A 144,179-nucleotide genomic window follows, 5' to 3' on the forward strand; every position below is an offset into this window, starting at 1 on the left:
TGAATTTTTTCCAACACATGTCTTGGCTCCAACATTAAAATTTCTGGTGTTCTTCTGATCCTCAAACTGTATATTTTGTATCTTTTGTGGCATGGCTTGTTAATTTTTTTATAATAGATCTGCATTAAAATTATTACTAATTACTAAACAATACTGGGTGTCTTAAAGCCCCACAAATTAGTTCAAAAGTTTTCATTGTAGCCCCAGGCAAATTCTACGGATAAAGGCAAGTTGAACTCTTTCTTTGTCAAAATATCACAAGAATAGTCTCTAGCCCAGTTGGGAATGTTCCCCTCTGAGACCCCTTGAGCTGGGGTTCCATATTCCACATTGCTTAGTACTATTGTCTTCTAAGCTCTTGCTAGGATGGCCCAATATGTCCCACTTACAGCTTTCAACTGCTTTCTTAGTTCAGAGTTCCAAAGCCTTTCATCCCTCTCCATCAAAACAGAACAAAAGAAAACAAAACAAAACATTGTGGTCAAGGCTGGCATGACAGTAAATCACTTCCAAACTCTGTCTTATTTATTTTTCTATTTTCCTGGCAAAACACCACTACCAAAACAACTTATAAAACAAAGCATTTAATTGGGGGCTTTCAATTCCATAGTATATGATATTGAAACATGGGTTGATAACATCTGATCATGAGGTGAGCATGAGCTGAGTCAGCAACCTGAAAGCCAAAGGTACAAAAAGTGTACTTGACTAAAATGGCTGGATTATATAAGGAAGAGCATTTGGGGTAAGAGCAGCCCAGCCCCTAGGCTGGAGAAGATTAGGGTAAGGGGTGGGGTATGCCTGTCATAACCTAGAACAGTTAAGAGACTAAGGAATTCTGGAAGAACCTAGAGGCCAGGTCCACTTTGCTGTGTTAGTAGACACTGAAGCCATTTGTCCTGGCTTTGAAACAACATCCTCTACCCCTATGCCCTGACCATTTGGTTGATAATAAATGATAGAGGGTAATGCATCTGTAACTACTTCCTGTTGACATTGAAGCATCATTGTTGGGGACCGAACAGGCTGGAATGAATGTTGGCCAAGTCTGAGAAGAACAGGCTGTTTCACTAGCCACCCAGGCTCTGCATGACCATCTGGGGCAAGGAATATACAGGCAGTAGTTGGAGCAGTTTGCAGTCTTTAATTAATTGAAAATCTGCTGAAACAGATATTCATTAGGGACAGAAGACCAAGCAGCTTATGAATCTAATAAAAATGGCAGTGACTTATTGGCTACCTGGGGAGTTACCCTAGGTTCCTCCATTCTTGCTTGTAGGCAGAGGTCCAAGGGCAGCATTAGCCTTCAACCACCAAGACCAGAAGAACAGACTTTCCCGTGGAGTAGTAACTTGGGGTGATTGATCTATGTTTTCTAGGCAAAAAGGGGCAATCAATTCCCCAGGGCCCTGCTTTTCCATTTTGGGGAGGGTCCTGGTGGTAGGCAAAGTGAAGAGCAGATTTTCCCCCAGCAGTCTACTTTGCCACATTTGAGGAGTTCTTCTGTACCCCATCATCTTCTTTGGAGAAAGAAGGTGCTCTTGCTGGAGCTGACACTTTTTCCCACCATGGAAGTTTTTTATTATTATTATTAATTTTCATTAAACATTTTAAAGGCCATATTCATCAGATCTCTGAACAGTTTGAAATCCATCCATCTATTAACTATACCTGATTTAGTTACATGGTTTAGGCTAACTCTGAAAACATATACAGGAGGTAAAATACAGCTTATTCCTGATATTAATTATTTTACTACTTAGCATGATGTGGTGTCTTGAATAAGGATGGCCTCTATCCACTGATATGTGTGAATGCTTGGTCTATAGGGATTGGCCCAATTAGGAGATGTGGCCTTGTTTGTAGGATGTATGTCACCATGGAGGCAGACTTTGGGTTCTTATGTCAAGTCTGGCCAGTAGGTCACAGTCTCCTGTTGCTGCCTATGGATCACAATGTAGGATTCTCAGCTCCTTCTCTAGCATCATGTTTCCATGTTTGCAACATGGACTAAACCTTTGAACTGTAATCCAGTACTGTCTTAGTCAGGGTTTCCATTCCTGGACAAACATCATGACCAAGAAGCAAGTTGGGAAGGAAAGGGTTTATTCAGCTTACACTTCCATACTGCTGTTCATCACCATAGGAAGTCAGGACTGGAGCTCAAACAGGTCTGAAAGTAGGAGCTGATGCAGAAGCCATGGAGGGATGTTCTTTACTGGCTTGCTTCTCCTGTCTTGCTCAGCCTGCTCTCTTATAGAACCAAGACTACCAGCACAGAGATGGCACCACCCAAAAGGGGACCCCCCCCCCTTGATCACTAAGAAAATGCATTACCGCTGGATCTCATGGAGGCATTTCCCCAACTGAAACTCCTTTCTCTGTGATAACTCCAGCCTGTGTCAAGTTGACACAAAACTAGCCAGTACAAGTACCAATTAATTATTTTTCTGTATAGGATTTGCCATGATCATGGTGTCTCTTCAAAGCAACAGATATACTCAGACATGAATACAACTATAGTTCTGAACACATTAAAGGAGTTGATCATCTATTTATAAGGTGACTATAAACTTGCATGTCTTAATCATCTCTAACAGTAATTTAGTAGTTTATAGTAAAATAGTGGCTTTTATAAGACTAAGAATTTGCAGCTTTATCTCTGTTAGGTTTACCTTAACAAAATCAAACACAATTTATTTATCAAATATACCTCATTTATCAAACAAACATTGTTCCTAGAAGCTTGGAATTGAAAAATTAGAAAAGTCTTTATTTAGGTTTAAAACTGTAAGTCAGGTGTTGTTACTCTTAAGGGCCTTTACATTCCTAAAATTTTACCACCATATAAACCAGAATTACTTCATATATATATATATTACTTCATATATATATATATATATATATATATATATATATATATATATATATATCACAGGCCAGACTATGTTATAGCAATTATAACCTTACGTTTTCTATTATAATAAAAATGTTCATACTGATCTAAATATTTTGGATATTTGTTGCTTCTTTCTTAATCTAAACAGAGATGCAATGATAAAATAAGGGCTCAGTCAGACAAAGACACTTTATAACTGTGGCTTAGTGCCACATAGCTGTCTACAGATGGGGAAGTCACCTCACACATACTTTTTTTAAATAATTTTTTATTAGGTATGTTCCTCATTTACATTTCCAATGATATCCCAAAAGTCACCCATACCCTTCCCCCAACTCCCCTACCCATCCAATCCCAGTTTTTGGCCCTGGCATTCCCCTGTACTGGGGCATATAAAGTTTCAAATTCCAATGGGCCTCACTTTCCAGTGATGGACAACTAGGCCATCTTTTGATACACATGCAACTAGAGTCAAGATCTCTGGGGTACTGTTTAGTTCATAATGTTGTTCCACCTATAGGGTTGCAGATCCCTTTAGCTCCTTGGGTATTTTCTCTACCTCCTCCATTGGGGGCCCTGTGATCCACCCAATACCTGACTATGAGCATCAACTTATGTGTTTGCTAGGCCCCGAAAAGACAGCTATATCAGGGTCCTTTCACAAAATCTTGCTAGTGTATGCAACAGTGTCAGCATTTGGAGGCTGATTATGGGATGGAACCCTGGATATGGCAATCTCTAGATGGTACATCCTTTTGTCTCAGCTCCAAACTTTGTCTCTATAACTCCTTCCATGGGTGTTTTGTTCCCAATTCTAAGAAGGGGCAAAGTGTTCACACTTTGGTCTTCATTCTTTTTGAGTTTCATGTGTTTTGCAAATTGTAACTTATATTTTGGTTATTCTAAGTTTCTGGGCTAATATCCACTTATCAGTGAGTACATCATTTGAGTTCTTTTGTGATTGGGTTACCTCATTCAGGATAATGCTCTCCAGGTCCAACCATTTGCCTAGGAATTTCATTAAGTCATCCTTTTTAATAGCTGAGTAATACTTCATTGTGTAAATGTACCACATTTTCTGTATCCATTCCTCTGTTGAGGGGCATGTGGGTTCTTTCCGCCTTCTGTCTATTATAAATAAGGCTGCTATGAACATAGTGGAGCATGTTTCTTACTAGTTGGAACATCGTCTGGATATATTCCCAGGAGAGGTATTGAGGTATCCTCCAGTAGTACCATGTCCGATTTTCTGAGGACATGCCAGACTGATTTCTAGAATGTTTGTACAAGCTTAAAATCCCACCAATAATGGAGGAGTGTTCCTCTTTCTCCACATCCTCGCCAGCATCTGCTGTCACATGAAATTTTTATCTTAGCCATTCTGACTGGTGTGAGATGGAATCTCAGGGTTGTTTTGATTTGCATTTCCCTGATGATTAAGGATGCTGAACATTTTTTCAGGTGTTTCTTAGCCATTCGGTATTCCACAGGTGAGAATTCTTTGTTTAGCCCTGAGCCCCATTTTTTAATGGGGGTTATATGATTTTCTGGAGTCTACCTTCTTGAGTTCTTTATATATATTGGATATTAGTCCCCTATCTGATTTAAGATAGGTAAAGATACTTTCCCAATCTGTTGGTGGCCTTTTGTCTTATTGACAGTGTCTTTTGCTTGCAGAAGCTTTGCAGTTTCATGAGGTCCCATTTGTCAATTCTCAATCTTACAGCACAAGCCATTGCTGTTCTATTCAGGAACTTTCCCCCTGTGCCAATATCTTCGAGGCTTTTCCCCACTCTCTCCTCTATAAGTTTCAGTGTCTCTGGTTTTATGTGGAGCTCCTTGATCCACTTAGATTTAAACTTAGTACAAGGGGATAGGAATGGATCAATTTGCATTCTTCTACATGATAAGAACCAGTTGTGCCAGCACCATTTGTTGAAAATGCTGTCTTTTTTCCACTGGATGGTTTTAGCTCCCTGTCAAAGATCAAGTGACTATAGGTGTGTAGGTTCATTTCTGGGTCTTCAATTCTATTCCATTGGTCTACTTTTCAATTGCTATACCAGTACCATGCCGTTTTTATCACAATTGATCTATAGTACAGCTTTAGGTCAGGCATGGTGTTTCCCCCAGAGGTTCTTTTATCATTGAGAAGAGTTTTTGCTATTCTAGGTTTTTTGTTATTCCAGATGAATTTGCAGATTGCTCATTCTAATTCATTGAATAATTGAGTTGGAATTTTGATGGGGATTGCATTGAATCTGTAGATTGCTTTTGGCAAGATAGCCATTTTTACAATGTTAATGCTGCCAATCCATGAGCATGGGAGATCTTTCCATCTTCTGAGATCTTCTTTAATTTCTTTCTTCAGAGACTTGAAGTTCTTATCATACAGATCTTTCACTTCCTTAGTTAGAGTTATGCCAAGGTATTTTATATTATTTGTGACTATTGAGAAGGGTGTTGTTTCCCTAATTTCTTTCTCAGCCTGTTTCTTCTTTGTGTACAGAAAGGCCATTGACTTGTTTGAGTTAATTTTGTATCCAGCTACTTCACAGAAGCTGTTTATCAGGTTTAAGAGTTCTCTGGTGGAATTTTTAGGGTCACTTATATATACTATCATATCATCTGCAAAAAGTGATATTTTGACTTCTTCCTTTCCAATTTGTATCCACTTGATCTCCTTTTGTTGTCGAATTGCCCTGGCTAGAACTTCAAGTACAATGTTGAATAGGTAGGGAGAGCATGGACAGCGTGGTCTAGTCCCTGATTTTGTGGGATTGCTTCCAGCTTCTCACCATTTACTTTGATGTTGGCTACTGGTTTGCTGTAGATTGCTTTTATCATGTTTAGGTATGGGCCTTGAATTCCTGATCTTTCCAAGACTTTTATCATGAATGGGTGTTGGATTTTGGCAATGTTTTCTCTGCATCTAACAAGAAGATCCTGTGGATTTGTATTTGAGTTTGTTTAAATAATGAATTATGTTGATGGATTTCTGTATATTAAACCATCCCTGCATCCCTGGAATAAAACCTACTTGGTCAGGATGGATGATTGTTTTAATGTGTTCTTGGATTCGGATAGCCAGAATTTTATTGAGTGTTTTTGCATCGATATTCATAAGGGAAATTGGTGTGAAGTTCCTTACCTTTCTTATATCTTTCTGTGGTTTAGGTATCAGAGTAATTGTGGTTTCATAGAATGAGTTGGGTAGAGTACCTTCTACTTCTATTTTGTGGAATAGTTTATACAGAACTGTAATTAGATCTTCTTTGAAGGTCTGATAGAAATCTGCACTAAACCCATGTGGTCGTGGGCTTTTTTTGTTTGGGAGACTATTAATGACTGCTTCTATTTCTTTAGAGGATATGGGACTGTTTAGATCATTAACTTGATCCTTGTTCAACTTTGGTACCTGGTATCTGTCTAGAAATTTGTCCATTTCTTCCAGGTTTTCCAGTTTTGTTGAGTATAGCCTTTTGTAGAAGGATCTGATGGTGTTTTAGATTTCTTCAGGATCTGTTGTTAGGTCTCCCTTTTCATTTCTGATTTTGTTAATTAGGATGCTGTCCCTGTGCCCTCTAGTGAGTCTGGCTAAGGGTTTTTCTATCTTGTTGATTTTCTCAATGAATCAGCTCCTTATTTGGTTGATTCTTAGACTAGTTCTTCTTGTTTCCACTTGGTTGATTTCACCCCTGAGTTTGATTATTTCCTGATGTCTACTCCTCTTGGGTGAATTTGCTTCCCATTTTCCTGGAGCTTTTAGGTGTGTTGTCAAGCTGCTAGTGTGTGCTTTCTTTAGTTTCTTTTTGGAGGCACTCAGAGCTGGGAGTTTTTCTCTTAGAAATGCTTTCATAGTGTCCCATAAGTTTGGGTATGTTGTAGCTTCATTTTCATTAAATTCTAAAAAGTCTTTAATTTCTTTCTTTATTCCTTCCTTGACCAAGATATCATTGAGAAGAGTGTTGTTCATTTTCCAAGTGAATGTTGGCTTTCCATTATTTATGTTGTTATTGAAGATCAGCCTTAGTCCATTCTGGTCTGATAGGATGCATGGGATGATTTCAATATTTTTCTATCTGTGGAGGCCTGTTTTGTGACCAATTATATGGTCAATTTTGGAAAAGGTATCATGAGGTGCTGAGAAGAAGGAATATCCTTTTGTTTTAGGATAAAATGTTCTGTAGATATCTGTTAAGTCCATTTGTTTCATCACTTCTGTTAGTTTCACAGTGTCCCTGTTTAGTTTCTGTTTCCATGATCTGTCTATTGATGAAAGTGGTGTGTTGAAGTCTCCCAATATTATTGTGTGAGGTGCAATGTGTGCTTTGAGCTTTACTAAAGTGTCTTTAATGAATGTGGCTGCCCTTGCTTTTGGAGCATAGATATTCAGAATTGAGAGTTCCTCTTGTTTGTGGAGCTAGTCTGTTAGTCTATGTCTTTTTATTGGTGAATCGAGTCCATTGATATTAAGAGATATAAAGGAAAAGTAATGGTTGCTTCCTATTATTTTTATTTGAGTTGGCATTCTGTTCTTGTGGCTGTCTTCTTTTTGGTTTGTTGAGGAATTACTTTCTTGCTTTTTCTAGGGTGTGGTTTCTGTCCTTGTATTGTTTTTTATTTTTGTTTTGTTTTGTTTTGTTTTGTTTTGTTTTGTTTTCTGTTATTATGTTTTGAATGGCTGGATTCGTGGAAAGAAAATGTGTGAATTTGGTTTTGTCATGGAATACTTTGGTTTCTCCATCTATGGTAATTGAGAGTTTTGCTGGGTATAGTAGCCTGGCTGGCATTTGTGTTCTCTTAGGGTCTGTATAACATCTGTCCAGGATCTTCTGGCTTTCATAGTCTCTGGTGAAAAGTCTGGTGCAATTCTGATAGGCCTGCCTTTATATGTTACTTGACCTTATTCCCTTACTGCTTTTAATATTCTATCTGTATTTAGTGCATTTGTTGTTCTGATTATTATGTGTTGGGAGGAATTTCTTTTCTGGTCCAGTCTATTTGGAGTTCGGTAGGCTTCTTGTATGTTCATGGGCATCTCTTTCTTTAGGTTTGGGAAGTTTTCTTCTATAATTTTGTTGAATATATTGCTGACACTTTAAGTTGAAAATCTTCATTCTCATCTACTCCTATTATCAGTAGGTTTGGTCTTCTCATTGTGTCCTGGATTTCCTGGATGTTTTGAGTTAGGACTTTTTGCATTTTGTATTTTCTTTGATTGTTGTACAGACGTTCTCTATGTACTCTTCTGCACCTGAGATTCTCTGTTCCATCTCTTGTATTCTGTAGCTATGCTTGCATCTATGGTTCCAGATTTCTTCCCTAGGTTTTTTATCTCCAGCATTGCCTCACTTTGGGTTTTCTTTATTGTGTCTACTTCCTTTTTTAGGTCTTGGATGGTTTTATTCAATTCCACCACCTTTTTGGTTGTGTTTTCCTGCAATTCTTTAAGGGATTTTTGTGCTTCCTCTTTAAGGTCTTCTACCTGTTTAACAGTGTTCTCCTGTATTTCTTTAAGTGAGTTATTAAACTCCTTCTTGATTTCCTCTACCATCATCATGAGATATGCTTTTAAATCAGGGACTATCTTTTCGGGTGTGTTGGGGTGTCCAGGACTGGTTGGGGTGGGAGTGCTGCGTTCTGATTATGGTGAGTGGTCTTGGTTTCTGTTAGTAAGATTCTTACGTTTGCCTTTCGCCACCTGGTAATCTCTGGAGTTAGTTGTTCTAGTTGTCTCTGGTTAGATATTGTTACTCAGATGTTTATATTAACCTCTATCAGCAGACCTGGGAGACTAGCTCTCTCCTGAGTTTCAGTGTTCAGAATACTCTCTGCAGGCAAGCTCTCCTCTTGCAGGGAAGGTGCCCAGATATCTGGTGTTAGAACCTGCCTCCTGGCAGAAGTTGTGGTCCACTCACAGAGGTCTTAAGATCCTGTGGAGGGTCCTGTGTATAACTTGTGGGTGTCTGCAGACTCCACAGGCAAGGTTCCCCGGTGATGGTGTGGACTGGAAGAGACTTGTGCCCCTGATCAGGCCGGGTTTTCTGCTTCCCTAATTAATGCAGTGTCAGGTCATGCAGGATTGGATTGGAACAGCAGCTGTGTTCCACTCACCAGAGGTCTTGAGATCCCATTGTGGGTCTTGTGGGTAGCTTGTGGGTGTCAGTCACATATACTTTTTAACTTTAGCAAATATCACTGTTAGTCATTTACTCATGATGTGCTCATTAACCAAGATGGAGGCAAGGCACATCATCACTGTTTCAACCATGATTTCCTAGTAGATCTGTTTTCAAACAAGTTTAATCCAAGATAAAGTGTACTCTAAAGCAGAGTTAAAACACATATATAGGATACTGTAGCAAACTAAAATTTCTATGTATGGATTTTAACTATATGCCTTTTGCTATAACTTTTAAGCCAATTTTTTTATAGATTCTTTAACCACACCTAATGAACTTATATACAAATCAATTCTATGAAAAAAGACTGTTTATACAATAGTATTTAAGGACTTCTTGAGAGAAGAGGACAGATAAATCATAGAGACAAAAAGTGTAAGAGTGGAACATTGTAAAACCTTAGAGATTTAAAAAATGGGATCATTTGCTTCTGTAGTGGCAGAAGTTGTTAAAACCTGCAAGAATTTGGAACTGAGTGTGCTTTCTTTGGCCAGCATTTGGATCTGTACTGAGGTCAAGCCATTTTCCGTAAGACTGAGAAAAAGCTCTCAGTCTGAGAAAGAAAATGAGTCTAAGGAGAAAAGGAAGAAGGGTCACAAAAGATCTTTGGCATAGGGATTAGACAGCTTAGAGACAGAATACTGTAGTTTTAAGGGACAAGAAGGAACAAAGAGGAACCCTAGCTCAGCTAGGGTTCCAATATCACAGAAGGCATGAGACATGAAGAAGCTGTAAGATTTAGCATGAGTTCCTAGGGGGAGGCAAGGAAACTTGAATGCATGGACTCAGGAGGGCACTAAGAAAGACAGAGCAGATAGTTCCTATGAGGAGGGAGCAAGAAAAGGGTCAAAGAGCATAGAGATCTTAAGGAGGGATGAGAAATTCAGGAATGAGCTGAAAGGACCCATGAGGAGGCAGAGACAAAATGTGAAGCAGAAACAGAAGGACAGGCCATCCACCTGGGGACCCATCTCATATACAGTTACCAAACCCAGACACTACTGTGGAAATCAACAAGTACTTGCTGACAGGAGCCTGATATAGCTGTCTCCTGAGAGGTCCTTCCAGTGCCTGACAAATACAGAAGTGGAGGCTCACAGCCATCCATTGGACAGAGCACAGGGTCCCCAATGGAGGACCTAGAGAAAAGACCCAGGGAGCTGAAGGGATCTATAGTCCCATAGGAGGAACAACAATATGAACCAACCAGTTCCCCCATAGTTCCCAAGGACTAAATGAACAACCAAAGAGTACACATGGATAGACCCACGGCAATAGTCACATATGTAGCAGAGGATGGCCTTGTGGAACATCAATGAGATAAGAGGCCCTTGGTCTTGCAAAGGCTGGATGCCCCAATGTAGGGGAATACCAGGACAGGGAAGCAGGAGTGGGTGGGTTAGTGAGAAGGGAGAGGGGGATGGGATGGGGGTGGGTGGGAGGGGGAAACAAGGAAAGGCGATATTTGAAGTGTAAATAAAGAAAATATCTAATTTTTAAAAAATAATTTTAATCTGCAGTTACCCCAAGCAGACTAACATTTGTCAGAGAATATTCTCTGAAATAACAGAGGAGAGGCCTCCCTTTCCATGTGATGGGGTCTTGTAGGGCAATAAGAAGCTTCCTGAGATACTAGCTTGACTTTCATAGTAATCGTAGACAAAGTAGGGAATTTCACAGTGACACCCGGTAGAAGGGGAGAGATAAGTGTTTAGTGCAGGTAGAGGACAGAAGAGCTGAAGAGGTACAAGTGTCTTAGTAAATTGAATTATTGATGTTGTGGGTGGCCCAAAAGAGCAAAGGAGGGAGAAGCCCTTAGGTAAGTGTCCCAAAAGGGCATAGAAGAGAGATACCCACATGATAGGTATTCCCAAAAGTGTACTTTAGTAGGGAAAGAGAACTCTTACTAAGTACAAGAGGAGGGATGGATGGTTAGTTAAAGTGCATGGAAGAAGCAGCTGAAGATGCAGACTCTAGAATCAAAGTTGGTGGGTAGCAAAGATGAGCAGAAACAAATGATACATACCTTAGGAGAATCAGATCAGCAGCTTGGTTTGAAGAAGCCTAGTTCCTTGGAAAGGAACTCAGTTAATTCCTTCCTGATTTTCCAGCACCAGAAGAATAAAAAAGGAAATTAAAATGGCAAGGAAGGAACATGAGTGCTCTTATGTGTGGTAGAGAAGAAAGTTGTATATAGATATGTGCAATGGCATAGCCAGAGTCAGAGACTGAGGTAGGAGAGCAATACGGAAGAGTTAGAGGAAGGGCTGAAGTAGCTGAAGGGGACTGCAAACTCATAAGAAAAACAACAGTGTCAACTAAACTGGACACCTCTGTGCTCCCAAAGACTAAGCCAAAAACCAAGGAACACATATGGGCTGGTTTGTGACCCCGGGGCACATGTGTAACAGAGGACTGCCTTGTATGGCCTCAGTGGGAGAGGATGTGCTTAATCCTGTGGAAACTTGATGCCCGAGGGAAGAGAGATGCTGGTGGCAGTGAGGTGGGGGTGAATAACCAGGAGCCTCTCAGAGGTGGTGGGTTTGTGAAGAACTTGGGGATGGGGGGCCTTCAAGGGGACCAACTTTTGGAATGTAAATAAATAAATGTCTTTTTAAAAAAGAAACTTAATATATAGCAAATATCCATGAGAATTCTTATTGGCTCAAATCCTGAATTATGGGTAACTATTTGTTGAAGGAAAGTTTCTAAATTTAGACTAAATATCTATAAAAAAAACTCTTATAAAAAATTTCCATTCATGCAAATATAAAACGAAAGTATGCATGTGAGGCTTATAGCATATAAAAATGTAAAAGTGACTTTTATTGACCTCATGTAATTGTCTCAGAAGCTTATTGCTGATGAATAAGCTCACCCTGTCTAGTTCTTTCTGAACTCTGGTTGGCTGTTTTAACTCAGCTGTCTGGCTCAAACTCCTATCAAAGCTTACCTTTTTTTCTGTTCTTTTTCTCTCAGCTTCTCACTGAATTGCTATGATAGCCTCAGACATAGGCTCTTAATCCCTTTGGGTGGAATACCATGTAGAACACATCTTTAAGGTAAAATTAGTTTGTAGAAGGAATCAGCCATGTTTGAAAATGATATTAAATTGAGAGACAGAAAAAGTGACAAATCAGAAAAAGATTTGACAGAAAGAATCAAAGATCAGAAGAACACTGTAGGAAGGAGAAGCTATATAAGAGCAGAGCACAGAATTTAGTTCAGTCAATTGGGAGTCAGCGCAGTGAGTGCCATGCAGTGTTGAGTTGAAGTTGAGTTCATCTGTCAGTTATTGCAGTTGAAGCCAGAGAATAAGGACCCAGAAAATTAGAATAGCTTGAGACCAAGCAAATCAACTCAGTGAGAAATTGCAAGAAGGTAGATTGAGTCAGTCAGCTTGGAGAAGAGTTTGAGCCAGCACAGTTGAGTTGAACCAGCCAGCCAGAGTTCAGAAAGAACTGGAAAAATGGGCTTATTCAGCATTAAGCCTCTAAGACAAAATTACACAATGCAGATAAAACTTTTTCAGACTTTTTGATACCTTTCTCATTTCACCATTAGCAGACTGGCTACTTTAGAAGCAATAGCTTCCTACACATATCTAGATTCATCCTTGAAAGAACAATTTTTTTCAAGACTTCTATTGTAATTTCCTAAATGACTCTTTGCGTCTAACTTATTCATAACAGCTATTTTTCCCCACAGTCACTAATTTCTGATCCTCTTAGATCTACTTTAGTGATCTTAATAGCTAAGCACTTCAAAAGAAATAATGGAGTAGTTTTTCAAAAACACCTTTTTGAAAACACTGGATAACTCTTTGTATTTTTCTTGGCAAATTGTCAAACTTTGTTTATTTGTTTGCTTTCTGGACCAAGAATAACATATTCATGTATTTTTAAATGTCCTAATTATGTCACTGGGGAAATAAAATGCTCTTTATTTTACATTAAATAAATTATAAGATCAATATATCAGAATACATTGTATGAAAAATTATATTCAATACACACATATAAACACACAGTCACACAGACAGACAGACAGATAAACACACACACACACACACACACACACACACAAAGAAATGTGAGTATCAATGCAGGAAACTCAGGAGAATCTTTGTGAGTCAAAAATAAGTAGTATTAATTGTTAATATAAAGTTTGATTGGATTTGTAAGATAAAATTTGTTTGTTCTTAAATAGCCTACTTAAAAATTAGAAAACATATAACATTTGGAATTTTGCATTGATGAGTGAGGACCTTATGAATTCATAACCTTAACCGTGTAGTTATTGGGAGTTGATAAAAATTAAGAGAGCACAGTAATTTTTCTTTAAGGTTGTGACCACTGCAAGATTTGGTTTCCCATGTTCTGGTGGATGTCACCCCATATTCATGCATATATAGACAGCACTAATTGGACACATATTATATAAAGCTGTTGGAGGATAAACTAGAAGGCATTGCAATTTTATCACAGTGCATGGCATACATATATAAAATTCTTAAATAATAAATTTAAAAACAAAGAAAAAAATCAACAATCCATAAAATGTAAGTGGGATAAAAACCTGCTTTTATTCAGGACAAAAATTAAAAAATATTAATATCTATTATGATGAAGAAAAAAAGAAAATGTTCATAGGTTTTTTGCACATTCCACGAAAATCGATGTTACCTCAACATTTTCTGAATGCCCAGTGCATTTCTCATAGAATTATCAGTAATGATTTTCTCAGTTTAACAGATTATTACATGAAGGAAAAAAAGAAGACTTTGAACTGTGTTGCGAATATTGAATACACTGCTGATGAGAAATGATATAGCTACAAAACATCATCCCACAAATATTCGTCTGAAGATATATTTTATTCCAGGTGGCAATGTGTCAAGTACTTAGATAAATCAATGAACAACGTTAATGAAGACTCCTAATACTAGTGAAACTGTATTTCGCCTGGGAAATTGTAAGCTACTAACGAAGGTAATTAGTGCTTTCAGAAGTGTGCATTTTACCAAGCAGTATGAAAATTTAGCAACAAAATAATATATGTGTGAAGTATAGGTAAGTGCTAGTGGAACAGTGTCATTTAGTAATTAAAAAGTTAATGAATAATGTAAAGACAGCTATTTTCTTAAATAATAAGTAAATTCACATTATAAGTTAATTTTTGGTAAATTTCACTTTAAATGAGAAAGTCACATTTTGTTTACATTGTCCAAAAAATGATCCTATACAGAATTTGTATACATAAGATTATATTTTTTAGCTCATTTAAGTGTTTACAAGCCAAAAATGAAAAAAAAAATTGATCCATCTTGTATGCAAAATACAAACAACTTGCCTATGATGCCAAGATATGTACAGAATGAACAACAGGAGAATGTTAACTATTGACTTTGAGCAGATATTGGCTATGACAAACACACAGTAGGTGCCCCAAATATAGACAGAACTTCAAAGCTCAATAAGCAGAAGTGCAGCTTTCCAGTAGAAAAATGACAGAGGGTATTATCAACATTTCACAATCGTGAACATCCAAATGGCTAATAAACAGTTGAACAGATGTTTCTTTTAATAGCAGCCCATAAAATGCAAATTAGAACAATAAGGCATTAGTTTATAACCATCAGATTGACAAAAAATTAAAAAGCTGACAATAACAAATGCTACTAAGAGTGCCTGGCAGAAAGAGTCCTCGTCATAAGATGGAAATTTTGTGGATTCCTGTGCTCATTTCATGAGCAATCAGGCAGATGGGAAAAGGGAGAAGAAAAAAATTTACTGTATGTTCTCACCCCAACATAAGGTTCACTCTCTGGATTTGTATCTTTGAGAAACTTGTGTGGAAATATACAATATGACATGGATTCAAATGCTGAAGTATTCTAAATTGGAATGAATAAATGATAAGTGCTTAAATATCAAAAGGTAGAAGGAAAAACAAACCACCGTATGTACAAGACAATAATGACCGTTAGATAGTGAATTAAAGTTTCGTTTTAGTAACATTGATAAGGTGGCAGTAAAAAGCACTTAACTAGTGCAGAACAATATTCTGCATAAAATGTTGGAATTAGTCATAATTTGAACATGAAAATGGTATGTATTTTTATGTATTCATATATTCACATTAAAAATACAGACGCATAAACATAAACATTGTGTTTCTATATATGCATAGTGCAAAGAAGAGAGATGATGGAACCCACCTAATGTATATAGCCTGTATGTGGTTATTTTTTAAATTTCTTTAAAACTTATAAAGTGAAAAATATTAAAACTTGGCAATTATAAATGAATATACAGATACTTCTCATTGTTTTGCCTGGAATACATTAAAATCTTGACTAATTTTTTTTTTAGATATTTTCTTTATTTACATTTCAAATGCTATCCAGAAAGTTCCCTATACCCTCCCCCGGCCCTGCTCCCCTACCCACCCACTCCCATTTCTTGGCCCTGGCATTCCCCTGTACTGGGGCATATAAAGTTTGCAAGACCAAGGGGCCTCTCTTCCCAATGATGGCCAACTAGGCCATCTTCTGATACATATGCAGCTAGAGACATGAACTCTGGGGGGTACTGGTTAGTTCATATTGTTGCTCCACCTATAGGGTTGCAGATCCCTTCAGCTCCTTGGGTTCTTTCTCTAGCTCCTCCGTTGGGGGCCCTGTGTTCCATCCTATAGATGACTGTGAGCGTCCACTTCTGTATTTGCCAGGCTCTGGCATAGCCTCACAAGAGACAGCTATATCAGGGTCCTTTCAGCAAAATCTTGCTGACTATATTCTTGTAGAATAAAATACACAGAGGTTGTAGTGGATTTTCATTCATAAGAGACTCTGGGCCAGATTCACGGATTAGGCCATGACCCTCCACCAAGTATTATTTAAGAGGGTATACAAATCCTGAAAATCCTTCAATTTCATCATGAATTCTTTCACTGGATGTTGAATACAAATGTTTGATATATAGATGATTTGTAACATTATCTATGATTCTAATGGAAAGCTTCAATTAAAAGAGCAAGTAAACTATTTTTTTTTTTTACTAATGTAAGAAAGGTACAACAATTATGATGTTGGCCATATAGATACATTTTTTTTTCTATCTGGCTGATCCAGGGAATGTTCTTTTCCTTGTTTAATGTCAAGAACAAGAACAGACATACATTCTCGGATCCAGGTTGAAGAGGAGTAGACATTGTACGTCTGATACTCAGCAATGTCAGCCCATTTTATTTATATATTATGAAAGAGAAAGATAAGTGTGGAAACAGAAGCAGTCGATAGATGGGGAAGCATTGAGGTTTCTATTTATGTTGAAAGAAGCAAAATATTTGACCAGCCTATTCCATTTTTTAAAGTATTCAGCCCCTCCTCAAAGCCCTGTGAATTACCTTCTCTTTCTGGGTTTCAGCATCTTCTACTGTGACATCAGGTCATTTAATTAATGTTAAGTACCTTACTTTTAAGGTGAATTTACTTGAAAGTTCAGGATAAGAATGAACTACTTTCATTCCTAAATGTCATCCTAAAGATGGTTCGGCACTAAGAATTTCTTAGTACAACGGCACCACACTGTCCTTGACATTGGCCAAGGTGTAAGCATCCCACAGACACTGATTAATTTTTGGACAATCCTAATAAAGTAGAATTTTCATGGGCACTACTGTTTCCCTGCACTGACAGGAAACCAAAAACAGATAAGCATTTTTTCCTAATGTTTACTTCCTAAGTGGGTAAGACTTGGGTTCAACTAGAACACACTCTTTGGCATTTATGTCAACTAAGACATTTCCTCTAAACTGAGGCTCTTGTATCAACTGTGGGAGTGTGATGCACTTAGGAAGAGTCTGCATGATTCATCTTCCTAAGTTGGGCTTTTTCTGTTACTTACTGCTTTGTTCTGAGTCCTCAGAAAGTGGGAAACTCATTTTCTAATATATTTAATTAAATTTTTCATGTTAAAACATTTACTAATAAAGCAATATTTTTATTTGATACTTTTGTGGTCAGATGTGTAAAATAAGCCATGCCAGGATGCAGTCTGAGTTGAAATTGATCTAACAGGTGCTTCTTACATGCAGAGCATGTGAGGAGTCTGTCACATAAATGTGCAAAGATGCCCACAAATAAAATTAGCATCTTGTTACAGAAGATGATCACAGTTCCACATTAAGCTGTACAATAATGATTCAGTAGAAGAGCAACAGTATATGATACATGAAATCTCTACTAATGGAGAACAAATACAATTTGTTAACAGTTCACTGAGTGCTTAAAACACAACCATTAAATATCTTTAGATTTTTGCAAGAAAATTTCTTTGTTGCTAAATAAAGTTAGTTCATTGATGAGGGGAAAGATGCAATTACAAATATGAAATGTAGACAGCGGTATAGAGTCACAATCAGCTATTCTTTGGAGTGTAGTTTGGTTTGCATTACAAGTGTTAGTCTCTTCTCCATTTTTGTCCTTGCAGTTATTTTAGACAGGAACAATTCTGAGACAATAATATTGACTCTGGGTTGACAACCTTATCCCTCAACTTGAGGCCCTCTTATCTACTGGAGGTGCACTCTGAGTTCCCTCTCCCCACTGTTAGGCATTTCATTTATGGTCACTTCCATTAAGTTCTAAGAGTCTCTCACCTCCCAGATTTCTGGTACTTTCTAGAGGGTCTCCCCACCTCCCATCCCTCCTTGGGCTATGGTGAGGCATCTTTTCTGTATATGCCTGAGAGTGGTTATAGCTCAGTCTTCAGGCAGATCTATTTCCAGTTTTCTGAGGAACATCCAGATTTATTTCCAGAGTGTTTTTACCTGTGAGTGGTGAGATTTTGCAATCTCACCAGCAATGGCGTAGTGTTCCTTTTTCTCCACATCCTTGTCATCATATGTTGTCACCTGAATTTTTTGTCTTGTTCATTCTCAGTGGTGTAAGGTGGAATCCCAGGGTCATTTTGATTTATATTTCCCTGATGACTAAGGACTTTGAACATGTAAGTGTTTCTCAGCCATTTGGTATTCCTCTGTTTTAAATTCTCTCTTTAGCTCTGTACCCCAGTTTTAAACTGGTTGTTTGGTTTTTGTGGAGCTTAGCTTACTGAGTTTAATATATATATACATATATTAATATATATTGGATATGAGAACCTTATCTGATGTGGGGTTTGTGAAGATATTTTCCCAATATGTAGGTTGCTGATTTGTCCTAGTGATTGTGTCTTTTGCCTTACAGAAGTTTCCAGTTTCAAGAGGACCTATTTATCAATTCTTGATCTCATAGCCTGAGCCATTAGAGTTCTGTTTAGGAAATTTCCGCTTGTGCCAATGAGTTTGAGGCCCTTTCTCACTTTCTCTTCTATTAGATTCAATGTATCTGGTTTTATGTTGAGGTCACAAATATCCTGGGGTAACTTTAATCAAACAAGTGAAAGCTCTGTATGACAAGATCTTCAAGTCTCTCAAGAAAGAAATCGAAGAAGACTTCAGAAGATAGAAAGATCTCCCATGCTCATGGATTGGTAGGATTAACACAGTAAAAATATCCATCCTACCAAAAAAAGTATTCTCACTTATTAAAAAATTTAAGATAAACTATCTCAAAATATTAGCTTACATAATCCTTTATATGGAAAGCAAACAGCTTTAAAAATATGCCTTAATTTGTCTGTGACTTTAGTTTTGACATATCTTTCACAGTTATATACTATTACTTCATTTTTTTCTTTACATTCAGTGCAAGGATTCAAACCTAGGGCTACATATGTACTCTAATGTTTGCCTACATTCCCTGCATCCTCTAGTTGCATCAAATTTCACAAGACACACGTTTTTTTTTTTCTTCCTAATATACTTGCATGCTATCTGCAAGGTTAAAATGCAGTGAAATGAGAAACAAACAATTGTTTACAATAGTATCGGGGCAAAGTGTTTTAAAGTATAATGTCTCACCTCTTCTTCCTGCATAGTCCTAAAATCAAAGCCTCCCCTATTGAAGCCTGTTCTATTTTATCTTTCCTGTTATTTTTATATATAACACACATTCATATGTACAGACCCTCTATTTTACTGTGGATTGAAGAACCTAGGGATTGCAAGATTTTCTCATGTTATACAAAAATGGTGGCATAAAAGTTATAAAAAAGTTTTTAATAGGAATAACATCCTTACAGAAAGAAAGATTTTTTAAAATATTATAATGTTTCTTAGTTAAACTGGGTAAGGTTCTTTAACCTTTTTTAAAGCTTAGGTTAAGTGCAATCCCTTCTTTTACAAATCCAATGGAAGACGCATTCTTTACATTCTGAGAGCCAATCTACCCTCACAGTTTAAGCAGAAGGAGAATTCTAAGACAAGGGTTCAAACATCTTCCATCCACAGAGAAAAAGTCCCTAAATTAAAACTATGTTATCTGATATTTGAATGATTCTCAGTGTGACCTGGATTGTCATTTTCTAAATCATGGCACTTTTCTCCTATTTAAAACATCTCCTGTGGATGCAATCCTCTTAATTGCTTATTGATGACAAATATCAAGGGGGCCTGAATGTTAACCCTATGCACACATGTGTGTCTTGGGTAGTAGTCAATGGTTTTAAATTAACAATTTCTTACCAGTGTACATTTCTTTGCATATTATATGAAGAGTTCATGGATAGTATGATTCAATAAATTATTCTCAAATGCATAATCACCATAGTTGAGAAAAACAGGTATCCCGTCCGGGGACGGCAAACCTGGAAGGAGATGGGAGGAAGAAAAAGAGGAATAGGAGACCAAGAAGGGTACCTATCGAGGTCTCATTTATTATGCTGAGGTGCCTTCTTTTTAAAGCATACATTGCAGGGAATAGGGGAGGGGTTGAGGGAGAATTATACAAAGAAAAAAGAAGTGGGCATCTGCTGACATGGGGGCCGAAGTCAGGCGCCAGGCAGCAGGCACTTTGCATCTTATCTCTGGAACATTGATCCTCCTTGACAGCCTTGGGTGTCAGGCTGGGCTCAGGCGTAACTCATGTCCTTGGATGTCATGGGAACTCTGGAAGAGATAGGGAAGAGGGGACTGTAATTCAAATTTTACAGCCTTAGGTGACAGGAAGGGAATAAGGAGGAAGTGGGTGATAACCAGCTCTTAGCACGAGGCCATTTGGCCTGTTAGGGAGATTGTGAAGGCTCACTTTCTCACAGGATGGTCTCTGACAAACAGGTACTTAGATTGTGCGATTTTTAAACAATTCTTATAGTGTCTTTACAGATAGTGTTGTGGTATATCAAAATACTCTATAAAATTTACATCGCATTTCAAATCTACTATATTTATTAAGGTGTTCTTTTTTTTTTTAACATCTCCCTCCAACATATGAAGAGACTTAAGCATAAAAATCTACAGGAGGAATTCCATTTTTTTTTTATCTTCTCAGAGATTCAAACTTAAGGCTCTGATAAATCACCTTCAGGGTAAACAAGCTGAATTATCAGCTTTAGCATTTCTCAGAAGGATCTTACCCAATACTTTTATCTGAGGTAATATATATATATATATATATATATATATTATATGTATAACAATTTATATATTATATATACACACATACATATGTGGTAACATTCAGAAAGAATATATATGTATAAATCATAGCAGTAAGACAAGCACAATTTTATTTTAAACATTCTAGTTATGTTCAGAAAGTATGTATATATATGTAAATGCATATTTATGTGTATATGTATATATATATGTATATATATATCATAGCAATAAGAAAAAAACAACTTTTATGTTAAATATTCTAGCTATGCTCAAATATATTGCAGTCTTTCTGAGGATTACATTTTATTGCTATAAATTTAGTAATTGTAATGAAGCAACAGGAACATTATCTTCATAGTGACTGAAGTTGAAAGATCCCTGTTAATTATCTCAGCTGGAAAAAGTAAGTGGCATTTCTCTTTACCTGCATTTAATTGCTGATCAGGCAAAAGTGTGAACTTCACAAAATGCTGCTCTATGCAACATCTGTGCAATCTTTCACTTTAATTAAATTATGTCTAAAAAGGGTCCATAGGAAAAAAAAATCACATAAAGCCCACTTGAGTATTTTCTATAGATCAGTCCATGGTGACGAATGGTGTGTTCATGTATTCATTTGCTTCTTATCTAGTTATATGATATAAGAAAATTTATCTGTCAGCACAAAAGTTACATAAAATGATCAGTGTGGGCTGAAGAATGAAACTTTTATTATCTTACATTCTTTCTGGATGTAGGAGGCTGGTGGCTGTTGATTTCCCCACCACCTTTTGACAGTCCCATTTATACATTTCTCCACTCAGAGATTTTATAAAGGATAAGGAACAGCAGGAATCTTGGTTGCCCTGCCTCCTTCCCTCTCTTCACAGGACAGTACAGAGTCACAAATTAGAAAAGTCTCTCTTCATGTCCTCCCCAGAATTTGTTACCTTAGGATAGATGATCATTCAGTTACAAAAAAAAAGCTATTGTATAATGATGTGCCTAAGCCTACCAAATTTTTTTTTGGAGATAGATAGAGTTACTTAAATATCTATCTTGGTACAACATGTGAGAGTTGAGCATAAGATCACAATATGCACTGAAGATGCAAAATGTCCAGGTCTTGCTTATGGCATACTCTGGTAGTATTATGTGTATTTCCATACTCACATTAATCTTAGTTAAACTTTGATGGAACTATTAGCACCTCAAAGGTAGACATTGAAGCCCACCATTATTCACCATTACTTCTGTTTCTATTTTATAGTTTAGAATACTTAGCACAGAAATAATCAGTTGAGACCTCATTTAGAATATTCATTATTTCACCCATATAAAGTTTCTTTTATAATATGGATTTATGAACAGAACTGTGCTGATTGATGGAAAACTTGGTCATTGAAATAACCTCCTCATCTTTCCATGTGTGCTTAACACCTCCATGGAATACCTTTCCAAATATGCTCAATAATTTCAATGGAGTGTCCTTTTATATGTGCTCTACATATTTCTTGCTGGGTCTGGCATGGCCACAGAAGAGACAGTATGACGTTGTTTCCCGCCCCTGGAATAGAGCCAGCAGGAGATGAGCCTCCATGAGAGTTGATGGTTGGTATGAGTATAAGGCTTGTTTGTGTAAAAATGTATATACGTTCACTCTCCTCCTAAGATTGCCCTATCTGTCAATATCAATGACTCCATGATAATCAGAGACAATATGTTTCAGGAGGCAAAGGTGTGGCTAATATCTTAGCAAAATGGTAAACACTAGTACCATTAGGAGAGCCTTTAAGGGTGTGGGAAAGAACTATGGAAATATGAATTAAAAAATATATAATTTCTCAAATACTCAAAATATAAAGATGCAGTATGAATTATGTGAAGATTTCATGAATCTAAAAGAACAAAAGCAGGTTCACTGTGAGCCAGCTTGTCAGAAAGATAAGAAAGGAGATAAAGAGATTTAGGGAGTGGTGATCACAGGAGATCCCACCAAGCTAAGCCTTTTGATTATGATTACAAAGGTAGACAGATTCCAAAGTTCAAGGTCAGCCTGGAACAGAGGGAATTTAGGTCCCGGTCCATGTCCATGCATGGTAGAAATGACAATTTCAGAGCATGGTCCCAACCAGCTAGTTCATCTTCTGTACTAAATAAAGGTAGACAGATCTCTGAATTCTTTTGCAATGTTGCCAAAAAAAGAAACAGAAAGAAGGAAAGAAGGAAAGAAGGAAAGAAGGAAAGAAGGAAAGAAAGAAAGAAAGAAAGGAAGGAAGGAAGGAAGGAAGGAAGGAAAAGAGAAGAGAAAAGAAAAGAAAAGAAAAGAAAAGAAAAGAAAAGAAAAGAAAAGAAAAGAAAAGAAAAGAAAAGGAAAGAAAAGAAAAAAGACAAATTTGTACTGGGTGTCTTCTCAGAATCAAAAGCTGGTGTCACAGGATGCCGATTTATGGGATAATCAAAAAGGAACCTGGGGTAAAGACTGAATTGGTAAGTAAAATAAAAGACTGGGCTTTTGATCTGCAAGAGATGAGCTATCTAGAGATTTTTTTAAATTTATTTTTTTATAATAGCAAGATAGAACTGCTTGGATTACTGTTTTGAACAGAACACACACACACCAGAGAGAGGGGGTGGGTCTGGTGAGCTCCAGGAAAAAAAAAGTAGAAAAGAGAGAAATCATTCTGGACAGCTTGGCTTGGACTCTGACAAAATTTGACATAAAGTCATTTGTTTCACAACTCTCAACTTCTCTCAGAACCTCTCACTGAGCTGAGGCTGGTCCTTAGTTATCTCCATAGAATACCTTTCTATATATGCTTAGTGAATGTCTGTGGAATGCAACAACTCTGGGAAGAAAGATATTTCGTGAATAAAATTCATATCTAATACCTTATTTTGAGCAGAAATAAAATTCTGTTATATTTAAAAACATTTACATTCTTAGATAATATGACAGGATATATATATATATATATATATATGTGTGTGTGTGTGTGTGTGTGTGTGTGTGTGTGTGTGCATGTATGCATGTGTATATATATGTATATATGTATGCATATATATATTCATATATACATATTTGATTTAATCCAATTGTGGCACTTCCATTATGAGATAAGGTTCACTTTATAAAGGAACTAGAAAAGAGAACCTGTCTAAGTATGGCATAAGCAACTCAATTACAGGTGACATAATTTTGACTCAGTTTGTCCTGATAGTCACAGAAATTAGGAACAATAAAGGGGACAGCCTGCAGGTTTTCAGGAAGTTTTCACTTTTTGGTACATTGTCTTTTTGGTTGGGTTGCCATCAACCACTTGAGTTGAAAATAGTGGAATTAATACTTAAATTAACTTTCATTACATTAAGGGAGATTCCTTAAAACACCAGGTAGACTGATGCTCAGAAACTGTGCTAATGATTGTAGTTATCATGAGTTTCCAGGATAAGAAGATGAAGTTATTAGAAATAATTGCCATCATAACAAATCCTAGTTGACTATCATATGCCTAGTGTTTTTTCTGAACCTAAGTGAAAAGTCATTAATCTTGTTAGAAAACAGTGTTTATAACACCAAGTTGTAGAAAAGAAGATAAAGGCATAGGCAAGAAACACCTAGAAACACCTGATAAGCACAAATACAGCAGTTGACTCATAATTCTAACCATCATTACTGACTGCTACTTTCCTTAATAATATTGAGTATGCTCGATGGAAGTCATCTAAGTCCTGAGTACTAGTTGAGTTTCACAAAAGTCTCACATAATTCTTAACACAGAATTAACATTCAGTAGAAATATTCAAGACACGAATATTTAATCCAGAATCATAAATTTTCAAAATAATTAGATCACTTCTTCTGGTTAATCACACATTTATTTATCTTCAGAAGTATAATGAGGCTAATGTTTGCTGAAATATAGCTTTTTGAATTCTAAGAGATATCTTGGCCATTGTCTATGACACTTGCAAACTCTTGATACCCTCAATTATTTTAGCTCTTTGAGGAGATTTCATTAAAAAAAAAGTGAAAAAAAAAAAAAACCATACTGCTCCCTCCACAAGCATCTGGAATCTGAAGAGCTCGTGGACCTTAGGCCCTTCCTTGACATTTATACTGTAGTATAAATTTATAAGTTTCAAAAAATCAAGACAATATTTTCCTGGACTTCATTGCTGAATTTGTTATTAAAGTGAAGAGAATGTTTGATATCATCACAAAGCAAAGCAAACATATGCCAAAGGTGAAAGGCATTTTGTTTTGAGACCATGAAAACCGACACACACACACACACACACACACACACACACACACGGGGGGGGGGCAGTCTACTCTTTGCCAAACACACAGATCTACAGTACTAGAGCAGGTTTGAAAGCTATGGGTGTATTTTCATGTCTTCAAGAAAGTGATCCTAGCTATTAGTATCTGTCAACATTATACAAGGTATAATCATTTTCACATATGACAAGATTATAAGAGACTAATTAGTTCTATCAGGTGAATCTATGAAAAATTTTATTTCTTGGTATAGGCCACAGTAGATTGCAGTATTTGCTGGGCAGCTGATTCTGGCCTATACCAGAAATCATCTGACTGAGCACGAAACAGAGATTAAGCCAGAAAGCATTGCTACTCTATGGTTTCTGCTTCATGTTCCCACTTTGACTTTATGTACTAACTTTTCTCAATCATTGCTGATCCCTGGAAAATTATAAGCTAAAGAAATACTTTCCTACCATAAAGTGCTTTTGTTATGGTGTTTGTCACAGCAATAGAGAAGAAATTAAAATACATTGGTGCTGGGCTTAGACACAGACTTAGCATTGGAAAGAGGTACCTATATAAACTGATAACTTTGACTCCAATAAAGGACCTAGGAAAGTCTTAGTTTACTTTTCCAATTTTCAACCACATTATCAAGCTATGTCAAGTCTCCCTGACAAAAATGTATTCTAAATCCATCCTCAGCTTCCAGGAAGACATAACATTTGAAGATAACTGAGAACTAACATCCTTAGCTCATAACCACGAGCATAAGAAGTCCCCAAAGCAACCACAGATGTTTGTTAATGTAACTGAAAAATTTGAGGATATCTGTCATTATTACAATGCATTTCACAATAATAGCTGAATTGTTATAGTAAGTAGGAATAAGTAAAAACAAAAGTGAGAAATAGGGGTGCAGACCTACAATAAAATGCTAGAATTGATAGATAATTATGTTTTATATTTCAGTGAAATATAAAAATAATGGTAACACTGTAGCCAAGATCTGGGTTGATTTCTGTGGTTCAAGTTACCAATGAAGGCTGTGGTGCTGTCCATGGTCGGTGCTGTCCATGGTCGGTGCTGTCCATGGTCGGTGCTGTCCATGGTCTGGGCTGCCTTCCAAATCCATTTGATGTCTACTACCCATGCAGCCATTGGAGTTCGTATTCATGAGACTGGCCTGTACTGCCACCTGAGGAGGCCATGGTGATACCCATGTCTGTCCTGCCACAGAGGGCCATATCTAGGTCAGAGTTCCTACTGAAACTGGGTTCAGTGTTGAGATTCATAACTCGTTTTGCCATCAAAGGCCACACAGATATCCATGGTTTGTGCTATTGTCTGAATCCATGTTAATGTACATGATCCAGGCTGATTCCAAGGGCCATCTGTTGGTCTTTGGTCCTACTGAATCTGGGGGCCATGTTTGTGGTCTGTACTGCCACCAGAAACCATAGAGAAGCCCACGATCTGTTTTCTCACCACCTATAAAAAGCAAGGAAGCTACTTTTGCAGTGATATAGATGAATGTAGATGCACAGTTGAGAAACCAGTTTTTAATGACAATCTAAACAAGAAGCCGTCTAAGAGAAGTCTTAAAAGGTGTGATATAAATGCTGAAGTTAGCTCTTCATAGATGATGCCTTCTAGTAAGGTTACTGGAGGGGAAGGACTCAGCTCTACTTAAGGGGCTGGCCACTGAGAGTTTGACAGTGCTCCAGTGAGTATAAAGATAAGATAAATTGGACTGTTTTTTTATTTTAATTTTACGTTTTGAGAAAAGGTCCCCATGGTGTGTGGTGGACATGGAAAGACTGGACTGAGTTTGATTGGGGTGCATGAGGTGAAATTTCAGAATCAATAAAACTATTGTGTGGAAAAATGGACAACTGTGTAAACTTCTGATTTTGCTAAAATGTAAGCTTTGAAGTTTACATGTATTATAACCAGTTTCATATAATTCCAACTATTCCATTATTGAAACCAGAGACTTCCTATTTGTAACTGTAAACAAAACCTACAATTGTCTCCATTGTTTTAAACACTACCATTTTTAAGAAATATTGTACCAAGGCAGTTTAAACATTAAATAGGGAGAAAAATGAAAATACAATATGTTAAGGTATAAATGTAAAAGAAAACTGGAAAAGAAGTATAAATCAAGTATATTTAATTTTGAAACAAGTTGTGGAAATATCTGGGCTATATGTAACTGGGTAGAATTGTCTTGGTAAGAAAGCTTTATTTGATAGAAGTAGAGAAAAATAGAAAGAAATTTTTATTAATAGTAGTTTAGGAGATAAACAGAATTGAATTCAAACTTGATAGACTACTAAAAGAGTTTGTGTAAAAAGCTAATGCCTGCAAATAACCTTTCCTAAATGATTGCATGTGCTCGCGAGCTTGTCTTTGTGTGTGTGTGTGTGTGTGTGTGTGTGTGTTGGAATACAGCCAGAACACACAAGTGGATGTCAGAGGAAAGTTTGTAGGATTAACTTTTCTCTTCAAGAGGGTTGGCAGTAAGTGCCCTTATTAGCTGGCACATTACACTTATCCCAAGTTTTAAACCAGTAAAAGAGACAAATCCAGAAATTAATAAGTTTGCCGCCCTTTAAGTATCAAAAGTAGATTATATTTGTAACATTTCTGTAGACATAGGAAGACACAATAGCACTAAATCAGGCAAGCTTCATCAAATAGTGAGCAGGGACAAGAACTCTGATAAGAAAGAAAGGAAAACAGAGAAACATGGGGTATTATATATAGAAATTTAATATAAACTTACTCTCAATTGAAAATTGAGATGGCAATTTTACAGTATGTGAACAAAGACATCAATAGAAGCATATTAATAAACACTACACAAAAGGAAATATATTTAATACCTAGTATCCTAGGAAGAATAGTCTACAAGTGGAAAATTATCCAAGGACAATTTAAGGTGTGTGAGTGAGATCATGAAATAAAACACTAGGTGGACAAACAACTATGACAAAACTCATGTGGTTCCCAAAGAACATAAAGGAGAAGCTCAGTGTGACCTTGATCTAGGTAGAGAGTTTTAAGATGTGACACTCAAACTAAAATTTGCCAGTCAAAGGAATTCAAACAAATAGCAGCTATATCAATGTGAACCTGTAGAGGTGATTTGTGCTTTGAAAGAGTTAAAGCACAGCATATTATATTTGAATACCTATTCTACAGTAAGGAAAGGATCAAAGATACTATTAGAATTTTATATGTATTCTTAATCAAGTCTGCAGTGCACAAAGGTAAGAAAACTATGTAACTGCAAAGGAAGTCTTAAAGATGAAACAGACATGTTGGATCAAGCATAATGTTTCTATGATTATGAGTAGCATTAATGCAGATTAATTAATATAAGAGGGGTATCAGACTGTTTTAAAATTTGTTTTGCATTGACTCCAAAGCCCACTAATGAAGCAAATGAGCAAGAAAATGTTCAGATTAAATTTGAAAATAGTAAAATGGAAAGTATATATTAGCTAAAAATTGTACTCAGATAATTTTGTCAACATAATTATTTGTGATTTAAGATGTTCGCCAATACTAAGAAGAGTAGTTTTTACATAATAAAAAGAAGCATTGCTATTAGAAAATAGAATGAAAAGCTAATAAATTTAGAAGTTTGTACCTAGTAAATGCTGTTTAATATATACTAAGGAGACGAATATCATTAGCTCTTATCATTTTTTATGTAAACAATGCACTCCCAGCAAAAGTATAAAATTCATAATATAAATGATTGTGGTAGAATATAAATGAATGAACAATAATCCTTCCAAAAGCAGATTCATTACACAGAACATGTGGTATTTGATGAATACAGAATAATTATTGGAAAAAATATATTGAAATAATAAAAGATAATTTTCTTATTTGAAAGATAATAACATGTAAAAGTGATAGTAAATATAGTAGGCTTTAAAACTACACATGTGTATTTAAGATAGGTATTAAATTGGTACAAATGTCCAGGGAGCATTTTACAAGTATGCATCAGCATGCTACTCATTCACTAAAATGCACTGTAGGTAACCTTCCTGCAATACTAAATGAGGTTGTTTCTTTAAATAACTCTTAAACCAAAACAAAAAAAGTATGAAAGATGCAAAAATTCAGTAAACTTATTATCATCAATTACTATGAGATGATTAGAATGCTTCATATAGGAATATATATGATGTAAAATTTTATAAAGTCAGAAGAAAATCAAGATGTGAAGTTGACTACAATTTACAACCCTAGGCGGTTATTATTACATACAGACAGCCTAAGAATATCAGTTCAAATGTTGAGGAAGATCAAATGCTTGAAAGTGAGCATGTTCAGATACTGTTTTCTTTTCTCTTTTTATTTTAAATTTCTTCCACATATCATTTACATAATAAGAAAAAGATTACCTTTGAAAATATAGGGCTATGTTTTAAGGTATTTGAATCTCATCTTTTGCTCAGTAATTGCTGTTTCAATATAGGTACTTGCATGCTGAGAAAAAAGAAAAATCAAGTTGAAATCAGAGCATTTGTATTTCTCTGTCTTATTTAATAATCCTAATCATGGCTACTATCTAAGATAAATCTTGTCTGAAGAAAAAAATGTTTCCACTCATTTTTTTTAATAAATATAAAATTATTTTAAGAATCCGCATATGATTGAAGTTTTTACAGTTTTTCTCAGATCATCAGAACATCATCTGAATATCAATGAAGCCAAGTGTTCTGTCACAGGAGACATATGACAATAGTCATTGAACCAGGCTGCTAAAGAAAGTAAAAGATTTCCTTCTTTTGGGTGGAAACCATTCTATTTTTAGCAATACTATAACCTACACACTCTTCATATGAGCCAGTTTTGGCTACTTTCGGATGTGGTTAGATACATCTCCACATTTTGCACTTAGAGTAAAACAGGTTATTTTTCCCAATAAAAATGCTGAATCTTAACAAATATTTGCACTATGATACAAGATGTTGAGGTAGTGTCTCTCCTGGGTCTTAAAGAACAGGAAAAGGAAGAAACAAGTGAGTCAAAAATTAAATTGTATAGTTTAGTTCTGACCACAAATTAACATTTAATATTTCTTCTCAGATTTTATTCATTACATCAGTATATTGGTCTTTTTGTGTTTGACAATAGAGCAGTGAAAAAGAAGGTACCTCTTTCTTCTCGGTCAGTTCATATGAGTCACATGCCTAGCCTCAGTTTTGAAGACATAGAAAATTATACTCCCTGAGAAAAGGTACTTATTTAGATCATATTCAATGGATGTACTCTACATCTAAAAATCAAAATCTTTCAAGTATTATTCATTTAGGATTGAAAGTAGATACTTAAAGCTTGCTACGTTTCTGAAAGTGGGCACATTGTTGGGAAAGACTGTAGATAGAAAACCCTGAGTATTGATAGGGCAGATAGTCAACAAACAAAATAAGCTCAGATTATGTTCCCAAATCATTAATGAGATAAAGAACAGCTTGGCATTTTTTTAAGATCCAATAGTAATTAGTTCAGGTAATGTAGTCATATGATATACTTTGAAATTATTCCAAGCAATGTAAAAAAAAAATCCACTTAACCTTAACAGTGCAATTGATTGTTTTGATACTTTTATTTCTTGATAGAAGACATATAGGTCAATAGAAAGATTAGAAAGGTGAATAGATAGGTAGATACATGAAAGGTAGATGGTAGGCATTAGATGATGATGATGAAGAGTAGAGAGAAAGAGAGAGAGAGAGAGAGAGAGAGAGAGAGAGAGAGAGAGAGAGAGTGAAAAAAGTGGTGTGAGCATGAACTTGAGTGTGTACGGAGATGGAAAGGATCAGGGAGGTATTGGTGGAGGATAGAGGAGATCAAATATAATTAAAGCATATTGTATGAAAAGTATTAATTATAAATAGCATAATTGTGTTCTACTGAATCTATACTTCTAAGACAGACAGTTAATCTTTGGATCATAGCTGGCTATTCCTTGCAATAGCAGGTCAGTGAAGGTCTTCAGATTTACTGAAGAGACCTCTGATAAGAGGGAGAATGTAATGTTATCTGAATGTAAAGTGGTCAGGCATATGAACATGTAAGGAAAAATATAAGCAAAAGTTCTGTTCAGTGAAGACAACTTGAAGTAATACAGGAACAGAAAAGACTAATCTTGTAAGAGAGCAGTATTTTGTAGTTTTTATATGCCCCAGTACAGGGGAACACCAGGGCCAAAAAGGGGGAGTGGGTGGGTAGGGGAGTGGGGGTGGGTGGGTATGGGGGACTTTTGGTATAGCATTGGAAATGTAAATGAGCTAAATACCTAATAAAAAATTTAAAAAAAAAGATAATAAATTATATGCAATCTTAGACACTATATAAAATATTTGGATTTTTATGTGACATGGCTTTGAAATCTCAGTAAACAAGGCTAGTATTAGTCTGTTTTTTTGGAAGCGATTATGGTAAGGCATATTTAGAAACTGGAATACCTTTAGTTACTCATAAAAGCAGTGCTAGTTTAAGATAGCCTTGGTTCTGATGAACTCATGCATAGTCAATAGGCTTTGAAGGTGGAGTTGGTTTCATAGTGATTGTTTGAGGATGTGAATAAAAGGGTAGTTATTAGGAACCTACAAAGTTGTGTAGAACCACAGGGAGGAATGTTGTTTTGAACTCCATCTATTTACACACTAAATTTGAAAGCATCTGTTATTAACTTGAAAAATTTAAAAAATAACAATGTAACAAAAATATAGAAAGAACATATCCTACAATTGTTTCCATCATCTACTTGTTTTCAAAATATTTTTATTTGAACAATTCAGATAGAATATTTGATTATATTTTCTTCTTTAAGCACTGATAATAATTTTTCATTTCTGAATTGGATTCTTTTATATAGGCTACATATTTTAAATTCATATCTACATAATTGATTATGCTAAATGTGATAAAGTTCAAATAAATTAAGCATTTTAACATTACTACACTTCCTCGAGTGGAGAAAATGCTTGGCTCTTGTTGACAGACCTTTGTAGTCACTGAAAAACCTCAAACAGCAGAGCAAATGATGGAAGAGTATGAGGCACCCTGGTGGTACCTGCTCAAGGCCAGCCAGTTTCATTGTACCAGCATACTTAGCGAATCCACTTCCTCTTTCATGAATGGCATTTGCATGTGGACAAGAAATAATAGAACAATTTTCCACTTAAGTGACCACCATATCTGTTTAGTAATTTCTCTTTCCAAACCAATTTCATGTTTAGTTACTAAAAACTTGTATAGCTAGACAAGAGATATTTTGATAATTTATTTAAAATTATCAAATGATACTAGAAAAACGAAAGCAATCATGAGCATTGGGAGTGCCAGGAATCAGTTCATGGTTGTGAGTAGACTGTCTTTTAAGTACAATTACATTTTTCTACTCTAGTTAAAGGAAGTCAAATGGAAAATGTTCTGCCAGAAACTTGAACTGGCAGAAATGAAGTTAAACAAATTAAGAGAAAAAACTTCAGGTGATCTTTTGCACTGACATGAAATCTATCACTGTGAAAACTATGAAGTCATAACTGAAAAGTTTATACATATCACTTAATGTCTCTTTCTCAGAGAACCTTTCTATATCAATGCACATTTTGTTGTTCTGCCTCATGCTCCATCTTAAAATAATTATTGTCTCCCCTTTAATTATAACGAAAGTTATATTTTTTGAGTATGCATATCACAGACCATAATATTCTATTAGCTTAAGGCAATACCTTTCCTGGGCATATATCCAGAAGAGGTCCCAACTGGTAAGAAGGACACATGCTCCACTATGCCCATAGCAACCTTATTTTTAATAGCCAGAAGCCGGAAAGAACCCAGATGCCCGCAACAGAGGAATGGATACAGAAAATGTGGTACATTTACACAATGGAGTACTACTCAGCTATTAAAAAGAATGAACTTATGAAGTTCCTAGGCAAATGGATGGACCTGGAGGGCATCATCCTGAGTGAGGTAACCCAATCACAAAGGAACTCACACAATATATACTCACTGATAAGTGGATATTAGCCCAGAAACTTAGGATACCCAAGAGATAAGATACAATTTGCTAAACGCATGAAACTCAACAAGAACGAAGACCAAAGTGTGGACACTTTGCCCCTTCTTAGAATTGGGAACAAAACACTCCTGGAAGGAGTTACAGAGACAAAGTTTGGAGCTGAGATGAAAGGATGGACCATCTAGAGACTGCCATATCTGGGGATCCATCCCATAATCAGCTTCCAAACGCTGACCCCCTGCATACACTAGCAAGATTTTGCTGAAAGGATCCTGATATATCTGTCTCTTGTGAGACTATGCCAGGGCCTAGCAAACACAGAAGTGGATGCTCACAGTCAGCTATTGAATGGATCACAGGGCCTCCAATGGAGGAGCTAGAAAAAGTACCCAAGGAGCTGTGGGGATCTACAACCTTATAGGTGGAACAACAATATGAACTAACCAGTACCCCCTGGAGCTTGTGTCTCTAGCTACATATGAATCAGAAGATAGCCTAGTTGGCCATCAGTGGAAAGAGAGGCCCATTGGTCTTGCAAACTTTATATGCTTCAGTACAGAGGAACGCCAGGGACAAGAAGTGGGAGTGGGTTGTGGGAGAGTGAGTGGGGGAGCGTGTGGGGGACTTTTGGGATAGCATTGGAAATGTAAATGAAATCAATACCTAATAAAAAAATTAGAATACAAAAAAAAAGAAAGAAAAGGAAAGAAAACATGTCTGACAGTTCAATTAGAGACAGAATAGTAATTAGGACAATAGAAGAAATTTGACCTAATTTAAGTTAGTAATTTTATATGCTCAAGCATTTATTGCCATGCCAAACAATCAATAGAAGACAGAGTGGAAGAGAAGTACTCAGTATTTAATTTAAACATTTCAAAAACAGAATCATGGAAGTTACTGCAGTTACACTATATTAAGGTTTCTTAGTTCAATTGGACATTGTTAAAAAAAAATTTGCCCTTGCATCATGGATGTAATATTTTTCTGCTTAGAAATTTCATTTCATTTCTAAGGGACCCATTTGACCAGAACTATCTTTAGGAAGTTTTTTTCCCTCCAATACTACTGCTAGTTGTTATTATAGAAAAGTATATTATTTCATGATCTCATTAGGAATGGCTTTATGAGGACAGTTTATTACTCTAATTTCTAAAAGGCATTAGTACTTTCTCCTTTCCTTAATTCTCTTTATGCTTTAATGGATTTTCTATGTCATAATCAGGTTCTCATCATTTTTCATCATCCCAAAATTTAATAGTTTATATATTTATTCTCTTTAATTACTTTCCTCAATGTAAGATTGAAGAATACAATGAACTTTTCCCTCTATACAAGGAATCACTTGAATAGGGGTAAAAACACAGACAGATAATATTCATGAAAACTCAATGTTTTTAATAACCTATATGTTACAGATATTGCCCTACTGTACTGTATGCAGTTCTGAGTAATATATAAAAGCACTTTGAGATAGAAAGTGCAGTTTTTTCTCTTCCCCGGATGGTAAAATTTTATATTATTTTTTTCTTGTTAGGGTCTATTACATATACCAGTACTTTTTTTTTCCTTAAATAGGAATCAAGTGTTTACCTGATTTCTTGTTATGTTTTTACTATTTTCTTTATTTTACCATGGGATAAAATATCATGACTAGAATGTTAATATATCAACATTATTTCAATAACTTTGAAATAGATACAAAGTTGTGAACATCTATCACCACCTAGATTATGTGCATGTATAACTTAATTGAAACTCCAGGAAAAAATTCCTAGGCAGTTTTCTCTGCATTTTAATGAAGAATCTCATAAGTAATTCAGAAAAGGAAATCAAAACCCTGGAGATAACATTAACCTTCCCTAAGCTATTAAGCCTTGTAATCATGTATACTGAACATCAGTGTCAATAAAGATAATATCCTCTTCACCTTGAACCTCTTGTCTTGTTCTATAAATAACATGAGTTTGTAAGATGAATTCACCAAGTGAGAAATTTATTTCTAACATCTCTTTTCTTGGTTGTAGCTCTTTAGTATACTTTTATATAACTGTTCCTTCATTAAGATGATCTCCAATCCTTCAACTAAGAATGATCTCTAGCATATCTATCTAATATATAGACCCAATTAAAGATCATAGTGTTATCGATACAGACATTGTCACTATATCTAGGAATTTTCAAGTCTATTGGAATCATTATTGTTACACTGTATTCAAAGATATTTTCAATTCAAGTTTGAATGATATATGTATATGTATATATGACTTATTGGCATACAATTGTGAATAAAGTAATATAAAATGCTATTTGAACATAACTATTAAATATAACTAACTGGGTTATGCTAGGAAAGTCAAGGAGGCAGAGAAAGTGAGGAAGTTGGCAGAAGTCAAGTCCCACAAGACTGTCCACAGTTATAAAATGTAATGCCTTGGTCTGTGGCATTATTATTAGAAAGGGGCACAGATTGATAAATTTGCCAGATATTTAGATAGAAAATTAGGTCAGCATGTAACTGATGAAAAATTAAATTAGAACAAGAGTGTTAGATTTTAAGGACACTATGTATACACAATAATTGCCTTTCCCACATATTAATAGCTATATGTTAATGGTAAGACATAGGAGCCTGTATTGGCATCACTTCTTTGGGTTGTGTTCATTGCAATAAGAGAATCTAAAGGCCAAAAAAATTCCCAATTCATAAATGTCATTTGTTGCTGTAGATAAAAACAGCATCACTGAATTGTTTTCATGATCTAGCAATGTTTTGTTCTTCCACTAGTCTCCTTTTATATATTCATGCTGTGTGTTTGGAGTATCTGCCATTTGCTATCTACCTGTTTCAGCAAAATTCCTGAGCTCTCTTTGCTGCAGCCCAAGTGACTATAGCATTATCTCATGTGTGATTTTCAGACACCTAATGTTCATGAGGCCTCCCTACCATTGCTAGTTTCCAAACAATTTTGAGATAATTAGGTAATAAAAAACCTTTAAATCTTCACATTATAACACAAAAAGATAAATATATTTTAAAGTGGTACCAACAGGCTCATTTAAAATATTGAAAACAATGCCTTTCCTTGATTTAATTTGACAAAAGAACAAAATTGGCTGAACTTTCTTTCACAGAATTTAGTTTCTTGAATGTCTTTTAATGTGAAATCAAGAGGAGGGGGCAGAAGAGAATGGAGGGCAGAGAGTGAGAGAGAGAGAGAGAGAGAGAGAGAGAAATGAGAAGTTGGACCAAGAGAAGAAAGAGGGGAATAAAGGGGTGAAAAACATCAGTAAATGTATTATTAGATTTTCTTGATCAAATAAAATTATTTTCAAACAGTGGCCTAAATCAAATATGAAAAATGACAAAAACCAGAAGCACATATTTACAAAGATAAAGATTACTTTTCTGACATGTTCTCTATCCCTCTCTGATACTTTCTCTAGGACAACAAATTTGTTCAGATTAGAAAGTAATTGAGGTTATAGTAAGAAATTTGGATGTTCTTGAAAGATTGTGTACTTTTTGAAAGTGATACAAGTCAATTATAATTGGATACACATGCACACACACAAACACACATACACAGTAATTCATGTTTTCTAGTGCTTTTATTTGATAGAAAAAACTACTGATAGTGGAGTTGAAAAAAAAGTAATGTAAAGCTTTTTCTTCTCATGAAATTTCACATATTCATTACAAAAATTGCTATATAATAAAACAGCTTCCTAAGGACTGGAATTTTTAATAAAATTATAAAATTGTCCTTTATCAAATAATGACAAATGTAATATGTAAAATTATTCAATATGTTGAATAATTGTTCCATTTGTGTTTGAAAATATCCAAAGTTAGTATATTTATGTTTTAAAAGGAAAATAACAAAATAACTTACATTTCTTCCCCCTTAAGAAAAATTCTATAATATATTAATATTCATTACATGTTTTACAGACACATTATCAATTGATAATTTTTACATATCACTAGATTTCAGTGTTTATTTTATTTTTAAATATTTTATATAATATATTTTGATTATATACTTTTCCCTCCCCTATCTTCTTCCAAATATTCCCCCATCTGTCCACTAAATGTCATTTTCTTTCTCCCTCAAAACTGAATAATAATTGAAAAATGCACATGAAAAATGGATTTCATTCTATGTTGGTCAGCTACTATGCTTCTCAAGTGTAGTTGGAGAGAAGCAGGCACAAAGTCCAAATGTATTTGCAAGTGTTCTCTGCTAAGAAATGGACAGTACTTTTTCTCTAATGATATTATATTGGGTATATTAAATTCCCATTTATCTTGAATATTTTATTATTATTTTCTGTGTATAGACAATTTGCCTCCGTTTGTGGTTTTGATTCCCTTGGATGTGAATTTTCATACAAGGTGGAAGATAAAAGTCTAATATTTTTCTTTTGAGTATGTATATTTCATCTTACAGCACTATTTGTTTAAAAATATTCTTTTCTTCAAGTTTTTGACATATTTGTTAAAAATCAAATGATTATCACTTTGTAGGTTCTACTTGAATCTACTGTTCCACTGATCTGTGTCTGTTTTTGCCTAAGTACTAGGCTGTTTTTCATTTTTGTTTTTACTATGGCTTTATAATACAACTTTTATAATACAACAAGTATGGCAATACCTTATCCTCGTTTTCTATACTCAACCTGTTTATGACACAAAAATAGAACACTAACTGCAAATAAGAGCAAGCATAGCTTTTGTATGTGCCAGGTTTGTAGTCCAATTTAACCGATAAATAAATGGTATCCATTGACTTCACTAAGTTCTGGGATGAAATTCTGGCAAACCTATGCTGAGCTGAGTAAACTTTTACCTCCTTTGTATACTCGTAATTTGGCTTGTCCCAGTCCTCTGTGGAGTAGTGGTAAGTTGGAGTCCATGACTTAAACAGAAAATTTGCATTTCTTCTTACAGTTTATGGGGAGGAGAGACGTTTATGCTGTTTCCTCTTAGTTTCCATGGACCTCAACATGTCTTTTATATGCTTGCTTTGGCTTCTTCCCTAAAAGGGAAGTAAGTGTTTTAGGCAATTTACACGCAAGCAATCTGAACTACATTTGCCAGCGCATCATATTTTGGTTGGGCACTGTTTTTTACATTAACCCACAAGAGGTTCTACTGTGTACTTTCCTGAGGAGAAAACTGTTTATTATGTTTAGAATGTATGACTTTTTAACCCATTGTGTAAAAAGATACTTAAAATTGAATATATGAAAATGTTACTAATTATAAAAATATGTGAATCATCCATAATTGGTAAATCATTATTGTTTACAAAGTTATAGCTGTTGACAAATAATTTTATATATTTCTGTGTGCTACAATTTTGTATCTTCATGTGTTAGTGTTTATTTGTTCAGAGTGGTGTTAGGAGGAAGCACTGCAACTTTAAAATTGAAGTACCAGGTAGAAAGCCTAAGATTGATAGAAAAAGACCTATCAAGGTGGTTGGGATACGCAAGGTTCTTTTGTTCTGAGGCTGTGACCTGAACAGACTGTTCCACTGCATACTCCTGGATAAATAATCTTGTGAACTGCACGGAGCAATTTGTCTTAAACTGAAACTTCCAAAGCCACAAGCTAAAATAAGTCTTTTCTTTTTATAAATTTATTACCCCACACATTTCACGACAATGACCAAAAGCTGATCAACATAATTTATAAAATTATTTCTGTATTATTCAATAGACTTTTACTTGAATAATTACCAGAGAACTTTTTTAATGGAGAAATTAAGATGTCTTCCTATTCATTATATATCTGTTGAACATTTGGATACATCTATTTTTTTATCCTAAATATGGCCAAAGAGAATTTTTAATATAATATATAAAGCCTTGTTCATCACAGATTTGGAATCTTAGTACAATTGAATATCGTAGAACAGGACAAAGTAAATTCTCTCTGTGGAGAATGAGTTGAAATTTAAAATCTTGCTTTCCCAATTTTGAGCCATATTAACTTTAACATGCTCTACAGAATGTTCTAATGTAAACATAAAAGAATTATAGATAAGTGGAATTATTGATAATGGAAACAAATGGCTGTGAAATATCTGCCTTGGATTGTGAATATACCACTTTCAAGTCAGCCAGTTGAGTTTACTCTTATCTGAGATAAAATAAACAGTAATTGTATAATGTCCACAGAAGTGGTTTGCATGTGAAAATGAGCAAGCTAACAAAGAAAGTTTTGAAGTTGAATTCCAACTATTTTAACATTCAGCCTACAGGAACCCTGGCTGTTGTTTGTCCATGAGCACTATCTTTGTTAATTACCCAATTGTGTGTAGTCAACCATTCACAACAGCTTAACCCCTATTCCTGCATGAAAAAAACTTTTGCCTCAGCTCCTCTACTGTTATTTTCTGCACTGTAGCTCCAGATAAAGAAAATCCCTCCAACACTGACCCTAAGCATAAGAGAAATCTACGGAAAGAGAATTTAGGACATGTTCTTAAATACCTACTTCCAACTTCAGCAAGAAACATTTTAGATTAATATGACATTAAACTCAGAGACAAAATCATGCCCATTACAATATTTAGGTGTTGCTGTGTTCTCAAGATTTTGGATTGGATCAGATGACAGGATCTGTGTCTCTTCTATGAATTTCTGACTTCAAAAGAGAAGAATCCAGTCATACTTTAGCACATAACAAAGCCTGCCTATTGGAAAGCAAAGGTTGAAATTGGTTCTTTTGTCCCAGTTAAAGTGCTGAATGAACATTGTATAAACACAAAGGGCCTGATAGCTCTGTAAACTGAAAACCAGTCTCAGATGGCATAATGACAGCTGCAGAAGTTTAGATAAAGAAAAATGAAATGTCAGAATTCTTGTTTTAGGGGCCTGGAGTCGGCTGGCATATGCTTCTCTTGAAATTGTGGGAAACCCTGCCTAATCCAATTATTGAGAAGAGTTGGTTTATTAAAAAAAAAAAAGCTACATTTTTTTTTTAACCAGGATAGAAAAGGTTCTTATTTCGCCCTGTGAGACAACAAAGACCCACTAGATTATATATATATTCCATTTTTCTTGTTTAGAAAATTAGAGAAGGGAACTATCTGAATAGCATTCAAAGCAAAAGGCAGTTGTGGAAATTGGTATGCAAGGCTATTTTAATGCTGTGAAAGTAACACTTAAAAATTTAAAAACCCAAACAGCATTACCTAGGTTATATGCAAATCTCTTTTCAATGCTGCTTTCTTTCAAACAGCTCAAGGAAGAGTGCTGCTGCACTGCCATCTGGTGAGCAGGCAAGTAGGACAGACAGTGGAAAGGGATACGTGAAAGGCAACATGTCAGGGTGTGGTAAGAGCATTTACTATGCTGAATTATTATATCTGTTATATCTGTGTTTGCTGGCAACATGAAATATAGCTCTGTATCATTTTTTGCACTGTCATGCAGCACGTTTTTACTTGCCATTGTTGCTTTTAGGAAGTTTCCAACCATCTGGACTAAGTTCAAGTTCATGATCCACCCTCTGCTCTATGAGTATGAGACTTACAAGGCATGATGCATTAAAGTGGTTTTTATCAAAATATGGATATTCCTCATTTTATATTGATTTGCAGCTAAAACTTTCATTTGAGTGGGTATGAAGTAAATGAGCAGATTCTTTGCAAAGTGCCTGAGTTAGTGACCTATCCTTGGAAATGAAGGGGGAAAAAGAGCGACATGTCCTAAATTTCTCCTCTTTCAAATGGTGCATTTTATGTTCTTATCTTGACTGTCAAACTATTCATTCAATTTAGTTGCTCATTGATTTTGTACTATCGCCCTTTCCTTTTAAAAAAGTGGTTTGGCCCAGAAAATAATAGCTTCATCATTTTAAAGTTGGCTATCAAAGGCAATGAATGTAAAGGGAAGAAAGAAGCTACACGTGAGACTATTCTGTGAAGTGGTATATTCTGAGATATACTTTTATACTGGTAATAATTATGGACTGTTTGACAAATAATGGTAGGCATTGAGAACACAACATTTTAAAGCATTTTTGGGAGCAGATTTTTTTACTAGTAGATATGAAAATTTAATATTTACATGGATTTAACTATTTGTTTCTATGTTTGTTCCAAACTGAGTAACAGATCCAAGGGTAAATAAGTGATAGAAGAGGGCCAAACAGAGTTTATATGGCATAACCATGCTACAGGGACTCAGTTATCAGCAGAACAAATGTAACTTCCCGAAATAGAAGAACTGTAAAATGAAGAGATTCTTGTCAGTGTTGTATGAACTGGGCATATTCTTAGTGAATGTAATAAATAGAGAGAATGTGGTTAGCAACAGCTGTGGGATTCTAACTGATTTACATCACTGGCACATCAGACAATTTAAATGTGATATTATCTGAACTTATGTTGGGAAGCTTATAAATTAATAATCACTTACAGTAAACTATGAGGATACATGATCCTAAACTCTACAATGCTGGTTTGTATCCAAAAGATATAAAATTCATCACCAATGCATGTTTTTTATAAACATTTATCACACAGTTATATCAATATGCTGTTGGCTACTAGAGAGGGTTTAGGTTCTCGTATCATCTCTACATATCAAGAAAGCTATAATATATAGGAGAAGAAATATTAAGTATATAACTTTTGGAGGAATCAAGTGGCAGAAGGGAAATTAAAATATTAAGAGTATGTACACATACCCAGGAATGCAATTCTGTTCAATCAGTTTCATGCATTGGTTCTTATCTCTAAGCAATAATAAGTCATCAAATAGACTTGGTTAGCAGTTACATTTGAAACAAATTTAAGTTGAAATTTCTTCATTGAATTATAAGAAGAAAACACAGTATTATCAAAAAATAGTAAAAAAGACCAGGAGAGACTATTTCAAAACAGAATCATGCTTACAGTACTATTGGCAGTTTTGATCATTGCTTACTTTTGAAGAACATGAGATATGGGGTACTTTTGTTTTTAAATTAAGGCATGCCTTGTTTATGTTTCTCCTTTAGTCCCATAATTCACAAATCTTAATCAAAAGTAGAATTTTGGTTGTGCAAATTTAGAATCATTGACTGATGAAGTCTGAAAGTGACAGAAGAGAGCTGTGTTTTCTGTCTCTCTTCATTATGAACCGATAATCCTTGTTTGACAGAAAATTTTAAGAAAATAAAAAAAAAGCTCAGAATGTTTTAGTTTGTAAACGTGAAGGCTAAAAGAACATGATCCCTTTTTATAAATTCACAAAGTGTGACATGATCACCAATATCCAGACTCTCCTGTAACCATGATCCTCATAGACAGAGAAAGTAACACCACACAAGACTCTCTCTCTCTCTCTCTCTCTCTCTCTCTCTCTCTCTCTCTCTCTCTCTCTCTCTCTCTCTCTCTGATAGAATTATGTAATCAAAGAGGATCCTGAGAGAGCTCTTGCTTCAAATTCAAATCAAGGTTTTTCAGATTGTATCTGCCAAAATGTAGATTTTAATCACACAAGTCCCATATGAGTCGAACATACTATCTAAGAAGGCATCTCAATGCACTCTTTCAACATAACACCTTTGATAACTCTCAATTTCTAGGGACTTAGCTCTCTTTGTAATGAGCAGACTGCATTTACCATAATATTCACTTCTATGTTTTTATTAGAAACATGGAGTCTGTCTAAAATTGTCATCATTATTTACATATAAAACACATATTAGGTACACATGGCAGTGGATGGTTGAATTAGGGAAAAGCTGGGAGAAGCTGAGGAGGAAGGCAAGCCCATAGGAAGACCAGCTGTCTCAACTAACCTGAACCCCTGAGATCTCTGACATTGAGCCACCAACCAGGCAATATGCTCCAGTTGAGGCTGCCAATACATACACAGTAGAGAACTTCCTGTTCTGGCCTCAGTGAGAGAACTCTCAAGAGGGGAATGGGGAAATCTGTTGGGGTGGGAGTCTGGGGGTAGAGACATTATCTTGGAGACAGGTAAGGAGGTATGGGGTGAGAAACAGTCAGAGGGCAGACCGGGACAGGGATAAAGACTGGAGTTTTAAAAAAGTTTAATGAATAATAATAATAAGAATAAGAATAATTCTTAAATAAATGTAGATAGAATTGAAGAAATTTAGAAGAGAATATAATGCAGCTCCATTTCTTTTCAACAAGCCTTCAGTTTGCCATTCTAATCTCTATCTTTCAGTGATATCTCATGTTTTACCTCAGTGAGCAGTATATAGCACTTCAGAGGGTTATTAGAAACTTCCATGAAACCCCAGGTGTCCTATGCTTCCGTTCTACCAAATGGCAATCATGTTGTAGATAGATGAATGAAAATCATAGTAATATATTTTATAGAGTAAATTGTCATATTCTAAAGATCATTACAATAATAAGGATGCCTGCAAAGTTATATTAATAAGGAAAAGCTACACCTCTGCTATGAGAAATCCAAATAAGCATTTTATGGAAATATTCAACATATTACCTTTGTCATGTACTCATACTTAGGAACCAAAGGATTCATATAAAATCCTAGATTTATCCAGATTTTCATTAGCACCAGAGTATTGTCCATGTGAAGCATAGGGTACTACTTCCATTATTAGGTCAATACATACTATTTTTTAACAGTTAATATTGGTTAGAACTTAGAAAGGATCACAACTTTCAGAAAAATGTAACCATTTTCCAAAAATCTATCCTCTTGAGTGTAACAATTTTATCAATACTTAGAAGCTACAGAGTATACATACTATAGGCATTTGTATTTAAATTGTTCACTTTACATTTTTAAAAATGAATATAATGAAAGCTCCAAGGAGGTACCTCAAAAAACTAGATGTATTTTTTGCAATTAAAATCCAACATTGTTCTATGGATCATGGTTTGGTAGAAAGACATTTTAATTCTCCTGTTTCATAATATGTGAATAAGAGCCACTGGAGAAGTATATGACCTACAGCAGAAGATGGGGAATATATTCAGTGTGTCTGAAATGAAGAATGTTCGTCACCCCAGAAATATATTGACATACTCATTTTTCAAACACTTTGTTTCAAAGAATAAAGTTAAAAGAAAACAAATCATGAGTAATGATATGTTCCTTAAAGAAAAGTTACACACTAAGTTGTCACATTTGTCATGAATAAGACTCATGGTTAAGAGTTCTGGAAAATCTTACTTTAGTAAAAGCTAAAATACCAATGAGGTCACTGGTACAAGAATAGCCCTTCCAGACATAGAGATTTTACTACCGACAAATATTTGGCTTCTTAAAAAAAGTTGATTTTAAGTTAAGATCTGAAAAATACATTGGAAAAAATAAGTGTTCCATTTAAAGGAAGTCAAAATTCAAAATCATAGTAAGGGAGTTTGCTTTGAGATTGTGTCCTGGTAGTGTCAGAAGCTATATCTCTATGTAAAGTCTCATCCACATGAGTCCCCAAGCATGAGGTGAATAAGAACAAGAACAAGAACCATAACAACAACAACAACAACAACAACAACAACAACAAGAACCATGCTGAATCAGATGAAGAAAAGCTCAAAAGGCCTCAACAGAGAACCACAATATAAGGAATTCTGAAAGAGGGAGAAATAGTCTTCATCAGGGAAGAACACAACAATTGATTATTCAGCATCAAATTGTGAACCTCAAAAAAACATGCATACAAGTAGCATTATACAGACTAAACAGGTTGAGTTTAGGGATATACATGTATATACATATCCTTATATGCATGTAACAAAACAATTAATGGAAAAGAGGTCATGAACTTGGAAGAGAAGAAATATATAATCATAAAATTCCAAAATATAAAGAAAACAGGGATCTTAGATTAAGAAGTCAGAGCTGTAGTAACGGCAGCTAGAATCCTCATAAAGTCAAGGAGTACATTTAATCATGAGCAAGAAGCAAAACTAGAGTTCTGAAAACCTTCAAAAATACTCTTTTCCAGGTCTATAGTTGACCACAGAATGACATCTGCATTAAGTGTGTGTAGGTATACATTCATATGCAGAATTTCCAGCATTTAACCTGGCATCTAACATATCCAAAACACAGAGAAAACCTATTGGCAATAGCAATAGAGTTGGGCACAATTGTCCTATAAAACAAAAAAAATAACTGATCTTTATGGGAAGGCATTTTGAAGCAGAATCCACATCCTCTGCTTTTTTTAAGCATGATTTTAATTAGAAGAGAGGAATTACTAAATGTGTGAAGGAACATGAACAGGACTTCCAACCCCACACTACCACTCACACTATCCAAGAGAGCCTGGTGGGCTCACCATTTGGTACATAGTTGTGCACAATAGTTGCCATCCCCCAAGAACTCATCAGTTACCAAGAGTTCAGCAGGGTGGGATAGGGCCCATGAGCTCCTCCATTATTGATGACTGACCGTTGAAGGAGCTGTTTTAGTGAAGGCCGAGTGAGGGCAACCATAGATGCTTGTGAGATCAGAATTTCTTAGCTTCCATCATGTATATTCTTTCTATTCTGTCTTGCACAATGTGCCTTTATGATTAAAACGACTGGCATAAATATTCTACTTAGGACAGCAGAGCCAATCATCATTTATTCTAAGCATCTTGAGCATCCATTATCAGGAGAGAGAGAGAGTGAGAGAGAGATAAAGAGAGAGAAAGAGAGAGAGAGACAGACAGAGACAGAGACAGAGACAGAGAGAGACAGAGAGAGAGAGAATTTTCTCTGCTAAGAACTAAATAGTATTTGTTAATTGATATAAGAATAAATATCTGGGTTATCATTCTGTCCTATGTCAATTTAGCTAGACCACAGTAGCACATTTCCCTTTGGGCATATGATATACAAAGCCACGAGCTTTTCAGGGAGCTTACAGTAGCTTGCATGGATTCCCTTCTGTATTGCAAGCTTCAATTTCAATTCAACAGTGGTTAGTTAACCCCATAGAAATTACACAGATTTCTTTTTCCTAGTAGGCACATCTTCTCTAGCAGGTGAGCATCGTAGTTCCTAAGGTTAGAAAGCAGTATTTATTTATTTATTTATTTATTTATTTATTTATTTATTTATTCATTCTTTATCACCCACAGAACTCTGCGAGCACCTTCCTTCTAGCATTTTGTAAACTTTCCAGCAGCGAGGATACTTTCAGCTCAGTTCCAACTTGGAACCAAAGTAGTATGTTGTCTTCAACATTAGTATCTTATCATCTGGTTATAGTAGATAACCAAAGGAATGGCAAGGGCCCCCATTACTTAGGAGACATTTCTGACTAATAAGTAATAAAAGAAATCTCTCATATCTGGCACTGTTGTTTGATAAACATGATTTTTTATTGAGACAAAATATTTAGACATCTTTATTGGCTACATTACAGTAATTGAGTACATGTATACAATGTACAATAATTGGATCCAAATAATAAAAATTTCCATCTCTTAAAAAATTAATCACTTTTATGTGTTAGAACTTTTATGTCTTTCTGGTCGTGGGGAAATATATCATATATTGATTTAACCAACAGTCACCTTTTTGTGCATTAGAAAAGCCAAAACTAATTCTAGGGTTCTTATGATCTGGTGTCTTTCATTCTCTCTAGCACTTCTTAAATTTCTTGCCCCATACTCATTTTTGTCTTCTGTTATCACTCTCTCGTCTTCTTTGACTGTCAAACTAACTCATTAGGTTCCCAAAATGAATGAGACCATATGGTGGATTTTCTGTGTCTGGCTTCTTGTGCTAAGTATAATTGAATTCTACCTATGTATCCAAAAATGACAGAATTGCAAGGAATTTTATAACAAGCAACATTTCATTTACAGTTTTCTTTACAGATGTGGATGGAAATCTAGTCTGAATGAATATTTTGCTTATTATGAAGAGTGATCCAATTTTCTCCTCTAGTCCCTAACCTCTGTGGTTACATGGGTTATAGCCTATTTATCAAAGACGTACTAGCCAAAATAAACATATATACTAATGCAAACCATATTTGTCTTTTGGGTATTGGTTACCTCAGTTAAGATGACTGTTTCTAACTCCATCCATTTAACTTCAAATTTCATTTTTAAAAAATAATTGAGGAATATTACTGTGTATAAATGCACCACTTTCTTTATTCATTTATCTATGGAGAGACATCTACTCTGTTAACAGTTTCTTGCTTTTATAAATAGAACAGCAATGAATATAGTTAAGCAAATCTTTGTGGTAGGATGAAGTATTTTTTTTTTTTTTTTGTATATGCTCAGGTGTGTTAGAGTTAGATTCAGAGGTAAATTGATTCTTATCTTCCTGAAGAATTGATATCTCTGAAAAAAAAGGATGTTCAACATTTCTTTTAGTGCTTCTCAGTCACTTGTGTTTCCTGTTTTGGTAATACTCTGTTTAGATCTGTACCCCATTAAAAAATAGAATCATATATAAATATATAATGTTGGCATTATTTATATATTTTAAATATCAGCCTTTAATCAGATGTGTAGTTGAGTAAAACATTTCCTTATTCCGTGCCCTGCTTCTTTGTTTGAATGATTGTATAATTTGTCATATAGAAGCTTTTCAGTTCAAAAAGGTCCAATTTATCTATTGTTGGTTTTAGTGCTAATCCTATGTCATTCTGTTCAGAAAGTCATTTCCTGTGCCAGAGAGTTCAAATCCCCCATTTTCCTTTCTAACAGATTTAGTGTATCTAGTTTTAAATTGAGTAATTTGATCCATTTTTGACCTTGGTTTTGTGCAGGGTGTTACGTATGTATCTATTCGGATTTTCTTTACAGGAAAATATGCATTTTGACCAGCACCGTTTTGAAGATGCTGCCTTTTTCCAGTATGTATTTATGTTTTCTTTATAAAATATGTTTTCTATAGGTATGTGAATATGTCTTCAGTCTGATTCCATTGATCAATGTGTTTATTTTTATACCAATACCATACTGTTTTTGTTACTATAGCTTTTTAGTTCATTTTAAGGTTGGGGGTGGTAATACCTCCAGACGTTCCTTATTATTCAGTATTATTTTATTTTATTTTATTTTATTTGGTATTTATTCCATGTACATTTCCAATGTTATCCCAAAAGTCCACCACACGCTCCCCCACCCACTCCCCCACCCACCCACTCCCAATTCTTGGCCCTGGCGTTCCCCTGTACTAAGGCAGATAAAGTTTGCATGACCAATGGGCCTCTCTTTCCACTGATGGCCGACTAGGCCATCTTCTGATACATATGCAGATAGAGACACAAGCTCTGGGGAGTACTGGGTAGTTCATATGGTTGTTCCACCTATAGGGTTGTAGATCCCTTTATTTTAGCTACATTAGGATTTGTTGTGTTTCCATGGTGAAGCTGAAAATTATCCTTTCAAGCTCTATGAAAAATATTTACACATTGCTCCATGAACATGGCAGATTTTTCCATTTTCTGATGTCTTTTTAATTTCTTTCTTCAATATCTTAATATTTTTATTATACAAGTCTTTCACTTGCTTGATTAGAGATAACCCCAAGATATATCATGGAGACTACTGTTTTCTTGACTTCATTCCTAGTCCATTAGCATCTTGAAAATATGAGAGTTGCTGATTTTTTTGTGTGTGTGTATTAATTTTGAATCTAGCTCTCTTGGTGAAAGTGATTATCATCTCTAGGAGCTTCTGAATGAAAATTTTAGCATTACATATGTATAAAATCATATCATCTATAAATAACACTTTGACCTTTTTATGTTCTATTTCTCTTCCCTTGGTCTTCAGTTGCTTTGTTGTTAGCTAAGACATACAGAACTGTATTGAATAGATATGGAGAGAGGAACAACCTTGTCTGGTTCCGAATTTTAATGGAATTGTTTTGAGTTTCTCTCCATTCAGCTCAATATATTCTGTAAGTTTGTTCCAGGTCACTTTTATTATGTTGCTGAATGTACGTATTCTCCCTAGTCTCTTCAGCACTTTTATCACCAAAGTGTGTTGTATTTTTATCAAAGGTCTTTTCTTCAGGTAAACTAATTTAATTTTTTGATTGTATGCTAAACTAAAATTTTTATTTAAAATTATATAAATCTTATAAATTTATAATTTTATAAAATTTATAAATATTTGTAAATATAAATCATAACTAGAAAAATATGTAAAATGAATTATTCACATTTCAAATGCTATTGTAAAAGTCCCCGATACTCCCCACCCCACTCCCCTACCCATCCACTTCTGTGTTTGCACAAGCACTGGCATAGCCTCATAAGAGACAGCTAAATCAGGGTCCTTTCAGTCTTGCTGGCGTATGCAATGGTGTCTGAGTTTGGTCACTTTCTTAATGTCTTTGCTTCAGCGGAGTCTTGTATTTATGCTATTTGCCAAGCTGTCTGGGAGAAAAAGGAAACATTGCCAGCTCCTAAACAAACCCATGCTAGAATGACCAGAGAACATGGTTTAATCCAACATTACTATGACATTGACATGTCAGGCAAGAAGGGCCCATTGGTACAATAGTGATAAGTCTATTTATAAGAGTAACCAATAATCTCTTCATTAGACTAAAGGCCTGCTCCACAGGAAAAGATTCATCCCTGGTATTAAAACACATTCAACACACATGGGTAGGAAAGTGATTGGGCCCAAAAAGAGAACCAAAACCTCTGTATCACTATTAGTTTGGAACTAGTCTTTGGAATATGGTAGGCTCTTTAGTACATTCATAAATGAAGGTAACGGGTGCCCATCAAGGAAGGTCAATCAATAGATAGTAGTCCAGCAGAGAGCAATAGAATTCAGAAAGCTCCTCCTGATTTGCTTAATTGTTGATAGACCAAGTCCCGTGGCAGCTCATTGCAGTAGTTACTACACAGTGAGACCATTATTGCTTTGACTATGCCATACCCAGGGGGAGCATCTCAGAGTCTTTCTTCCTATTACTGACCGCTGCTTTTCGCTGATTCCTGAATCCGAGAGGAAATGGTACACATGTCTTTTTTAGGTCTGAGCACATCACCACGAAGTGTTCTTATCATCTCCCTGCAGCAGCTATGTCTTTGCATTCACACATTTCATTGAAGAAAAAAAAAAGCTTCTCTGTGCATCTCCAAACCTTTTATTAAATTTAATGAGAGCTAGCAAGATTTAACATTCTCTTCTAATATCTTCAATTCAATTTCCTCTAGAGTATAATGCATCATTTTAGTCCTGAAAAATTCTTCCAAAATCTACTTGTATTACAACTTGTGAAACTGATAGTTTATGAATCCACATGTCTACATTTCATACTCTGACAAGTTGAATAAAAATGTATTTCAACAAATGTATACTGTGTATGTATAGATAATTCATTTTAGATATTTTAAATAATTTTCATACTTAAATTTTTCTTAACACATGGTAAATATTAGCTTAATAAACTAATGTATATTGATGAAAGTATTAAATACATAAATGATATTTAATTTTTGATATATTTGACCTGCTACTATATATTTTCTTTTATAGTTACTCATTCTAATTTAATGAGTTACAATTGAGTTATCTGGTTGTTTAATTGTTTGTTTAGTTTTATTTATGAGTACACTGTGGCTGTCTTCAGACACACCAGAAGAGGGCATTGGATACCATTACAGATGGTTGTGAGCAACCATGTGGTTTCTGGGAATTGAACTTAGAACCTCTGGAAGAGCAGGCAGCTCTCATAACCACTGCGTCATCTCTCCAGGCAATATTTAATTATTTATTTTCAATTGAGTTTTACAGTTCACTTTCTTAAAGCATTTCATCTTTAAAATTTTAAGTAGTCATTATAGTTTGAGTGTGTGTTGTTTTTAATAGGCTTACTTGTCTGAACACTCAGTCACGTGGTGATACTATATATTTAGGTTGTGGATTCTTTAAAGACGTTGAGGCTTGCTAAAGGAAATTGATTGCTGAAGGTTTTCTTAGAGAGTTAGGACCAGTCCTACTTTTATCCAGTCACTCCTCTAGTTTCTGGAACTGCAGAGATGATAGCAAGCAACCTTGTGACCCTGCTACTTTAACATGAGCCATTCCACTCTTGTGCCTTCCCTGCTAGACTGGTTTGAATGCTCAAAACGTGGAGCAGACTATTCCTTTCACCCTTAAGTTGCTAATTGTTGGGTTAAGTTACAATTAGGAAAGAAAAGAATGCAGAAGTATTTGATCTATTGAATTAATATCTTTTAGAAGAGTCCCAAATACCTAGTTAGTTATTCTTTGCACATTTTTTGTTTGTTTGTTTGTTTTTGTTTTTTGAGACAGTTTCTCTGTATAGCTCTGGCTGTCCTGGAACTCACTTTGTAGACCAGGCTGGTCTCCAACTCAGAAATCTGCCTGCCTCTGCCACCCAAGTGCTGGAATTAAAGGCGTGCGCCGCCACTCCCTGCTTGTACATTTCTTAATACATGTGACTGGAAACAATATAGATTCTAAGATGAAATATTCAGAAGTTATTTTTATAGCCTAGGTTTTATTGATCTTCTCTAGTATGTTCCTTGTTGATTAAAAATCATTGTTTAATTAATCTTGACAAATAGACAGATAAGGACAAATAACCTTTGTTTTGTTTTTCACTGACAGAGTTATCATCTGGTAATTCTTAGTTAGTCTTTGTTAGATGGAGAAATGATGCTTGCTATTCCTTCACTTTCAATACCCTGCTGCCTCCTCCTAGTTTTCTGTACTGATAAGAAAAGCATTGATTCTCTGAGATAATTTTTCTTTGTTTTTACATATTTTAAAGTATATTTAAAAATAACTTTACATTTATGGGGAAGTTATGAAAAAATCGCCATATATGCCATAGTAGTTTCCCTCTTTAGTATGTCACACTACTACAATGTATTCATTGTACTTAATAAGACCCAATTGCCAAACAATTATTGATTTAAGTCCACATTTTATTCATGATTAATTCATTTTGTATAACATATCAGTTCTCTTCCAGGATCTCATATTAGTTCTGAAATTGCATCTGGGTTCTGTTCCTGATTAGGGTTCTCCTGGAATGAAAATTTTTATTCTTCCTTTTGTTTTACATTTTTCTATAAATTTTATTTGTATGGTGTTTTGCCTGCATGAAGGTCTGTGCACCATATGAATGCATGTCCACATATACAGAGGAGTTTATTGAATCCCCTTGATCTAGAATTACAGACAGTTGCTAACTACCACGTGTATGCTGGGAATCAAAACTTGGTCGTCTGCAGCAGCCATGGGGAGTGCTATTAGCACTCAATACTCTACTTTTGTTTTCGTTAATGTATTGGCAAGAAGTTTATATATTTTATAGTACAGACTCAAGTTGAGACATATAGCCCTCTCAAGAAATAAAACAAATGAACTGATTTAGTATTCTTTCTATAATAAATTTTAATTTTAATAGTCTCTCCTTTATAAATTTATTCTTTTCCTTTTTTATATTCAATTCACTGCAACAAAATCATTGTTAAACTCACATTGAATGAATGAAAATTCTCCCTTCTAAGAAAATATATGTACTGAAATAGTCTTCAAATTCTTCATTAGAGGCTATCTCATTTATTCTGTTATTTCTATCAGTGTGGATTATATTATTTTGCATTGTAACACATAACTGTTTTAGCTGTTATACTTGAATTGTTCCAGTTTTGGCAAGTTGGAGATCTTATACTTGGTTCTTGAATACCAATACCCATGTGCCTGTATATGTGTGTTTCTTTAATTTTTGATTTGACAGGTAAGGCAATATTATAAGATCCTATTTATTTACAAGATCAACCATTTATTTAAAGAACCCTGTTTGGTTTGCTGTTGTTGCTGCTGCCTTGGTGCAAGTAGCTTGACAGCTAAAACCCAGAACATAGTCTTAACTATTGTTAGTGAATGTAACTCTAATAAATTCTAATAAAGGAAATTTGTTAGTAAATACAAATCTGAATATGTATATGTAGCCACAAAGATTTTAAATGAAATTCTGCCTAATTAACATGAATTCTCAATATTGCATCCAATTTTAATCTATACTAGATGGGTAGTTCTATCTTCCTTTTGTATATTTGTAAGCTTCTCCACATGGGAACTTAACTACTAATTCTGTATTGTTTATTGTGAATATAATGATTAGAAGCTGTATTAGTTTGATAAAGGTTTCATAATAAACTTTCACTGACTGGGTGACTTATACAACAGAGTTTTATTATCTCACACTTTTGAAATATTTAAGTCCAAATGGACTTCTTGACAAGATTTATTTCTTCTGAATTGGCTGTCATAAATGAGCTACATTCTTCATGTTCATACATTCTCTATGGACATTGGACATGGAACCCTGTTATCTTTTTATGTACCTAAGTTTTCTTGTTCTTCAAGGTTATGTGTCAGATTATACTAGCATCTATCTATCATAACAACCTATTTTAATATAACCAACTTTTTATCTAATGAGGATTCAAGCTTGGGGATTCAATCTGGACTTGGGGACACAGTTACATCATAGTATAGTATAGATTTAAACCAGCTAAAAGCAACTTCATTAAATCGAATATATATTTGTGTAAAATTGCTTGTTTGTAACTTCCATAAAATTTTGTTTATGTGCATTCAACTCTTTCTTTCTTTATTTTTATTACTGTTATTATTATTATTATTAGGTATTTTCTTCATTTACATTTCCAATGCTATCCCAAAAGTCCCACACACTCCCCACCCCACTCCCCTACCCATCCACTCCCACTTCTTGGCCCTGGCATTCCCCCATACTGACGCATATAAAGTTTGCAAGAACAATGGGCCTCTCTTTCCACTGATGGCCGACTAGGCCATCTTCTGATACATATGCAGCTAGAGACATGAATTCCAGGGGGTACTGGTTAGTTCATACTGTTGTTCCACCTGTAGGGTTGCAGATCCCTTTAGCTCCTTGGGTACTTACTCTAGCTCCTCCATTGGGGCCCCTGTGATCCATCCAATAGCTGACTGTGAGCCTCCACTTCTGTGTTTGCTAGGCCACCGCATAGCCTGATGAAAGACAGCTATATCAGGGTCCTTTCAGCAAAATCTTGCTAGTGTATGCAATGGTGTCAGCGTTTGGAGGCTGATTATGGGATGGATCCCTGGGTATGGCAGTCTTTAGATGGTCCATCCTTTTGTCTCAGCTCCAAACTTTGTCTCTGTAACTCCTTCCATGGATGTTTTGTTCCCAATTTTAAGAAGGGGCAAAGTGTCCACACTTTGGTCTTTGTTCTTCTTGAGTTTCGTGTGTTTACAAATTGTATCTTATATCTCTCAAAGAACCAGTTCTCCTTTGGTTGATTCTTTGAATAGTTCTTCTTGTTTCCACTTGGTTGATTTCGCCCCTGAGTTTGATTATTTCCTGGTGTCTACTCCTCTTGGGTGAATTTGCTTCCTTTTGTTCTAGAGCTTTTAGGTGTGTTGTCAAGCTGCTAGTGTGTGCTCTCTCTAGTTTCTTTTTGGAGGCACTCAGAGTTATGAGTTTTCCTCTTAGAAATGCTTTCATTGTGTCCTATGAGTTTGGTTATGTTGCGGCTTCATTTTCCTTAAACTCTAAAAAGTCTTTAATTTCTTTCTTTATTCCTTCCTTGAGCAGGGTATCATTGAGTAGAGTGTTGTTCAGTTTCCACATAAATGTTGGCCTTCTATTATTTATGTTGTTATTGAAGATCAGCCTTAGTCTATGTTGATCTGATATGATACATGGGACAATTTCAATATTTTTGTATCTGTTGAGGCCTGTTTTGTGACCAATTATATGGTCAATTTTGGAGAAGGTACCACGAGGTGCTGAGAAGAAGGTATATCCTTTTGTTTTAGGGTAAAATGTTCGGTAGATATCTGTTAAGTCCATTTGTTTCATAACTCCTGTTAGTTTCACTGTGTCCCTGTTTAGTTTCTGTTTCCATGATCTGTCCATTGATGAAAGTGTTGTCTTGAAGTCTCCCACTATTATTGTGTGAGGTGTAATGTGTGCTTTGAGCTTTACTAAAGTTTCATTAATGAATGTGGCTGACCTTGCGTTTGGAGCTTGGTTATTCAGAATTGAGAATTCCTCTTGGAAGACTTTACCTTTAATGAGTATGATGTTCCCCACCTTATCTTTTTTAATAACTTTGGGTTGGAAGTTGATTTTATTCGATATTAGAATGGCTACTCCTGCTTGTTTCTTCAGACCATTTGCTTGGAAAATTGTTTTTCAGCCTTTCACTCTGAGGTAGTATCTGTCTTTTTCCCTGAGTTGAGTTTCTTGTAAGCAGCAAAATGTTGGGTCCTGTTTATGTAGCCAGTCTGTTAGTCAATGTCTTTTTATTGGGGAATTCAGTTCATTGGTATTAAGAGATATTAAGGAAAAGAAATTGTTGCTCCCTATTATTTTTGTTGTTAGAGTTCACATTCTTTTCTTGTGGCTGTCTTCTTTTAGGTTAGTTGAAGTATTACTTTCTTGCTTTTACTAGAGCATAGTTTCGCTCTTTCTATTGTTTTTTTTTTCTATTATTAATCTTTGAAGGGCTGGATTTGTGGAAAGATATTATGTGAATTTGGTTTTGTCATGGAATACTTTGGTTTTTCCTCTATGGTAATTTAAAGTTTGGCTGAGTATAGTAGCTTGAGCTGTCATTTGTGTTCTCTTAGTGTCTGTATAACATCTGTCCAGGAACTTCTGGCTTTCATAGTCTCTGGTGAAAAGTCTGGCGTAATTCTAATAGGCCTGCTTTATATGTTACTTGACCTTTTTCCCTTACTGCTTTTTAATATTCTATCTTTATTTGGTGCATTTGTTGTTCTGATTATTATGTGTCGAGGGGAATTTCTTTTCGGGTCCAGTCTATTTGGAGTTCTTTAGGTTTCCTGTATGTTCATGGGCATCACTTTCTTTAGGTATGTGAAGTTTTCTTCTATAATTTTTTTGAAGATATTTGCTGGTCCTTTGAGTTGAAATTCTTCATTCTCATCTACTCCTATTATCCGTAGGTTTGGTCTTCTCATTGTGTCCTGGATTTCCTGGATGTTTTGTGTTAGGATCTTTTTGCATTTTCCATTTTCTTTGATTGCTGTGCCAATGTTCTCTATGGAATCTTCTGCACCTGAGATTCTCTCTTCCATCTCTTGTATTCTGTTGCTGATGTTCGCATCTATGGTTCCAGATTTCTTTCCTAGGATTTCTATCTCCAGCGTTGCCTCACTTTGCGTTTTCTTTATTGTGTCTACCTCCCTTTTTAGGTCTTGTATAGTTTTGTTCAATTTTATCACCTGTTTGGTTATGTTTTCCTGTTTTTCTATAAGGACTTCTACCTATTTGGTTGTGATTCCTGTTTTTCTTTAAGGACTTGTATCTCTTTAGCACTGTTCTCCTGTATTTCTTTAAGTGAGTTATTAAAGTCCTTCTTGATGTCCTCTACCATCATCATGAGATATGCTTTTAACCCCGGGTCTAGCTTTTGGGTGTGTTGGGATATCCAGGACTGGCTGAGGTGGGAGTGCTGGGTTCTAATGATGGTGAGTGGTCTTGGTTTCTGTTAGTAAGATTCTTACATTTGCCTTTAAGCCATCTGGTAAATCTCTGGAGTTAATTGTTATAGTTGTCTCTGGTTAGAGCTTGTTCCTCCCATGATTCTGTTAGCCTCTATTAGCAGAGATGGGAGACTAGCTCTCTCCTGAGTTTCAGTTGTCAGAGTACTCTCTGCCATCAAGCTCTCCTCTTTCAGGGAAGGTGCACAGATATCCGGTATTCAGACCTGCCTCCTGGCAGAAGATGACAGCCTGAAACAGGGCCTGTCCCAGAAGCTGTGTAGCTTCTGCCTGTCCCAGAAGCTGTTAGCTTCTGTAGTTGGCACTCTCACCTACACAGTCTAGTCTCTGAGGGATCTGGTAACCAAGATGGCTCCCCCAGGTGCTCCAGAAAAGCCCTCCCTGGTGGGACAGACACCTGTACTCTGGCAGGGAATGTGCCAGGATGTCTGGAGCCTGAAATGGGGTCTTCCACAGAGGCTGTGTGGCTTCTGCCTGTCCCAGAAGCTGTTAGCTTCTGTAGTCCACACTCTAACCTGTGCAAACTAGTCTCTGAGGGGTCCGAGAACCAAAATTGTGTATTCAAATCTTGTCTTTTTTTTTTTTTTTTTTTTGGCTCCATTCTCTTCCAAATATGTCCTAGATAAGGATCTCTTACAACATCATTGCCATTGACATTGTTTTATTGAAAACACAGTCATATCATTGTCACATTCTTCTTTCCCTCATAATATTGCTCCATACCAATATATGTTTAAAAATCTTCAGTTTTAGTCTTAGGGTTCTGACATTCTGCATGTTCTCATAAATTGTATCAATTAAGAATAGTCAGGAAGTTGTGGAGAACTAACCTCTGTCCTAAACTCATGGATATTCTCATTTACTACATTTGTTTTACAATTCCTAAGATGTCACATAATCAAAAATGTATGTTAGCTATCTTTTTCAATGTTACTGCTTCCACTTACAAATCTACTATTGAGTCATCTCTGTCTGTTCTTAAATTTCATAGCATGTTTATTTTTATCATTCAATAATATTTCATTAATGTGGTTTCAGCAGATGGGTTGGAACCCTAGGTGAGGCAGTCTTCAGGCAAGAGTGGTTATGCAGGTGGGGGAGCATCCTCAGAGAGGTAATGGGAGGGAGGAGTGGGTAGGGGGCTTGAGGAGGGGAAACTGAGAAGGGGATAACATTTGAAATGTAAATAAATAAAATAACCAATAAAATGAAAAATAATATTTCATTGAGTAGAAAATTATAATTCACTAATGTGTTTTGAAGGATAATTTCATTACTTCTGGTTTATTGTTGCCTATAAACTAATCTTCTATAAATATTTGTGAGAAGTGTTTAGTATAAGCAAGAGTTTCAGCATATTTTAAACAAATACCTAAAAGCATAATTTTATTATTATATGGCAAGACAATATTCATCTTTGTTAAAAACTTCCATCCATCTCTGAAAGTGTCTGTACCATTTTCTTTCCCATTATGGAGTACAGAAAACTGCTATTACTCTGTACACATAGAGCATTCTGGCTTTCTATAGGACAGCATGGATCAGGAATCTATATGTTATTTAAGATGGGTCTTATAATTTGTTTGTAAAAATTCTTAGTTTGTACACTTTGGTTAACTGTTTTCTTTTTGCCATAATCTATGAGCTTTATAGGTATCATTTCTGCAAATATTCCCTTAGGGAATATTTTAACCTTTAGCCTCATTCTCTTTGCCCTGCCCTTCCAAATTCCTTATACTATTTCCTTGTAACAGTCAAATGTTCTGTTATTTATTTTTGTTCCATTTCTTGGTATTGAGGCAGAAATTTTCTTTTCTGTGTCTACTGTACTAGTGAATACAACCACAACTGTTTGAAAAGATTGCTTTTTTTTTTCATTCCTAAAACTTCAATTTGGTACTTTCTTAATTTATTTTATTAAATAATTGTTTTATTTACTTACATCCCAAATGTTGCCCTCCCTCTAGATCCCCCTCCCAAAATTCCCCTGCCCCTCAGCTTTGATAGTGTATCCCCTCTTCCTCATTCTACTCCCTGGGGCATCAAGTATTTACAGGAGAGGCAAAATTTTCATGTTTTGGATGGGGTTTTCTGATTGTCTTCACTTGTTTTAAGAGAGAGTTTAGTTTTCTAATTAAGTATCTATATAATGAACACATTATACTAGTTATTAAATAATTCCAATATATGATTTTATATATTGTTACCATTTTTTCATTGAAGTCATCACCATCTTGAATTTGTTAAAAATAAATCACCAAAATGTCACTTACATATAAAATATAAACTGTGCTTTTAGAGTAGTGTCTGATTTTAATATGTTGTAGACATTTGTTTTTTGTGTTAGAAGATTCTATGTCCTGTTTGAGTTTTTACTTACTTTGATTTTGTACATCATGCATACTCTTCTTCCCATGTGGACTGTGATTTCAACAGCACCCAGAAGAACAACTTGATTCTTGTATTAAGTTACTACACACAGCTATTTTTCAACCCTTCCAATTGTATGCCTTTGAAAGGAGAGTCTTTAGTTCACAAACACAGTGAGGCTTCCTGTATCATAGCTCTTACTGCAAATATGCTATTTTTTTACCAGTGTCATCCTTATACTCTCAACCACTCTCTGGTTTCTGTGTGAGGTTGTAAGGGACAAAGGATATGCAGCCTAAGCCACTTGGTATAAGTAACTTCCCTGTGGAGAAACTGAGTGTTAAACCTGGTAGGATAGAAATACTTTCCTGTCTGGCTTATGTTTGGGCTGATTTTTATTAAGTTCCTTAGACATTAATTTTAGGGTTTTCTTGATGTCACAGAGATTGCCCTTTGGTCTATAGGAAGAATAAGACTATCTAGGTTGTCATGTTTTAATTGGCAAGGTGTCAGAAAATGGTAGGTATTGGGTGGCTGTCGCTTGTTGATATGTGGTGTTTACTGTTATATGATACTTACGACCAGGAGTACCAAAGCAGCTCGGATTTCTTTTATTGCATTTCAGAATTCTTTTTCTTTTCTTTTCTTTCTCTTTTTAATTTTATTGTCACAATTTCCAATGCTTACAGTTATGCTTAGCAGACTGAAAAAGAGATGAAAAGATCTATGTTATCTTTCCCGGAAAAGAATTCAAACAAAATTTTAAAAGATCAATTTACGTAAATAAACAATAATTTTGTATCTGGAAGTATGAGTTTAAACATCAGAGTCTTCTTAGTTAATTTTCAAAACCTACAGACTGTAAATAAAATTTATCATCAAAATTTCCAATCATTATCTATATAGAAACATTTGTAATTTTTAAATTTCTCTTAACAAAATTAAACTAAGATTTAAAACTGTTCCATTTAATTAAAAGTTCCATTTAGTTTATTTATAATTAATAAATATTTTATCAGAAATGGTTTACATTAATCAACATTACAGCCATAACCAATATATTACCCTGTTAACCCAGAGTGACTCATAATTTACTATTCTGTTCTTCATGTAAAAGTTATGACTATCTATTTGCTTCTAACTTTTATGTTCCATTGGTATATTTTATATTGACATTTCATTTTTTATTGAGTGAGAAAATAAGTCATGCACATACAAGTTGAATACTAAGTATGCTTTTCAATAAGCTATTGACTTTATTATTTTTCCTTTTGATCATCATTATGATGCTCTATGTATATACTATCAGTTAAACAAATGCACATTTACTAACCCAAATGATGATCATTTTTAAGCACTTTTGGAGGTCCAGTGGTATTATGTCTGTAGTTCCTGCCTCAAGTTATCTAGTTGTTAATAAAAATGCTGACATTAGACAATATAAGATTAGAATTCTCAAAAATTTTCCCTTTCTGTAATTTGTTCCTACGAATCATAGTAACTGGAAAAGGAGAAATTATATTTGTAGATATGTTAATAAGTGGAGACCAGTATAACTATTAATTTTTAAATTATATTTTTATGGTATAATGTATTATTAATTCTTTGAAATTTTTACCAATGTTCTGATTATATTAACCAACTCCTCCTCTTAATTCCTCTAATATCTATCTTTTGCTTTTCCTACCAATTCTTAGCTTTTTGTATTCCTTAAAACAAGCCCAGCATGTTCAATTAGTTTTGTACAAGTGCTCATAAATAAAGATCCGTCAAAGAATGTGGAAGAACAAACAAGGACTGACTCTACTTCCCCTATAAGCCATCAATTATCCAGAGCACCTCAGTCAGAAGTGGGTTCTCATGAGCCCATTTACTCTAAATTATGGAATATTTACTGGTTTAAATTCATTCAAGGCGTGTTAGAGCAACCACAGTTGCCATGAGTTCTTGAGTCCACTAGACCTGTCATGTCCAAACCACACATTTTAACCTGTTTGTTTTTTGTTGTTGTTGTTTGTTTGTTTGTTTTTTACATGCCTCTACTTCATACAATTTTCCAGCCATCTTGTGAGACAACCTCAGAGTCCTGTGTGTGAAAGTATGATATAAGTGTTTCATTTTTGACTGTTTATTCCACAAACACTTATTCTTAGCATTTTGGCCAGTTATTTTCTGTTACAACCATCATCTCCTGTACAAAGAAATTTATTTTGATGATTTCTGAGAGCAACAGTAATCAATATATATAAAGATAAAAATTTTGGGGAAGTATGATGGTATATCTATTCAGAAAAAAATCAAACACTACAGATTATGATAGATAATAATGATCAGGAAACAAAGTAATGAAATAGAAATAAATAAAAAAAATTGTTTGAAAAGATAAAATTGACAAATCCTTAGCAAAATTAATATAGAGAAGACCCAAAATTAAAATCATGGATGAAAGGAAAATATTTTAGTATACAAGACACTGACTAAACTCAGATTATCATGAATCTATACTTTAATAATTACTTTAATAATTTATATTCTAATAAATTGCATGAAAGAGATTAATCTCTAGATGCATATGATTTACCAAAGTCAACCACTTAAGAAAAAGTTGCAACCAACAGTGTCCTACAGAATTTGTGAAACTCAGATTACTTGGATATGACTTGGACAAAACCAAAAGTGTTTCAAAAAATTGAAAATGATTATAAAGGAAAATAGCATATAGTTTCTCCTTAATCATATTTTACTTTTATTGATGACTTATCGGGCTATTTAGTAATTAAAGAGTAACAAAATTAATTAACAAGTTCTAAATGAATAGTATGGGCATATGTGTAGTTTTGATATATTGCAAATGATTTGTGAACATTTCCAACATGTGTTAACTGTTTCATAGCAGCTTATCCAGGGTTTAATTTTCTATGTTTAAAAGTTTTCTCCTCTATCAGATTAAATTATATAACTATGAGTGTACAAGTAAAACATTTTCTCTATCTGTTCTCTTTATTTACAAAATGACTTATTTCTAATAGCCAGAAGCTGGAAAGAACCCAGATGTTCTTCAGCATTGGAACTGATACAGAAAATATAGTCATTTTCACAATGGAATACTACACAGCTATTAAAAATAATGACTTCATGAAATTCTTAGGTAAATGGATGAAACTAGAAAATACCATCCTGAGTAAGGTAACCCAATCACAAAAGAACACAGATGGTATACATTCACTGATAAGTGAATATTAACCCAGAAGCTTGAAATATCCAAGATACAATTCACAGACCACATGAAGCTCAAGAAGAAGGAAGAACAAAGTATGGATACTTCAATCCTTCTTAGAAGTGGGAACTAAGGAGGAGATACAGAGACAAGGTGTGGAGCAGAGACGAAATGAAAGACTATCCAAAGATAGACACACCTCGGGACCCATCTCATATATGGTCACCAAACCCAGACACTGTTGTGGTGCCAACAAGTGCTTGCTGACAGGAGCCTGATATAACTGTCTCTTGAGAGACTCTGACACTGTCTGACAAATACAGAGGTGAATTCTCTCAGCCAACCATTGGACTGAGCACAAGGTCCCCAGTGGAGGAACTAGAAAGAACTCCAGGAGCTAAAGGAGTTTTCAGACCCATAGGAGGAACAATATGAATGACCCAGTTTTCTCAGAGCTCCTAGGGAATAAACCACCAACCAAAGAGTACACATGGAGGGACCCATGGTTCCAGCTGCATACATAGCAAAGGTTGTCCTTGTTGGACATCAGTGGGAGGAGAGGCCATTGGTCCTGAGAAGGTTCGATGTCCCAGTGTAGGGATATGGCAGGACAGGGAAGCAGGAGTGGGTGGGTTGGTGAGCAGAGGGAGGAGGAATGGGATGGGGGTTTTCTGAGGGGAAACCAGGAAAAGGGATTACATTTGAAATGTAAATAAAGAAAATAATAAAAAAGGAGTAAAAAGAAAAAATAAAAGGAATGTTACCTCTAAATCTACTCTGACTTTTAACAAACTGATTCCCAATTTTTAAAATTTAAATAACAACTTTGGGCAGAAGCTTTTTGTTTGAGTCCATCTTTATCAATTATAAAATTATCACTCCACTTTCAGGTGAAAAACTGCATTCTCTTTCATTCAGGAAATATTGTACATAATCAGTTCAATTTAACGTGTGCTATCTATGTGTCTAAGATATGCCGATAATATGTAAGCAAAGTCAAAATTGGTGCAGAAGTTGACACTTCAGGTGTTGTTTTATGTGACAGGGTATAATAATGTTCACATTCTAAAATTCTTTTTTGGAATCTTACTGTATTGTTGCCATAAATAAATAGTTATCCAATTATCTGTCCATATCTTATACTCTTTTGGGGAGCTGCTAGTTTTATAAACAGCCACAGTAATTGGTTTTATAATTGTACAAAGTTTAGCATTAGAAAATTTCAAATTTTCTATATTAATACTTTAGAGAGTCAAATTCTATATATATGATTTGTAGTAAATATTAAGTATCATTTTAAACTATAGTGATTAAAGGATCATGTTAAAAATATAATAGTTATTTTTGAGATATAACACATTCATTTTAAAGACAAGAACATAGTGTGGTTATCATTATTTCTAGGTAAATTCTCTTTTACTTTGCTAAATGGGACTAATTATTTACTAGGGAGCCTAACATGTTAATATTAAGACACTCATTCATTATGTCTGTAATGTCATGGTATTGTATTTATTTTGTTAATTTGAATATTTTACCTTAGAATATTTAGATATTTTAATACTATATTATTTAAGGTATATATTAATCTACAAAGTTAGAGCATTTTGACAAGGTGACTATCTTTACTTAATCTTCCATTATTTCAGCTCTGGTATATAAATACTGTAGTTATTATGATAATATATGAATCATTCAAAGGTTGTATTTACTGTGCTAGTTAGACCTTCCTTTGTGACAAACTACCTCACTAAAACAGCTTTATGGAGAAAGTATGTAGTTTGATTCATGGTTTTAAAGGCTTAGGTCTGATTGGTCAGCTCCATTTGTTCTGTCTCATAGTGAGGCAAAGTACCATTGCAGAAAAGCATTGAGACTAAACTTGGTCACCTTGTGGTATACAAGACACACAAAAGAGGAAAGGAATGAGTGTAAACTTATCAGGGCATGGCTGCAACATCTAAATCCTCCTCTGAGGATCCTCCTCTCAATGGTGATAATTTTGTATCCATCAAGATACTCACAATCATCTATTGGCTGGAACCCCCAATGGAGAAGCTAGAGAAAGTACCCAAGGAGCTAAAGGGGTCTGTAGCCCTATAGGAGGAACAACAATATGAACTAATCAGTACCCCTCTTCCCCCAGAGCTGTGCCTCTAGTTTCATATGTAGCAGAGGATGGCCTCGTCGGCCATCGATGGGAGGAGAGGCCCTTGGTATTGCGAAGATCATATGCCCCAGTATAGGAGAAAGCCAGGGCCAGGAAGCAGGAGTGGGTGGGTTGGGGATCAAGGCTGGGGTGGGTATAGAGGGCTTAGGGGATAGCCTTTGAAATGTAAATGAAGAAAATATCTAATAAAATGCCTTATAAAAAGATATAAATCTATTTGTTAGTTCAGAGTGCTCTGGACATAGTCAACTTTCAATTAGCACTCACAGAAACCAAGCTTCTACACAGGATCTTTTATTGAGGACAGTTCTTATCCAAACCACCACACTTATCATAAATAACTGGCTGATTTTAATTTATTTTACTTGCTATAACAATGATTAAATACTTTATTTTATCAGTCATCACTTATATCCAAAATTACAACTTTATTTGTAGCATAGAAATACCACATTACTAGAAAGGTTAGTTTAAAAATTACCATTTCAGAGTAAACTAGTTTTATTTATACAGAAATTATTTATGTATTTATTTATATTGTAAAGGGGTAAATTATCAAAAAGTGTAAATATTTCAACATTTTTTTGTATAAAATTACAATCTCCTTCCCACCATACAGGGATTGACTTAAGGAATCATGGGTAAAAATCATAAGCCCCAGTCACAAACTTGTTGGCAGATGGAAGCTTAATCATAATACTCTAGGATATTTCCCCAACATCACTCCAGGTATATTTAGTACAGTTCCTTTTACCTGATACAGTAGATCCAGCGATCAAGAATGAAAAATAGGGTATAAATGGCAAACAAAAAACAAACAAGCAAAAGAAACCCCAATCTTTGTGACTAGAAAAAAGGCATTATAGCTGTATGTAAACATAACAAGGATGCTGGACTTATCAACTAAGTATTTCAAGGAACAATTAATAGGCTAAAACTCTAATGGGAAAATCAACAACATACTAGAACAGAGAAACAACACAATTAATAATGTGTGGTAAATGAAAGATGAAAGACACAGTAAGAACTATTAGAGATCAGCAACACTATCATAAACAGAAAGAATGTGTCAGATGGGGTTTTTTAGCAAACTGCACATAGCTGAAGAACAATCTGATGAAATTGGCATATGACAATAGAACTTCCTAAACAGCAAGAAGTAGGAAACACACACACACACACACACACACACACACACACACACACACACACAATGGTGCCTAATGACTGTGGGAAAACTCCAATGCCTAATGAGTGTGGGACAACTCCAATGGAGCTGTGCTCAACAGAAATATGAGAATATGAGAAACACAGACAGTTGTTCAAGTGATGACTGAATAATTCTGCTAAGATCAGATCGCAGACTACATACTCAGGTTCTTAAAACAAGCAGGCTTCAGGTTTAAAAGAGGAACAATTGAAGTATAATATTCACAAACACAGAAAGAAAAATAACAAAACAAGCTACAAGAAACAACTCCCTTTGCCTAGGAGAGGACCAGGTACAGCTTACACCTGGCAAACAAGTAAAGAACAAGTGAGAAAGTTGAAGTATTGAGAAAGAATCAAGAAGAAGGCTTCAAGCTAGAACTTTGCACCTCTCAGACAGTTGAGAAATTCGAAGACATTTTAGAAAAATATGTTGCTATTGGACTTTACTTCTGTTAAACATTAAAATATTTTTTTAAAAAAAGAAAAATAGCTCAGGTGAGCAATTTGGATCAGCATAAAGTGAACAAGTCCAATAGAGCCAGACAATCCAGAGAAAATTCTTCAGATTACACAGGTTAATTTTAATTGAGATGACAAATAACAGCATATTTAAAGGAGTGACAATGATACCCAATTATTATATTTTCCCACATATTATGCACATATATTTATGCATGTTTTGTGTAAGTAAAAAATAATATCAATGATACAAGAGAAGGGTGGCACTAAACTTTCCTTATTTTTCTGGTTTTCTTCCTCTATTTTTTGGTCTTCCTTTACTTTCATAAGGTATGCTACCTCTACTGTGAACCATATATTGTGATATGAATGCTTAGTTAGATTAGCTGTAATATATATGTATTATAAACCTAAGGGCAAGCACTAAATATTTTAAACAGAAGCACAACTAATGTGAAAAGCAGAGGAAAATAGAATCATAAAATACTTAAAACCCAGAAAAGGAGTGAAAGAGTTAAACTCTAACAAAGAGCCAGGGCATCAATAAAATGGACTCAAGGATGAAGATAGATTGACTGATATACATGAACTTGTAAAACATGGTAGAATAGCATTATAGCTAGTGGGAGAATATACATTTGTAAAGTAGGTCACTTGTTTATATGTGTTAAAAACATAAGCAAAAAATAATCTCAGCAATATTCAGTTGGAAATTAAAACTTGATCAAAATCAACAGGGCAGATAAATGTATATTAACTCCTGCTGCAATAACAACATACTAGGAGTAGCAGAGTAAGCAGCAAGTGTTAATTTTCTACAGTTTGGGATGAGTTGCAGTCTATTATGAATGTATGAGCTGAGGTAATTTTTTCGGATAAATCCTTCTGTAAGATGGCAAGGGAAGGAGAAGGAAGATGAAGCTCTCTAGTCTGTATGTGTCTATCTACAGGAAATTAACCTTGCTAATAAGGTCCTTGTGTTCATAATCAATAGTGTGAATCTTGACTATCTTCCACAGACTGATACTTAAATACTTAATTCCAGATTGTTCAGTGTCCTTTTCAAAAAAGTGTCCCAATTAGGGACCCATACAACAACAGCGGTGCTATTTGCAGTTATAAAGACAAGAGAGCTTCCAATATATTGTGAGGTGAAGTCAATGTAGAGAGTTAAATTTTGAAAATTAGACTCTTTTGAGCCATCTGACTGGTCTATTTTACAAGATAATTAAGAATTTCAGAATACATATACATTGAAACACTTCTCAGAAAATACAAATATATATATATATATATATATATAGTGTCCAACAGGGAGAATGGCAACTTTGGTTTCACATGAAGGAAATCACCAAGTACTCTAGAAGAGACTTACTCTTTCAAAGACGCCCATAGGTAATTAGTTTACATGCTGGAAAAGATAGATCGATAGCTACTATATTCTTTAGGTAGAAAAATTTGGCCACCCAATGCTCGACCTCCTAAAGGCCCCATCTGAGTGTCTTTTGCAGATAGTAATGCAGATAGATCTATTTCTAAGAATAATGCAAAATAGTGATTTCAGTTTAATCAAGTGGTCTCCAACACATTCATGGAAATTTAAATCTTTATCCATGTATGTTTGCATATTAAAGAATGTTATAGCTCCTGAAACTTCATGCTTTAACATTTGCCCACATGCGAGAGCACTCTGGGTTAGAGTCATTAGAGTTTATTAACTAGATGGAACCAAGAGTGGAAAGTATTCTTGAATTCAATTACTGCTCTCACAAGTATCTTTGGGAAAGTTTACATCTCCTTTAACTTGCTACGTGACAACGGTAAGAAGCATACAGTCTATGAAAGGAAGGTTTGACTGGGCTGGCCTCTGTTGACACCCTTACCTCCATATCCTAACCTTCAGAGCTGCTATAATTAAATATTGGCTTCATAAGCCTTAAAGTATAGGGCAACATTGTCACAGACTGTGAACTGAGTAAGCTGTGATCTGCAAAGAAAAAAAGGCTATGGCCCACTATATGCACATCTTAGCCAAACACTGCTTCTCTTCCCTCTTCTAAAAGATTAATACTTTAAACTCAATTAGAACTTCAAAATACTATTTTTAATAAATGTGTCCACATGAACATTGTATAAAAGGATTATTATTAAAATGGAGATGAGAAAGGGCCCAAGGAGCTGAAGGTGTTTGCAGCCCCATAGGAAGAACAAAAATATAAAATAACAAGTACCCCCAGAGCACCCAGGGGTTAAACCAAAAACCAAAGACTACACATGGTAGGAATCATGGCTCCAGCTGCATATGTAGCAGAGGATGGTCTCATTGGTCATCAATAAGAGGAGAGGCCCTTGGTCCTGTGAAAGCTCTATGCCCCAGTGTAGGGGAATGCCAGAACCGGGAAACAAGAATGGGTGGGTTGGTGAGCAGGGATAGGGGATAGAGTGTAGGGGATAGGAGATTTTCAGAGGGGAAATGAGGAAAGGGGATAACATGTAAAATGTAAAGAAAAAAAATATCTAATAAAAATAGTAATTTACAATACCTGAAAGCATAGTTCAGTGATGAAACATCTGGATTTGGTACACAGTCCCCACGAACTCCCTTTGAAAGAGTAAAGAAGAAATACAGTTTATAAAATATGATTCTGATTTTTAAATATTTAGTGTGTAAAGTACACATACATTTAGTCATGAGCATGTTTTGCTTTGTATTAAAGAAATAATAGCTATCAATTTTGTAAAAAAGAAAGCTTTAAATTGAGTTTTAAGACTGCCATATCCAGGGATCCACCCCATAATCAGCATCCAAACGCTGACACCATTGCATACACTAGCAAGATTTTATCTAAAGGACCCAGATGTAGCTGTCTCTTGTGAGACTATGCCGGGGCCTAGCAAACACAGAAGTAGATGCTCACAGTCAGCTATTGGATGGATCACAGGGCTCCCAATGAAGGAGCTAGAGAAAGTACCCAAGGAGCTAAAGGGATCTGCAACCCTATAGGTGGAACAACATTATGAACTAACCAGTACCCCGGAGCTCCTGACTCCAGCTGCATATGTATCAAAAGATGGCCTAGTCGGCCATCACTGGAAAGAGAGGCCCATTGGACTTGCAAACTTTATATGCCCCAGTACAGGGGAACACCAGGGCCAAAAAGGGGGAGTGGGTGGGTAGGAGAGTGGGGGTGGGTGGGTATGGGGGACGTTTGGTATAGTATTGGAAATGTAAATGAGCTAAATACCTAATAAAAAATGGAAAAAAAAGAATATATACAAAATGTACTGTATGGAAAATAGAAGAAAATAAGTTTTATAAGATGAAATATAAACTATTGAAAGAAGTTTGGCTACACGTGCAGAAAGCGTTCAAATGTACATACCTCCATTCTCAGCTCATCAGTAATCTTAGTGTCTCAACCACCCAAGTATCTTTCTGTTCACCATAGAGTCACAGAACTGTGTAAGTGAAGTAGGTGACATATGTAACCCTTGCTCAGCAAATATGTTGCTTCGCTTGGAAACGTCTGAACCATAGCTAGAGATTAACCTTTTTCCTGTTCTTGTCTCTACAGTACCACCGGTGCTCTGGAGATAATGCAGGATGCAGTACAGTGCAAATGCTCTTCCTATCTATGTCTTTCAGTTGTCAGAGTTGGTGGCCTTTAGAAAAAAATGAATACTATACAAACTAAAGAGTTGGATAAAATATATTGTAGTTGATACAGACTGTATCTCACTTATAAAGTAATGCTTTTCTACCGCTGCACTTGTGTGTGTTTACATGAATTATTTAGCTTTGATATGGTGGTCTGCTAAGTGCCTAGTCAGCTCACAGTGCCTTAGGTTTCAAGTATTTTTTAAAATTATAGACAGCATGAATATTGCATTTTACTACTATTATTTTTAAGACATGTACACATATATATGCAAAAACTAAAGTTTAACTATAGCCATATTTCAATTTAAAATCAATTTTAAATTATTCAAAAATTACAGTGATAGCCTTCATGCATACTTAAAAAAAAAAAAACCAAACAAAACAAAACAAAACAAAAAAACAAAAAAACAAAAAAACAAAACAAAAAAACAAAACCAAGTCACAGTCCTGGGCAGTGTTTACAGCTATTCTGAATCAGTAAGCATAAATGGATAGGGTAACTACTTTTTACTGAATGCCATTTGGTTTTCTTATTAACTTCTTGGGGCAGGGACTTTTCAATTTGTTGTGAAACTTAAGATAGGTTGAAGGTTGAACTCTAATGATGCCAAACTTGGCAAGATTGCTGACTGGCTTATTTATTATCTACATAATGCAGAGGTAGAAAGGAGTGTGCAGAAATCTACACACTGGTGCTGGTGGAGAGAATAGGGCTGTGTGTACTACTGATTCCCAGAGATTTTAGCAGAGTCTGACTATACTCGAAAGGTATTTTTTAAATTTAAATTTCAATACAAGTAAAACTTCATCCTTAAATACACCTGGGTTCTGCCTTTCTGGCTTATCCCAGGGGAACAGCTGGAGTGAGTATTTGAAATCCTTGTATTAGTGACTTGAGAGCCAACATGTTAGCATATGCATGATCAGATTCAATGAATCATTCATATCCGAAGGTCAAGTTCATTCATTTTGGAGCTATTGAAGTGGACCAGGGTCTTTTCATAGAAGACTACCATGAAATATCTTCCAGTTCTCAAGCCAGATTGAGCTAAAAAGCAAATTATCTCAAAATCATTTTGGAAAGTGTGAAAAGGAATGCCAGGCAAGAGCAGCAGCGGGGATCCTGAGCTTTCTAAATTGTGATTTGTCTTGACAGAATTTCAGCCATGTTACCTTTACAAGATATTCGAAGGATGACATTATTACTTGGATTTCTTCCCCATACTGATATTTAGTTGGTATTTATGAGCAAATAAAAGTTTCTGTTCCTCAAATACAATGATCAACTTCATTGCATTTGCTATAAAAACAAAAGTTAAGGTATAAAATAAAATGCTTAATGAAAACAAAACAAAAAGACAATTTTTTCCCCAAATAGTACAAATAAATTTACTTCCCAGCTATAAAGCAGGTTTAGGTTTGAGAAAATTGTGCTTCCATGAGTATTCTTGCCCCAAAGAGACTCCTTTGAGTGTGAATTGTACTTAGCCTTATTGTACAAAATAATATAGGTACAATGTAGAAGCATAACCACTATGGTTAGGTTTCCAAAGACTATTAGGTTTCAAAACTCATATTAATTTCACAGTTCTCCCCACTCCTCTCTCTCCCTCCCTCCCTCTCTCCTCTCTCTCTCTCTCTCTCTCTCTTTCTCTGTCTCTCTCTCTCTCTCTCTCTCTCTCTCTCGATTGCGCATGCACACACGCATGCACACACAGGCACATGCATACACGAACATAGTCTTTTCCACTCTGATAAAGCATGTTAGAGAAGTTCCCATGATCCTATGGTAAAGAGTTGAGGGACTTCTGCCTAATAGAGAAGTAAGAAAAACCATCATCCAGAGGACTGAATCCTGTCAGCAACCACTAAGTGAGCCTGAACATGAATCCTTCCTGTGCAATGCCTAAACATGGAAGCAAATCTTCTTAATCTCTTTAAGCATAGTATTATAAATGCTATGAAAAGTAAAAATTGGCAAAACATTGTAGCATTTCCAACACATAGCAGAAGTGAAATTATTAATGTGTATTATTTAAGCAGATAAGATTATGGAAAATCTATGGTAGACGTATGTACTTGATAAAACTCCCATGTTCTTATGTCTTCACCATTCACTGTTTCATAGCTATGAAACGCTGACAAAGAATTATTGCTGCATGGCACCTTCACACTAGCTCTATTTCAGGTAAAGTTTTGCAAACTACATCATCAAGAGAATTAAAGGTTGCAAGTGACTTACTGAAAAAGTTTACCTAGAGAGATGTGTTAAAAACAAAGTGGCAAGGGAATGCATGGGAGCAGAATCAATAGCTTAGCAATTGGGAGGTCTTTGGCTTGGTACACAGAATCACAAAAAATACTCCAAAAACTGATAGAACTATCTTTCATGAGGTGATAGAAAGGTGGCAGGGCCCTGGTAACATGGAACTTCATTCCTTCACCTCTTTATCCCCAACATTTCTGGAGAAACACTAGGCTCTTCTCATCCCATGCCATGATATGTCTCTCCTTTTGTGGAACTGGTTGTCTTGCATAGAAGACAGACTTGTTAAACAAGCTACTTACCACATATACAAACTAAATATATCCATCAATGTGAGCTGATAACAGCGACTTAGATAGGAGATGTGACTTAGATAGGTGATGTGATAGAGTTGGTCTGAGAAGCTTTCTTCTGGTAACAGCTATATCTGAGCAGACTAGCTGGTATGTGTGTATGGGTGGGTCTTATCAAAGTAGATGCTGAAGATGGTGCAAAGATATAGAGCTTTGCTAGGCCAGCAAGTAGGTCTACTATGGGAATCACATCTACAACTTGCCTGTATAATACACTGAGAGAGGGATATGCTTGCATAAGCACAGAGCTATTAGTAATTGGCTGCATGGTAGACAATTGAGTGGGAAGTAACATTCCAAGAACTTTTTGCTGTTTGTTCTTCTGGGGAAAGATGCCAGTTGTCTAAGAATATTTTATGAGGAGAGTCACAGGGATGAACTAAAAGAAGGTCATACACACAAACACAGCAAAACACATATGAGGTACTTTGAATAGTATAGCTAGAGTGTGCATGACAACACCCATGAAAAAATTTACACTGAAGTACAGCTGAGCCATCTCTGCCCCAGTCTATGTACCTGTCCTATAAAATCTGCAGTCTTATACCCAAGCACTGAGTGATCTCTTCCTTGTACTGATATTTGCCAAGATAACAGTATGTTCATCAAGTCTTAAAAAAAGATTGTAATAAAGTTCTTTAATTGAAAAATATATTTTTAGTTTATAACTCAAATCATTGTTTAGTAGGACTATAGATGGAAACATCAACATGTTCTAGTCATGAACATGAACACTTAAGACAGTTTTATGGTAATATTGAAAGTAACAAAGGTCTCAGTAGTATGCAAAGACAAATTCAGGACTGGACTTACTTTGTGAGCTGAATCTGTTCCCCTTATACCTCTTGTAACTTTAACAATTCATATTTTAAAAATTAGTTCTAACAGATTTTATTTCATGTTTCTTTTTTTCATTTTTAAAAATTAGATGTTTTCTTCATTTACATTTCAAATACTATCCCCTTTCCTAGTTTCCTCTCTGAAAATCCCCTATCCTCTCCCCCATCCCCCTGCTCCCGAACCCACCAACTCCTGCTTCCTTTGCCATGGCATTCCTCCATACTGGGGCATAGAATCTTTGCAACACCAAGGGCCTCTCCTCCCATTGATGGTCAACTAGGCTATCCTCTGCTACATATGCAGCTAGAGACAGGAGCTCTGAGGGGTACTGGTTAGTTCATATTGTTGTTCCTCCTATAGGGCTGCAGACCACTTCAGCTCCTTTGATACTTTTTCTAGCTCCTTCATTGGGGACCCTGTATTCTATCCAAATGATGACTGAGAGCATCTACTTCTGTATTTGCCAGGCACTGGCATAGCCTCACAGGAGACAGCTATACTTGTTTCTTAAAATTACTACTTATAATGAAAAATGCCCTCTCTCCTATGTTGAGAAGTACTCTGTTGTTTGGCTTTGCAATTTAGAAATTTCCTAAGAAACTCATTAGTCGTGCTTGCCAGCTTGTGTAAATGTTGGTGTTCTTCTTGGAAATGTCTGTGTGAAATGATGTTTATCCTTTTCGCTGTAGTGTCAGTTTACAAGCTGATTACTTAGAAGCCAGGTGCTTTTGGAATTCATAACCTGTGGATGCTTGTTTTGTGCCAGGTAAGTACTGTATGTTCAAGGTTTGATATCCAGGGCTTATCCAGTTCTTTAGGTCCCCCCTCACCTTGATTTTGATTAAGATTTATCAGTAACTAACTGGGAAGAGATCGGACAACCACAGAGCAATTAATGGGTTCTGAGAAGGGGTAAGAACAAGCAGTAAACAAAAACCTTGCCCCAGAATCCTTCAGAAAACCTAGCAATTTTTGGTACCTATGGTTTTATAGTGATCCCCAGAGATTATCTTAGGCATGCTGAAAATATGTGATTTCTTCTATTTCACAATTGTTTTTGTGGTAAGCTATTTGTTTATATTTATGCTCTGGATGCCTGAAATTAAATGCCTATCTTCAACCTCTTAGTTTTTGCATTTTATAGTTATGCTAGCTGCTGCTCATGGCATGTATCATTTAAAACATGTTGGCACACACAGATACACACACACACAAACACACACACATGTAAACATTTAAGGATGATAGTTTTGGACTGCAAGTATAATGTTGATTTATAAGAAGTTGGTTTTTTGTTTGTTTGTTTGTTTGGTTGGTTGGGTTTTTTTGGTTTTTGTATTTTTGGTTTTTTTTTTTTTTTTTTTTTTTTTTTTTTACTTTTCTTGTTGCTTTTGAAAGCTATTTATTTTTCATTCATTTTGGGTTAGCATACACCAAAATAATATATATTGTATGTATAGATATGTATATAATTGTTCCTTTTTATTATTATTTTTTATTACCACCTGCCCTCCTACATATTGCCATTCCCTATTCTTCTGGCATGTTTTATTTTTTTCCAAAAATATTTACCCCTCTGCTTTCATGACATATACCCTCTGTTTTTCTTTCTTGTTCCATATTTATCCTCCCTATAGACTGTTTCATTCCCTCTCTCATTTCCCCCTTTTCACTCTCATGTGCTCTCACTCACATACACACATGTTCACAAATGCACACACACATATTTGAAACAAATGCATATGTATATATATATACATATATACATACTTATTTACACACACATATACATACATGCATAAATCTATATTCACCATCAGAGATAAATTAAGATGTTTATTTCCCCTGGCATAATGATGCCCCATCCCATTCCCGTGTATGATTTAACTTTATTTGTCTTCACTGATACAAATTAATTATATTTATATAACAAGAGTTTATGCATTCTCCTGTGGATGGATATTTAGGCTGGTTCTATAGCTTGGCTACAATGAATAGTAACCAATAAACTCAAATGTGCAAGCATGTGTGTCATAGGTTGATATAGAATCATTTGAGTATATTGTCAGAATTTTTACAAATCATATGAGAGTTTCAACTTTAGTGGTTTTAGAAACCCCAGTGCTGAACTCCACCCATTTACATTTCCTGCAGCAAGCAAATAGTGGTCTCTACCCCTGGCTTTGGTCTTCTCGATAGTCATCATTCTGAGTTGAATCAGATTCAAACTAAAAAAACTTTGAGTTTGTACTTCCTTAATAGCTCAAGACACTAGCTACTATCTTAAATATTTATTAGAAATTATAGTTTTTCATTTAGGAATCAACTCTCACATTCATTAGCAAAATTAGGAATAGAACAATTTGGAAATTTGTTTTGCTCTTTGTAGTTTTATGTTCAGGGTAGTAACTGCACGTTTGGTATAAGTCAGTGAAGGTTTCACTTTCTCTGTAGGATTTCGCTTCACTTCACTATTTTGTTTTCTGATGAGATCATTTTATTTTCACACAGCAATATCGCTATTCCTTTATGTTGAAGTTGTCTCCTATTTTAACCTTTATAAATATGTTTCAAATCTTATATTGAGGCTTTTGATGCTTTGGGATGTATTCATTATAGCATGAAAAGGTATATCTAGTTCAACTCTTATGCACATGGATTTCCTCAATTCCTGTAACTGTTTGCAGTAGAGAATATTTTTATTCTTTCCCTAAGAGATATTCTACTTGTTGTAAAAACATAGGATGCCTGTCTCTGTGGTGTTATTTCTGAGACCTTGTTATCATTTTGTTCATTTAATCTGCTTTGGTGTAAACACTATGTTGTTTTTGTAATTATATTTCTACTGTATAATTTGAAATCAGATATTGAAAAATATCAGAATTTTTCTTTTGATCAGAATGGTTTGGTGTCCAGGATCTTGGTGCTTTGATGTGAATTGTATGATTGTCATATTCTTCTTTTGTCAAGATTGTTACTAGAATTCTTGATCTGCAGATTTCCTTCTATGTGGCAACCTTTAAAAATAATATTAGGGGGCTGTGGTGGTGCATGCCTGTAATCCCAGCACTTGGGAGGCAGAGGCAGGCAGATTTCTGAGTTTGAGGCCAGCCTGATCTACAGAGTGAGTTCCAGGACAGTCAGGGCTACACAGAGAAACCCTGTCTCAAAAAAAACAAAAAAAAAAATTTTTTTTTTGGAGATCCATGAGCATGGGCAGTCATTCCATCTTCCTGTACCTTCTTTTTTCTTTAGTGTTCTAACATATTGGTTCTTGGTTCTAGAGTTCTTTTACTTCCTTCAGTGCACTTACATACTTCACTTTTTAAACAATTGAGAGTAGGAGCTGACTTATATTGTTGGCAGGTATATATATATATATATATATATATATATATATATATATATATTACACATATATGTATATATATGGTATTGGCTTATTTCTATTGTATTAATTCTGCATCTTCCTATTTTTCTAAAATGGTTTATCATATCTAAGGTGAGCACAAAATTAAAGGTGGAAATAGAAAGAAAAGAGAATAAAATGAGTAAAAAATCTAAATATTTGAAAGTGAATAAAAACAAAACACTACTTTTAAATAATATAAGTGAAAAATGCTGTTCAAGCTGTAATTAAAAATTGAAAACAAATAGGAACAGAGGGGAAGAATAAAAATAGAAAAGGAAAATTAAGCAGATATTTCAAAGAGCTCTTTGTCCTTAATTCAATGATATGCTTGTTATCAGTCAAGGAGTCCTTTGTTTCATAAATAAATTAAGCAAAGTAAAAATGTTCTCTGATAGACAACCTACAAAGTGAATTATTAGTGTTTCCTACCTGCTTTTGTGATTAATTTTTCTGTAGATTCACATGTGAACTTCTATTCAGACCAGGATAAGTAAGATGTCTCCATGGATAAAGAGTCTGGACAATGTGAGATCCAACCATAGAATTCACATGTGGAAAAAAAAGAACTGATTTTCAAAAATGGTCTCTTGCTCTGTACACATGCACTCCTCCCAGATAAAAAATAAATGCATGCATGTAAAAGGAGGAGGGGCTACGATTCTGGATCATCAGAGGTGGGCTTCTCCCTGCACTCTGGCCTTGACATGGAAAACGTAGAATCATGAACAACCTATGAGTAACTAAAACCACCAAGGACAGTCTAGCTTTACACATATTCCTTTATCTACCTCCAGTTATAGGAGCGTTTGTCTCACAATAGAATAACGGTTCTATCTGACTTGTCTACCTGACAAAAGGCATTTCTAAATGTAAAAAAATGGGTGTGGCTATTTAGGTATTACAGCTAATGTTCCCGAGGAAAAAATAAAAATATTGAAAATCACATGTGACACTTCCCTTTTATTCACTCATTAGTAAAGCAGAAAGAACATTCTCTAAATATATTTGCTTGATTAAGAGGAACTTAAGAGGTTAATCACAGGCAACACACGTATCAGTGACTTACAGACAAAAAAATGTCAATGAAGAAAGCTTTGGAATTGTTAACTACTAGTTTGAATTTTGAAGCATATAAGATAGCCTAAAAGATCCTTTGTACCTATGAGATTTTAATATTTTTGGCAAAGTGCAAGCAAGTTTCATTTCCTCTTTGTAATATTCTACTTAAATATTCTGAATTTCAATTACTCAATTGATATCAGAAGAGAGATAAAATACTGGGAGGGCCCTGAGGAACCTTATGTGCTAGATTGAGGCTTGGGGATGATGAATATATAAAAGAGAACAAAGGGTACTCTGGCCAGGGAAGAAGGAAGGCTAACTGAAAAATTTCCCAACTCCTGTAGCTGCTCCAAATTCAATGTCCCAGTCTCACCACAGCTCTGCATCAGACAATCTTCTGTGGCTTCTGCTCATCTCAGGCTCCATCTCCAGGGGATACAGAGATATTCCCTCCCAAACTTCTCTCCTCTAACTCATTTCCTTATCCCAGACCCTAATTCAGCAGGCATCCCCTGGGAATCCATAGGTCACAGCTGCCAGTGAAGAAAATATGCTAACTGCACATATTCACCTCTCCTGCCACTCCTTCCATTCTAATTAAGTATTCTCATCCCACTGTCTATAATAGACTACCTCCTGTGGCCTCCTCAGACTCTTTACCTCTTCCTCTAACCAAGCAAGTAGGTCTTCCTCTACAAATTTCTTCTTTACATATCCTGTTATCTAGCCCCCAATTATAGTAATGGTTCTCTGGGCACCAAAGAAGCCTTCTAAGAGAAGTAGTATGCCAGAAAAGCCAGTACATGGTTTTCAAATCTTCACTTTTACCCTTCTCTTCTGTATCTAATATCCTCCCTCTCATGCCCAGATCTGTAGCAGACAGATTGTGGCATTATCTCACTTTCTTCCCCCATTTTGAGGGGACTAAACACACCCTGGTGGTCTTCTGAACGTTCCCTTTTCCTGGGAACTGCCTTAGTTCCTGTCCCCAGCCCACCCTTATTCCTAAGTGTCACCTTAAATACACATTTTATCAGAATGCACAATGATCACATTTATCTTGACCCCAGAAAAATTTCTAGAAGGGAACACACAGTCACCACACTCTGCTAAGCAACAGAGAGAACAGCAACCAAGAATCAAAATACCCACTGAAGTAAGACCAGATATTGTCAGCTCAAATTACAACCATCTAAACTCAGATGCCTAGATACCAGCATAAAAACACAATCAATATCAGTCAGGACAACATGTTTCCACTAGAGCCTAGCAACACTACTTAAGCAGCTACTAAGTTCTGCAACATAGCTGAAGCAAAAAAAAAAAAAAATAAAATAAATTAATAATAATAATAATAAATAAATAAATTAGAAACAACAACAACAACAAACCCCGCAAAGCCTTAAAGTAGCCTTTAAGAATATAAAAAGGTACCCTATTCTTACCATAGATGGGTCACCCAGTCAAAACTAAACCAAGAAATGAAGTAACTGAGTTTATAAACCACATGGATCTAACAGAACTTACAAAACATTTCCTCCAAACATGTAAGTGTTTAGTTTTTTTCTCAGCAACCATGGTCCTTTCTCAAAACTTGATCACACCTTCAGAAACAAGAGAAATCTCAACAAACCAAAGACAATTGAAGCAATAATTTGTATCCTGTCTGACCACCACTGACTCAATCTATATACCAACAAAAACAGAAACAAAAGAAAATGTATAAACTCATGGAAATTGAACTACAAAATGAAAATCACTGCTAAGTGAAAAATGGTCTTTCTAGAAAAAAATAAAACAGACTTTACAGAAAAATAAAAAATGAATATATAATATACCTAAATGTATAGGACAAAACAAAGGCAGTTCAAAGGCAAGTTTATATGGCTACATTACAAAAATTTGGAGAGATAACATACTATTAACTAACCAGCACACCTGAAAGCTCAAGAAAAAATGATAAAGCCAGACCCAAAAGAAGTAAACAAAAAGAAGAAAATCAAACTCAGGACTAAAGTCATTAAAATAACAACAACAATAACAATGTAAAAAATGAAACAAAGAGTTGGCTCTTTGAGGAAATTTATTAAGTTTTATAAAACCTTATTTAAATTAATGAAAAGGAAGAAAGAAAATCAAAATTAAATAAAATGGAAATAGAAAGAGGGATATAACAAGATACTGAAGAAAGCTAGAGAATCATAAAGACATAAAATTTTTGAAAATCAAAAGGAAATGGATAATTTTCTCAATATATACACCACTTAACCAAGTTAAATAAAAATAAGATAATTGATTTAAACAACCAAATAACTCCTACTGAAATAGAAGTAGTAATTAAATGGTTGCCAACTAAGAATAGAAGGAAGGATTGTAGACCCCTGAAGAGAATAGGAAGTCCACAGGAAGACCAACAGAGTCTAACTAACCTGGATCCTTGTGACTTTCAGAGTCTGAACAACCAAAACCAAAGAGCATACACAGGCTAGACCTAGACTTCCTCACACATGTTCAGCTTAGTCTTCATGTGGGTTCTGAACAACTGGAATGTGGTGCGATCCCAAAAGCTGTTGCCTGAATGTGGGATATGTTCTTCTAACTGGGATGCTTTGTCTTTATAGGAGAAGGGGAAGGGTGTATGGGAAACAGATTGTGGGAAGGAGTGACTGGGAAGGCAGTAGTGAGAGGGATTTAAAGTGAATAAGTAAAATAAATAAATAAACTAAATTAAATTAAAGAAAAGAAGAAATTTGTGCTTTCACCCGCAAAAACAAAAAGCCCAAGGCAAGATGGTTTTAGCACAGAATTCTACCAGATTGTCAATAAGAAAATAATGCCAATTTTCTCAAATTATTATAAAAATTACAAACAAAAGGAACATTGCTCTGTTTCAAGAGATCAAAGTCACCCATAATCTCAACAAAAAAGAGAATTATAGACCAATTTCCCATAAGAACATAGATGCAAAAACTCTAAATAAAGTGCTTAGAAACCAAACCCAAGAAACCATCAAAAATGTCATTCAACATGATCAAGTAGAATTCATCCCAGAGATGCAACAGTGATTCAGAATCTATGAATACATAAAGGTAATCACCATATAAACCAAAATAAAAGACAAAACTACATGATCATTTCCTTAGATGCAGAAAAGGCTTGGACAAAATCTAACACCTCTTCATGATAAAAGCCCTGGAGAGATTAAGGATGCAAAGCACAGCTCTACATAATAAAAACAGTTTATAGCAATCCTATAGCCAGTGTGATTCACTGGAGAGTAAATCACACCAACTCCACTAAAATCAAGAACAAAGCAAGGTTGTCCACTTTCTTCACACCTATTCAATATAGTGCTTTAAGGCTTAGCTAAAGCATATAAATGCAAAAACTTAATGAGATCCAAAGTAGACAAGTTGGAAAGGAAGAAGTCAAAGTATCTGTTTTTGAAGATGTTATGACTGTATTTATAAATGACACTAAAAATTACCCTGGATAAACTCCTACAATTGACGAAAATTTTCATCAAAGTAGCTAAATACAAATTTAACTAGAAAATTAGTAACTTTCCTACATAAAAATGAAAACACCTGCCAGAAAACAAGGTAGGCTCCTTACCTATCTTCTCATCCTGTGTTCCACCAATTCTAACTGCTCAGACTTATCCCCAGCACTGAATCAAACTGCCTGTGGCAGCCTTATTTTCTTCCCATTCCCATCTGCTCTGGTTCCCACAGATGTGCTCCTTCTAGCCTATCCTCCACTCATTAATTTATTTCACCAACAACACCAGAAGGTTCCTCTAGCTAATTCAAAAGCTACTCCTGACAAGAAATAAAGTAAGCTGAAGGTAGAGTCACACATCTATTTCTCCTCCAAATCTAATTCTAAACACTCTTATCCCAAGCTCTGTATCAGCAAGCCTGCTTCCGTCTTCCCTTCCTCTCTGACTGGGATCATTACAGCTCACAAAGATCTTGTTTCAACCTTCCCTCCTCTAACTCATCACAATATCCCCAGCCTCCGACCCCAGCAGGCATTCCCTGTGAACACACCAGTGAGTAGTCCAGTGAAGCAGGTAAGCTAATTGAAGGCCTTCATGTTTCCCTTTTTCCTCAAACCCAACATCCCACGTTCCCTTCCTAACCTCCCTCTCTCTACTGGTTGATTTTCCTATCTCCCAACCCCAGCAGGTACTCCCTGCTAATCCATAGAAAACTCCTTCCAGAGAAGCATATAACTGTCTGTAGATCTTCTCTTCTGTTCCTTTAGATACAATAACATTCTCGTTGCCAGTGTTATAGAAGAACCTCTGAGGTGACTTCTCTTCACTTTCCTCATTCTACGGAGAAATAAGAGGAAGATCCTGAAGAGGAACCCTTGGCTCACCCACATTCCTGAGAACCACCACCAACCTCTAATCTATTTCCATCTCTAACTGTTATCTCTCTGTACCCAGAAACACATTTTGCCATTTTACCTGGAATCCCAAGTGGTCACAATTATCAAGTCCAGATAAAATTTTCTTTCCAGCAGTACATTCTCAAAATGTTCAGAAAGGATACAGAAACCAAGTAAAAATGTGTACACAACAAGACAAATCAAGAAATCAGCACCTAGATCTATAATTAGCTCAATGCCAGCATAAAAACATTATCAATAACAGCCAGGGCAACATGTCTCTACTACAGGTCAGCTACTCCACAACAACAGGCTCTGAGTATTCCAATACAGGTGAAGCACAAGTTTAAGACTAAAAAACCACCTGTTAATGTTGATGAGAGAAGTTCTCAAAGAGGAAATTAATAAATCATTTAAAATCTAGAAAAGCACAAGTAAATTCTGAAAGGAACAAATCAAACAGTTATAAACCTGAAAACAGAAACAGAATTAATAAAGAAAACATAAACTGAGGGAATTCTAGATATAAAAAATTTTAGGAATTCAAAAAGAAACTACAGAGGCAAGGAAGATGGAAGAGAGAAACAAGTATTGGGATGAGATAGAAGAAATAAATGCATCAGTCAAAGAAAATATTAAATCTAAAAAACTCCTGACATAAACATCCTAGAAATCTGGTGCACTTTGAAGAAACCAAGCCAAAGAATAATATGAATAGACAAAATAGAATGCAAGATCATAGGCTCAGAAAATATTTTCAACAAAATCACAGAAGAAAATTTTCTTACCCAGAGAAGATACTTATAGAGGTACAAAAAGCATACAAAACACCAAATAGACCAGACCAGACCAGATCAGAAAGAAAGTGTGCTTACCACATAATCATCCAAACATTAAATATACATAACAAAGAATATTAAGCATTTCAAGGAAAAAGATCAATTAACATATAAAAGAAGGCATATTAGAATTATGTCTGTTTTCTCATGGAGATTCTACATGGAAAAAGGACCTAGATGAATAAGCTTCAGACTCTAAGAGACTACAGATACTGGCCCAGACTTCTATACTGAACAAATTTTCAGTCACCATAAATGGAGAAAGTAAGATATTACATGGTAAGGCCAAATTTAAACAATATCTGTATTTAAAACCAGTCCTATAGAAGGTATGAGAAGTAAAAGTCCATCTTAACTTAGTTAACTAAACTCATGACAACACAGGAAATTCATAATCTCATATCAGCAAAATAAAAAAAAATGGGAATGACATACATGCACACACACACACACACACACACACACACGAGCACATGGTACTACTACCAACAATGACAACGACAACAATAACAACAACAAAATAGCTGGAATAAATAATCTTTGGTCATTGAAATCTCTCAATATTACTGGGATCAATTCCTCCAATAAAAAGACTCAGATTAACAGATTTGATAAAAAACAACAACAACAACAAAAAAACCACAACAACAACAACAAAAGAAACCAAAGAGATCCATTCTTTTTCTACATCTAACAGACACAGCTCAACATCAAAGATAGATATCATCTCAAGATGAAGGGTTGGAAAAAGAACTTCCATCAAGTGAACCTAAAAAGGGAGCAAGTGTAGACATCTCAATATCTAACAAAAGAGACTACAAACAAACAAAAATATCAGAAAAGAATGAGAAGGCAACTGCAAATTCTTACAGAAAAATCCAAGAAGATGACTTCTTAATTTTTATCTAAACACAAGAATAACCAATGTATAAAAGAAAGACTATTAAAGCATATATTATATACTGATCCCAGGCACTGATAGTGGGAGACATCAATACCTAATTTTCATGAATATACAGGTAATCCAGAAAAAAAATACGTGAACAGAGAAATGTTGTAGCTAACAGGTATTATAAACCACATGGATGTGAAAGCTGTTTTCAGAAGATAACACCCCAAGACAACAGAATATACCTTCTTCTCTACAGTTCATGGAACTTTGTCCAAAATTGACTCCATACATGGACCCAAAGCAAAACTAAAAAAAATGCAAGAAAATTTTAGTAGCACCCTGCATCCTATCAGACCACCACAGATTAAAATTATATAGCACCAACAATGGAAGCAACAGAAAGCCTACACACTCATAAAAAATTAATAACTTCACTGAATGAAAAATAGGTCAAGATAGAAATAAAGAACAAAATTAAAGACTTTCTAGGATTAAATGGAAATTAATGCACAGCATATTTAAACTCATGGAACACAATGAAAGAAGTTCTAAGAGGCAAGTTTATAGCACTAAGTGAATAAAAAAAGAACAAGACAAAAAAACACAACAACAACACCTGGAGAGATTTTATACTACCAAGAACACCACACCTGAATATCATATAACAAAATGAAGTAGTCATATGCAAGAGCAATAGAGAGGAGAAATAAACAAACTGACGGCTGAAATCAATGACACAGAAACAAAGAGAACAATACAAAGCTTCAGTGAAACAAAGAGTTGGTTCTTTTGGAAAATCAACAAAATAGAAGATCACATAATCAAACGAATTAAAAGGCAGAGAGAGAATATCCAAAATAACAAAATCAAAAACAGCAAAAAAGGTGATATAAAAACCGAGGAAATCCCCAGAATCATAAAAATAAACATGCATTTAAAACAAGTTGCCACCGATTGGAAAATCTAAAAGAAATAATAGGTACCATGCACCAAAGTTAAAATCAAGATCATACACACAATTTAAAAAGACTTATAACCTATAGTTAAATAGAAGCAATAATTGAAAGTCTTCCAACCAAAAAAGTCCCAGGGCTAGATGGAATTCCTTCTGAAGATCAAGGAAGTGTTAACATCAATATACTCCAATTAGTCCAAAAATTAGAAAAACAAGAAACATTACCCATTTCATTTTATAATAAAGAGAAGTGCAGTCCAGTTTCTTTTATGAACATAGATGTAAAAATACTCAAAAATACTTGAGAACTGAATCTATGAACATATCAAAACGACCATTCACCATTATCAGTAGACTTTATCCCAGAAATGCAAGGATGGTTTAAAAGAGGAAAAATAATAATTTACATACACCATGTAAATGAACAGAAAGAAAAGAAAACCAAGAGGAAAAGTAATAATTTACATACATCATGTAAATAAACAGAAAGAAAAGAAAAGCAACACAATCATTTTATTAGATGCAGAAAAGGGTTTTGACAAAATCCAGCACCCCTTCATGATATAAGACCTTGAGAGATTGGAGATACCAGTAACAAACCTAAACACCAAAAAGGCAACTTGCAGCAAGACTATAGCCAACATGAAATTAAATATAGAGAAACTCAAAGCAATTCCACTAAAATCAGGAATATTTTGTTACTTTGTCCTTAGTAAGAGTTGCCTTGGTCATGGTGTCTCTTTACAGCAATGTATACCCTAACTAAGACACTTGTATAACAAAAATTTAAAGTCGTTGAAGAAAGAAATTGAAGAAGATATCAGAAAATAGAAAGATCTCTCAGGCTCATGGATTAGTGGGATTAATATAATAAAAAATGACCATCATACCAAAAGCATTCTACAGATCTAACATAATCCCCATTAAAATTACAATTTTCAACTTCATATGAAAACACAGAAAACCCAGGATAGCTGAGACTCTCCTGAACAGTGAAAGAACTTCTAGGAATCTTACTATTTTCTACTGTACTGTTCTGTACTGTACTGTACAGAACTATAGTAATAAAAACAGCATGGTATTGGCACAAAAACAAGCACAGTGGTCAGTAGAATCAGACTGAGGCCCCAGATATAAATACACATACCTATGTACACATGTAGTAGTTGTTCATTCCCAAGAATCTGGCTGTTTCAGTTTGTCTGTATCTATGGACACTTTCATTTTGAGGAAGAAGCCAGAAATACACAGTGGAATAAAGACAGCATTTTAAGCAAATGGTGCTGATCAAACTCGATATCTGCATGTAAATAATCAAAATTGATCCAAACTTATAACCATGCACAAAATTCAAATCCAAATGATTCAAAGTCCTCAAAATAAAACGAGACATACTGAATCCAATATAAGAGAAAATGGGAAATATCCTTGAACTCAATGACATGGGAGAAGAGTTCCTGAACAGAACATCAATAGTTCAGACACTAATATCAATAAATAATAAATAATAAATAAATGAGACCTCATTAAAATGAAAAACTTTTTGTAAGGCAAAGGACACAAATACACCTGTCAGAAAATGTGACAGCCTACAGAATGAAAAGATTTTTTTTAACAACTGGGGTGTAGGGACAGGAGTTAAGTCCTGAGTTTCAGCAGAGTGAATGGAAATATACAACCTCAGGTGTTGGAGGTGGGGCAACACTCTAGAAGGTACCAGAGACCTGGGAGACAAGATACTGTCAGAACTCAAAGGGAGGACCTTTGATGAAATGCCCAGCATCGGGGAAAGCAAACTTGTAGAGTTCACCTCCTGTAGAAAGGCTCTTGACTCTAGCTGCATATGTATCAAAAGATGGCCTAGTCGGCCATCACTGGAAAGAGAGGCCCATTGGACAGGCAAACTTTATATGCCCCAGTACAGGGGAACGCCAGAGCCAAAAAATGGGAATGGGTGGGTAGGGGAGTGGAGGGGGGACTTTTGGGATAGCATTGGAAATGTAATTGAGGAAAATACATAATAATAAAAAAAAGAAAGAAAGAAAGGCAGGTCATCAAGTGGAGGGATGGGATTGCAATGACTCCACAGTCAAAACGTCTGACCCAGAATTGCACTTGTCTAAAATAACTTCAGGGATAAAAATGCAGAAGAGACTGAGGGAAAGAATTTCCAGTGAGCAAGAAAACTTGGGATCCCTCTCAAGGGGAGGCACCAAGGTCTGACACTATTACTGATGCTATGGTGTGCTTATAGACAGGAGCCTAGCATGACTGTCCTCTGAGAGGCCCAATAAACAACTGACCAAAACAGATGCAGATACCTACACACATCCAGTAGACAGAAGCTATGGTTGAATTAGGGAAAGGCTGGAAGAAGCTGAGGAGGAGGGCAACCCCATAGGAACACCAGCAGTCACAACTAATCTCTCCCTCCATGATCTCTCAGACACTGAACCACCAACCGGCAGCATAAATTAGCTGGTCCGAGGCCCCTACACATTCACAGGAGAGGACTGCTAACCTCAAGATACTTGAGGCCCCAGGAAGTAGGGAGGCCTAGCAGGGTTGGTGGGGAGACATCCTCTTGTAGACCATGGAGGATGAAAGGGATGAGTCTTGTGCACGCTCGACTGGCCAGGAAGAACGACGCTGCAACAGGATCCTTCTGCACACGTTTATTGGGAGAGATTGGTTAACTTGTCTTGGCAAAAGAACCTTCACTGCCTATGTATGTGTGGTGGCCAGCAGTAGCCAACTGCCAGTCTGCAACTGCCACTCTGCAACGGCTTCCCACAGATGAGGAACTGTTGGAGGGTGGACCAGGAGTAGGATAATGACTTGACTGAAAAAAAAAAACATTAAAAGTAATTTAAAAAGTAAATAAGTAAAGGAGGACTAATATAGAAATATATAAGAACCCAAGGAACTGGTTATTAAGTAAACAAAATAATCCAGTTAAAAATGGTGTAAACTAAACCTACAATTCTCAAATGAGGAAACCCTGGTAGCTAAGAAACACTTAAAGAAATGTATAAATTCTCTCTTAGCATTATCTAGAGTTACATAACTTATGTATTGAATTTATAAATGTAAAGAATATTTATTGGAATGCTTTACAGGCTGCAGTCCAACAAACCCAATTATGTCTAGCTGTGAATAGAAAGTTCAAACATCTAATAGTTACTCATTCCCAAGCTTGTCTCCTCTATCTGCTGGAATCCTGAAGAAGTAGGTTTTTTTTTTTTTTTTTTTTTGAAGATTAAAACAATCCCTTTAATTTTATTGGATCATCAGAGATTAAAGTTGAACCTCAACAACAAACAAAACAACAGAAAATCTACAAACTCATGGCAACTGAACAAATTTTTCCTAAATGACCACTGGGGCAGAGAAAGTAAAGAAATTAAAGGCTTTCTAGAATTCAGTGAAAATGAAACCACAACACAACACAACCAAACTTATTAACATAATGAAAGCCGTGGTAAAAGGAATGTTCATAGTACTAAATGCCATCATAAAGAAATGGAGAAATCTCATACTAGCAACTGAACAATACAACTGAAAGCTCTACAGCAAAAACAAGCAAACACACATCAAGAGGGGGAGAGAGCAGGAGATAAACACAGGGCTGAAATCAATCAATTAGAAACAAAGAGAACATACAAAAAATCAATGAAACCAAGATCTGGTTCTTTGAAAAATCAATAAGATAGACAAAACCCTAGACAAACTAACTAAAAGGCAGAGAGATATTATCCAAATCAACAAAATCAGAAATAAAAATGGGGATATATTAATTGACATTGAGGATATTGAATGAATCATTCGGTAATAAGAAGTAGGTTTTAATAGATGTGCTGGCAAGTGCAAGCAAGCAAAGAACCCTGCCTTCTCCCATTATCCTTACATAAGCCTTGAGCAGAAAATATAGCCCAGATTAAGGATATGCCTCAAAATCTAGATTAAAGGTTTGTGTCTATATGGATTAAGAGCTTGTGTGTCACCTCAGGATCTGAATCAAAAGCTTGTGTCTTCCAGCCTCAAGATCAGGGTCAGAGGTCTGCCCTTCATTTCACGAATATAGTTCATTTCAGGTAGAATCAAGTTGGCAACCGAGAACTGCCATCACAGCATCACTACTCAACAGAAAACTTCAAGACAAAACTACTCTGAAATTCCATCTCACACTTGTCATAATGACTAAGATAAATAACATAAGTGACAGTCCATGCTGGCGAGGATGTGGAATAAAGAGAACAATCATCCAGTTGCTGGTGGTCGTACAAACATGTACAACCAATATGGAAATCAAGGTGGCATTTTCTCAGAAACCTGGGAATCAATCTACCTAAAGACACAACTAAACAACTGTTGGTAATATACTCAAAAGATGTTCAATTCTTCTGTAAGGACAGCTGGTCAAATATGTTCATAGTGAGTGTATTCATAATTGCTAGAATTTGGAAACAAACTAGATGTCCTTCAATAGAAGAATGAATAAAGATAATGTGGTTTGTGTACACAATGGAGTATTATGTAGCTGTTAAAAATAACATCATGAAATTTTCAGACAAATGTGTTGAACTAGAAAAAAATTATCCTAAGTGAGATAATTGTGAAGGGCTAAGTAAAATATTAAGGCTTATATGGAATGTTAAGACCTCCGTAGAATGTTAAGATCTAAGTAACTATCCTAGCTGGCCTGTCATTTTGTGCTATTACTAATATTTTAAGGAACTTTTCTCATATGATGTTGCTGGTGTTACAAGGAAACCTTCTCATTCCCAAGTTGATTATGTATTCTGATATGTCTGAATTCCTGAAAACCAATTACAATAGAAGTCAGTAAAACTGCTTTATATAGTTACCCCCAATAAGCTTTAACACAAAATAAGAGAAACACCTGTACCAATAAAAGAAACTATTAGGCATAACTTTCATTTTGAGTAAGTGTCAAGTTTAGTTAAGACCTCACTGGGTACTGACATCCTACTTGGCAGACGAGAAATGTACTATATTGTGGGTAACTGGCATTCTGGTTGACGTTAAAATATGAATGTTAGGAGCAGCGGTCGCCATCTTGGTCCGGGACCCGCCGAACTTAGGAAATTAGTCTGAACAGGTGAGAGGGTGCGCCAGAGAACCTGACAGCTTCTGGAACAGGCAGAAGCACAGAGGCACTGAGGCAGCACCCTGTGTGGGCCGGGGACAGCCGGCCACCTTCCGGACCGGAGGACAGGTGCCCACCCGGCTGGGGAGGCGGCCTAAGCCACAGCAGCAGCGGTCGCCATCTTGGTCCGGGACCCGCCGAACTTAGGAAATTAGTCTGAACAGGTGAGAGGGTGCGCCAGAGAACCTGACAGCCTCTGGAACAGGCAGAAGCACAGAGGGGCTGAGGCAGCACCCTTTGTGGGCCGGGGACAGCCAGCCACCGTCTGGACCGGAGGACAGGGGCCCGCCCGGCTGGGGAGGCGACCTAAGTCACAGCAGCAGCGGTCGCCATCTTGGTCCGGGACCCGCCGAACTTAGGAAATTAGTCTGAACAGGTGAGAGGGTGCGCCAGAGAACCTGACAGCTTCTGGAACAGGCGGAAGCACAGAGGCGCTGAGGCAGCACCCTTTGTGGGCCGGGGACAGCCAGCCACCGTCCGGACCGGAGGACAGGTGCCCGCCCGGCTGGGGAGGCGGCCTAAGCCACAGCAGCAGCGGTCACCATCTTGGTCCGAGACCCGTCGAACTTAGGAAATTAGTCTGAACAGGTGAGAGGGTGCGCCAGAGAACCTGACAGCCTCTGGAACAGGCAGAAGCACAGAGGGGCTGAGGCAGCACCCTTTGTGGGCCGGGGACAGCCAGCCACCGTCTGGACCGGAGGACAGGGGCCCGCCCGGCTGGGGAGGCGACCTAAGTCACAGCAGCAGCGGTCGCCATCTTGGTCCGGGACCCGCCGAACTTAGGAAATTAGTCTGAACAGGTGAGAGGGTGCGCCAGAGAACCTGACAGCTTCTGGAACAGGCGGAAGCACAGAGGCGCTGAGGCAGCACCCTTTGTGGGCCGGGGACAGCCAGCCACCGTCCGGACCGGAGGACAGGTGCCCGCCCGGCTGGGGAGGCGGCCTAAGCCACAGCAGCAGCGGTCACCATCTTGGTCCGGGACCCGCCGAACTTAGGAAATTAGTCTGAACAGGTGAGAGGGTGCGCCAGAGAACCTGACAGCTTCTGGAACAGGCAGAAGCACAGAGGCGCTGAGGCAGCACCCTGTGTGGGCCGGGGACAGCCGGCCACCTTCCGGACCGGAGGACAGGTGCCCACCCGGCTGGGGAGGCGGCCTAAGCCACAGCAGCAGCGGTCGCCATCTTGGTCCCGGGACTCCAAGGAACTTAGGAATTTAGTCTGCTTAGGTGAGAGTCTGTACCACCTGGGAACTGCCAAAGCAACACAGTGTCTGAGAAAGGTCCTGTTTTGGGCCTTCTTCTTCGGCCAGGAGGAGGTCCAAATACAAGATATCTGCGCACCTTCCCTGTAAGAGAGCTTGCCAGCAGAGAGTGCTCTGAGCACTGAAACTCAGAGGAGAGAATCTGTCTCCCAGGTCTGCTGATAGACGGTAACAGAATCACCAGAAGAACAATCTCTAAACAGAGTCAACTATAACTACTAACTCCAGAGATTACCAGATGGCAAAAGGTAAACGGAGGAATCTTACTAACAGGAACCAAGACCACTCACCATCACCAGAACCCAGCACACCCACTTCGCCCAGTCCAGGGAACCCCAACACACCTGAGAACCTAGACCTAGATTTAAAAGCATATCTCATGATGATGGTAGAGGACATCAAGAAGGACTTTAATAAATCACTTAAAGAAATACAGGAGAACACTGCTAAAGAGTTACAAGTCCTTAAAGAAAAACAGGAAAACACAATCAAACAGGTAGAAGTCCTTACAGAAAAAGAGGAAAAAACATACAAACAGGTGATGGAAATGAACAAAACCATACTAGACCTAAAAAGGGAAGTAGACACAATAAAGAAAACTCAAAGCGAGGCAACACTAGAGATAGAAACCCTAGGAAAGAAATCTGGAACCATAGATTTGAGCATCAGCAACAGAATACAAGAGATGGAAGAGAGAATCTCAGGTGCAGAAGATTCCATAGAGAACATCGGCACAACAATCAAAGAAAATGGAAAATGCAAAAAGATCCTAACTCAAAATATCCAGGAAATCCAGGACACAATAAGAAGACCAAACGTACGGATAATAGGAGTGGATGAGAATGAAGATTTTCAACTCAAAGGTCCAGCAAACATCTTCAACAAAATTATTGAAGAAAACTTCCCAAATCTAAAGAATGAGATGCATATGAACATACAAGAAGCCTACAGAACTCCAAATAGACTGGACCAGAAAAGAAATTCCTCCCGACACATAATAATCAGAACATCAAATGCACTAAATAAAGATAGAATACTAAAAGCAGTAAGGGAAAAAGGTCAAGTAACATATAAAGGCAAGCCTATCAGAATTACACCAGATTTTTCACCAGAGACTATGAAAGCCAGAAGAGCCTGGACAGATGTTATACAGACACTAAGAGAACACAAACTGCAGCCCAGGCTACTATACCCAGCCAAACTCTCAATTATCATAGAGGGAGAAACCAAAGTATTCCACGACAAAACCAAATTCACGCATTATCTCTCCACGAATCCAGCCCTTCAAAGGATAATAACAGAAAAAAACCAATACAAGAACGGGAACAACGCCCTAGAAAAAACAAGAAGGTAATCCCTCAACAAACCTAAAAGAAGACAGCCACAAGAACAGAATGCCACCTTTAACAACTAAAATAACAGGAAGCAACAATTACTTTTCCTTAATATCTCTTAACATCAATGGTCTCAACTCGCCAATAAAAAGACATAGACTAACAAACTGGCTACACAAACAAGACCCAACATTTTGCTGCTTACAGGAAACTCATCTCAGAGAAAAAGATAGACACTACCTCAGAATGAAAGGCTGGAAAACAATTTTCCAAGCAAATGGTATGAAGAAACAAGCAGGAGTAGCCATCCTAATATCTGATAAGATTGACTTCCAACCCAAAGTCATCAAAAAAGACAAGGAGGGACACTTCATTCTCATCAAAGGTAAAATCCTCCAAGAGGAACTCTCAATTCTGAATATCTATGCTCCAAATACAAGAGCAGCCACATTCACTAAAGAAACTTTAGTAAAGCTCAAAGCACACATTGCGCCTCACACAATAATAGTGGGAGACTTCAACACACCACTTTCACCAATGGACAGATCATGGAAACAGAAACTAAACAGGGACACACTGAAACTAACAGAAGTGATGAAACAAATGGATCTGACAGATATCTACAGAACATTTTATCCTAAAACAAAAGGATATACCTTCTTCTCAGCACCTCATGGTACCTTCTCCAAAATTGACCACATAATAGGTCACAAATCAGGCCTCAACAGATTCAAAAATATTGAAATTGTCCCATGTATCCTATCAGATCACCATGCACTAAGGCTGATCTTCAATAACAAAATAAATAACAGAAAGCCAACATTCACATGGAAACTGAACAACACTCTTCTCAATGATACCTTGGTCAAGGAAGGAATAAAGAAAGAAATTAAAGACTTTTTAGAGTTTAATGAAAATGAAGCCACAACGTACCCAAACCTTTGGGACACAATGAAAGCATTTCTAAGAGGGAAACTCATAGCTATGAGTGCCTTCAAGAAAAAACAGGAGAGAGCACATACTAGCAGCTTGACAACACATCTAAAAGCTCTAGAAAAAAAGGAAGCAAATTCACCCAAGAGGAGTAGACGGCAGGAAATAATCAAACTCAGGGGTGAAATCAACCAAGTGGAAACAAGAAGAACTATTCAAAGAATTAACCAAACGAGGAGTTGGTTCTTTGAGAAAATCAACAAGATAGATAAACCCTTAGCTACACTCACTAAAGGGCACAGGGACAAAATCCTAATTAACAAAATCAGAAATGAAAAGGGAGACATAACAACAGATCCTGAAGAAATCCAAAACACCATCAGATCCTTCTACAAAAGGCTATACTCAACAAAACTGGAAAACCTGGACGAAATGGACAAATTTCTGGACAGATACCAGGTACCAAAGTTGAATCAGGATCAAGTTGACCTTCTAAACAGTCCCATATCCCCTAAAGAAATAGAAGCAGTTATTAATAGTCTCCCAGCCAAAAAAAGCCCAGGACCAGACGGGTTTAGTGCAGAGTTCTATCAGACCTTCAAAGAAGATCTAACTCCAGTTCTGCACAAACTTTTTCACAAGATAGAAGTAGAAGGTATTCTACCCAACTCATTTTATGAAGCCACTATTACTCTGATACCTAAACCACAGAAAGATCCAACAAAGATAGAGAACTTCAGACCAATTTCTCTTATGAACATCGATGCAAAAATCCTTAATAAAATTCTCGCTAACCGAATCCAAGAACACATTAAAGCAATCATCCATCCTGACCAAGTAGGTTTTATTCCAGGGATGCAGGGATGGTTTAATATACGAAAATCCATCAATGTAATCCATTATATAAACAAACTCAAAGACAAAAACCACATGATCATCTCGTTAGATGCAGAAAAAGCATTTGACAAGATCCAACACCCATTCATGATAAAAGTTCTGGAAAGATCAGGAATTCAAGGCCAATACCTAAACATGATAAAAGCAATCTACAGCAAACCAGTAGCCAACATCAAAGTAAATGGAGAGAAGCTGGAAGCAATCCCACTAAAATCAGGGACTAGACAAGGCTGCCCACTTTCTCCCTACCTTTTCAACATAGTACTTGAAGTATTAGCCAGAGCAATTCGACAACAAAAGGAGATCAAGGGGATACAAATTGGAAAAGAGGAAGTCAAAATATCACTTTTTGCAGATGATATGATAGTATATATAAGTGACCCTAAAAATTCCAACAGAGAACTCCTAAACCTGATAAACAGCTTCGGTGAAGTAGCTGGATATAAAATTAACTCAAACAAGTCAATGGCCTTTCTCTACACAAAGAATAAACAGGCTGAGAAAGAAATTAGGGAAACAACACCCTTCTCAATAGCCACAAATAATATAAAATATCTCGGCGTGACTCTAACGAAGGAAGTGAAAGATCTGTATGATAAAAACTTCAAGTCCCTGAAGAAAGAAATTAAAGAAGATCTCAGAAGATGGAAAGATCTCCCATGCTCATGGATTGGCAGGACCAACATTGTAAAAATGGCTATCTTGCCAAAAGCAATCTACAGATTCAATGCAATCCCCATTAAAATTCCAACTCAATTCTTCAACGAATTAGAAGGAGCAATTTGCAAATTCATCTGGAATAACAAAAAACCGAGGATAGCAAAAACTCTTCTCAAGGATAAAAGAACCTCTGGTGGAATCACCATGCCTGACCTAAAGCTTTACTACAGAGCAATTGTGATAAAAACTGCATGGTACTGGTATAGAGACAGACAAGTGGACCAATGGAATAGAATTGAAGACCCAGAAATGAACCCACACACCTATGGTCACTTGATCTTCGACAAGGGAGCCAAAACCATCCAGTGGAAGAAAGACAGCATTTTCAACAATTGGTGCTGGCACAACTGGTTGTTATCATGTAGAAGAATGCGAATCGATCCATACTTATCTCCTTGTACTAAGGTCAAATCTAAGTGGATCAAGGAACTTCACATAAAACCAGAGACACTGAAACTTATAGAGGAGAAAGTGGGGAAAAGCCTTGAAGATATGGGCACAGGGGAAAAATTCCTGAACAGAACAGCAATGGCTTGTGCTGTAAGATCGAGAATTGACAAATGGGACCTAATGAAACTCCAAAGTTTCTGCAAGGCAAAAGACACTGTCTATAAGACAAAAAGACCACCAACAGACTGGGAAAGGATCTTTACCTATCCTAAATCAGATAGGGGACTAATATCCAACATATATAAAGAACTCAAGAAGGTGGACCTCAGAAAATCAAATAACCCCCTTAAAAAATGGGGCTCAGAACTGAACAAAGAATTCTCACCTGAGGAATACCGAATGGCAGAGAAGCACCTGAAAAAATGTTCAACATCCTTAATCATCAGGGAAATGCAAATCAAAACAACCCTGAGATTCCACCTCACACCAGTGAGAATGGCTAAGATCAAAAATTCAGGTGACAGCAGATGCTGGCGAGGATGTGGAGAAAGAGGAACACTCCTCCATTGTTGGTGGGATTGCAGGCTTGTACAACCACTCTGGAAATCAGTCTGGCGGTTCCTCAGAAAATTGGACATAGTACTACCGGAGGATCCAGCAATACCTCTCCTGGGCATATATCCAGAAGAAGCCCCAACTGGTAAGAAGGACACATGCTCCACTATGTTCATAGCAGCCTTATTTATAATAGCCAGAAACTGGAAAGAACCCAGATGCCCCTCAACAGAGGAATGGATACAGAAAATGTGGTACATCTACACAATGGAGTACTACTCAGCTATTAAAAAGAATGAATTTATGAAATTCCTAGCCAAATGGATGGACCTGGAGAGCATCATCCTGAGTGAGGTAACACAATCACAAAGGAACTCACACAATATGTACTCACTGATAAGTGGATACTAGCCCAAAACCTAGGATACCCACGATATAAGATACAATTTCCTAAACACATGAAACTCAAGAAAAATGAAGACTGAAGTGTGGACACTATGCCCCTCCTTAGAAGTGGGAACAAAACACCCATGGAAGGAGTTACAGAAACAAAGTTTGGAGCTGAGACGAAAGGATGGACCATGTAGAGACTGCCATATCCAGGGATCCACCCCATAATCAGCATCCAAACGCTGACACCATTGCATATACTAGCAAGATTTTATCGAAAGGACCCAGATGTAGCTGTCTCTTGTGAGACTATGCCGGGGCCTAGCAAACACAGAAGTGGATGCTCACAGTCAGCTAATGGATGGATCACAGGGCTCCCAATGGAGGAGCTAGAGAAAGTACCCAAGGAGCTAAAGGGATCTTCAACCCTATAGGTGGAACAACATTATGAACTAACCAGTACCCCTGAGCTCTTGACTCTAGCTGCATATGTATCAAAAGATGGCCTAGTCGGCCATCACTGGAAAGAGAGGCCCATTGGACACGCAGACTTTGTGTGCCCCGGTACAGGGGAACGCCAGGGCCAAAGGGGGGGAGTGGGTGGGTAGGGGAGTGGGGGTGGGTGGGTAAGGGGGACTTTTGGTATAGCATTGGAAATGTAAATGAGCTAAATACCTAATAAAAAATGGAAAAAAAAAAAAAGATATGAATGTTAGAGAAGGAAAGTCCAATGCCAGAGTTGATAATTGCAACCAGTGGGACCAGGACAAGTGTACAACAAACACGTGATCCTAAGGAAATCCCTTATCCCTAAATCCTGATTGGTGTAATAACTTGTCACAGATGGTTTTGGATTTTAGGCTTAAAAGTCTTGTAGGATCTTAACTCAAATTCACAGTTCAGCTCCTAAGTCTGGAATGTGGCCCTGATTGTTCAGTCTTGGCATGTACTGTTCAATAAACCAAACTTGTTTGGTTGAGATTAATGTTTGAGTGGTTTGTGAAGCAATTCCCAAACTGTAACAGTAACCTAAACCCAGGAAAACAAATATGACATATATTCACTTATATTTGGAGATTAGCCATTAAACAAATGATTACAAAACTATAATCTTTAGACCTAAAAATGTTATTATAGAAAAGGGGACATGGGAATGGGTAAACATGAATCTTCCTGGAGGGGAAAATATAATGGGTTTTAATGGTAGGCTGGGGTTGGTAGTGACACACAAGGGGATGATTAGTTAGAAAAAGGGAGTATAGATATAGTTGAGGGAGGTAATGTGGGGAGAAACAGCTGAAGTGTAGAGCTTTTTTAGAGTGATATGGAAACCTAGTCCAGGGAACAAATACAAAAATATATGATGCAACCAAAATGAGGTCTCCTTATAATTGAGTTCTGGGGATCCAACAGGTATCTCTTTTCATCAAAGAATGCTTCCAGTAGAGGGGCAGAGTTGCATTCAATTGAGTTGCTGGTCAAGTGGATGGAGTCCCATAGAAATCCCCAAATAATCCAGGTTGTTACTAAGACAATGGGCTGCTCTCCACAAACTGACAGCTGGACACCACTGCTGAGAACAAAACCCACATAACTCATTGAGCTTGTTGAGCTGGGGCATACATGGGGTCCTCACTTATATATTTTAGTGTCTTTGCAGTGGTCAGAAACTCTGCGGCTACCAAAGAAAAAAGATAGACACAAACCCAACCACAAAAATTTAGACCTACAGTCTATACTTCCTGCAAGATAAACTAAAGCAATGGTGGCATAGAACCTCTGGGAGTAGGTAACCAATGTCTGATTTGATTTAAGGCTGTCTTAGTCAGGGTTATACTACTATGAATGCACCCTGTGACCCAGGCAACTCAGAAGGACAACATTTAATTGGGGCTGGCTCACAGGTTCAGAGGTTCAGAATATTGTCATCAAGGCAGGAGCATGGCAACTTTCAGGCAGGCATGGTATAGGAGGAGTTGAGAGTCTTCCATCTTGTTCTGAAGGCAAACAAGAGAAGGGGGCTAGAATGAGGGTCTTAAAACCCATGCCCACAATGACACACTTCCTCCGACAAGGCCACACCTACTTTAAGAAGACTTTACCTCCTAATAGTGCAACTCCCTGGGCCAAGCATATTCAAATCACAACAGATGCCCACTCCACAGGACAAAACTGATACTGCTTGGTTGATCTAGAACCAGAGACTAGATAATGTAGAGAAAGAGGGTAAACCAAATTATATTGATCTAAAAAAAAGTATGAATAAAATGATTCCTAATGATATCCTGTTAAACCAGTGCCTTAGTAAGTCATCATCAGAGAAGCTTCCTCCTGTAGCAGACAGGGACAGATGCAGAGATCCACACACAGACATCACACACAGAGAGTTTTCATAAAACTCACAATACTAAATGGGATGTCTTCATCAAATCCTTCCCCCTAGGACTCAGGGAAACACACTGAAGTGCAAACAGAAAGACTATAAGTGTCAGAGGGAATGGAAGCCATCAGGATAGCAAGGTCTTCTGAATTAACCAAGCAAGGCTCATATGAATTCCCATGGTGAAGCAGCAAGCAGGGGATACACTGGTTTTGTACCAGATCCTCTCTATATATTATGGCTTTTGGCTTAGTATTTTTATGGGATTCCTCACCAATGTATGGAGAATGAAATCAGGGAAGCAATTGCCACAAACAGCATAAAATGTATTGGTGTAAGTCTAATTTAGCAAATAAAGAATTTTGTGATTAAAATCTTTAAGTTAGTGAAGAAGGTATCATAAAATTGAAAGATTTCCCATGATTTGGTAGGTTTAATATAGTAAAAATGTTCACCCTACCAAATGCAATCTACAGACTCAATGTGATTGCCATTAAAATTTCAACACCATTCTTCACAGATCTTGAAAGGATAATTTTCAGTTTCATATGGAAACACAAAAGACAAAGAATAGGTAAAACAATCCTGACCAGTAAAAAAATTGTTCTCTAATATCATTTACGATTTCAGGTTGTATTATAAAGCTATAGTAATAAAAAACAGCAAGTTATTGGCACAAAAACAGACAGGTTGATCAATGGAATTGAATATATGAATCTGCATATGTATGGACATGTAATTATGATGAATAAGGCAGAAATATATACTGAAAAGAAAGCAGTCTCTTTAACAAATGGTTCTGGTAAAAGTGTATTTCTGCATATAGAAGAATCAAAATAGATCCAAACTTACCACCCTGCACAAAATTGAAGGCCGAATGGATAAAATACCTCAACATAAAGCCAGATACACTGAACCTGATAGAAGAGAAAATGGGTAAGAGCCTTGAACTTATTGGTCCAAAAAAATTTTTTCTGAACAGAACAACATTAGCACAGGCCGTAGACACAAATCCACAATTAATAAATTGGGCCTCATGAAATTGGGAAGTTTCTCTGTGGCAAAGGTACCCCCATTAAAACAGAGCAACAGCCTATAGAATGGAAGATTTAAAAAAAACAACTTCATACTATTAATTCAAAACTAATAATCTAAATAGGACATATATCTCAATAAAATATCAAGAAAACAATTATTCCCCCCAAAAATACAGTAGATACCTAAGGAGAGAATTATCAAAAGAGATAAGCCAAATACCTGAGAAACACTTAAAGAAATAATTATCAGGGGAATAAAAATCAAACTAGGTTGATATTTCATTTTACATCTTTCAGAATCGTGGATATTAATAAAACAAGGGACAGCTCATGCTGGCAAAAATATGGAGTAAGGGAAGCACTCATTCATTGCAGTTAGGTGTATAAACTTATACAGTTATTATGGAGTGGTGTTCCTTATAAACATGGATATTGATTTACCTCGAGATCCCACTATATAACTCTTGGGCATGTATCCAAAAACATCTTCATCCAGCCATAAAGACAATTTTTTAATCATGTTCACTGCTGCTCTTTTCATAATAGCTAGAAATGGAGAGAAATTTAGAAGTGAATTAACATATGAATGGATAAATAAAATGTGGCATGTTGGCACAATAGACTACTATTCAACCATTGAAAATAATGAAATCATGAAATCTGCAACTAAATGGGTGGAAAAATTATCCTGAGTGATCTATCCTAGACCGCAAAGATAAATATTGTATGTATTTGCTTATCGGTGTATATTATCTGGTAAGTCAATGGTATCCAACCTATAATCTATAAAACCAGAGTGGTAAGGTAGAGAGTAAAGAACTGGGCTGGGGTAGAAAAATGCCTAAGAAAAATAAAATAGATAATTATAGATAGATGTGGGAGAGAATATGAATGGAGTATCAGTTGGAAAGAGAAAGGAAAGGAGGGAAGGGAATGCGGAGAGACAGACAAAATTAAGGGTTATTGGGGGGGCAGTATGAAAATATAGTGCAGTAGAAGCTTCCAAAAATATATATAGGAAGGTGATCTCAATGAATGTACCCAAGAATGCAGGCACAGTGTCCAACTTCCCTTCTTTTGCCACAACCTGATGACAAGGCCATATTACTGAGAACACTTACACAACTCATTGCACATAAAGAAAGCTGATGGTGCCTACATAGAGCCTATACATGCTAGCATCTTTTGCATAAGAATGCACTCTTCACACTACAAAAGGAGAAAATTAAGCAACAACCCAGCCACTAAAACTTTTATCTACAATGGTGTTTTGCCTCAAAGATATACTAGTGCAATGATGGAACAAAATGTTTGGGAATAGCAGTTAATATATGATTTGAGTGAAGGCCCATTACATGAAATGGAACCCATACCCAACATTACTTGGGTATCCAAGAACCTGAGACTAGATGGCCTAGAGACCTAGGGTAAAACCAAATTCTACTGTTCTAAAACAAACAAACAAAATAACGTAACAATAAAGGGACCCCTAATGACAGTCTACCAAACTTACAGATCAGTGTCCTGCTCAGTTATCATCAGAAAAGGTTTGGCCTGCAGCATATGAGAACAAATACATAGACTCACAGCCAGATATTATGCAGAGAATAACTTGTAACACTCAGCCCTAAATCAATTATCTCCAACAAACCCCTCTCTATCAGGTCCTTGTAGGAAGAGGCAAAAAGAGTGTAATAGCCAAGAGAATGTAGGACACCTAGACAACCTAAGTTAGGTTAGAAATAAATGCTTAATAAACATAATCAACCACATATTAACTTACAAAGACTGAGACATTTTGTGTAACTCTGAATGTATCCATACCTTGGTGTCCTAGAGCTGAAAGGAGATATGGACATATGTGCCCATAGGTACTAACCCAGAGCCAATCTTTAGTTGATAACCACTTGCAAGTGAATATTTTGTCCAAGGGAGTATCTCTGTGGAAGCACTTATCAGTAGACTGCATGTTTCACTGTAAATATACAAGAGGAAATGAACTCAAAGGAATCTTTTAAGGTTCCTTGCCTCATAACGTTGTGACATGACCTTGTAAACTTTATACATTTCATTGTGATTGGTATTAAGTTTATCTTATTTTCTCTTTTTTATTTTTAATTTTATAGAATCCATCCCCCCCTAATAACAGACAGGGGTTTGGGAGAGGACGCAGGAAGGAACTGGGAGGAAGTAGAGGGATGGGAAACTGTAATCAGGATATATTCTGTGAGTAAAAAACTATCTTAGATAAAAAAAAAATGTTTTTTTGTGTGTGTGTGTGTGTGTGTGTGTGTGTGTGTGTGTGTGTGTGCGTGTGTGTGTGTAAAAAGCACAAAGGGAATCAGAGCAGGGTAGTTCTACAGACATATTAGCCATTCTTATCTTCATATATGCCCAGATTTATAAGAGTACTAAAATCTGTGTAAACTTTCATATAGAGATATATGAGAACTTCATCTTGTTTTCTTTTCTCTTTGGTAATTCTTTACCTTCCCATTTTCTTTTTTTCATCATCTCAAATTGAGACACCTGCATTTGTTCTCAAAGGCAGATTTGTAGGGAAAAGGCTAATACTCATTGATTGCTAACAGGGCTTTTCACAGGAGTTTTTGTACCTAGATAATGAATCCAATAAGGACTGACTATTTCACTTTCTCATTATCAGCCTTTCACGCTTGACCCTTGTTTCCCCCAGGCTTTCTGGAATACACTTGACTCATTATTTTGAAGCACCCAGACAATTGTTATCTTATTGCAATCATTTTTCTGCCATCAGATTGTCACAGACCTTCAAAATGCACAACTGATATCTTGAACATTAGCACTGTCTCATTCATCTACAACCAACTGTGAAATTTAGTCATTTTAATGGTAACTAAAGATAGCATGTGTCTTGGTTGTAAGTTGTTTATAACTATGCTCTACAGTCAGTCAGTCGTTAAGCATATACCAAATTGAAAGAATACCTTAGTAAATATAGTGGAAAGGTTTACTCTATTATCTCTGGGGAAGTTACTATTTCAAGAGGGCCAGAGGGAATACATGTCAGAGCAGCTTTTTGGCCAGCCAGGAGCACCTATGTACCTCTGGGGAGATGCTGGCTCAGAGACATGAGTTCACACAGAAAAACACCCATCAATTAGGAAAACTGTGCCATTACTTGAAATGTTCCAAGTAATTTTCTTGATAGAAAATAGTCCCAGAAACAAGTCCTCAAATCAAAATATAAATACTGTATACTTGAATTTTATATTCTGTACAAAAAGATAACTGCCTTTACACTAATAAAGATAACAATATTCTATCAATTATTTATCTTTCCAGATGTCTAATCCTAGATATAAATATTCCAGTATAGTTTTAAACAGAAAACTTAGCATTAGTTGTCATTATGTCCTTTCTTTTCCTTGTTTTCCCTCAATAAAAGATGTTGCCAGACTGAGTAAATGGCTGTATTGGTTAAGTGCTTCCCTAGCATAAGGAGGCACTGGGTTCCATACAAAAAGGACATGTTAGTGCATTATGGTACTCAGTTAGATCTCCATGAAATCCTCCTCCCATGAAAAAGCCAGTTGTTTTTAACACAGAAATTTGATAAAATGCCTATGGTTTTCTTATATTTACCTGTAAAATTTTATTTTTGTATAGTATTCTGGTTATTCCTTTTATTCATAAAATTCTAATTTTGTTCTTTCTCAGTCTGAAAAAAATATTGTTTTCCAATCTTAACTATTTATGTCAATAAAATACCTACATCCATATATCCATATAATTTTTACATGTCCTAAAATTTAATTTAAAGTGAATTTATACCTATAATAAATAATTATAAAATTACTAGAACAGTTTCTATTCTGCAGGAGTTTGGAGCAGCCTTACTAATAATACTTTCAAAACAGCATAGATGTGAGGTTTATCACTGCAGCAGGATGTGCTACCTCAATTGATGGAGTCCATTATGCATGGGTCTGCAGAATTGTGCTTCACATTGACTATTTTTGTAAAACATGGACACACATATAGTATATGCAAATAGGAGACAGAGGATTTGAGTCACAATACTTTCTAGACACAGATAGTCATGATATCAGTAGCAGACCAGTAGAGAACTGCAGATAGTATTACATGTAGATTTGCAACACTTTGATCTATCTATAAGGTACATTCTAATCCCATATCTTTTAGCTAGAAAATGTGACTTAGCTCCAAGAAAACAAAGCTGACCAGTGCACAAAATATCTCAACAGCATTTAACTGTGTGCTGACACATAATACTTTCATGAAGAAGATACTAATAGCTTTTTATCACACTAAAAACATCATTTAGAAAATTCAAAACAATACATCTTTCCATACAATACCAGGACTTTTGCATAAACTTCTGTATTAGCTACATGATTATGAACACTAATATATTTTAATTATATCATCTTAACCTAAGATTAAATTTTGAAAGAGAAAATAGTCCTAAAGAAAATAAATAAAAAACAGGAATTTTAACAGCATATTCACACTACAATTCACAGACCCAAAGAAGCTAAATAACAAGGAGGGCCCAAGGGAAGGTGCTTGAATCTCACATAGAAGGGGAAATAAAATAGACATCTGAGGAAGGGAAGGAGCAGGATGGGAGTTGGAATGGGGAGGGGAATGGGGGATGAGAGAACCAGGTGTAGGAAGAAGCAGGGAGAGAGGGGCAGGACAATGAATAGAAATCAGCAGCATGCAGGAGGGGGACATCCCTAGGATGTATCAGACACCTGGAATGGGGGGAGACTCCAGGAAATCTACAAAGATGACTCTAGCTGAGATTCCTATCATTGGGGATTTTGGAACCTGAAGTGAGCATCTCTTATAGCCAGGCCGGACTCCCAGTGGAAGAGTATACCACCCCACCTACCATACATTCGACCAAAAATGTGTCCTGCCTATAAGAAGTGCAGGAGCAACAATGGAGAAGACACTAAAGCAATGGCTAATGAATGGTTGGCTCAACTTGAGAACCATTCCATGGGCAAGAAGCAATCTCTTACACTATCCGTTATGCTTTCAGGAAGGTACCTAACATGAACTGATGTCTGAGAGGCTCCACCAAGCAGCTGACTGAAACAGATGCAGAGACCCATAGCCAAACATTAGACAGAACTCATTGAATCTTATGGAAGAGTTAAGAGAAGAATTGATGGGCTCAGAGAGGATAGGATTCCACAAGAAGATCAACAGTGCCTGCTAACTTGGACTCTTGAGAGCTCCCAGAGACTGAACCATCAACAAAAGAGAATGCAAGGGCTGGACCTAGGCCTCCCACAAGTAGCAGAAGTGCATCTTGGTCTTAATGGAAACCCCCAACAACTGGAAAGGGGGCTATCCCTGACCCAGTTGCCTGCTGTGGATTCTGTTACCCTAACTGGGCAGCATTGTTTGATCTTAGTGCCCAGTCCTGTGGTGACTTTATGTTCCAGAGTGGGTTGGTATCCAGTGGGGTACTCTGCCTTCTCAGAAGAGAAGAGGAAGGAAAGATGGGGAGGGGCTTTGTGAAGGGGGACTGGGAGAGGGGGCTTTGGTTAGAATGTAAACTTAATAAATTAATTAATTAATTAATTAATAAAATGAAAAACACAAAACAAACAACAAACAACAGGAACTTTAATATTTTTTATGCCAAAACTAGTTCATGATTGTCTTTTCTATGGTTTTCTGAAATATTTGCTGCTTTCTCCACTCATACACTTCTCAAGGCCTCTGACAACTTCTGCTGCTAATGCCCTGTGCTAGAACTGCCTTTTACTTTTCTATCTATTCAAATTGCAGAATTCCTCAACCTGTGTTGTCTTTGTAAAATGTTTTCTAGATTGATGCCCAAAAAATTGTCTGTATACCAAAAGATCTCTTAAATTGATTGTCAAAAGGTTTACATGATAATCTAAAGGTTGATAAGAAAGACAAAATGTTGTTGAATAAGAGAAAATGCATTTTATAAATGGGGACATAAGCACATCTGGGACAGATATGCAATAGCTTTTTATTCATTATTCTGAAGGAAAAAAAAGTGTTTAACATGTTTGAAGACCATTTTCGTCTTCCTTTATTTGTAATGTTGTTATCAATTTAGCACAGTCAGAAAGAATTCATAATTAAATTTTAGTTCTCATTAACAAACTAAATGTAAATACCAGGATGCTCACCAACTTTACAGAAGGTCCTCCTTGGATCTCCATAATACAATTTTGTGTGTAAGGAACAAGTATCCACTTTTACATAAAGGACTAATTGGATTTTCAGTGTGGAGAACTTCTTAAAATTTTGTCGGAGAAAGGTGCATTATCATCGACCAATTCTTTAAATTCAATAAGATGGTGGGCCACACAAAGAAGTTATATTAGTTTAAAGTGCAAAATGATTTTCTAAAGAAGATAATTACCTGCTAAATAATTGTTTTCAATGACTAGTTCACATATTGCTTTCCTTAATGATAGGTACAATCTCACAAAACACTCTCAGCTGACCCAAGAACTAACAAAAGATTTTAACGTGATGTTACCAGAGTGGGAAGAATTCAGGGATAAAGAGGCCTCAGAGGCAAAATAGCGAACAACTAAACCAAATTAGATCTCTTATTATAGAATATTAAACAACAGTGTTTTTAGTGTTGGTAATAAATAAGCAAGAGAAACTTTCAAATGAAATTTTGTTGTTTATTATTGAAATGACCTCAACTCTTTGTTAAATGTAAAACGAGTATCTCCACAGGCCACACTAAGAAACAATTTAAAACATTGTGACCTCCAGTGTCTTTTTTATTATTAAATTATTTTATTTATTTACATTCCAAATGTTTCCTCCCTTCCTGATTTTTCCTTCAAGAGTTCTTCACCTCATCTTCTTCCCCATTTCCTCTAAAAGGATGTTCCCCACCTTGCTCTCTCTCTCTCTCTCTCTCTCTCTCTCTCTCTCTCTCTCTCTCTCTCACACACACATACACACACACACACACACACACACACACACACACACGTTTAGGCACCAAATTTTGATCCTATTATTGATGCTATGTTGTGCTTGCAGACAGGAGCCTAGCATGACTGTCCTCTGTGAAGCTGTACCACAGCTAACTGAGACAACTGCAGATATTTCCAGTGAACTCAAATGTCTTAAGAAGTAAAGATGAGCCTTCTTTGTTCAAACAATTTCTTCTTAACTTCTTCCCTCCCTCCTCTCTCCTCTCCTCATCCCTTCCTTTCTCCCTTTCCCTCCTCCTCCCTTTCTTCCTTCTTTCTCTCGCTCTCCCTCTTCCCATTCCTTTTTCTCTGAGTGTCAGATAGCCATTTACAAATAAGGCATTTTTAAGCAGACTGAATATGTATAGAGAAAAGACTAAGAATTCTAATTTTCGACACCATTATAACAAGAGAATGCTTAAAAGAACATTCTTAAGCTTTGTGAAAAAATCCATACTCTACAACACAGCCACAAATATGGATGCAACATGCAGGACACTAACAATTCTACACATATTAATGTACAAATGCGGATGCCAGGAACATCTGAGCTTGAGGATGAAGTTATTCTGTAAATTTTATGGTACAGGGAAGTATATTAGGCTTGAGAACTTAATACTATAAGAAAGACTAAATAGTTTATAACACATTTTCATTTAGATTTTATCTCCTTCCAGATTCATTGGTTTTAAAAAGTAATTTTTCATCACTATGAATGGGGCTATCATTCTTTTATTTAAAGTTAATTAAAACCATTAAATTGTATATATAGAACAATTTCAAGGGTGCATGTCCTATTTCTAATAATGGAGTTATCTAGATGTTTATTAATACAGACACATGTAGAAGGAATTCTTATGAGTCAATATTAAAAAGAGCATGGTTTCCTATATATGTTTACATTGTACATGCATATACAAACACATCCTCAAATCTTAGTTATTTGTGTCTCATAATGTTTTTCTCTCCTGTCAACAGGAGTCCTTTAAAATATCAACATTTCTTACATACTTAAAACACACCATCATTAAAATAAATTTTACTCTTTAGCTATCATGTATTCTTTTGTAAACTGGGGTAAATAAATCCATGTTCCTCTGGTGCTAAGTGACACCCATCTGACTTCTCTTGTGTCATTTCTGATCTTTGAGTCATTTAGGAACATGCTGTCTCAAATCCAGCTGGGATTATCTTACATGTCTTAGTCATATGGAAATATAGTGTAACTCCTTTGCTGTCAGAAAAGATACTCTATAAAAATTTTACTCTTTGAATTCTGATAAAATAAAATTTGGGTGTCTGCCTGAGGTCTTTCTTGGTGGACATGAAGGAAACCCTGGGGAATGTAGGTGTATGTAGTTATTGGATGGTGTTGTTCAAGTGCCACTAGGAAATTGGTAAGTTTATTCATTTCTTCTTTAACTTTTATTGTTTTGGTTTGTTTATTTTTGCTAGTTATCCTATTACCATGAAAAAAGAATGGCTGCATAAAAAGAACTAGCCTGACCAACAGTGTTCATTGCTCTCTGCTCCCTGACTGGATCCAGCATGATCAGCTGCCTCGGGCTCCTGTAGCATGACTTCTTCTTCCTTCTGTAAGTCGCTTTTGTCAGAGAACTTTGTCACAGCAATGAGAAAGCTAACTAATGCAGATGTTTTCTGATTGAGAATTTGTAAGACACAAATAAAGACAGTTGTCTAGAAGCTGGAGCTATGGCTCAACAGCAAGAAACATCTGAAGCTCTTCCAGAAGACTTGGGTCCTATTTCCAGCACCCATGTGACAGCTCATAATCATCTGTAATTTTATTCTGGGGATAATCTTTCTGTACTCTGAAGGCACCAGAAATACAGGCATACATGCAAGCAAAACATGCATACACTTGAAATAATAACGAAAAAATCTTTTAAATCTTCTATAGTGATTTTGTATACCTTTCCTTTGTTTTTAAATGTTTAATACTTTGTTATTATATGGTAATAACATTGTAATTATTATATCTTTTCACCTGCTATTGTTAGCTTTCATTACAAAGTCATATTTTTGATAATGACCACATTTGAGTTTTACTTTACTCAGTATGAATTTATTCACTCAAATGTTCTTAAACCTATTGTTAGCATAGTATGTCTGCTACATCTTATTTGGTTTCAGTGTAGCTGAACTTTGTATATAAGGTGAGTCCACAGGGTGAAGTATAATGGTCCTTGTCTTCTCACTGGATATTCAGTTTCTGTCTTCCCAATCCTTTACAACTCAGCTGGAGTTAATACCACTTAGCTTCTCTTTAAATGTAGACAGCTTGAAACATCTTTCAAGCTCCAGTTTCTCTCCTGTTTCAGGTGTCAAAATAGTAGATGCATATACAATGAAAGTTCTCATTTTATAATATTTATTTCATATACCTGATCATTGATACAATTAGAGACTTATGTTAATTTTTTTGGTAATTATCATGTCTAACTTACTTGTCTCTTAAAGATGCGAGTTATACTCTGGCATCATTTTCTCTTACCTAAAGCCTTTGCGTCACATTTTACACAAAGCAGACATGCTGTAAGAAAACTCCTTTTGTTTTCCACGTAAATGACAGAATATAAAATAAAAATAATAAAGGAAACTTTCAGTAGCTGTACAAAATGGGGGTGATATTTCTTTAAAAATAATTATTTTTATATTATTCTACTGATTCTGACGTCTATTTTCTGATGAGACAATCATGATACTCATGTTGTTTTTCTGTATGTAATAATGTATCATTTTTCCACTTCAGAGATTTCAAGATTGTTTCTTATCTTTGGCGTCAAGCAGCTTAATTTTGCTATGTCTAACTACACTTCAAATTTTCTGTGCTATCATGAAAATTGTGCTGCAATTTGGAACTTGAAGACCTGAATTTAACTACTAGTCTGACCACTTATGTGAGATATAACTCTGAGGATGCTGATTCTTATACAATATATTCTAGGCTGTAAAATGAAAATAGTAATATAGACCTGAATCAAGAGTGGTTAAGGAATAATATGTCTAAATGTAGCCTGAAATGTGGTACAAAATACATGCAATATATGCTGGGATCACAGTGCATTTAAGAGATTAGATTGGTCAATTCAGGTCAATTTGACAGAAATTTGCCCATTCCCTTCTTTCCTATATCACCTATAGTTTTTCTGATGATCTTCCTCTCCTGTAGATTCTTCTAAACCCATCTGTCAGTTATCCTTCTGGCCAAGTGATTTAACTGGACACTGTTCAATGATTACATGGTAATAATTCCCTTTGTGAGGTACAGCTTGCCTTTCTCTTTGGAGCATTGACTTTCCTTATACTTTATTCCTATGAGAGGTTGCTTCTGGTCACCTGTATACACACACACACACACACACACACACACACACACACACACACTCACATATATATAACACATATGTATATATTCACAAATTTAGTATTTATTGCATGAGAATTGGCTGAATGCAAACTAATACGTTATTACTAACGACTCTGTCCATGAATTCTGAATACCATCTATCTGCTGTGTAAGCTTTAACATAGCATCCTCAGGGATTAAAAGTAATTCCACCACTGATGCCTTAACCCACTATCCTTTTCTATCCCTTAAACATATATCTATTTTTGCCTACCCTCTTTTTATAATTAAGACTTGCCTCAGGTTATCCTCTCTTTTAAGCACCATCCACATTGGGTATCATCACCATTTTTTAATTTTATTTATTTCTATTTATCAGATTTGCTTTTGTGTTTTGTGTCACAGTGGTTCTACCTAGAAAGCCGCTGTTTGTAACAAGGTACAGAAAGGTTTCTCCAATGATTTCTTATAGTGTAGTCTTAAAAGTTAGGTATGAAACATTTGAAAAAGAGAATCTGGAGAATAAAGTTCTATTCATTTCTGAGGACTTTGGACTTCATTCTGAGATATAGAATAATATAGTAACTGTGTTTGGAGAGATGATTTATAAATGATGTGATTAATGATTGATTAATGACCGGTTTACTATAATCAGGAAGTCTACACATAGAATATTACTAGAATTAAAGTTTAAAATGATAGACAATGATTGGCAGAAATATGTTATTATGAAATACAAGAAGAGTGGCTACAAGAGAACCATATTGATGTATTGGAGATTATATATTAGTAGAGTTATGTAGATTAATTTTGAGTAAATTAAATGTTGTATTAACTATTTTTCTATTACTGTGACAATACAACATGATTAAGACAACTCATAAAGCTGAAAGCTTTACTTTAAGCCTATGGTACCAGAGGGCTAGGTGGTTAGTCTTAGGTACCGCAGGTGGCCTACAGGTGGCTGGGATGGAAGCTGAGAACTGAGAGTACATATCATAAACCACAAACAGGAAATGTACAGTGATTCAATGGGGAATGAGTTTCTAATACTGCAAGGTCTGCCTTCAGTGACATACTTTGTTGAGATAGACACAACTTCTAAGCATCTTTAAACAGCCATAGGTGAGGCCGAAATATGCACAAGCCCAGATTATGCATGAGATTTTATGAAACCATCAGAAACAATATTTTCTGTTTATTCTTTGATAAAATTGGAAAGAGAGGTGCATGTTGTTTCTATTATAAATCTTATGTAAGTACTTGTTATTATAATATATTGACTCAAGTGATTTCATGTATAGAATATCCTTTTCAAAAGACCCATTTGAATTATCCCATTAAAGGTATTCATTTCTGCTAAGTAATTCTTTTCAAGAGACTTCTATGTAAATGAGAAGGTCTTACTGCTTTAGCCTGTTATTTGTGACAAATGGTTTTTTTTAGCTAAAAGAATGTTAAAAACAATAAGCCCAAAGGATTGTAATATTGAAAGGAATGGGAAAAATAGACCCTTGTTATTTTATTATCAATGGAGAGAGCACTCAAGAGCCCCACCATTATTTCTGAGAACCTGTGTAATTATAGTGCTGGGTACTGTGGAAGGGTAAATGTCATGGAGGTCAAGAGAGAGTAGTCTCCATTCAATGCTGTGGTCTGGGAAAAATAATTATAATCTTAGTGCCTAAAAATTCATGAAACTGACTAAGACCACTTAGTTCCCTGGACTATTGTAGAATTAAATGCATTTTTGTGCATAGAGAATTTAAATGTCTGTCCTATCTATTTATGTTTAATTTTAGATGTACCATCAGCTGATGAAAGAGAAAGAGAAGCAAAACCAAAATAAAAAACTATTGAATGATTTTTAGATTATGTAGTAAACTAAAATATTGAATGAATGAAAACATTATCAGAACAGCAAATACCTTATACATAATAAGGTATAAATACTATAAACTAATTGCTAAAACAAAATGTTAAATGGCTAAATATGCATTTCTAGTATAGGTGTAGTCAGGATAAAAATGTAAATATGTATTAATTATACTTATGAATTAATGAAATATATATCTTGAACTAGAATATTACAGCTGAGTAAATATGTCTGTTTTGTGTCAATATCATGCTATTTTTATTAATATAGCTTTATACTACGATTTTAGATCAAGAATGAAGATACATTCAACAGTTGCTATTATTATTCCAGATTATTTTAGCTATCCTGTTTTGTGTGTGTGTGTGTGTTTCCATATAAAAATTGTCCTTTCAAGACATGTAAATATTTCTGTTAGAATTCTGACATTGATTTCACTGAAGCTGCAGATTGCCATTGGTAGGAAGGCTATTTTTCTTGTTTAGAATTATTTTTTAGGGCCCCCAATGGAGGAGATAGAGAAAGTACCCAAGGAGCTAAAGGGGTCTGCAACCCTATAGGTGGAACAAGATATGGACTAACCAGTACCCCCAGATCTCGTGTCTCTAGCTGCATATGTATCAGAAGATGGCCTAGTCAGGCATCATTGGGAAGAGAGGCCCATTGGTCTTGCAAACTTTATATGTCCCAGTACAGGGGAACACCAGGGCCAAGAAGTGGAATTAGGTGGGTAGGGGTGTGGGGGGAGGGTATGGGGGACTTTTGGGATAGCATTGGAAATGTAAATGAAGAAAATACCTAATATAAAAAAAAAAGAACTTCTACAATAAAGCACAAGAAAATACCACTGGGGTGGAAAAAAAGAATTAATTCAAAGTATATTATTTGAGACTACTATAAAAAGATATTTTCTATTGTTTTTCTTAGTCCATTTGTCATTTGTATATAGGAGGACTATTTATTTTTGTTAGTTAAATATGTATCCAGTTATTTGCTAAAAATGTTTATCAGCTATAAGATCCTAGTGGGATTTTGTAACATCACTTATATACTGTCATATTATCTGCAAATAAAAACACTTTGTCCTCTTCCTTAATTTGTATCCTCTTGTTTTTCATCAGTTGTCTTATTGCTCTATCTCAGATTCCATGTACTGTATTGAATAGGTATGAAAAGAATGGACAACCTTTTCTTGTTCCTGATTTTAGTGGAATTCCTTTGTATTTTTCTCCATTTAACTTGACATTGATTGTAGGCTTACTAAAAACTGCCATTATTATGTTGAGGTATGTGCTTTTTACCCATGTCTCTTTGGGACTTTCATAATGAAATGGTATAGGATTAATTTTGCTTTTTTTTCTATTATGTTGAATAATTTGAAGAATATTGACTTATTTGAGAGAATTTTAATGCTAGAACCCTCTGGGCTTAGGTTTGGCTTGGCTCTCTTCTCTTTTCCTCTCCCCTCTCCTCTCTAGAGCCTCAAGTTCCACCATGTGTTTTCTTTGATTGGTGGTACAGTTCCAAGGAGCTCTGGAGGTAGTGCTTAGTTCATATTGATGTTCCTCCTATGGGGCTTCAGACACCTTCAGCTCCCTGGGTATTTTCTCTGGCTCCTTCATTGAGAAACTTGTGCTAAGTCCAATGGATGACTGTGAGCATCTATTTCTGTATTTGCCAGGTACTGGCAGAGCCCCACAGGAGACAGCTATATCAGACTCCTGTCAGCAGGCTCTTGTTGGCATCTGCCTAGTGTCTGGGTTTGGTGGTTGTTTATGGGATGGATCCGCAATTGGGGCAGTCTCTCAATGGTCATTCCTTTAGGCTCTGCTTGAAACTTGGTCTCTGTAACTATTTCCATTGGTATTTTGTTCCCCATTTTAAGAAAGAATGAAGTAGGCAAACTTTTCTCTTCATTCTTCTTGAGTTTCATGTGTTTTGCAAATTGTGTCTCAGGTATTCTAAGTTTCTAGGCTAATATCCACTTATCAGTGAGTACATAACATATGTGTTCTTTTGTGATAGAGTTACCTCACTCAGGATGATATCCTCCAGATCCACCCATTTGCCTAAAAATTTCATAAATTCATTGTTTTTAATAGCTGAGTAGTACTCCATTGTGAAAATGTACCACATTTTCTGTATCCATTCCTCTGTTGAGGGACATCTGGGTTCTTTCCAGCTTCTGGCTATTAAAAATAAGGCTGAACATAGTGGAGCATGTATCTTTATTACAAGTTGGAACGTCTAAAAAGTCTTTAATTTCTTTCTTTATTTCTTCCTTGACCAAGTTATCATTGATTAGAGTGTTGGTCAGCTTCCATGTGAATGTTGGCTTTTTATTATTTATGTTGTTATTGAAGATCACTCTTAGTCCATAGTGATCTGATAAAATGCATGGGATAATTTCAATATTTTTCTATCTGTTGAGGCCTGTTTTGTGATAAATTAAAGGGCCAGTTTTGGAGACGATACCATGAGGTGCTGAGAAGAAGGTATATCCTTTTGTTTTAGGACAAAATGTTCTGTAGATATTTATTAAATCCATTTGTTTCATAACTTCTGTTAGTTTCACTGTGTCTCTGTTTAGTTTCTGTTTCTAGGATCTGTCCATTGATGAGAGTGGTGTGTTGAAGTCTCCCACTATTATTGTGTGAGGTGCAATGGGTGCTTTGAGCTTTACTAAAATTTCTTTAATGAATGTGGCTGCCCTTGGATTTGGAGCATAGATATTAAGAACTGAGAGTTCATCTTGGAAGATTTACCATTGATAAGTATGAAGTTCCCCTCCTTGTTTTTTGATAGCTTTGGGCTGGAAGTCAATTTTATTCGATAATAGAATAGCTTCTCCAGCTTGTTTCTTGGGACCATTTTCTTGGAAAATTGTTTTCCAGCCTTTTACTCTGAGGTAGTGTCTGTCTTTGTCTCTGAGGTGGGTTTCCTCTATGCAACAAAATGTTGGGTCCTGCTTATGTAGCTGCTACATCCAATCCTTTAAAAAAATTTTTCATTAGTTATCCCTTATTTACATTTCCAATGCTATCCCAAAAGTCCTCCATACCCTCCCAACCCCCCACTCCCCTACCCACCCACTCCCACTTCTTGGCCCTGGAGTTCCCCTGTACTGAGGCATATAAAGTTTGCATGACCAATGGGCTTCTCTTTCCATTGATGGTCGACTAGGCCATCTTCTGATACATTTGCAGTTAGAGAGAAGAGCTCCAGGGGGTACTGGTTAGTTCATATTGTTCCACCTATAGGGTTGCAGATCCCTTTAGCTCCTTGGGTACTTTCTCTAGCTCCTCCATTGGGGACCCTGTATTCCATCCAATAGCTGACTGTGAGGATCCACTTTTGTGTTTGCTAGGCCCTGGCATAGTCTCACAAGAGACAGCTATATGAGGGTCCTTTCAGCAAAATCTTGCTAGTGTATGCAAAGGTGCTAGTGTTTGGAGGCTGATTATGCTACATCCACTCCTGTAGTGACCTGAGTGACATGCTGAAAAGCCTGGATGCAGTCCCATGGCATAAAGTTCACAGAAACAGTCTCCTGAAACCATAGCATCCTATAATAATGAATGCTCCAGATCTGTCCTTGCTTTAGTAGGTAAATGGATCTGTGTGCTTTCCCTCAGTATTGTTTCAGTACAGGTGTCTCCAAGCAATGACTTGCCAAATACCTAAGCAGAACCGAAACTTTGCTTCCTGGCCTTCACCAATGTGCTAGGTCATTCTTGAGCTGAACGTGGGCTTTGAATTCAGTAAGAATGTTGCCTTTTAAGTGACATTAAGGAGCTAAAGAGATCTGCAACCCTGTAGGTACAACAACATTATGAACTAACCAGTACCCCGGAGCTCTTGACTCTAGCTGCATATGTATCAAAAGATGGCTTAATTGGCCATCACTGGAAAGAGAGGCCCATTGGACACGAAAACTTTATATGCCCCAGTACAGGGGAATGCCAGGGCCAAAAAATGGGAAAGGGTGGGTAGGGAAGTGGGGTGGGGGGGAGTATGAGGGACTTTTGGGATAGCATTCTAAATGTAATTGAGGAAAATATGTAATAATAAAAAATATTTTAAAGAAATAAAATTTTAAAAAATTGCCTCTACTATTGTAAGAGAGATAGTGAAGGAGATCAGGCATTACTATCTACTACATAGAGTTAGAAATCTCAGTGCAAGGTTAGCAAAGTAAGTGTAGTATTCTTATTATATTTATGTCTGGCAGACTACATTACTTATTAGTAGAAAGTCCCCACACACAATAACTTAGAATAATAGCTGAGCTACTCCCATATGTGAGAATTTATAATTATTTAGGGAGAAGGAAGGTTGTGGTCTAGGGAGGAACTTGAGTAAATACTTAGAACTATAGATAGCTGAGTTACATCCATACACAGGAATTTACAATGGCCTAGGGGGAAAGTGGAGTACACAATAGACTAGAATTGGAACTATGGCAAGGGCGTGAAGCCCCTGCTCCTGGTTTCTAAGATTAAGCCATCCTTAGGTGGAGCTGCTTTTGATCCCAGTTATTAACATTGAATTTTTTCCCAGTTGGTTACTGTTAGCTTTCTGTATGCACTCCTCTGCTTTCTGTAAAAGTCACTTATAAGACTGGTGCTTGCTTTGAGATGAATTACATTCAGATACCACACTACCTTTTGCTTATGTCTGTCTGTCACCTCTTTCTCCCCAACTCCTTGCCCACCTGTAACCAGGACCCCTGAATTTCTTCAGCAGATTGAGGGAGGCCTACTGGGGCCAGTCTGCAGCATGTAGCCAGTCTGTTAGTCTATGTCTTTTTATTGGGGAATTGAATCCATTGATATTAAGAGATAGTAAGGAAAAGTAATTGTTGTTTCCTGTTATTTTTGTTGTTAGAGTTGGGAATCTGTTCTCCTGGCTATTTTCTTTTATGTTTGGTGAAGAATTACTTTCCTGTTTTTTTCTCAGGCATAATTTCCTGCCTTGTGTTGGAGTTTTCCCTTTATTATCCTTTGAAGGGCTAGATTCATGGAAAGATAATGTGTGAGTTTGGTTTTGTCATGGAAAACTTTAGTTTCTCCAGCTATGGTAATTGAGAGTTTTGTTGAGTATAGTACCCTGGGCTGGCATTTTCGTTTTCTTAGGGTATGTATAACATCTGTCCAGGATTTTCTGGCTTTCATAGTCTCTGCTGAGAAGTCTGGTGTAATTGTAATAGGTCTGTCTTTATATGTTACTTGACCTTTTTCCCTTACTGCTTTTAATATTCTATCTTTATTTAGTGCATTTTTTGTTTTGATTATTATGTGTTTGGAGGAATTCTTTTTCTGGTCCAGTCTATTTGGAGTTCTGTAGGCTTCTTGTATGTTCACGGGCATCTCTTTCTTTAGATTATGGAAGTTTTCTTCTATAATTTTGTTGAAGATATTTACTGGCCCTTTAAAGTGAAAGTCTTCATTCTCATCTATACCTATTATCCTTAGGTTTGGTCTTCTCATTGTGTCCTGGATTTCCTGGATGTTTTGAATTAGGATCTTTTTGCATTTTGCATTTTCTTTGATTGTTGTGTTCATGTTTTCTATGGAATCTTCTGTGCCTGAAATTCTCGCTTCCATATCTTGTATTCTGTTGCTGATGTTCTCATCTATGGTTCCAGATTTCTTTCATAAGATTTCTATCTCCAGAGTTGTCTCCCATTGTGATTTCTTTATTGTTTCTACTACCATTTTTAGATCCTGGACAGTTTTGTTCAATTCTTTCACCTGTTTGATTGTGTTTTCCTGTAACTTTTTAAGGGATTTTTGTGTTTCCTTTTTAAGGGCTTCCAGCTGTTTACCTGTGTTCTTCTGTATTTATTTAAGGAAGTTATTTATTTCCTTCATAATGTCCTCCATAATCATCATGAGAGGTGGCTTTATATCCGTATCTTTCTTTTCTGGTGTGATGGTGTATGCAAGACTTACTATGGTGGGAGAGTTTGGACCTGATGATGCCAAGTAACTTTGTTTTCTGTTGCTTCTGTTCTTATGCTTGCCTCCTGCCACCTGATTATCTCAAGTGCCTGCTGTCCTCAATATATCCGATTGGAGCCTCTTCTTCCTATAATCCCAGTTGATTCAGGATTCTTCAGAGTTCAGTTTTCTCTGTCAACCTGAGATTCTGGTTGTGTCAGAGTTCTTGGCAGTCAAGCTTTCTCTGAGACCCTGACATCCTGTTGTGAACAAGCTCCTGTTATCCTGGTATCCTGAAATCCTAAGATCCTGGGCATGCTATAGCACCTGGAAGTGGTGTCTCCTCTGGGACCAGGGGCTGTCTGGTGTGTTTGAAACCAAGGTATTCTAGCCCTGATCAGAAGGAACCCAAGCTTCTGGACAGGCAGGGCTCCTGTGTCCTTGCTCCTGCTGTCACAGGCCCATCGTGATTGGTTTGGAACAGAAGTTGTGTTCCACTCACCAGTGATCCTAAGATTCTGGGCGTGCTTGGGTGCCTGCAGCATGGAGAATCCTTTGGGGACCATGGAACTGTCTGCTGAGTATCATATTTTCTTAAAATTATTTCTAAACTAATATTTTTTAAAATAATATGTCTAGCTCAGTTGAAAACACCTCATGCTCAAGCTAATGCAGCAGTGTGGACTTATTGTGCTGGTAGGTACTTTCCTCAGCTAAATCGGCACTGGCTAGTTTGTCTTTCTTTTCTGAAATTAATATGTTAGTAGTATGTTGTTTTATTTTTCTCCTTTTCTTCTTAGTGGCAGTACATGTAAGAGAATCATGAAAAATAATACTGTATATTGGATTCTAATCTGTCTTTATGATAAGAAGGAGATTGTGTCCTTACAGTTTCCCCTCCCTCTACTCTTTTGAGTACCTTCCCTCCACCCCATCCAGATCCACTCCATTTCTATCTTTCATTAGAAAATAGCAAGTTTCTAAGAGGTAATATCAAAACATAAAAAAATTGAATATAAATTTAAGCAAAATCTAAAATACCAAAATGGAGAAGGCAAAACAACAGAAGGATAAAAGCCCAAGAAAAAGCACAAACATCAGTGACCTACTCTTTTATACATTCAGGAGTCCCATAAAAATGGTGACCTGAGCTCTGTAATATAAGTACTGAGGACCTGGCATAGACTTATATTGGCCCTTGCTTACTGCTTCAGTCTCTGTGAATTTATATGGGCTTTGCTCATTTGATTTAGAGGGATTTATTCCTCTGGTGACCTGCATCTACTCCTATTCTCACACTCCTTATGCTTTCTCTTGTATGGTGTTCCCTAAGCTAAGAGTAGAGGAATTTGAATGAGACAACTCTTTTAGAACTGTGTGTTCAAAGGATTTTAGTTTTCTGCATAGTATGAGATTATGGGCCTTTGTATTTGTTCCATCTGCAGCAGGAGGAAGTTTCTCTAATGATGGCTAAGGAGGACACTTTTATGAGCACATCACAATATCATTGTGAGTGTTTTTACCACTACTTTTTAAAAGTCAGTAGTATTTTCTTTTACCCAAGTCTATGGCCTATTCATTCTTTGGTTCTTCGTCACCCAGTTTTGAGTATGGGTTCCATCTTGTGGAGTGGACCTTTTCAAATTAGAAATTGTCTTGTTAATCACAAGATTTATGACAACCTTGCCCTGGCATACTTTGTACCAGAGCAGTACTGTAGCTCGAAATGTTTGTGGCTGTATTGGTTTCTTTTTGTAGCCTGCAGAGTACATTCCCATACCAAAGATACTAGAATATGTAAATATCAGATCCATATAGTCCAAAAGGGCAGAGGAACTTTAATCTAGCAACATGACACTTCTGGCAAGGGATCAAATGCAAAGATCTATGTCTATGAGATTTGGCTAGAATATAAACAATCCAGACACCTTTAATCCCTCTGGCTGGAATACAAACATGCCATGCCTTTAGTATACACACCTGTAAGGCAAAATTAGTTTGTAAAATGAAGCAATTGTGTTTGAATTTGGTGTCTAATTGAGGGGCAGACAAACTGATGAATCAGAGAAAGATTTGACAGAATGAGTCAGAGAGGATATAAGCAATTTTCATGAGAATAGCACAGAAAAGAGAAGCTATTTAAGAGCAATGAAGGGAAAGAGAAAGTGAGGCAATTGGGAGTCATTGCAGTGAGTGCTTTGCAATGGAATTGAGTTTGTCATGAGCAGTTCAGTGCTTTTCAGTAAAGGTAGTTGAAGCCAGCAATAAGGAAGTAACAAGAAGATTAGAACAAATTGCCAAGTTAGCTTGAATCCAAGTAAGAAACCCAGTGAGAAACTGAAAGAAGCTGGATTGAACTAGTAAGCTTGGAGAGGAGTTAGAATCAGAACCAGCCAGCCAGGGTTCCCAAAGAAGTAGAACAGGTGAGCTTATTCATCAGTAAGCCTGTGAGAAGACAATTATATCAGGTGGATAAAAGTTACTTTTACAAGAAAGGTGAGGTATAGAGAAACTAGTTAAAGGATATGGCACATGAATTTTGAAGGGAGGGGGGATAAATTTTTATGGCTTGGCTGGAAGAAGGAGAGAGGAAAAAGAGGCTCAGGTTGGGAGGGAGCAGAGAGGATGGAGTTAAGTGAGGTAATGTGGGGAAAGACAGCTAGAATTGAGGGGTACTTGAAGGATAGTATCAAAACCTAGTTCTGTAGAACCTTCATAAAATATATGAAGGTGATTTTAATGAAGTTTCCAAATAATGGGGAAGACAGGGTCCACCCATCTCTTGTGTCAAAATCAAGCTTCCAGTGCTGGGATTGGGTTACATTGAGTTGAATTTCTGGCTAAAGTGATCCCATGAAAATTCTAGGCTGTTGGCAAAACAATAGACTTCTCTTCACAAACTGATAACAAAGCCCAATTGCAGAAGACTACGCCCACACAACTCATTGACCATCTCATTGAACATAGAGAGGTCAAGCTGGTTCATACATAGAACTTTCACATTTCTACATTCTAGTGCATTACTTATCATCTTAGGACGCAAAGTTCTCCTTGAAATTCTGTGAATAGAAGCACAAGACACTTGCCTAATTGTCTCACCCTTAGCTTACTGTGGTTACTGTTTATAGCTACAAAAAGAGTGCAGAGATTTCAAAGGTGGTAATCAGTCAGAAATTTCTGCAACATTCCACAACTCCTCTATATTTCAGAAGAGAAAACTGAAGTTTGTGAACCAAAATAGAAAAACAATCGCTAAAAAGTTTTAAAGTTTTTTATTACAGCCTCAAGGAATTAAATAATTTTATATTTTTTCCAAATTATATACTACACAGTAGTCTCTCTCTCTCCTTCTCTCCCTCTCTCCTTCTCTCTCTCTCCTTCTCTCTCTCCTTCTCTCTCTCTACTTTTCTCACTCTCTCTCCTCTTTCTCTCTCCTCTCTCTCTCTTCTCTCTCTCTCTCTCTCTCTCTCTCTCTCTCTCTTTGTGTGTGTGTGTAAGTTAGGATGTCAATAGTCCTCAATAGAAGCATAGAATAGAAAAAAAAATCTCAGTACCATGACCTGAAAAACTCCCTTTCATATGGTTGTTCAGGGTAGTCCAGATGACTCTTCAAACAATATATAATATTGATGTAGATTTTTTGTTATATCTCAGAGGCTGAATTTAAGCACTTATTGCTGAAAACACCACAGACTTACCAGGAAAAATTTAAGATACATTTATCCTGAAAGCTTTATTTCTGCAGTCTAGCTTCCATGTTACCAGACAATATATAAGATTATCTGTAAAATTTCACTGTTTCTTTTACTTATCTTGATCTTCCTTTGAAAAATGCATCTGCAAAAATCTTTTGATCATATTTGTAAATCATATATACTTCATAAAATATCCCACTTGTATAAAAGAAAAGTCTATTTTCTAACATCAATTTAGTGGTTGGGAATTCAAACCTTGTTAGTTGGGTTTTATTTGCTAGAAAACAAGTAAACTTTCCTCAGAAGTCAATGTTTGAGTCAATTATGTGGACAGAAACAATTCTCTAGCCAGAGAAATTACATGTGGGAAATAATTAGTATACTGCCTTCGGCATTCACCTACATGGTTAGAAATAAGAATTATAACAATGTGTTTCTGGTACGTAAACATTTTATCGCATTATAAATAACATTGGTGCTTTGACCAGAATGGTAATGGAGGGCATCTTCTGCTAATTTTGCTATTGCATAATTCATAGAAATAAAATGTTTCTTTGTCTTAAGCCACAATAGTTCAGTTAGCAACACCACAAGAAAATGAAATGTGTTTGATGAATGTGTGGGAAGCAACAATCTCAACAACCATTGTTTTTCTAAATCATGTGTTATATAGTATAGAAATTAGATAGAGGGCCTCCTGAATTTCATATATATATATATATATGTGTGTGTGTGTGTGTGTGTGTGTGTGTGTGTGTGTGTCTGTGTGTGTTTTGACTTAATATTTGACTTGTGTATATATATATATTCAAACTCGTGACATTGAATCTTGATAACTTGATGTGTTTTTTTTTGTTTCCTTCCAACATAAACCCATTAAGAATCCCTCTAAATAACCCTGTCTTGAAAAACCAAAAAAAAAAAGGAATGCCTCTAAATTAGATCATTTAACTTGCATTTTTCATATTTGTTATCTGAAAATACTTTTATGTTTTTACTATGTGCAGCCATTTTTGTTATAAGAATAAATAGCTTATTTCTTTTCTATATTTTCACCCAGTCTCATATTTACCTAAAATTTTATATTTGTATCCTAATCACTCAAAAGAGTTATTTGTTTAGGAAAATAAATCACTAACTGAAACCCTGTCAGATTTTATCAATGGAATGAGCTAAAGTTGATAAAGTACAATTAGGAGAATTTAACTTTTTATCAAATTCCTCCATGTAGTAGTCCTGGAGACTCAAGGCCTTGGCTAAATTACAACAAAATTGACAAATGTTTTTGTAGTTGTTTTTAAACACTTAAAGACAAATTCTCCATAATGAAAGGTACAGTAGAGTTTGGAAAAGTACCCTCACTTGGCATTTCATCCACCTTCATTCTTTTATTTGGAAACACCATTGTGGGTTTGGAGAGGAAACCTTCCAATCAGTTACCTTCATCACTGTAGATCACACCTCATCATGTTACAAATTTCTGGGATGATTTTTAGCTTTCTCAGAAATGCCTCTTCAGAGGATTATATGCTATAGTTGTTCTTTGAAAGGAGAGATATCATTTAATTGGCAACAGTATCCTCATTTTCTGGTGTCAATGTTCAGTGACTATGAGTTACTTCCTTTATCAGGTCAGTAGAAAGGCATTCTCATTCCTCGCATCCTAATCCTGAATAATGTATACTTAGGCCCATAGAAAATGGATACCTTTATGTTACAGCTCTTAAGGACTGTGCCCTCATCTTTTATGGTATGATTCTGAGCAAGATTCTGCTATTTGCTCTAAGTACAAATTAAAGTGCATGAAGTATTGTATTTTACTAAAGAAGATTTTTATCAGAAACATGTGTGAGCTTATTGAGTCTGATAAGACTTTTAAAATAGAGAAAACTTTCTCCAAAGGAAGAAAAAATACCAACTATGAATAGGAGCTTCAGCTTGTGTTCTAGTCTTCCAACCTACAATTCTTGGTCTAGTATTAATGTGACACTTTCCTTAAGAGCACCTACAAGTACATCCTTGAGTTACGTCTTTGAATTTACTGTTATTCCTGACAACAAATCTCTTAGTACATGTCTCCTCTTGCCTTTATTTTTCTTGTAATTAATGTATATTTAGTACTGATCAGAGTGTAGATGGAGTGCATGAAAATGTCCTAGGATGGATTCTGTAAATTCATGCTTTTCAGTACTTGTTCAGTAAATTGATCATATTTGAAGAGGCTAATGAATTCATTTTGTTGGTAAAGGAAACTGACTGATGGCTTATTTTATGGTAGTATGGGTAAAGCTAACTGGAATCTTATAGCAGAAAATGTTCTAGATGACCATTTGTGGTGTGCCTCGATGTATTTACATCAAGCCAAAGACCATAGGGGTAACTGGTTGAGTAAATAAATTTGAGAAAAGAAAGCCTCTATAGTTCCCCTGAAAGTTCTCAAAATGACATGTATATTTGTATATTTTTTATATCTGACCTGAAAGAAAGTTTTAAACTTTTAAATCTCTATGACTACAACTTCTGATTTAAACCCGGATTCTTGTATTTAAATTGCTAGGAGGAAAATTATTTTCTCACAAGAATAAGCCCACTTATATAGTAAATATATATAACTATATATATAATTACATATATAACTACATATAAAACTACATATATAACTATATATATATAACTATATATAACTATATATAAATATAAATAAATATATATAACTATATATATATATATATATATATATATATATATATATGTATATATATATAGTCTTACTTGGACTATAGGAACTTACAAAGCAAGTTGGAATTCCAAACTATGTAGGATTTGCCCAAGTGTAATATGGGCAGTGAGTAGAAAGCCTAATGTTTATCATGTGATAGTAAAATAGGGGAGAATCCTAACAGAGGAAATGCAAACTCCTTAATTTTGTTATATATATTTAAAAAGAATCTTTGCACTAGGTAGGTTGGCTCTACTTGCCTAGACTGTGTTGTAGGAAAAGCCTTGAAAAAAGTTCTTAATACCCCCCAGAATTACTCTTACTTTTATTTTTTATATCTTAGCCTATAATTAGATGAGGTCTCTGTGACTTATGAAGGACTCCATTACTTACAAAACTAACTTCATGATATTTACAACTGACGCATAAAGAAATCTGCAGACTGTGTGAGAATAGACCTTAGCATTGTAGAATCATGGCAAAATAAACTAGAACCATGAACACAAACCATTTGCACTCAGTGTTTCAGTTCAAAGAGTGAAAGGGAGAGTCAGAGTTGATTTGGATTGTGGGTAGAAATTAAAATTTAAATAGGGCTTCAATACATACAGTTGAAATTTTAAAGTAGACTGAAGGGTTATGAAGCTTGGGATCCAAAATCTCTCAATGAAAATAAAATTTTCAAATCAATTTATCAGCAATGTTTACTTACCTGTGCTCAAAGGGCACAGACCTCTTTACTATACATGTGAGAAATATAGTTTAGAAGAGAGTACAAAATTTCTGAGGCAGTATGTGATTGCTTTTGTCTGATTGTCAAAAATCACAAGAAGTTATTACCAAAAGTTAAAAACATAAATGTAGTGTATCTTAGGAATGTAGAAGCCAAGCGGTCAGGAGTGTCAAAGCTATCAGAAGGGATAGCAGTGTAAAAGTAGTGCCTATAAAGGAAACACATAATAACCTAGTAAGTTCTTACTTGGTCTGTGTGATCTATGTCATGTGACTAAATTTCTAATTCCAATCTTTATAAAAGGAATCTAATAATATTGAGGCCTAAGGAAGTTTACAAGTAGTGAAATCCATGAACAAAAGAGATGCCATGTCTTCTATTACTGTAAATAACTTATATAATTATTTTTTTAAACAATATATACTAGAGATATATCATATAAGATGAGTGTAGTAAGGAACAATAATAATATGGAGTTGTAAAATGCAATGACCAGAAGTAAAGGTCAAACTATAATCCTGATTTTGAATATGTTTAGACCTATCTTATACATGGTTTATTTTATGTTTACAAATAACCTAAGATTGACGTTAAAAACAACCATACTGAATCTCAATTATGAAAGATTTCATTTCCCTAGAGAATCACTGGTCATTAATTGGAATTATTGTACAGTAGGGAAAGGGGAATGATCATATTCTATGGGTAATTGGACACTAAGAACGGACACCAACCTCTTGAGGCCCAGTAACAATGTGGTCAGTCGATCTGAGTAATAAACTATAGAAGTCAAGTGGCCAATATAATTTCAGCATAGTTCTGGTCACTGTAGTTCCAGTAAATCACTAAATATAGTTTATGGTTTATTTTCACAAAATACCATATTAAATACAGAAGTTGGCAGAATTATTTATTAGTGTAATAAACTGTAGGTTGAGGAAGACTGTCTTGATAGAAAAGGCTAAATAAAAATGACTAGAAATGCCATTACCTAAAAAATTAGTTGTTGTGGGTATCCACCTAAGAAGACTACTTAAACATAGTTTAAGTCAATAAATGTCTTTATTAGCCAATCAGTGATGACATAGAGTGTTCAGGCTCCAGTGTAGCACTGAGCCTTTCTTAGGATGAACTTTTAAGTGCTCAAAAGCAAAACAGAACCAAACAAAAGCATATTATTCATTGACATACATCGGATCAAGGAAAAACATTTAGGCAAAAGCAAAACTACAGAAGCCAAAAAACAATCAAACAAACAAGCAAGCAAACAAAAAACCCCACGGTTAGTATGTTTAGAGATTTTCTTAGCACTATGGACTTTGAGGGATTAGGTTTTTCTTTTTACTTTGGTAGGTGATAATGCCTTCATGCTAACTATGCCCTGAATTGTACTTCTATCATGTAATCAATTTTGCTATGGTCTGAGGATCTACTATCATTTGGGGCTTTGTTACATAGTAAACAAAAGTAGTACTGTAGTTCTAGAGAGTGCAGACGTAAAAGTCACCAAAACAGCCAGAATTTGAAATTTGTAGAAGCCAGGACCCTGACCACCTCCCCATTAACTCATCTATCTGGCCTGTGTAATGATATATCTTGATGAATGACAGTACATCCACTTAAGCAGATGGCAACACTTAATATGTTAATGCATGTGTTTTGCATTGCTTAAGCAAACAGGCATTTTATAGTACATTATAGAGAATTAGAATGCTCTTGAACATGTGATCTTCCTGTTTCTTACCACTCACTGGTATTGTGGATGCTCTAACTATAACGGATAATTTCAGTGCTATAAATAAAATCCATAGCTAAATGCTTGCTGAGAACACAGTACTAAATAAGCTACATTCCAATCCACACAAATGAATTTATGAGGAAGTGAAACAAATGCTCTTTGTTCCTTATCCCAGTAACATTAGGTTCTTATTCTAACTCTCACACACCAAGCACCTAAAAGTGCATTTTCTATGGCAAGTTGATTGAGGAGCAGGGATATAAGGGCTTCGTGAGTTGGTTCTATATTTTGTGCAGGTACTATCTATCACCAAGTAGTCAGCTATCCCAAGGCATCCACTTCTATATTGATATGGGCAAATCTTCTCAGAATGTAACTTCTGGGGTTTGGAGGAAGGGTACCTGTTTGTTCTTTTTTTTCCAGAAAAAAAAAGTCATCAGTAAGAGTTTACATTAACTTATTATGTGAGGCATATTGTTTGAAAAAATGATCATGGAGATAGAAGGAAGATGGTTGTGAAACTAGCAGCATAGATACATAAGGACAATCTCTTCCTAATGTCCTGTGGAAATGTTCATAGAAGCAGGAATCTAGAAGATATTTCAGATAAAATGAATAGGATAACCTGTTCTGAGGATTACAGCCAGTTTCTTTTTCTAACTACTTCTCTCATCGTTCAATTAATTGATGAAGCTGGTGACCATGGTGGAGAAGATGAAAATTGTACTTGGCAATAACTATTTCCACTACCAGTGCTGATCTAGCAGCAGTAGCTTTTGAGTGCTTATTCAGCCAGCAACAGAAACAACTCTGAATCCATTCCATGGTCACACTCTCCACAATGATTCAACAGATTTCCAAAGGTTGCTTGATAAAATTCAATGAAGTCATTGTTTATTACTCTATTTGGCAGCATTAACCTGGGTGAGAGGGTCCTGAAAATTAGGCGAACTAAAGTCTGAATCATTGAACGGCTTTATTCAGAGTATCAGACAATTTATATAGTGAGGATTAAGAAGAGTGACCTGAGCCAGACAGTGGTGGCACACGCTTTTAATCCCAGCACTTGGGAGGCAGAGGCAGGTGGATTTCTGAGTTCGAGGGTAGCCTGGTCTACAGAGTGAGTTTCAGGACAGCCAGGGATACACAGAGAAACCCTGTCTCAGAAAAAAAAAAATAGAAGAGTGACCTATATAATATAACAGAAATATATAATCAGAAAGTATAATATATCAGAAGTATATAATCAGAAAGACAATCCACATAGTTCAAAAGATGTATTTTTACCATTGAGGTATTCAAATATCAAAAGCTGAAATACATTTTCTCCTATTTGCTACACCTGAAAGGAGAACAAAAACATACAATTTGATGCTTTGAAGAACCTCATTCAAAAAACTCTATCGTGTTTCCTTGGAGTTTTTGCACAAGCTCTCAGAAATCTCTTCACAAATTGCAGTTTTGGGGGTATGTTTCAACATTCCATGATGAAAAATACTATACTTTGTAATTACTGGAATAGAGACTGAGGCTGAATATACAATTTCTCTTTATGAATAATTTTGTCAAAAGTTCTACTCATGTACTTTCATTGAACACGTTTTATTTTTTTTCACCATGATTAAGAAACTCACATCACAGGAGATCTCCATTATGCTCTAGCAGATGACTTAATGTATTAGGGAAATCTGTCATATCAAATTCTATCCATGGAACATACTATGCATGTGCCTATTCCTGTAATGCCATTCAACGTAAGTAAATATGGCATAATATGAACCTGAATTTTACCCTTGCCTTTCTGGAGATAAGAAAATCATTTTCAGTGTGCTCTTATAACATGTCTGTATAAGATGCCTAGCCTAACAGGAGACTAAACATCAGTATAATGTTGAAGGAACAGATAGAATGCCAAATTTGGTGGGTTTAAAACACAGTCGTTTTTACAATGAGAAATACTAAAACCTAACATATTACTTAACTCAGAGTTAGCTAGTGGATATAGTTCAAACATGTTTAAACATTCTAAAAGTAAGTACGGTGGCAGCCTAGTCAATAGAAGTTGCATTAAAAATAACCCTTCAAATATGTAACTTAGCAGGTAATTAATGTAAGCTTCAAGACATAGGTACTCTGTGGTAGATTTTTTTTTCTGAGATGGGCTAACAGGAATTTTCTATGTAAAACAACAGTGTTTCAGGTCAATGTTATATAAACCACTGTAGGATATTTCTTATTGTCTAAACACCATGTACAAATTATAGGATTAGAAGAGACTTCAAACATCCTAATTTAAGCAAGTTCTAAAGTTATCTATACAACTGTTAGATGGTTCCTTTATTTATTAACTTAACTATGGATCCAAACTACAAAAGGACATCCATCAGTCAGGAAAAGAAAAGATCTTCTCATATTTTTATAGACGCCTATACTAGTAAATCTGTTTATTACAAACTTGTGGAGTAATCTCCCATACACTTTCCTGACATTTTCTTTGATTAATTGGACCATTAGTATGACAAGTAATTTATAATATCAGTTATGCTCCAATGCAAAGCTTAATATCCTCATGGTCATATGAAATTTTAATAAAGTGGAGAAGAAGTGACATACCTTTCTTCTAAACTGAATCTTTATTAAAATCACATACAATCATATTCATTTTCTCCATTCATTTTCCCCAGCAAAGGCAATAAAAGCTGATCAGTCTTCTCTATTATGATACACCAGATTATCACAAAAATTTTACTATGCACTGAAGTAAACAAATGGCTTTGTAAAATAATTAAAATTATTCTTCATGATTCTCAAATGCATGCTTACCAAAACATTATTTATATAAGGACATTTACCACATTTTTCTTTTTTGACCAAATTATATCAGACAGTAGAGGTGAGTCATGGGTGAATTCTCAGTTTTCCAATAGGCTGATTAGATTTAATTTAGATAACATCAATTCTAAGGTGACTACGAAGTGCTATTCAAGCAAATAATTTGCACATGGAAACTAGATGGTTTAATAAAAGTCTGAGGATGAAAATAAATATAAGAATAAATTACTATATTAATGCTTCCTATTTCTAGGTATTTTGTGGAAAAGCATTATGGAGTACTAAATAGAAAGAGAGAACTTTTATTTATACACATAGATTCATATTTTAAAGCATTGGACCACCAACGAGGCAGCATGCATGAGCTATTATGCCCCCCGCCCCTGACAATTATAGCAAAGGACTATCTGGTCTGGCTTCAGTGTGAGAAGATGCAGGCTTAACCCCTGAGAGACTTGGGGCCCCAGGGCTTGGGAAGGCCTGGGAGGTAGGGGACCTCCTCTTGGAGACAGGGAGTGGGGAGGAGGAATGGGATGAGGAACTATGGGAGAGGGACCCAGAGCGGGGCAACTGCTGGACTGTAAAACAAAGTAAAACAAACAAACAAATAACCAAACCAAACAAACAAACAAAAAACCCACCCATCATATTTAAATACATTTTTATGAGGCTAAATTAACAACCTCCATTGATCCCTCAGGGGCTTCAATTCTCCCTAACTGATATTTGATGAGACATTTTACATATCATTTCTAGCCTAATAACGTATTTGACAATGAATGTACAAGCTCATATAAAGGCAAGTCTACATTGCCTATTCTCAATGCTATTGCATACAATAAATCTTCATCTTCATAAGCTCTCAAATGCATTGTATAACTCCTCTTTAAAAAAAAAATATCAGTGCTTTGTATAAAACAGACCTGTTTATAAAGCCTAAATGTTGCTCCAGTCAAATAACATAACAACAACAACAAAAGACTTTTCTAGCAATGCAATGAGGCTTACATAAAAGCAGGGGGAGAGGGTATAGGATAGGGGTTTTCCAGGAGCAGGGGAGGGGATCAGGAAAGGGGGATAACATTTGAAATGTAAACAAATAAAATATCTAATAAAAAATACATGTTTAATATCTCTTCCATCAAACAATTTTCAAAATCAATATAGTGTCCTCTCTTTTAAAATAAATAAAAAGTGTAAAAAAATGCAGATTTTCATCAATAACCAGCTGTGATATTTGACATAGGTACAATTGATGGAGAAGTCACACATTGCCGTTGCTTGTCTTTAAGACAAGTTTTCACATTACTTGTGCAAAGTTCCTAGTCTGGGAGAGAGATAGGAATTCATATCCTGTGACCAATTGTTCATACTGAGAACTAAGTAAGCATTTCTGGAAAGGTGAGAGAAAGCAAAGCAGGTTACAACTTTACTTTTTTACTACAAAAAGCTGAATCTTAGGGTCATATGCATAAATATTAGAAACAACCAGACACAGAGTGAAGAAATACTTTTAACAATTATAGTTCTGTAGGACACAGACAATCTTATGTACTCAAATTTTTCCATTTGCTTCGATTTTTATAAGGTTTTTATAATTTTTATTTCTTTATAATTTTTCTTTGTTGTTTAGAATTTCATAAATGTAGTGAAACTATTTTCATGGATTAGATTCACCCTGAGAGAAAGCAACCGTCTTTTGGCAACAAAGACTGTTTAATGATTGACTGGTTCCTGAAATTTTAGGCCAAAAGGTCAGGTAAAGTTTGACCTCTGCAACACTCAAGGTTTTCTTTTCTGTCAAAATGATTGACAAGGTTTTTGGATGCCTGTGCAAATGTAAGCTCTGAGAACACCTAGCTGTTAAAATAAAGACTGATTTTTGACACCATTTAAGAGAAAGAAACGTGTGGCCTTGTAATAAGTATTCCTGGCAGTTCAGACACTAGTGGCAGAGAATTACTTAAATAAAAATATTTTATCACTTTCTATGGCTAACTAATTTAGGTTATTTCTTTAAAAATAGATGTGATTATAAGTGTTAATCACTATGCTGAATTCAGAGATAATTTGCTATCAGATATAATCAGTCACAAGTAGTAATTTGACTACAATGAGTTTCAGAACATTAATTCTAATGGTACTTGAGTAATAATAATATAATCAAAGCTGGTATGATGACCTAAACTCATTCCAAAAAAAAAAATAGTCCACAAAATTTGATTTTGTGATTCTTATACTCACTCTTTTTAACCAAGCATACCTTTTAAAAGTAAAAATTGACTGAACATAGACAATAATTTCCATCTTCACTAGCGTAGCAGACAGGAAACACATACTTTGGCTATGTGGTAATTGTAAGATAATGAGGGATTGCATTTTAAGAGACGGAATAACAGAAATGCTTTGAGAATATTTCTATCAGTGATGATGTGCACACAAAGATTATTATTTATGTGCACTTAATTTTTACATTTTAGAGAAGTTTTTGGTAGAGGAGCTAGTATTGTAAACAAAATCATTTTTTTCCTCGCTGAATCTTTCATTTTATAATGAAATTGTCGAAGCAACTTGGTTATTTTACTGCAATAGTCAGTTTGTTCATCTATAAATAGAAGCCAATGATGGTTATCAATTTCGGGGCAGCTTACAGGTAATGGAAATATCAGTAGTGATTTTTATAATTCACTGTTTGCAAATAGTATGATATTTTCTGTTTAACGTGCATATAAAATAACAGGCTTCCTTATGGCCTCTTCATGAATACTTGACCTTGGTTCGTGTTTTTTCACAGTCCTCTCCTCCTTCACTTCACCACCATTACCAATATACTTTGATTCATAGCTGTTTCCATTTTATGTTATTATGTTCTATTACTCTTTCCTGCTTCCTTTAACCATCCTTTTCCCATCATGGTCCTCTTCCAGTTTCATGGCCTATAAACACACTCACAAGCACATATATAAATACAGACAAAATTTAAAGCTAGTATTCACATATAAGATATAATATACAATATTTATTTGTCTGAGTTTTTGTTGTGTTGTAAAATTTAATATAGTAACATCTAAACACATCCATTTTCCAAAATGTTCAAAATTTTATTTTCTTTACAGTAGATTAAAATTCTATTACATGCATGTGTCAGATTTTCATTTTGATTCTTCTTTTAATGTACATGTAACCTTGTTTCATTTTCTTAGAATGGCGAGTAAGACAATATATGTAAGAATATTGGTGCTAGGATTCAATATTTGGGTATATGCTCAGGAGTGCTCCAGTTAGGAAATATGGTAGTTCTATTTTTAGGACTTTGTCTTTTAACTTTAATTTTTATTTTTATGTGTATGAGTGATGGATAGTCATTCACTTTGGAGTACAAAAGAAGAAAATGAGTGATCAGCTATCCTAAGACTCTCACTGGAAAACAGATGAGACAGGGATACGGAATAGCAAACAGTGTTTCCAGTGTGCATCTAATGCTGAGTTGGGTATAGAACTTGAAACGTTCAGGCTTTTCCTGTTGTCTTACTGCCGTACAGGCAGCATCGAAAGCACTGACAACTTGAAGAAATATCATTTTTCTTCTCCCACTTTTCTGAGATATTCGTCACTTACCCTTCCACCCAAGTCCACACTCTTTGCATCTCTCTTTAGAAAAGAAATAGACACCTAGAGAACAATAATAAAATAAAATAAGATTAAAAAAAATCAGAATACTGAGTACATACCATGCGTGTTCTTTTGCATCTGAGTTTCCTCATTCAAGATGATATTTTCTAGTTTCTTTTTTTTTTGTATATTAATTTTGTTTTTTTTTAATTAGGTATTTTCCTCATTTACATTTCCAATAGTATCCCTAAAGTCCCCCATACCCTCCCCCCCAACCCCCTACCCACCCACTCCCACTTTTTGGCCCTGGCGTTCCCCTGTACTGGGGCATATAAAGTTTGCCAAGTCCAATGGGCCTCTCTTTCCAGTGATGGCCGACTAGGCCATCTTTTGATACATATGCAGCTAGAGTCAAGAGCTCCGGGGTACTGGTTAGTTCATAAGGTTGTTCCACCTATAGGGTTGCAGATCCCTTTAGCTCCTTGGATATTTTCTCTAGCTCTTCCATAGGGGGACCTGTGATCCATCCAATAGCTGACTGTGAGCATCCACTTCTGTGTTTGGTAGGCCCCAACATAGTCTCACAAGAGACAGCTATATCAGGGTCCTATCAGCACAATCTTGCTAGTGTATGAAATGGTGTCAGCGTTTGGAGGCAGATTATGGGATGGATCCCTGGATATGGCAGTCTCTAGATGGCCCATCCTTTTGTCTCAGCTCAATGGCCTTTCTCTACACAAAGAATAAACAGGCTGAGAAAGAAATTAGGGAAGCAACACCCTTCTCAATCATCACAAATATAAAATACCTTGGTGTAACTCTAAATAAGGAAGTGAAAGATCTGTATGATAAGAACTTCAAGTCTCTGAAGAAAGAAATTAAAGAAGATCTCAGAAGATGGAAAGATCTTCCATGCTCATGGATTGGCAGGATCAACATCGTAAAAATGGCTATCTTGCCAAAAGCAATCTACAGATTCAATGCAATCCCCATCAAAATTCCAACTCAATTCTTCAACGAATTAGAAAGAAAAATCTGCAAATTCATCTGGAATAACAAAAAAAACCTAGGATAGCATAAATTCTTCTCAAGGATAAAAGAACCTCTGGTGGAATCACCATGCCTGACCTAAACCTTTACTACAGAGCAATTGTGATAAAAACGACATGGTACTGGTATAATGACAGAAAAGTAGACCAATGGAATAGAATTGAAGACCCAGAAATGAACCCACACACCTATGGTCACTTAATCTTTGACAAGGGAGCTAAAACCATCCAGTGGAAAAAAGACAGCATTTTCAACAAATGGTGCTGGCACAACTGGTGTTTATCATGTAGAAGAATTCGAGTTGATGTTTTCTAGTTTCATTCATCTGCTTGCAATACTCAGGATTTCCTCATTCATAATACCTGAGTAGTATTCCATTGTGTAAATGAACCACATTTTCTGTATCCATTCTTCTGCAGTGAGATATCTGGGATGCATGGTATGAACTCACGAATAAGTGGATATTAGTAAAAACAAAACAAAACAAAACAAAACCAAAAAAAAAAAAAAAACTCACAAAACAACAACAACAAAAAAAACCCAGGATACAAGTCCACAGAACTCAAGGTTAATAATCAGAAGGGCCTGAGTGAGGATGCCTCAGTACCACTTGGGTGGGAGCAGAGGGAGGAAGGGAACTGTGTGGGAGAGGGAGCAGGGAGAGGAAATGGGGAACATTATCAGGTATTGGGTGAGGGCAAAGGACTGAAGCCCTGAGGGCCAGCAGAAAGAATGGAATTAGGCAACCTCTGGAGGTAGCCAGTTGGGGGGACCTCCCCCTAGAATGCACCAGAGACCTGGGAGGTGAGATACTCTCAGGACTCAAAAGGAGGGATCTTAGATGAAAGGTCCCTTTCTTTCCAGCAGAAAGACAGAGCATCAAGTGATGGAAGGTGTTCCCATACCACAGTCAAAATGTTGACCCAAAATTATTCCTACCTGAAAGAACTGAAGGGATGGAAATGGAGAGAACACCAAGAAAAAAGTCCAAAGTGGGATCCAGCTAAAGGGGAGATCCCAAGGCCTGACACTATTACAGAGACTATGGAGGGCTCACAAAAAGGGACCTATTATGACTGCCCTCTGGAAGAGCAAACAAGCAGCTGAAAGAGTCAGGTGCAGGTATTTGCACCCAACCAATGGACAGAAACTGCTTATCCCTGTGGTTGAATTAGGAAAAAGCAGAAATAAACTGAGGAAGGTGACCCTGTAGGAGGACCAGCAGTCTCAATTAACCTGGACCCCTGAGATCTCTCAAATCCTGGAGCACCAACCAGACAGCATGCACCAGCTGATATGAGGCCCCCAACACACATATAGTAGAGGACTTCCAGGTCTGGGTTCAGTCAGCGCAAATACACATAACCCTCAAGAGATTGGTGGCGTCAGGGAGTGTAGAGTTCTATGGGGTGGGTGGTTGGTGGTAGGGACATCCTCGTGGAGGCAGGAGGGTAGGGAGGAGGTATGGGATGTGGAAAACTCAGAGGTTGGAATGGGGGCAGGTAGAATAAAATTTGGAGTGTAAATAAATAAATAAATAAATAAAAGATTAAATTAAAAAACAACAACAACAAAGGAGCCCAAGAGTCAGGGGCACCAGAGATGAAGAGTAAAGCAACCAAAGCAAATAATTTATTAGAATTCTGTTTGTAACCTGTTGATATATATATATATATATATATATATATATATAGAGAGAGAGAGAGAGAGAGAGAGAGATGTATATATATACACATACACATATATATTTACATATATACTTATGTATGTATGTATATATACATATATATGTAAATAAAGGGCAAATTATATAGAAAAAATCAGAATGGAAAAACCAAACAAAAATAAAGCACAGCAAACACATACAGATGTATGGACTACCCCCCCAAAGAGAGAGAGACAGACAGACAGACAGACAGACAGACAGACAGACAGATATATAGACAGACACAGACACACAGTTTTGTATTGTCCATCTTCTACTCTCTATGGAGCTTACTCTTAGGAATGTTTTCAATCCCCAGTGAAACTTCATTGGAGAAGACAAATTTTTATTTATGAGTGGTTATTAGAGATAACTTCAGGGCTAGGAATAGGGACAGATGTCTTATCTCTTCACAGTGATGAGATACCACATTAGTACAGACATGTAAATATCCTGTGGATGCTGATATAGTTTCTGTGAGTTCATATATGCACCAATCATACTGTGTTTTGAAGACTTTGTCTCCTTGATGTTCTCCATCACCTCTGGTTTTTAGAATTTTTATAAATTTTCTTCCATAATGTTTGGTGAATCCCAACAGGAGATATTTGACTGAGTATTCTAACATCTCTCACTCTCTACATATAGTCTGGCTATAGCTCTCTATATTTGTTCCCGATGGCAGAAATCTTTTCTGATGACATCTGAGTAAAGCATTGATATATGAATATAAGAATATTCTTAGCAGTCATTCCTTGGCTTTGTTACTTTAGCAAAAAAGAATTTGTTTTTCCCCAGTCTATCTAGTCTCATGTTCTTGGCCACCCAAGTAGTGTTAGAGATGGGTGAACCTCTCATGGAAATTAAATCTAATCAAATATTGGCCAGTTACTCCCACAGGATTCTGACACTATTGTACAAACACATCCCATAAGCAGGTCATTATTGTATATCTAAGGTCTTACAGCTGGATTTGTGTTTATCTTTGGGCTTTGGTAGTGTGTAGAGTACCATAGTCACTAGCCAGTAGTGGAGAAGGCTCTAGGTAGGCAACAGCTCAATTTCCTCGAAATTCAATGAGTAGTGTAGTCTTCAGAAGCAGGACCTAATCTCTGATTCTAGAGAGCAAGCAATAGCTTTGGCAATAGCCAAGATTGTTTAGAGGTTTCCATGGGGTCCCTTTAGCAACAACTTGATTAGATATAAAGTAGAAGTGCCATTTAGTGATTAGAGATGTTCAGTTGGTACTGTGTCTCCTCTGGTAATTTCACTTAGGTCAACGTCATATATGAATATATTTTAGGAATATTCTATTATATGAGGTTTCCACATGATGCCTCAAGTGACTCTTAGTTTTAACTGTTTCTCCCTATATTTTCTCAGCACCCTTTCTTCCTCCTGCTTCCCATTCTGCTCTCTCTGCCCCTCTTCATCCATAACACTCTTCTATATGCCCCCTTCCTAAGTCTGTCCATCTTCATTTTCCCATTAGTCCCTTACTAACTTATGTGATTATATGAATTGTGGTTTATTTATCAAATACTTAACAACTAAGATACACATAAAAGCAAATATATGCTTTATTTGTCTTTTCTGTGTCTGAGTTGGATCACTCTGGATGAGTTATCATGCTCTGTCTCTTTTATTCAAATTCTCTGGGCAAAAACATCAATAACAAAATGTAGCAAGGTATCATTATTACCATGTAAATTTAGCTAAGCAATAGTAGTCAGTATCCAGTAATAATCAAAAGAAATGTAACACAAAAAGTATCAAAATGATACTTGTATTTCCATGTTATTAAAGCACTGTATTTTTTATATATTTTTTAAAATTTTTGTATTTATTTTTATGTTGTGAGCATTGATAGCTGTTTTGCCTGCATATATCTTTGAATGGGTGTTTGCTGCCCTGGAATGGGAATCACAGACAGTTGTAGCTGACATGTGAGAGCTGGAAATTGAGCCTGGATCCTCTGGAAGAGCACCCAATGTTCTAAAATCCTGAACCACCCCTCCAGCCCCTAAAGTACTATATTCAATGGTTAAGCTGTTTAATTAAATGAAGGCCTTTAAGATTATTAATAGATAAAGAACTTAAAAAGTATGTAAAATAACTGCTGATTTAAAAATTTGGAATGTTGTTAGTTTGCATTAATTGAGACACTTGTTTTGTGCTATCTCTAAAAGGCCAGTGGGAAACACTATGAAACTATGTCAGAAAATAAACCATTGAGTTTTAAACTTTCCCAACACACATGGGAATTAATATGTGATTTTTAATTTTTACAATGATTCTTAATCACACATAAGCTTATACAAATTAAAGATCATGTAGACCAACAACCGGATACATCTTCACAACGAACATAAATATCACAGTTTACATTTATACATCACTCAAATGGATGAATTTTACCATCAGCCTTTCAAAAACAAAGAACAGTGAACCTGTAAGTCATGAATAGTTCAAAGTCTATCTGCAAATAAGAATAGCTTTAAATAGGTTAAATGTATTATTATTTTATTTTATTTTATTATTATTTTATTTTATTTAATTTATTTATTTATTTATTTTTATTTATTTTTTTGCTGTTGTTGTTTTTTTTCGAGACAGGGTTTCTCTGTATAGCCCTGGCTGTCCTGGAACTCACTTTGTAGACCAGGCTAGCCTCAAACTCAGGAATCTGCCTCCCTCTGCCTCATGAGTGCTGGGATTAAAGGCGTGCACCACCACGCCCGGCTAAATGTAGACAGACATTTTAAAACAGCTAGTCTTACTTTTACTATAATAATGTAATCTTATTTGGGCAAGTAAATTAGGAATGTCATGTTAAGGTCAGAGGACAACGTTCCTGTCTCCCATTCTACCTTAGATTTCTTTGACAGTGTACTCAGGTAAAATTTAACTGCATATGTCTTTACCCACTGAGCTATCTTTCCAGCCCATGATTTATTATTAATAAGAAAAATAGAAACTTAAATTGAAGTTCCACAAGAAATCTTTGGAGAATTAAATTTTTTATTTGTGAGAAAAATGTACAAAAAGTGAATTTGACTATAGAGCAACCTATTTTGTCATAGATTATTAACTTTTAAATTGAGGTTTAAATTTTCTGATGTTTATGGTGTCTAAAGGAGGCTGTCAGGTCCCCTGGAACTGAAGCTACACATAATAGTAAACCACCATAAATGTATGGGTCTTTTTTTTTCCTATGATATTTTTATGTTTTTATTTTCTTTAATTTTTATTATTTTCTTTATTTGCATTTCAAATGTTATCCACTTTCCTGGTTTCACCTCTGAAACCGCCCTATCTTATCCTTCCTCCCACTGATCACCAACCCACCCACTCCTGCTTCCCTGTCCTTGCATTCTTCTAAAATGGGACATCAAGCTTTCTCAGGACCAAGGGCCTCCCTTCCCATTGATGTCCAACAAGGCCATCCTTTGCTACATATGCAGCTTGAGCCATCGGTCCCTCCATGTGTATTCATTGGCTGGTGGTTTAGACTCTGGCAGCTCTCATTGGTTGATATTGTTGTTCTTCCTATGGGGTTGCGAATCCCTTCAGCTCCTTCAGTCCTTTCTCTTAACTCCTCTGTTGTGGACCCTGTGCTCACTCTAATGGTTGGCTGAAAGCAGAACATCTATCTGCCTCTGTATTTTCAGCGTCTGGCAGAGCCTCTCAGGAGACAGCTATATCAGCCTTATTTAAATTATATATTTTCTTGTTATGTACAACAGTCTATTAAAGCTCTATCTTATTCCAAGATGCATGAAATTAGTATATATTGCAAGCACCATAATAATACACTAAAGTGTTATTTTTTTACAAAGTTAACATGACACTTTAAAGTTTTCTTTTAAATAAAAAACTTACTATATGTTTTAAATAAATAAATAAGTCATCTAAAATACCTTAAAGAATTATTAGATTTTCCCTAAAAAATGTAAATTAAGAAAGTCAAACACCTTCAAGCGTTTTTCTCATTCCTATTTATTTTTACTACCAACTAATTTTAAGGTCACATAAAAGGAAAAGTGAATATTCACTCTTTAGATATCTTTCCCATATGCTTCCAATATATAATTTGGAAGGCAAAAGAATGCTTGGTAACTAAATTACCGAATATATTTTCTTGCAATAAAAATAGAAGTGCCTTTGTAGATATGCAGTGGGATTTTCCTATTAAACATGGTGGAATAATTTCTTACCATCTGTAGCATTCATTTAAAGAATGTAAACAGTGGTATATTTGCCATCTGTTTGAGAGATTTTTGAAGAGAGATACTTTGGAATCTGTCATTCAATGACATCACCAATTTTATCATCTAACGATGATGCTTTAAACTATGATCGATGGTAGTTTTGGTAGTCAGACATATATGTTATGGGTGTGAGCCATCAAAGGGCAATAAAGATAGCCAGTAACAGCCATAATAGTTCTACTAACACCAATAAAACAGTACAGAATTGCTGTTTGAAAACATCTAACATCTTGCTGAAGGTGAAGAGGAAATTATCTGTGGGATGACTACTGCATATCAGCTCACACCAGGTAGCTATTAAGCAAGTAATTTACAATCCCAGCCCTTCACATACCCTTGGAAACATTTTGAAAAATGATGCTGCCCACAGGAGTTTTCTCCAGGCTTTTAATCCAACCCAGTGTTCCAGATCAATTAGTTCCTGTGAATATTTGAGAAAGCAAAGTACAAAGTAATTTACAAGTTTACTAAATAGATGAAATCAGATGTTCCTATCATGATTTCAAGGATAAAAAATGTCCTCATGAAATTAAGGATCCAACTAGCTTAGAAAGCTTACAATATTTGTGTAAGTGTAACAAATAAAATGATCCCTTTAAAACTACATATTAATTTTAGACAGGAAAGGGATGGTTTGGTGTCCTTATCCCTTATCTGTAGGTCCTGCCTGGGTAAAGGAGGTGGCACCTGCAGGTTCCGTGTCCCCACTGTTAGGCATCTGGCGAAGGTCATTTCCATTGACTTTTGGGAGACTACCCTAGGTCTCTGGAACTTCCTAGAGACCCATCCTCTGCCCCAACCCCTGCAGCTGCTGACTTCTATTCATTCTCCTGATCCTTTTGGACACACTCCTGACTCCCCACCCCTAATCATGCTTTCCCATTCTTCTCAATCTCTCTTCTCTGAAACAGTTTCTGTCTAAAAGAAATGCAGAGAAAGAACAGAAACTGAAGAAAAGGCCAACCAATGACTGTCCCTACTCAAAAGCCATTCAGTACACAAGTGCCAATCTTTGACAATATTAATAATATTCTCTTATGCTTGCAGACAGGAACCTAGCATAACAGTCCTCTGACAGACTCTAGCCAGCAATGAAGTGAAATGTGCAGATAGTCACCGACAAACATTGGACAGGGGTTGGGGACATTTATGGAAGAACTGGGGGAAGGATTGAAGAACCTGAGGAGGATGGGAACCTCACAGGAAGACCAACAGAATCAACTAACCTGGACCACTGGGAGATCTCAGAGCCTGAGCTGCCAACCAATGAATATACCTGGGCTGGAACATGTGTGTGTATGTGTGTGTGTGTGTGTGTGTGTGTGTGTGTGTGTGTGTGTAGTAACAATTAAAGAAAAAGAAGGCTCCTCTAGAACTAATTATATAGGATCTGGCTGATCTTCAACTCAAAGATATCCCTGTCTCTGTCTCCTGAGTATTGATAGCAAAGGCATGTACCACCATACATAACCTTCCATTGTTAATTTTTTACTTACCAAGAAATTAACTGGATTTTGGACAAGACAGTGTTAGGAATAAAATGTTTGGGCTAAGAAAAAAATAGTTTAAAGTCATACCTTACCTTCTGGATTGGTTATGTTTCATGTTATTATAACATGCTACTTAGAGAAAGCAATTGAAGGGAAGAAAGATTTATTTCAGGTCATGGTTTAGGAAATGATAGAGTCCATCTTGGTGGGAAGTCATGTTAACATTAGTATGAGACTACAGGTATCATTGTATCCTGAATTAAGAAGAAGAGACATTGAAGCTGGTGCTCAGCCAGCCGTCTCCACCTCTACCCCAGTTTACATTCAGAAATCCTTTAGACATATGGTACTAACCACATTCATGGTAGACACTTTCTCATTTGTATCTCTCTCACAAATATACCAATCTTTCACTCAAAAGAAATAGGTAATATGCTTTTTCAGTACACAAATGTCAACTTGGCAAGTATTAAAACAAAATCTTCCAGTACGTACTCACAAAGCTACTCATTTTTGCTTGGGCTCTTGTAAATATAGTATAGTAGAAGATCAAAGTGAACAAGTAAAGATGGATGTCAAGGAACATTTATGATTTTTGTTTTAGTGTCTCAAAATTCTGTTCTCTAAACTTAATGACTCTCTTTTTTTAATACCAAACAATTATCACTCTGCTTACAATAGATGATCTACTAAGTTGCTTTGTCAGATCAATATCCAGGATTAGTGGAAGTCAAATATCTGTTTGCTCTTTTATATTATAGAACAACCTGTTTCAGCTTTGATTTAAGGCTACCTTGGGTGTTTACTTCACAAATATATTAGGGATACTGGGTAGCATATTTTTACAGAAGAAAGAAGTGGATGTTTTGTGTTTCCATTGTCATTGTTCTATGACTATGAAGATAATAAACCCTTTTCTGGAAAAGGCCATAGATTCTTCAAAAGTTCTTCGTAAATATTGGGATTTTCTAAGCTATTTCTTTATGTGGAATACAAATAAAATGCATGTATTATTTCCACCTGAGACAATATTGTTTCTTGGTGATATAGGTCAATGGGAGCAAAGGTAAATATAAACCTCCCATTGCCTCATGTGCTATGAGCCACAAAGCCTTTTGTCTCTCAAGAGTTTTATGCTTCTTCAGGCTATCATGTGAATGTTAATGTAGGTAAATTCTTAGAGTCTTCTCAGATCTTGACAAAAGTCACTGGTTAGTACTCAATGACCTTCACTGGATCAGACATGTTGCATCATGTAACTCAGAAGCCTATATATTTTAAAGCATTGACACAAATGTACACACACACACACACACACACAATGTCTGATATCATCTCATATACAATATTGTTTTGACATTACTCCCAGATCACCATGATATGGTATAGGAAAAGGGTAGCCTTAAATATGTTACTCCATAAATATTCAAAACATCTGTAAAATCCACAACACTGACTTCATGATGCTGCTCCCTAAAATTTTTAGTGTTTGCTTTGCACATTTTGCCTCAGATACTTTGCTAAATAAATGCCCAAATGTTCAAAGTTAATATCTTGACTGAATTATTTTCTTCAAAGATATGAGAACCTAGGGACTCTTCTGCAATCTATCAGATCAACGGATTAGTTCTTGCAGAGTACACTTGATATCACACTCAAATAAGGTTTCAGAAAGAAGTCATTTCACAACATTTACAAGGTATTTACAAGCTATTATTTATTGCTTTTTATTAAGGAAAGTCTGATGACTTGAAATCAGTCTTTTAATTTTCCAAAAATATCCTTATAACCTCTTCAATGTGATTCATTTTACTGCTTTAAAAGTTAATAGGCTTTTAGATAATAATTCTTATTGTCAGTTCTATTTGACAAAGCCATATTAACTTTTGATTTTTAGTGTAGTTTTCAATTAAGATATATTTTATTCATTTTATTTCTTTTTCCTAAACCTATGTTTCTCCCTAATTTAATAGAACCTACATGCATACTATTTGAAATGATTTTGATTTGCTAAAGGTTTATCATGTTTATTGAAATGAGAACTTTTAATAAAAAGATAACATATATTTTTAAATTTTTATTTTCTTGTATTATTTTTTTATTTTTAAAATTTTTATCAGATATTTTTGTCATTTACATTTCAAATACTATTCTGAAAGTCCCCTTTACTCCCCCCCCCCCCCCCACCGTCCTGTTACCCAACACACTTACTCCTGCTTTCTGGCCCTGGCATTCCCCTGTACTGGGGCATACATATAATCTTTGTGAGACCAAGGGCCTTTCATCCCATTGATGGCTTACTAGGCCATCCTTTGCTACATATGCAACTAGAGACAACTCTGGGGCATAATGGTTGGTTCATATTGCTGTTCCTCCTATAGGGTTGCAGACCCCTTTAGCTTCTTTGGTACTTGTTCTAGTGCCTTCATTGGGGGTCCTGTGTTCTATCCAATAGATGACTGTGAGCATCCTCTTCTGTATTTGCCAGCCACTGGCATAGCCTCACAAAAGATAG

At 36.0% G+C, this 144,179-nt stretch overlaps 1 long non-coding RNA gene across 1 annotated transcript; it reads right to left on the bottom strand.

Moving 5' to 3' along the window:
- Positions 1 to 20,051: 20,051 nt before the first annotated feature.
- On the bottom strand, positions 20,052 to 87,228 carry Gm33340 (predicted gene, 33340). Its single transcript, NR_148724.1, has 6 exons — positions 87,088 to 87,228; positions 85,714 to 85,866; positions 76,850 to 76,936; positions 68,432 to 68,490; positions 29,311 to 29,395; positions 20,052 to 20,139 (listed from the first exon to the last, which is right to left on the bottom strand). It is a non-coding gene; the product is annotated as a predicted gene, 33340 (long non-coding RNA).
- Positions 87,229 to 144,179: the final 56,951 nt, after the last annotated feature.

The sequence above is a fragment of the Mus musculus genome, chromosome 12 (assembly GCF_000001635.26).
Source record: "Mus musculus strain C57BL/6J chromosome 12, GRCm38.p6 C57BL/6J".
Classification (NCBI taxonomy): Eukaryota; Metazoa; Chordata; class Mammalia; order Rodentia; family Muridae; genus Mus; species Mus musculus.